Source organism: Caretta caretta, chromosome 2 (genome assembly GCF_965140235.1).
Source record: "Caretta caretta isolate rCarCar2 chromosome 2, rCarCar1.hap1, whole genome shotgun sequence".
NCBI classification, from domain to species: Eukaryota; Metazoa; Chordata; order Testudines; family Cheloniidae; genus Caretta; species Caretta caretta.
In genome coordinates, this window is record NC_134207.1 from 181372886 (window position 1) to 181507348 (window position 134463).

The 134463-nt window shown below is 41.5% G+C and overlaps 1 protein-coding gene across 1 annotated transcript; it reads left to right on the forward strand.

Moving 5' to 3' along the window:
* Positions 1-417: 417 nt before the first annotated feature.
* Positions 418-100016, forward strand: DPY19L1 (dpy-19 like C-mannosyltransferase 1). Its single transcript, XM_048839070.2, has 23 exons — positions 418-1005; positions 2024-2092; positions 9238-9262; positions 10716-10803; positions 11456-11593; positions 15957-16077; positions 17938-18031; positions 35539-35596; positions 42941-43032; positions 47342-47441; positions 51325-51402; positions 57214-57300; positions 59199-59258; positions 63700-63780; positions 68042-68143; positions 69043-69114; positions 69883-69932; positions 72818-72842; positions 74484-74603; positions 87688-87862; positions 90698-90797; positions 92719-92844; positions 97966-100016. Exons 1-23 carry the CDS (start codon positions 696-698, stop codon positions 98120-98122), a joined length of 2328 nt encoding a protein of 775 aa, XP_048695027.1. The 5' UTR covers positions 418-695; the 3' UTR covers positions 98123-100016.
* The last annotated feature ends 34447 nt before the right edge of the window (positions 100017-134463 follow it).

A 134463-nucleotide genomic window follows, 5' to 3' on the forward strand; every position in this document is an offset into this window, starting at 1 on the left:
GTTGCAATCGCTGTAACAAATGATCACGTAAACCACAGCCAGCCACGCAGCGGAGGGCCAGGGGAGCCATCTCCGTTGGCTGGGGGGCAATTGACAATTTAGCTCCGGGGAACAAAGCGAGACTGCCCGCCCCCAGGTGACATTTAAAAGCAACCTAAAGCCTAAACCGTCCCAGTTTATTGAATCACAGAAAAGGGTTTAACGAGATCCACCAAGCAAGAGGGAGCCAGGAAGAGGGGTGGGGCAGGAGGAGAGGGGCAGCCCCGAGGAGGGGCTCATGGCAGCCAGGGGACCTGGAGAAGCTTCCCAGCAGCCCGAGCGAGGCAGGAGGCTCAGGGGAGCAGAAGGGGCAAAGGCAGGAAGAGCCGCACGGGCTGTCAGGGTCAGAGCAGCGAGGGGTGGAGCGAGAGGAAGGCGGGGCAGAGCCGTTGGCCTCGAGGGCGGCGCGCGGGCGGGCCCGGCGTCCGGCCGTTGCGGTGACAGTTCCCCGCAGAACGCCCGGTGCCCGTTGCCGGGGAGGGAGCGAGACTCGGCCCCGGCGCCCCGCCTGCTCCACGTGGCCTCCGGGGCGGAGCCGGCGGCGCGGCCCGGGCCAGCGCCGGCGATTGAGATTCGGCAGGGCAGGAGCGGCGGGTGACCGCCCCGGGGCGTCGCCCGTAGCCCGCCCCGCCCCCGCTCGCGGGGACTATGCGGAGATGGTCGTGCAAACCCGAGGCAGACACAAAGAGTCGCCGCTCAAGCCGCCCGGCGCTCAGCCGCCCCCGCCCCAAGCCGCTGGGGCGCCCCAGCCCGGAGCGAGCCCTAGGAGCGGCCGCGGGCTGCAGCAAAAGCAGCCAGGCAGGCAGCTGTCCTACGGGGCCGGCGCTATGCGGAAGGGAGGAGCCGGGAGGAAAGGAGCCAAGAGCGAGCCCCAGAAGCCCAGCCGCCTCCTGGCCCAGAGGGTGAGGGCGATGCTGGGCCTGGGCCAAGAGGGGTCGCTCCGGGACTGGAGACACGGGCTCCAAGGTGAGCGGGATCGCGGGTGGGGCGGGGGGGGCTGTGCACAAAGCCGCTTCCATCTTGTGCCCCCGTTGGGAAGCGGGGTTAACGGGATTTGCTCCCCTCAGGGGGCATCAGCCTCGGGCCCCCTCTCCTAGCCACGTCTCCGTGCTCCTGTCCCCAGCACACTGGGGTGCTGCTGGGCCGCTGCTGCCACAGCCACCCTCCCCGACAGGCAGCGCAGCCCCTGGGGCAGGAGAGGCTTTAACCCCTCCCCCCCCCCACATGCCCTGCTCGGGGAGCGCTCCCCGCTGCCCAAGGGCCGCTGGCAGGGTGGAAACCAGTTTGCCTGAAAATTGTGTTTCAGGGTAACCCTCTAATTGAAAAAGTAGGGGGGAAACGTTTCTACCCCCCCCCCCCCCGTATATTTAACGGGAGTTGACAGCAGTCAGAGGTGTGTGGTCAGTTTCACTGTTCCAGCTCTAGAGTCAATTGCCCAAGGAGAAAGGACCCTGGAAGTAGTCGTGAGGAAGCAGGAGAAAAAAAACCTTATAATGTTGAAGGTTTTTATGAAAACAATACAGGACATCACACACCATTTATACAGCATCAGAAACTACATCTTTTTTAAAAAAACGTTAATTTTATTTAGCCTCATTGCTGTTGGGATAATCTACCTGGCACTTGACTGTGCCTTGATGAAGGACTGGGGGGTTGGTTGGTTCAAAAGAAAAAAAGTCAAAACTTTATGCTAGAAAGTTGTACAATTCAAATGTAAAGCTATTTTGTTAAGTATTCTCTTTTTTGTCCAAAGCGTTTTTAAGGCACTCTGTAGAAATAAAATATTTATTGTAGTCTTGATTTTTGTTTTTAAATAGGTTTAGTCACTCTGTATCCAGTTTATCTCAGCTCTTTTGAAGCTAAGTCAAGGTGGCTGTAGAATATTAATGGTGCAGCCTGAGAACAGTCTCTTTAAATGAGCTTGCTTTTCATTGTTTGAAGTTTAAAACTAAATACTGCTAAGACAGTTATTTTCTTTTTACAGTATTTATTGAAGGAAAAGGGGCCTTCATCATGAGAGCAGATAGCAAGATATGGTTCACTTTTATCCTAGGTAAGGAGACAAACATACCAGTTCTTAAGGTCTCACTGCTTTATAAAAATGTACTATATCAGAGTTTGTCTGGAATGTAATTTAGGGGGGAAACCCTCATGCTTCTTTGCATGTTAGTTATCATTCCTATTGCATTGTGTGTGTGTGTATCTCTGGTGCCTGTGCACGCACAACCACTCACTCTCACAAATAAACATCTAGGATGGGATTTGCAATAATGTTTAGTGGTAAAGAGTCCTGTGGCACCTTATAGACTAACAGATGTATTGGAGCATAAGCTTTCGTGGGTGAATACGCGCTTCGTAGGATGCCACAGGACTCTTTACCGCTTCTGCAGATCCAGACTAACACAGCTACCTCTCTGATGCTTGACAGTAATGTTTAGTGTTGACTTAAATGAGAGCACAGTTAAGCCAATAATAAAATCCTTTATGCAAGCTAAAATACAAATTAAAAAAATGTATTTGACTGATACTTGTTACTTTTTATTAGGTGTGCATATATGTATGAACATGTGCATATGTGTGTACACTTCTGATTTTTCATAATTCCCTAGAAATGCACCTGGAACTTGTAATATATTACTAATTATTCAGTCAGTTAGATCTTTTGATTCTTAACATTCAAACATTCTCTTCCCCTAACAACTTACACAAATTATTACTCTGTTAGTGTACGAGTTCAGTATGTAACTTTGGAAAAGGAGGGGGAAATAGCCCCATATTTTTCAAATTTTTTAATTTAATTTATTTATAACGCCATTGTCCCAGGACACTTGTGGGAGAAATTAATAACTGGCTGAGGTTAATGGTCTAAGATGGAAGTTTAGGGTGATCAGCTTTCTTTTAGCCAGTCATTATTTTCCAAGAAATGCCCTGGCTTGTGACCTTTATTGCTTCAATACCGTAATCTGTGGAACACTTTGTTAGTTAGCATTATTAGCTTAAGAGCATTTAAATATATGTGGATATAATATCAAACTTATTATATTTTGGGGGAGGAGAGGAAGATGATTCCTTGACATACTATGCTTATGAGACAAAAATTAAATTTATTGCCACACTACTGGAAATCATTGTAAAATACCTGTTTGCTATGTTAAATGAAAATGCTGGATCTTAAAGTTAAAGTAAAATCAACAAACATCAAATTATTTATCTGTTAAATATCTTTAATCTTATTTTAACACCAAATAACTTCAATGTATTGTAAAATTTTGGGTGATATTTACTGATATCTCCTAAACCTGGCTAGATTCTAGAAGAAATTGTATCAGAGAAATAGGAAGAAATTTGCTATTTTTATAAGTTATTACGACGTAATTGATAAGTAAATTGTCAATAAATCGTTTCATTCACCAATGACATACAGCATCCTCTTAGACTGAAACACAACTGTTGTTTAAAAGGCTAAACAACACTAAACAACCAGTTTCAGGCAGGAATCGAATACTTTGTTCAGCTGAAATTTCAGAGGGGATTTAGGTAGGCAGAATATTATTTCCAGAGCTGAAATTTGGCCGTGACGCCAGGGCTAACAAGTGAATGGGTCCAAGTATAAATGTCATACCCATTTATTCCTACAGAATATAAATCCATACTAATGTAAATATGTGAGGTTTACTTCAAAATCTGATTTAAAATGTGAACATTTGACAAAAGCTTGGTTTACAGTTTTGTTGGTTTAATTTTGTAATCTTAATCTTGAAAGGGCCAGACTTTCAAAAGTACTGAGCACTGACTGTTGGAGTGAGATTTTTCACAAGAGCTCAGCTCCTATTTAGGCACCTAAATGAAGTTGCAGGACTTCTAAAAGTGCTCAGCATCCTGCAGCTTCAATTGTCCTTTCTTTGGAAAATCTGGTCATTTCATTTAGATGCCTCACTGGGAGCTGAACTCTTGGAAAACCTCACCCAGTTGAATTTTCAATAAATCTTTATTTAGTGAGCCTAAAAAATAGTTCACCTTTATTCTTTTGTCATAATTAAGTTTCAAGACAGAATATAACAAATTACAATATGATTGCTATTCCTTCTTGAGTTCTTGAAAGCATAAGTCATTTACCAGTACATTTTGACACTTGTATGAAGAAATCTCAGCCTCTGTTCTGGAGGCAGATCTGTGCCAAATGTTGTGACTTAAGAATGGCTTCCCTTTTCAATAGTACTTCATTCCCAAATCATATTTATGCTTGGATGCTAACATGTTTATGCTTGAATGCTAGTATGCCATTCAAGTTCTGCTGCAATAGAGTCCTTTTACATAATTATTTCTAAATCTTGAAAAAATGTGTATATGTGCTTACCGTTAAGCATGGATGTTGTCCCATTAAGCAACCAAATAGTTCTGTTGAGCTCAAAGATTTAGTATGTGCATAAATCTTTGAAGAATGGAGCATTGGGTGTTTTTTTAATATTCCAAATAAGAGCATTAAAAGCACTACAACAGGAGAACATAAAAATGGCCATACTGGGTCAGACCAAAGTCCATCTAGCCCAGTATCCGGTCTTCCAACAGCGGCCCATGCCAGGTGCTTCAGAGGGGATGAACAGAACAGGTAATCATTAATGGTTTACCCCTGTCACCTATTCGCAGCTTCTGGCAAAACAGAAACTAGGGACAGCATCCCTGCCCATCCTGGCTAGTACCCACTGATGGACCTATCCCCCATGAACTTCTTTCTTTTTTTAACCCAATTATAGTTTTGGCCTTCACAACATCCTCTGGCAAAGAGTTCCACAAGTTGACTGCATTGTGTGAACAAATACTTTCTTTTGTTTGATTTAAACCTGCTGCCTATTAATTTAATTTGGTGACCCCTAGTTCTTGTGTTATGAGAAGGAATAAATAACACTTCCTTATTTACTTTCTCCACACCATTCACTATTTTATAGATCTCTATCTTATCCCCCCTTAGTCGTCTCTTTTCCAAGCTGAAAAGTCCCAGTCTTAAATCTCTTCTCATATGGAAGCTGTTCCATATCCCTAATATTTTTGTTGCCCTTTTCTTATCCCATGACAGCTTACTTTGCTTAAGAGCCTTTGATGAGGGACCTTGTCAAAGGCTTTCTGAAAATCCCCACACACTATATCCAGTGGATCACCCTTGTCCATATGCTTGTTGACCCACTCAAAGAATTCTAGTAGATTGATGGGGCACGATTTCTCTTTACAAAAACCATATTAACTCTTCACCAACAAATAGTATCAGAGCGGTAGCCGTGTTAGTCTGGATCTGTAAAAGCGGCAGAGTCCTGTGGCACCTTATAGACTAACAGACGTATTGGAGCGTAAGCTTTTGTGGGTGAATACCCACTTCGTCAAATGCAACAAATAGTGTTCATCTATGTGTCTGATAATTCTGTTCTTTACTATAGTTTCAACAAGTTTTCCTGGTATTGAAGTTAGGCTTACTGGCCTGTAATGGCAGGGATTGCCTCTAGAGCTTTTTTTAAAAAAAATTGGCATCACATTAGCTATGCTCCACTGATCTGCTACAGAAGCAGATTTAAATGATAGGTTACATACCACAATTAGTAGTTCTGAAGGAACTCAAATGTGAAATTGTAGAACTCTTAGGTGAATACCATCTGATATTGGTCACTTATTACTGTTTAATTTATCCAATTGTTCCAAAACCACCTCTAATGACACCGCAGTCTTGGACAGTTCCTCATATTTGTCACCTAAAAAGAATGGCTCAGGTTGAGGAATCTCCCTTACATCTTCAGCTGTGAAGACCAATGCAAAAAATTCCTTTAGTTTCTCCGTAATGGCTCTTCAGTGCTCCTTTAGCATCTCGATCGTCCAGTGGCCCCACTGGTTGTTTAGCAGGCTTCCTGCTTCTGATGTATTTAATTTTTTTTGCTGTTACTTTTTGAGTCTTTGGCTAACTGTTCTTCAAATTCTTTTTTCGCCTTCTTAATTATATATTTACACTTCATTTGTTAGAGTTTATGCTCCTTTCTATTTTCCTCGAGAGGATTCCACTTTTTAAAGGATGCCTTTTTGCCTCTAACTACTTCTTTTACTTCATTGTTTAGCCACAGTGACACTTTTTTTGGTCCTCATATTCTGCTTTTTAATTTGAGGTATACATTTAATTTCAACCTCTATTAGGGTGTGTAGAGAGGTTAGCCAGGGCTTATCTCTCTCCGGAGCGGCAGGGAACCCCACCGCCTCACCAAATTGAGGAATAGGTCCTGCCGGGAATTAGTCCGACTACATGAGCCTTCCTCCGTGGCCTTTGTGAAGGTGGAAATACAACAGTAAGCCCAGGCCCTGGGTCAGGGCAGGGCACTGGTGAATCAGGCGCTCAGGCAGGGCTGAGCAACAACAGTATATAAACAGTAGGCCCAGGCCCTAGGTTCCAAAGGGCCTGGGAGAAGGGGAGACTGCCACCCACAAGTTGGGTGGCTGGGGGACACAGGCCCTCCCACTCCACTGCATCCCAGCCCGGTGCCCTAGCAGCGGCAGAAGACCCGCTGGTGTGTCAGTGGGGATCCTGGCCGCAACACACTGACATGGGTTCTGGCAGTGCTGCAGCCAGACTAGGGTCGGCTGCCCCCAGGCTACTTCCAGACTCCCCCTCTTGAGGTACCTGGGTCAGGGTGAGGTCCTCAGGGGGGTCCAGCACCATGGGATCCTCGGGATAGCTGGCCAGGGGTAGACTTGGCAACTCCTCTGGGTAGCTGGCGTGGGGCAGGTTGGGCCAGTCCTTGGGCTTTCCGCAGGCCGCTGGGCTTTCCCATTTGCGAGCTAGGCTGGAGGTGTCTGGCCTCCCTGCCAGCTGCCTCCCCAGTGAGCCCTGAGGTCAGGCTTTTATCTTTCCGGGGCAACGCCTGACCCTCTGGGGTGTGGGTTCAGAGCTCCCTGGCTCCACCCACTCTGGTGTCTGGAGGGGCTTGTTTCTCTCCGGGGCGGCAGGGAACCATACCGCCTCACCACATGGTGTCTTTAAAAAGTTTCCGTGCAGCTTCCAGGGATTTCACTTTTGGCACTGTACCTTTTAATTTCTGTTGAGCTAGTTTCCTCATTTTTGTGTAGTTCTCCTTTCTGAAATTAAACGCTACCATGGTGGACTGGTGTGGTGTTTCCCCCCTCGACAGGTATGGTAAATTTTATTATGTTATGGTCACTATTACCAAGTGGTTCAGCTATATTCACCTCTTGGGTCAGATCCTGTGCTCCACTTAGGACTAAATCAAGAATTGCTTCTCATCTTGTGGGTTCCAGGACAAGCTGCTTCAAGAAGCAGTCATTTAAGGCATCAAGAAACTTGTCTCTATATCCTGCCCTGAGCCTGAGGTGACATGTACCCAGTCAATATGGGGATAGTTGAAATCTCCCATTATTGAGTTTTTTTATTTTTATAGCCTCTCCAATCTCCTTGAACTTCTCACAAGTTACACTAAGGTGACCTTTTTTATAAATATACTAAGTATATATTTCTGATGTAATTTAAAATATCCTGGGCCAGATCTGTAAATGGAAAACATTTGTGTAAATCTGGAATAATTCCACTAAAGTCAAGGAAGCTACTCAAGTTACAATGGTGTAAGAGAGCAAAATTGCTCTCACCACCTTTTGAAATGCAGATATGGAGGTAATGACTGCAAGCAAGCATGATATTATTGACATAGTTTCATCATAAACACACAATAAAGAATGGCATTTGTGAAGCTGAAAAAAAGAGCTATAAGAAATTATTGTAAAACCTAATGTGAGTGAATGTATTTTTTCTGCTGAATTAAAGAATATGCTTCTGTATGAAATATATGTAGTACCTTTGATGGAAGTGAAACACAATTTCAGTGCTTTGTTTTAATATGTAATTAATTTCAGTTTTAAAATTGAAATACTGTAAAATTGGCTTTAATGCATTGTGAAAAACAATTGCAGGATGTATGTAACTATGTGAATCTTTTCTCTTTACACTGCTCATTGTAGATGTATGTAAGGTTAAGTTAGTGGGTCTAATTATATTCAAAAACCTTTGCATTCTGCAGCGTCACGGAATCTACTCTTTGTAATAGCTTAGATTCTGAAACAAAATTTTCTTGCCATCATGGTTGAGGAGAAAACATGTTAAGGTTAACTGAATATACAATAATGCAGTGTTGTCTTACTGAGTTTGCAAACAGACTGATGTAGTAGCTTGTGGATTTTGAACTGCCCCATTCCTCTCAGCATAATTAACTCTAAAACATACTGTTGGTGATTTAAATATTAGCTGTTACATTGCTGACACACCTTATGTATAGCTTCCCTTGCAATCAAAACTTCCAGTTTTCCACTAGAATGCATGTAAACATTGTCAGTACAAAAATCTGTGACAAGCTAAAACTGTAAAATTGAATTTAATTCAAAAATAAGACCGGGACTAATAGATTACCCTTATATGTAATTTATTCCAGAAGTATTTGTAAAAATATTCTAAATTTAAGGATGGAGTGTAAATTTTATATGAGCAAACATTTAAGTTTTTATAAAAAGCTGCATGTAACGTCATTGTCAGATAAATGTTTTTTCAGCTGCATTTTGTTTTCTGGGGAAGGAATGTTTTTCTGTGACATTTATATTACAGATTTTCATAGTAATTGTAAGTAACATTTTTCTTCAACATAAAACAAGCACAATGTATATGTATTTTCCTTTAGTCATACAGACTGTTTTGCCTCTAGTTTTTGTTCAATGCAAGGTATTTTGTGACATACAAGATGCTAACGGTAGAATATATTACTTTAAAAAAAATCTGACTAGTATTGCTGTCTTAGATGTATAAAGTGTACTGTGTCAGCAAGTTAGATGTGACATTTGGCTTTTACAGCTTATTATTTTTCTTTCTTGCCTTTTGAAGTAAATGGCTTGAATTCTAATTGGTCCATTTGAATGATCCATGGTATGTATTGAAGTATTATGTATTAATACTGTCCATTTAATTCCAGATGCTTAAGTGTTGGCCAAAAAAGTTCATCTCAAAAGCAGCACAGGTTACTCCTATCCTTCCTTCTCCTAGAAGCCGAGTTGAGCACAGTGTGCAAGCCCATGATAACTGTTCTGTAATTATTTTAAAGAACATTTTTTAAGTTTAAATGTTTGATAATGAAGACACTTACCTCCTTTTTTTTTTTTTTTTTTTAACAGCTGCTTTAGCAGGAGTTTTACACTGGTAAGATTATTTTTATTGGCTTAAGGTTGATATAAGTAATTAGAAATATTACCGTTTTAAAACAACGGGAAGCATCATATATATGGATGGATGGATAGATAGATAAGCCACTGGGGTGACTAATTTATCCATTATCATCATATCTTTCAGTGAAAGTCATCATCTTTCACATAGAGTTGTTCTGTTTTTGTGATTCTGGACTTGAAAGATTTCCCCCTAAACTTTTTGCCCAAGGGCAAAGTCTACTGTCTGGGTGAAAAATACCTATATGGCTGTGACCCTCAAAGCCATGCATATTTTCACTGGTACTCCTTCCTATCCTCCAGTCAGTTATGAGGGCCCCCAAATAAATCCTTTCTGTTCCCTATTTAATTCTGCCCATTAATAAATGTACTAATTCTGTATCCCATTTTGCCTCTTGTCAGGGCTTCTCTGCTTCTTCTTGCTCTCTTGTGTGCACAGTAGGCTCTTGGCCTCCCAGTTACTACTGTTTTTCCTAAGACCTCAGCTCCAGGTCTCACTCCCCACTTTTAAAAGGAGCAATATCTGTGAAAGGATCAGTGACTGCTTTTCTACGTATCTGTGGAAAAAAATTTAGCAACTCCAGCCATTCTGCTCCCCTAGCCCTCCGTCTTCCCTCCTCCAAAAAAAACCAAAACAAAAAACAAAAAAAACCAGTCCACCAAAACCCATAACAAACCCCCCGAAACTAACAGTATCTAGTGCTGTGTTTCTTGCAACCCCCCTCCTCCTAATAAAGGGATAGAGTCACTTGGCTGTTCTGTTCCTTTCTTCTCCCCTCTCTTCCAGAGAAGGAGCCAACCCTACTCAGCATGCTTGCAGAGGCAAAATATATATTTCCTCTGGCAAGTGTTTTTTTTTTTTTCCCCTCACGATCTGTATCCTTTTTTAAGATTAAAATCACCATTTGATATCCTCATACTGGTACATAATTGTACTTTAGTAAAAAGCATTGAGCAGGGAAAACTGCCCTGGGCAAATGTAAAGTATTTCCATTTAATTGCAGCATTTGCTCCACTTTTTTAATCTTTCACTGATTTGGTAGGCATACATCAGAATTTCCTTCCCTGAAGTCAGATTTGCTCATTCTAAGAGCACTTAGCTTTCGATCCACGTGTCTCTTGCACTTTATTATAAAATATTTTTATATATGCATTTGATTTTTTAAAAAAATCCCTTTTTAATGGTATTGCAAGAGACCCTTGTAGATTCACATTCTCTTTATTTTAGTTAACTCACTTAAAATGGATAGTGTGAAGAGAGGAGACTGGAAAGTAATCATCAGTACAACAGCAGACTGAATTACAGTAGCTGCATTAGGTCTGCTGTGTTTTCTGATGTGAAAATATTTACTAAAAGTTTCCTAGTGTGTATAAATCAGTACTGGTTTCAAAACCTGAAAATTGAAACTGAATAGGTTTTGTTCATGCAGGTGTCATATTACAACTCTTTTTGAAAATGACCGTCATTTTTCTCACCTTTCAACGCTGGAAAGAGAGATGGCTTTTCGCACTGAAATGGTTAGATCTTTTTTTCTTCTAAATAATTTAAATAAAAAGCGACACTGTAGTCTTTAAAACTTGTCTGGAATAATTGATCTTATAATTTCCAAAATTCCACAGCAAGAAAAAATAACACATACAAATACTTTATAAGTAACATATATTTATATGTTAATTTTGAGGTACCAATTTCATATATAAATTGAGTTCCCTTTCAAATGGGTTTCAAATATATTTTATTTTAAACATGATATTGTGACCTAATGTACAATAAAATATGTAAAATTTTAAATACCCTATTTCATAACTTTATAAAGTTACTAATTTAATGAAGCACACATTTAAAAAGTGAACATTTACCCCCATTTACCAGTTTCTCTGTCACTTTGTTAATGAAACATATGTCCTAACTGCATGGAATATTTTTAACTACCTTTCTCTATAGTATTTCATGCTTCTTTTGAGACAAAATGGAAGTTCTCTGGGTGTTTTGCCCAACTGAGTTTCGAAATGGTACTAACATGAAGAAACTTGGAAAATTGTGTAGTTGTGCTGACTAGCTTTGTCTGAGTCTTATAATAATGAATTCCGCTTAAAAGAAGGAATCTTATGTAGGACAATACAAATGGTACTATCTGATTAATTTCTGCTAAATTATGCATCCTTTTAGGGCCTTTATTATTCCTATTTCAAGACGATTGTTGAAGCACCATCATTTTGGAATGGAATGTGGATGATTATGAATGATAAACTAACTGAATATCCTCTGGTGATTAACACGTTAAAAAGGTTCAATCTATATCCAGAGGTAAGCCATATTTTGAAAGGAGTACCTGTTTCTGTGAAAACTCTGGTTAATGTCCTAGTGATCAGCAACCTTTGGCATGCGGCCTGCCAGGGTAAGCCCCCGGCGAGCCAGGCCGGTTTGTTTACGTGCCGCGTCCGCATGTTCAGCCAATTGCGGCTCCCACTAGCCACGGTTTGCCACTCCAGGCCAATGGGGGCTGCGGGAAGCGGTGGCCAGCACATCCCTCAGCCTGCGCCACTTCCTGCAGCCCCCATTGGCCTGGCACGGCGAACCGCGGACAGTGGAAGCTGCGATCGGCTGAACCTGTAGAAACGGCAAGTAAACAAACTGGCCCAGCCTGCCAGGGGGCTTACCCTGGCGGGCCGCGTGCCAAAGGTTGCCGATCCCTGTCCTAGTGTTTTATTTAGAAAGTAAAAATTGTGCTGAAAAGAGTGATACTGCTATAGGGCAGAAAGAAATCTTCCCTGAAATATACATTTAATTATATTGTAACTGAATTTAAGTATTGTATGGTAACTTCTTCGTTTAAATTAGGTAGCTATTATATGTTTCTATGATTTGGTTTCCTCTGGGGTGTACCCCCTAACTGATTTCAAGCAGGCAGCAGTCAATCAAACTGTAGGCATTTTTCACACCTTAATTTTCCACTCTTCAGTTGCAATCTGTTTTCATTCTTCCCTTGTTTTCTTCCCTCTCCTGAAGACTGGCAGGTTGGTGATGCTGCTTAACTTCAGGGTAACCTGTTTCTTTCACATCACCAACAGTTTCTTTAAGAAACCGTTTAGGAGGCACCGTTGGTGAGCAGGTTGTGCATGTGAACAACATATCTCAAAGGACCACAGTTACTGTAGAGTAAATAACAATTCTTTATTGGCTTGATGCAGAGATCACCGAGTGAGGATTTTTGGCTGGTGGTACGCAGGAGGTTAGATTAGATTCTGACCTTGATCTATGAATCATAGTTTGACTTCTGTGTTGAGAAATAAATGCAAAACATGGATCTCTTAGGGCACACTGCCTGCTATTACTTTGTATTTACTAATATTTGAGACTATTTCATCAGCTGACTAAATCAAGTATTTTATGAATCTAGCTTATATACCGAATAGGAACCTTATTCCTCATACATTTTTTCCCCTCCTTTGGTTACAAAATATGCCAGTGTATAACATTTATACACTGTTCTGCTTGAGTGATACAAAGGTCCTTTCATTCTGAAGCAGTAGAGAATTTTGACTTCAGCTAAAGAGTGACCTAGCAAAGTTGAGCCTACCCGATCAAATGTGTATACTTAATCTGCAATTAGTGGTTAAAATGAAAGATGGCAAATAAGTATCATAAATGAGGACATCAAGACCAGGGTCAATCAGATACACAGTGGTGGCCATGCTATAAGAGCATGAATAGGCTACAGTTCAAGAAATGTAGATCCTTTTGGAATCTTGTTGGCATAACCCAGATCCCAAGCTTTCATTGACGAAGTATTTGAATGTGGTCCAGGTAGCTAAGAGGCTATAGATGTGTGATTGACACAGCAGTTTTCCTGCATCTAATTTTCCTCCATTTACATCAATCATAAGTAATGCTGCGAGTTTGTCACAGATTCCGTGACTTCCATGACTTTTGCAGCAGCCAATGCGCCTGGCTCAGGGGCAGTTCAGGCAGTACCTGCCTCAGTCACACCAGTCTTGCCCCCCTCCCCCCAGCAGCAGAGTTTGGGTGTGGGAGGGGGTTGGGGCACGGGACGGTGTGAGGTGGGCTCTGAACGGCCCCCCCAGGTAAGCGCCACCCAGAGTGCGCCTCACCCTGTCCCGTGCCCCAACCCCCTGCTCTCTTCCCACACCCAAACTCTGCTGCTGTTGGGAGGGGGGAGGCACAGAGCCAGGTACGGAGCCTGCAGGCCCCGCCAGCCCCCACCCCACTCCCAGCACCAGTTGGGGTCCCAGGCTGAGCACCACTGCGCCCCCTCTCCCTCCAGCACCAGCAAGGGTCCCAGCCATGCACCGCCTGATTTCCCCCCCCCTCCCCGCCCAGCACCTGGGCTGCCCTCCCGTGGCACCCATGGGAAGCCTCTCGCCCCCCGCCCCCCCCCCCCCCCCCAAAAAAAGCCCTAGTCAGGGGTGTATAGTGAAAGTCATGGACAGGTCATGGGCCGTGAATTTTTGTTTATTGCCCATGACCTGTCCATGAGTTTTACTAAAAATACCAGTGACTAAAATGTAGCCTTTATAATTAGCCATGCCATCTAAGGAAGCCTTTGACAAGAATATTGTTAGTGTTTAGTACCAGGTACATGAGTAGCTGTGTCTAATAATTAAAACTAGTGCAGCCCTTGAATGGACTCAAGAGTTTATTCCTGATAAAGGTCACTTACAACTTAAATAGAATTTCTTGTGAAGTATTGATGAAACAGCAGGGTCTGTCAGACAGAATTTTCAAAGGAGCCTAACTAAGATACTTACCTCACCAAGGGTGTTTGAGAATCTCCTCTGTAGTATTTATTGAGTGTGCAGTGGCACTCAGTAACATTAGCGGATGACATGCTTCATGACAAAAGTATATCAGTGGCTCTTTAAGGTCTGGTCGACCATTTAGTCCTTTGAGAGACATTAGAGTTGGTAGCTAAGGAATCTAATTCCCACAAGCCTCAGGTTTCTGCAAGGAGGGCTGAAAAAGAGAAATGTCCTTTTTAAGAATGTAAGTTGATTTGTTTCTTCTGGTGCATACAAAGGAGATACAAAAGGGGAACCTGTGCTAAAATCCTATCTCCTCTGAAGTCAGTGGCAGAACTCCTCCTGACGTCAGTGGGGCCATGATTCATCCCTGAAGTGCAACTTTCTTTCAACTACCTCTTATGTTAGGTCACAGTTCTCATTGTTTGGAACTTTAATTATGAGTGTGCCTGACATTCTTGAACTTCAGAATTTGCTTTTCCTCTAGTCAGTTTAGATGTTCTTTGTGATGGCAATTGGATAAATGATAGCCTTGTGATTAAAGGTCACTTATAATTAAAGCACAGATCTCAGTGATGAGTAGCCTAGGTTCTGTTCTCAGTTCAGCCAGACTTTCTGTCTTGCCTTGACTTTTGTGCCTTAGTATTATCCCCATTTTACAGATAGGAAATAGATTTCCTATCTCTCAGGAGTGTTGAGGCTTAATTCATTCTTGGTTGTAAAATGCATTAAGATCTTTGAATGGAAGGCAGCACTATGGAAGTGTGGTGGTATTGCAAATTCTGAGGTCCTTAGTAAGATAAATTCCAATTCACTCTATAGGAATTAGCTTGAGTAAGAAGGGAGTAAAAACTAATACAAAACTTAGGATTTGTCCATTACTGTTATTCTGGCCATGCCAAGAGGTAGCCTTATCGTGTTCTCCTTACTTAGTGATCCATAAAGAACATTATGCAGTTTTTCATGTCTGTGTGATTATTTTCCCTAAAGAGATGTCTCAGTTTCATGTTAACCATCTCTCTGTATCAGATATCTAGAGGTATCCTGGTCAGATGAATTTGATCTTGTATTAGAGGGGTGTAAATAGGGTATTTGGATACTTTGTTGTTTGACAGCTTGCTCTATGCGTGCTTTGCCAACTTTGTGGGAAAAATTTGGGACCATCTGAGAGACATCTGCTAAGCAAAGTTGGCTCATAGAGCTCCTTCCATAAAATGTTCAAATATACCAATCCCTACATGGTTCTGAATACAGTGGTTCCCAACCAGGGGTATGTAAAGATCTTCCCGGAGATATATCCACTCATCTCGATATTTGCCTAGTTTTACTACAGCTTACATAGAAAGCACTAGCGAAATCGCTATAAACTAAAATGTCATACATACAGACAATGGCTTGTTTATACTGCTCTATATGCTGTGCACTGAAATGTAAGTACAATATTTATACTCCAACTGATTTTTATAGTTACGTGGTACAAATGAGAAAGTAAGCAATTATTCAGCAATAGTGTGCTGCGACACTTGCGTATTTTTATGTCTGATTTTGTAAGCAAGTATTTTTAATTGAGGTGAAACTTTGGGGTACGCAAGACAAATCAGACTCCTGAAAGGGGTACAGTAGTCTGGAAAAGTTGAGAAGCACTGCCTTAGGTTGATGGGGTATATAGACTTCTGATGTTAAGCAGGTAAAGTGTTAAGACTAATGCTGAGCAATAGAGCTATGTTGGGTATTCAGAGTGAATCATCTCAAAAACCCTTAGTTTTGTAGAAATTAAAAATGTAGAGTCTTGGAAACACTTTCATGGCATTTTACTAGTTCCTGGCTGTTTGAAAGGTTGCCGTAGGTATTGAGATAATCTGTAAATCTAAGTTCCTACTTAGAAACTTCAAATCCTATTTTCTACACAGGTGGTCCTCGCCAGCTGGTACCGCATATACACAGGGGTAATGGATTTTATTGGTCTTCAGACCAAGACATGCTGGACTGTAAACAGAGGAGAAGGGCTTAGTCCTGTTGAAAGCTGTGAAGGCAAGTTTTTTTCCCCTAGTATATTCTTGTGGTTTTGCATGTATTTTGGTTAATGTGTGTTCATCATTGGCTCATTTTCATTTAGTTAAGCCTGTGTTTTAGCTAATTTTGCAACATAGTATATGAAATACATGGAAAAGGAGGGATTTTGTGCTGTGCCTCGTAGAGGTATAGCACAGAACTTGTAATCCAGGTGGTGAGGACTAGGGGCTTGTCTTCATTGCAGCACTAGCTTGAGCTATAACTTGAGTTTTGCCCCTAACCCAACTCTCATCCATGTGCAAAAATGTCTAGCTTGAGCGAATTGCCTGTTGAAGAGGATGAGTTGAAGCTGCAATGCTGCGGACATGGGAGTTGGTAATATAGTGGGCATGCAGCAGTTTGAATTGTAATTCCTCAGCTGCTAACCAAATTAGATTGTGTAAATGGAATGTGTCGCATTTCGGTCCATCTCACTTGAGCTAGGCTAGCTTGAGTGCGGTAAATCAAGTGTACTAACTCAAGCAACTGTTGTAGTGACAAGCCTAAATTGGTTTTAAGCCATCTTTGAGCCCTCCCAATCCTGGGTTGCTCTGAGGGCCACAGTGGCCCCTGACATAATTTAGACAAGCCTTTGGGGCTGTGTAAGTTAGGCAGCCTCCCTGGGTTGCCGTCTGAGTGACAGTGCTACTCAAATATCTGCAGTGCTGCGGCCCTGCCCTCTACATGTTCCATACACCAGAGCTTGTGAGGGAATTTCAGAAGGCAGCCTTCCATAGTGTCTTCCATAGTGATTGCACTGGGGGAATCCTCCCCTGGGGTAATCTGGATCTTTCACCCAGTTTAAATGGGCTGGGATGGATGTGAGGATCTTGTATCTGATCTTTAGTTCCCAGAGCTCAGGCATGACCAAGTGCTATTTCAGATGTGGAGGAACGTGCTTGATAATGTGTGATAAAGCTTTTTATAATACCTTAAGTATAAAAGGTGTCTTGTAAAACAACCTTTTCATTTTGTCTTTTGAAATTTAGAAATATGCTATAATTTAACTGAGCTGTATAAATCAGATTCACATTTAATTAAAAAATCTTTAAAAACTTTTATGGAACAGACTTTAAATCCAATTTTACCTTAAGAGGTGTATTCTTTGTTTTTAAAATAAATGTAAAGGTTAAAACTACTGGTAATGGAATAAAAAGTTAATGGATTAGTTTGAATTGTAAATATATATTGTGGGATTTGTGCACGTATGAACTGCTCTATATTAAGAGAAACCTAATTCACTTTTGCTGTAACTGTTTTAATGCTTCATTATTCTTAAGCTACCCCAAAAAATAAGGGCTCTGTTCAGAGTCTGCACAGTTCACTTTTTATCTAACTTAATCAAAAGCAAGATATTTTGAATTATTCTCCTAACTTCTTTAAGAGGCAGTATATTGATGCTTATCAGGGCTTCCATACATGCCAGCCAATTCATCCTCAGTTTTGAAGAAATTCCCTCCTATGTTTTCAGCATGTAGGGAATAATGTCTGCAGACCCGGGTGTCATCTTTTCCTTGCCACCCCTTATGGAATGAACATGGCTCTTTTTTAAATTGCCTTTATTGTAGGAGAAAAGAGCTCACTTTTTATTTTTGAATGCCTTGAGATTGCATCTGATTCACATGTTTTCTGGTGGTGCATTCCTCTTCCCTACTCCCTGTGTTAGCTTGGAGATATCAAAAGATAAATTATTTTTATTTTTCTCGATATACATGTAGTAAGGTTACATGCTATATAACGTGTTGTTCTGACTTTTTGTTGCTAGAATATACACACATAAAATCTGTCCTATTTTAGTATATTTTTGTCAATATCTGTATGTTAATTGCTGTTTGTTAGGATTGGGAGACCCTGCTTCCTTTTATGTTGCTGTGATCTTTCTTTTAAATGGAGTAATGATGTCATTGTTCTTCATATATGGCACATACCTCAGGTAAGACAGTTGAGCAGCAAGTAATTTCAATGGTAACAAGTTTTTCGTAAAATTATAGTGTTTGTAAACATTTTAATAACTCTTTAAAGTAAAAATGTGTTTTTTGGGATACTCAGTGAAGCAATTATTTTGGGGCATTATTTACATGTTAGTATTAAACATATACTGTTTTTGTAGAGGAGCTTGTTAATCCCTTAATTTGGATGACAACTAAGCAAATATGAGAAGATAAAAATATCAAGGAGGTAGCATTTGGAAATCAGTAAGCAGGATAGTATACATTTTTAATAATATTTGACATCATGACCTCAGTTATTAATGTAACACATTTTCTTTTAAAATGTAGTTGTTCAGTTATACCTCTAACCAAACCCAGAGTTTTAAAGTGCTTTGGCTGCAGCTATACTTTGCTCCTTTGATTTAAGCTTCTTATCTAAAAACCTTAAGACTGAGGTTTCTTTCCTTCTCAGTTGATGCAATCTTACAGAAACAAAGAGTTGCATACATTTCCTCTTGTTGTGAATTTCTGTATTTATTTACAGTATATGTACTCAATTCAGGAACCAAAATGGACTTGGTTTTGCTTCTGTTTTTTCTGTTGAAAATGATGTTCTTCCCTTTATTCTTATAAGACTGTGGTGCAAAAACAAATAATTGAGCAGGAGATGGATGAATTGGTCTCTTACTTCACAGATACCATACTTCTCTGCTCTTTGCTTCCCCCCTCCTCTCCTTCTGTACTCTTCTGAATATGGGATGGTGGTATAGAGATAATGACTTGTTACACTCTGGGCACTCCCAACTACAAGTAGCTGCAATGAAGAACAACATTGGGATAAAACCGAACATAGTAGTGAAAATGGGAAGTTGCCTAGTTCAGCTAACAAATTTCAGGAGTGATATTGTGTCTCCTCTGCTACAGTGGGTTCATCTGATTTTTGGTGTATATATTTGATATTGTAATGGATGAATGCAGCATGTTCTAAGACAACAGATAACCTTTACGTACAGGGGAGGCCTGTCAGGTTGAGGATACTGCAGGCAGTTTAAAGTGAAATCCACATTTTATGTTAATGTCACTCAAAGTTCATTATTGTCTTTTAAGTTCTCAGTATTTTGTCTCCTGAGTTGGACTGTGCTGGATGTAAATTCTCAAATTAGAGATTTAGTAGTGAAATTAAATAGTTTAATTTAAACACAAGCCACCTGCAGTTCAAGTTGTATAGACGTTTATATTTCTGAAGTGTTTTCTATTGAGACACAAGATAGGGCAGGTAATATCTTTTATTGGACCAAGTGCTGCTTTTGAGCTTCAAAAAGCTGATCCTCTGGACTTTCCATTGTCATCTGTAAAGGAAGGTGGTATATCATCAGTGTTAAAATAATGCAAGAGAGAAAATACGATGCTCCTATTTTCCCTCTCCCATAATATAAGAACAGGAGATCATCCAATGAAATAAAAAAGCAACACACTTAAAACTGGTGAAAGGATTTTTTAAAACCTTCCCCTTTCCCTAATCAACCAACCAATTGAATTCATTGCTACAAGATATAGAAGCTAATAACTTGGTAGGATTCAACATTTTTATTGAGTATGAGAGCATTCATACTCTCATATATACATTTACACATACAAATAAAAAAAATTAAAGGTAAAGATGAATAAGGAAATTAAACCCTTGTTTCAAGGCATAAGCCAACCAGTCGCTGCTAGGGATTATGAAAATAAATTCCCCATGGCAAATGATTCCATAAATGTCCATTAGGGGTTTCTTGTTTTTTTTCCCTGAACCATTTGTTGTTGCCCATTCTCAGAGACAGTATACTGGACTAGAAAAACCATTGGTAATCTAGTATGGCTATAATTTTTGACTACCTGGAGATTGAGGGGGCTTAGACATCTGCATGAGACATGAAAAAACAAAGGGAATCATGACCATTTTGAAGTGATTAGAATAGGTTGGGTGAGGTAATATCTTTTATTGGACCAGCTTCTGTTGGTGAGAGACACAAGCTTTCATGCCCCACAAAGCTCTTCTTCAGGTCTGTGTGGCATGAAAGCTTGTCTCGCTCACCAACAGAAGTTGGTTCAGTAAAAGATATTACCTCACCCACCTTGTCGTCCTAATATCCTAGGACTACGGATGGCTACAACTACACTGCATAGAATTAGCAGTTTTGGCTAATCAGTGATGGAGGAAGTGAGAGCAGAAGATCACTTAATCACCATCTTCCTCCATGCTAAGTTCTGTTCATGAAATAGTTCGCAGGAACCTTCTGGTTGTAGGATGCAAATGATTCTATTTGTAGGGTGTTCCAGAACATGAAGAACCTGGAAGAAATCTGTTGATTTTGTTCCCGCTGCCCCAGCAGTGAGGTCTTGGCTGTCTATCTTTGCCGCTCTTTCAATTGACTGAAGAGTTGCTTTAGGATAATAAAAAGTACCTACTCTAGTGCCTGTGCAGTTTGTGGGGGTTTCAGTCCGTCTACACCTCTAGCCAAAGTGGTGAAGAACAATAAATTTAGGCCTTGTGTTGTACCTCGGAGAGCTACCACTGTTTGCTCTATTCCCTCCGCTACCTCTAAACTACAGCTTATTTTTATATTCTTTATGTACCTTGAATAATTAAATATTTTTTCTTTAATTAAATGTCTCTGTACTTCAGCGTAATGTATCTAGGAAGTCAAAATAGCAGTCCCTTCATTGCTTTAGTGCTGGCTCTGCCAGCAAGTGGCCAGTTGAAACTTACCTAATTAGGTCTTCATTATTTCAGTACAGAACACTCATAAATATGACTTACTTAATTAAACTAAAATTTCTAGGTTTCAGAAGCCTGGAGTATGCAGCTTCCAGCTGAAGGGCCTATTTTTAAAAGTCAGAAAAAACTTAATTTTGTGTCTCTGCTCCTTCAACGCTAGCCAGTGTTTGGTCAAGAGATCCACAGTGTGTATAGTTCCTACCCTTTTTTATGTGCATGTGTGTGCTGTCCCCCTTCTGCAACTTGTGCGTAGTAGTATGACATCGTTATCAAACCACCAAGTTAGCAAAGTCTTTAGTATAACCTTCCTTCTCTTCCTCCAATAAACACCCCCAACGCTCTCCCCAAACAAACCCTGTAACAAAAGAGCCAACAAACTCTTTTTTCCAGGAAATGATTATGCTTGCCAGCAGTTCAATAGTATTCTGTGCTTCAGTATTCTAAACTGTCTTCTCATGTGTTAAGCTAATGATCCCTTTAGGCATATATAATGCTACAGCATGCATAATGCAATTAGGAGTTGGTACTTACACTGCAGTATTATATCATGGATTGTATACCTTCAGTATATTCCTTAAACTATATTTATCTTTACTTTGCATAGTTCTTACTTTTAATTTGTTTTTTGAAGGCAGCACAATTGTTTCTTTGTTAACCATGTGTTTTTGATCTTGAAATTTTTAGTATTAATGTAACAGACAGGTTACATCTTAGATGCAGCATTGTGTAGTTCTGTAAGAGATTTATTTTTGTGACTGTTTCAGCACCCCGTTGATTTGTTTAATCCTCCTCACAGAGTTGTACCCGGAACTCATTGACTCTGCATGACTTGTGGTTTTTGGTGGCTGCAGGATCTTTGAATATTTATCTGATTTTTTTTTTTAACCCCTAACTGCTTCTACAGAAGTTTTTTTAACTGCATTATTTTACTGATTTTTATTGTAACAGAAAATAAACTAGGATTTATCCTTTGGTCAGCATAATTAGTTTTTGTATTTTAAAAATGTATATTGCATAACTTAAGAGCTAGTTAACAATTGGACAGAAAGTATGCAAACTGAAAACACAAAGGAACATACTTTTACAGTTCTTGACCACAGTTCATGCTTTAAATGTTTAATATCCTGACCATTTTTACAATAATTTCCCAAGACATAAGTCCATGTTGTGGACCAATTTTGCAGCTTGCAAAATTTCATTTTTAAAATCCGCAATTTTTTGAGCTGTTTAAAGACACAATGATTTCAAAATAACCACTGTTTATTCTTGGGCAGGTTTTATACTCTTGTAACTTCAAAACTCCCAAACTAATATAAATAGTACTGGTTTAAAAAAACATTACTCCAGAGCTAAACCTTCCTGTCTCTCTTTTGACCCACAACACAATTATATTTCTGAATTATAACTCAGTAAACCCTATTTTTTAGCATAATGAAGACCTTATTACTGTACGGCCCCACAAGAGGGCACTGCTGTAGTACTTCCATAATTTCCGGAAAAACAGGTCGTACTATCTAGCTTCTTAACACTGTTTTTGTCCACATCAGATTATTTTTTAGTCTGTTTCAGTACTAGATTTAGTACTAAAGTTTTGGTGTAACAGTGTCCTACTTTAAAACAAATTTGTTTGGTCTGTAGGTTTGTTCAAGTGGTTTAATGTGAAGATGATTTTTGACAAAGAATACCAAGCTAACAGAGTAATCAAAAATGAGCAACGTTAGTATGGTGTTTATTTGCAACAACTTTGGTTTTTTGGGGGGGGAAATAATAGAGGGAGTATAGAGTAACAAAATTATAACATAAAAGCAACAAGTATGGGGACCATTCATGGTCCAGATGAAGGTACTGGCAACAACTCACATTGACCTCAATGAAGGAGGCCTGGGCTTCTGTCACCAAAAAGTTTGATCTAGGTATTACCACGCTACTGTAACTCACTGTTCATATTAATATAATACACTCACATATTAGTCAATTTATGAGGAAATTCAGTGATCTGTGTGAGAAATTTCTTTGTTTTTCAGCTCAACTTTGTGACACTGAAAGTATTGGTATCAGGAGTCCATTTCAACACCCAGAAGGAAGTTTCCATCTTAGTTGAAACATTGTTCATGTTTGGAGACACAATACTCCTTTCCTTTCTGACTATTCTGCATTAGCAATTTTCTTTTGAAATATTAGTGTTCTGTTGGACCCTGGCAGTTCTCTGGGATATAGCAGATAGGAGATACATTGTTCTTGGTGCATCAGTGAACTGGGTGTTGCTCTGTGAGTACAGTTTCACTTCAGTTACACGCTGCTGTTACTCCAAATAAACCACTGGATTTTATTTCAATCGAGTTACTTTGATGTAAAACTGGAGTAGTGAATCAGGCCCTTAAGTTCTTCTGTTGAACAAATGAAACTCTAGAGCCAACAAAAGTCAGTTCAGTCAGTTATAGGCCCCTTCTAAATGGATAATCACAAAATGTAACTTCCATCTTAGCCTCAAGTTTTCAAGATGCAACATCTAAGAATTCCAAATGTACGTTGTGTACAAGAAATGTAAAAACTAATTTGTCAAGACCTTAATTATAATATTGGCTATTTCTCCTTAAGAGTGAAAATTAGGTACCAGAATCCTAGATTAGGTATAAGAAATCATTGACACAAAAATGCTAATATTGAAATGTAGTTGGTTGTGTTAAACAGAGAAGTTTAATTTTTTTTATTATTGTTCCTTTTACCTCCTAGAAGGGAATGTTTGAAAATTATTTGGTGGCTTACTTTCAGATAAGTACTCAGAAAAACTGTGGCCTTTCACATTTTTTTGCTTTCCCTTTCAAATTGGTAATTCATCAGTTCAATTTAGAACACAAAACTAATATTTCAGTTTCTATCCCAGTTTTATAGGATATAAAATAAGGTATCAGATATTTATCAAAACATTTAAAAGCTGAACTTGCATACACTTATTCCCCATAGATAGTTTGTACCCTTCCCCTTAAATTTTTCTAATGTTTGCCTTGTAAGAATAGAATATTAAGCATAGGAAAGTGGTGGTGGTGGGGTGGAAAGGAAGAAGGGTTTTTTCTGTCGTATGTATGTTCTAGCAATATTCAGTTGTGGATATGACAAAATCTGAAGAGCACACACGCAGGTGTTTCATGAGAAGAAAGTGAAGGGTGAACATTTAAAATATTGTAGAAAAAGCATATTTAAGTAGCTCAAATGCCATTTTGTGTTTGGACATTTCATTACCAAATTTAAAAGAAAAATACACTTTCAGACAGCCTTTAATATTTTGGTTATAGTCTTTTTATATTTTATTAATTGATTTGTTTTCATTTACTTAAACTTCACATTATAACAGCAAGTACCCCCAGGTGGTAGGATATGTCAGACTAATGCTGATGGGATTGAAAAATTCACTCACCTATTCACAGCTGGTTAATAGAAGGCTTTTCTGAATGAAGAGGAGGATCATTGCCACCCCCTTTGCAGATTTATGTAAAGGTTTCATTAAAAATAATTTCTTTGCCTTCTGGTTGCAAAGATAACTTTGGAAATATTAACTGACTGAATATATACTTTATCATGCATCTGCAGCCTCCATACTTCTGCTACTGCTCATAGTTCTACTAAGTGAAACCTAATCAAAACCTTTTGTGCAGCGCTAGCAATGATAATCATGTCAGTTTCACTCTGCTGCTTATCCTTGGCAGAGCAATGAGGAAAGGCAGGTGCTGGAGCTGTTCTTCAGTGAGAAAGATGCAAAATGGGGATTGGAAAAGTCCTGTACAGTGATGTGGACATGCCCCTTGTAACTGCCAGGCTGCTGTGGAAGAAAGGGTAGAGTTGTAAGACAGTGCCTTGGAGAAGTTGGGAATCTCTGATGTGGAGAACAGAAATGGAGTTTATTCTCTCACTCAGAAGCAGCTGTGCTCCCCCACCATATTTGTCCTACTTACTAGGCAGAGGCTGATATCAGAGATAGACAGCATCCTCCTCCTTCCCAAGAGGTAGGGAGAAGGCGTGTGTGTGAGAGGCAGAGACTGACAGATTTACTATTTTTTTGTATGTGTATTCATAAATGTTTCTTTTGTATTTTTATATAGAGAAGCCCAACTGTCTAGAGAAGAGTGTCATGATTTCATTAACCCTCTTTCCCTGTGACAAGGTGCTCCACTCGCTACTAGGCTTGAATGCCTTTGTCCTAGCACCTCTGGGAATTAGCTCATGTGGTCGATGACCCTTCCTACAGTTTCACACTGTCACTCCATCTCTCTCTCTGGTCTGTAGCTCGTTCCTGGAACCACAGTGTCCTGTTCATGACTTGGCCCTCCTGCCAGCTCACTCAGTGTTTTTTCCCCCCTTCTTGGATATAGTCCTTCATAGTCTCTGTCACTCCAACAATGACTGAGGGAGTCTTCCAGTTCGCTGCCACACCAGTGCCACTTCCCTAGTAGAGGGTAAGGGAACCCAGGCCTGCCCTCTGCACCAGGTTACAGCCCAGGGTCCCTACAACACACAGCCAAGGTCTGCTCAGTCCCCAACCATGCTGTTTAGTCCCTGGTCTGAATCCTTACCTCCAGGCCCTCCCCACTCTTCTGGGATTACTTGCTTCTCGACACCCTCCTCCCAGGGAGCAACCATGGGCTACTTCTCTCTCTAGCCCCCAAACCTACCTCCCTTCTCCCAGGGAGTGACTGCTGACTACCTCCCTGTTGCCTCCTTCCTGCTATCAGCTTCCTGGTTTTATAGAAGCCCTGCCTATTCCCTCACAGGTGACCTTCCCCTAATTAGGGCTTTCCTCTCAACCTTCATCCTAATAGGTTAATTGGCTCATCTGGCCTCCATTAACCCCTTCAGGGTGAGTGTGGGGTGGATACCCCATCACATTCCCCAAAAACTTACACACACACACGAATGTACAATGTAGTATGTACTTAAAATATTGTATACAGGGTGTTACTTCTGTGCCCAGTATAGAGTTGTGGAAAACTTAGATTTTCCTATTTATATTAAATACATATTGGAATATGCAAAAAGAAAAGGAGTACTAGTGGCACCTTAGAGACTAACAAATGTATTTGAGCATAAGCTTTCGTGAGCTACAGCGCAGTTCATCGGATGCATTCATATTGGAATATGGTGACTTAAGTATCCTCAGATGCCACTGCTTTCTCGTTTGTCTTGTTTCCTTTAATCTTCTTTCATTATTCCTTTAACTGGTGAGAGAGAATTTAGCACTAATGAAAAGTACAGAAATGATGGTCCTGAAAACTGAATCCTCTATATAAGAGGTACAGCTAAAGCATTAACAGTACAAGATCCTTAACTGCCCTGTCAGCTTGCTTCAACTCTGATCGGGACAGATTGCCTTGTGATTGAGAGGGTTATTCTGTCTCCATGACCATTCAAACTTTAATCTTTCAGTTGAGACTAGTATCAAGGAGGTTTTTTTGTTTTTTGTTTTTTTATTGTGGTGGTATTTTCTGAAACTGATACATTTCTGTCAGAATAGGTTGTGACCACAAAATAAATTTTGTGAAGGCCAATAAACAGGTCTTGGTGAAGTGGCAACATACAGCTGATGTGTTGCAAAGTTCCTATCTCCCATTAACGTTCCTCAGAACCATGCATTGCTTCATCCCATCACTACTGACTATGCTATAAAATGTGAGTTTCTGTGCACATGGCTCAGTTACAAAATCCTAGGATTATTCTTTGCTTCAGTGCTATTGCTAGTTTTTCCTTTGTTTTAATCTTTTACTCATGCTCTATATATCACGAATGACAACACACTTTCTTTCTCATTTCTGCTTGTATACCTTGTTTCACAGAAAACCATATGGTTTAGTTAACTTTGGAAAGCCAGAATTCAGTGTTAATATCTCCTGAATTACACAATTTTTCCACAAGAAGTTTGCAAAAAAAAAACATATATTTTTTCATAGTGTTGGTAAAGTGCACATTCTAATTTCCATTTCTGATAATTTAGAAATTGTAAACATGTTACTCAGGTTCTCGTTAAAGCAGTTTTTATTATGAATGGAAAATTACTCACCATTTTCAACCAGTTAGCTAGGAAAGTGGGGCCAGATCCTTCAGCTGGTATAAATCATCATAACTCCGCTGAAGTCAATGGAGCCACACCACTTGTACCTACTCAGCTGGACACTGCTTTCAGTCATAAATCCTGATGGCAAATCTTGTTGGTTTTTCAGATGAAGTCTTTGCTTTTTAGCGTCTGACTTAAAATATTAAGCAATTGACAGGTTTTGACTATATTCTTTCTCAAAATATATCCAGATGCCTTTACAAAGACATGCTATTATTAACTGTAGCACAAATTTAGTGTGGAAGATATTAATGTAATTTATAGATATTCAGCACTGTTAATGTTGTCTTTGTGCTGACTTCTTTACCTTTTTAGTGTTTTGTTTGGATACATGTTTGTGAATGAAACTTTGAAGTCATTTAGGTCTTCTGAGCATTTATCATGTTCTATGAACTCTGAAATCTGTCTTCAAAGGAAAACTGTTTCCACTTTGCTCAGTTTAGCAGTCTCAATTTTCAGAAGGTAAGCAATGCTTTGTACCATGAATAAACCTATGAAATAATTTTCAATATAATTTCAATTGGCAGGTGTTCCAGAACCTATGACTGGTGGGTGGGCATCAAGCTAAAAATGTGGTCTTATTTTTGACAATAGCATTTGGGGTCTTATTTTTGACAGTAGCACAATAGCTCCATTTTCTCTTCTCTCTCCTCTTCAATATTTGTTTATAACAGTCCCAGAAATAATTTTGTTTAAATAAGATTTTATTTTCAATACAAGTTTAAAGCTTAATTTTTGGCAAGTAGGAGAACTTGTGCACCTACTTTGCATGTATGGTTGCAAATACAAATAGTATGTAGGTATATTTACACATGCCAATCCCTGATTTGTGGTAAATGAACATGCAAAGTAGCCACAAATATTTGTGGACCTTAGATCTCAGACTTCTGAGTTTGACATATTAGGCTAGTGTCATATCACTCTGTTATCAAAATGATGACTAACTGAAGCAGGTATAATTATTTATATTATAACTAGAAACTTTTAAAAAAATAAATACATTGTTTATTCATGCAGGCAAGACTTTTCTTATTACCTGAATTTTGACTACTGGATTGTGCAAAACAGTGCAATTTTTAAGGCATCTGCATTTCTTCAAGAGCCTCTGTGCATTACCATGTGGGATTTGGTAACCCTCCTCTGGAGCTGCTTCCAAGTGCTGTGTCTGAGTGGTTTGGAAATGTTCTCATGAAAGGATGACAGTAGCACGCTACTGTGTATGAGGAAGCACCCCCCCACCCATCTGCCTCATTTTCTTTGCTGCTGCTGTAGGATTAATCCTCCTGATCCTAGTGACCAGATCTTTAATCTTTTTTTGGAAATAATAGTTTAGTGTAGATAGTTTAGGTAGTTAACAGATAAATGTCATTCCCCTTTTCCCTTGGGAGCCTCCAGGTTCCTTTCCTGGGACTGTGCTGGTCCTTGAGCCCCATAAGGTCTTCCAGAGGGTACCTCATGCCTTCCTATTTTACTGGAATCTGACTCCGATGTCTGATACCTGTTGTACCTGCATGAATTGCAGTCTGCTGTGCCTTTATTGCCCAAACTAGAAAGCAAGGGATGAGGCTCCGGGCTCTTTTGACATCAATGGCTGTAGCCTGGGACTCTGACAGATCCATTGCTGGCAATGAGACCATTTCAGTGCTGAGATCCTCAACAATGGGACCCAAGACATACCCCCCTGCTTTGGTTTAGCACCACTTCTACCAATGGCTCCAGTCCTGAATCCCTCAGCTGTGTACAAGCTGTTGGTTTTGTGTGCCTCAGTAAATCTCCCTGAAAGAGACATGAGATTGAGCACTGGAGCAGAAACTGTTGCCACTTGAAGAAGTTGCCATCTCAGTACCAAACTAACAACAATTGACATGGCCACCCTCTGGACAGGTTGCAGGGCCCACAACTGCAGTCTGGAAGACCCATCAAAGGTTTGGCCAGGCAAGAAGAAGAGGAAACAAGGTCTTCCCAAAAAGGGACCCAAACAAAAGAGAGAACACTATCTATTCCCTCTCTACTACTGCTCAAATCCTGTGTCAATGGAATATTGACAGTTTTAAAGAATTGTTCATACTGGATATCTTTTGAGGCTTCAAGTGTTGTATTTTGTTGAACCTTCTCTTGCTACTTTAAGAACTTGCAAATAAAAAAAGGAGGGACTTAATGTAGGATGATGTTGCTGCAACCCCATAAACATTCTTCACCCATGTTTAGTAAGACTTTCGTTCTACTATATAACACACTAGTTGGGTCATTTAGTAATTTTGAATGCTAAAATGTAAAAGTATACCACTGATTTCAAGTAAGGAATGTGGATGAAGCTAAGCAGCAACAATTAAGATGTTTGTACACCAATGCAAAGAGCCTGGGTAACAAAGTGGAGGAACTAGATCTACTGTTGCAGGAAGTGAAACTAGATATTATAGGGATAACAGAAACATTGTGGAATAGTAGTCATGACTGGAGTACAGATATTGAAGGGTATATGCTGTTCAGGAAAGACAGAAATAAAGGTAAAGGTGGTAGAGTAGCATTGTATGTTAATGATGAGATAGACTGTAAAGAAAATAGAAATGATGGAATGGATAAGACAGAGTCTGTTTTGGCCAAAATCATGTTGGGGAAGAAAGCTAGTAGAGGTTCCCCTGATGTAGTGCTTGGGGTATATTAAAGATCACAAGGATCTGATTTGGTTATGGATAGAGACCTCTTTAATGTTTTTAATGAAATAAATACTACTGGGAATTGTGTGATTATGGGAGACTTTAACTTGGCAGATATAGATTGGAGGACAAATGCTAATAATAAGAGTAGGGCCCAGATTTTCCTGGATGTGATAGCTGACAGATTTCTTCACCAAACAGTTGCTGAACCAACAAGAGTTGATACCATTTTAGATTTGATATTGGTGAGTAGTGAAGACCTCCAAGAAGAACTGGTTGTAGAGGACAGCCAAAAGCAAGGAGTGTGCTAATAAAATGTGGATAACACGAAGTTGGGAGGTATTGCCAATACAGAGGAGGTCTGGATGACCTTGTAAACTGGAGTAATAGAAATAGGATGAAATTTAATAGTGCAAAGTGTAAGGTCATGAATTTAGGAACTAACAACAATAATTTTTGCTATAAGCTGGGGACGTATCAATTGGAAGTGACAGAGGAGGAGAAAGACCTGGGTGTTTTGATTGATCACAGGATGACTGAGCCATCAGTGTGATGTGGCCAAGAAAAAGGCTAATGCAGTCCTAGAATGCATCAGGCAAAGTATTTCCAGTAGAGAGAGAGAAGTGTTAGTACCATTTTATAAGGTACTGGTGAGACCACATCTGGAATAATGTGTGCAATTCTTGTCTCCTAGTTAGACATAATCTTTCTTAAACATGGAACAGGTGCAGAGAAGGGAACAGATATGATCCAAGGAAAGGAAAACCTACATTATGAGAGAAGACTCAAAGAGCTTGGTTTGTTTAGTCTAAACAAAAGAAGGCTGAGGGGAGATATGACTGCTCTCTATAAATACATCAGAGGGACAAATACCAGGGAGGAAGAGAAATTATTTAACATAAGTGCTCATGTGAACACAAGAACAAATGGATATAAACTGGCCATTGAGCAAGTGTAGGCTCGAAATTAGGTGAAGATTTCTAACCAATAGAGGAGTGAAGTTCTGAAACAGTCCTCCAAGAGGAGCAGTGGGGGCAAAAATCCTAACTTGCTTCAAGACTGACCTTGATAAGTTTATGGAGGGCATGGTCTGATGGGACTGCCTACAATGGCATGTGGCCCATCGGCGACTGCCAGTAGCAAAAATCCCCAACAGCTGGAGATGGGACACTAAATGTGGAGGGCTCTGAGTTACTACACAGAATTCTTTCCTAGGTGTCTGGCTGGTGGGTCTTGCCTACGTGCTCAGCAGTCTAACTGATCGCCATATTTGTGGTTGGGAAGGAATTTTCCCCCAGGTCAGATTGGCAGAGACCCTGGGTTTTTTGGCCTTCCACTGCAGCGTGGGACTAGGATCCCCTACGGACGAATGGCTAGGCAGCAGTTCTGCAGAAAAGGACCTAGGGGTTACAGTGGACGAGAAGCTGGACATAGTCAACAGTGTGCCCTTGTTGCCAAGAGGGCCAATGGCATTTTGGGATGTATAAGTAGGGGCATTGCCAGCAGATCAAGGGACGTGATCATTCCCCTCTATTCGACATTGGTGAGGCCTCCTCTGGAGCACTGTGTCCAGTTTTGGGCCCCACACTACAAGAAGGATGTGAAAAAATTGGAAAATGTCCAGCGGAGGGCAACAAAAATGATTAGGGGACTGGAACACATGACTTATGAGGAGAGGCTGTGGGAACTGGGATTGTTTAGTCTGTGGAAAAGAAGAATGAGGGGGTATTTGATAGCTGCTTTCAACTACCTGAAAGGGGGTTCCAAAGAGGATGGATCTAGACTGTTCTCAGTGGTAGCAGATGACAGAACAAGGAGTAATGGTCTCAAGTTGCAGTGGGGGAGGTTTAGGTTGGATATTAGGAAAAACTTTTTCACTAGGAGGGTGGTGAAACACTGGAATGGGTTACCTAGGGAGGTGGTGGAATCTCCTTCCTTAGAAGTTTTTAAGGCCAGGCTTGACAAAGCCCTGGCTGGGATGATTTAGTTGGGGATTGGTCCCGCTTTGAGCAGCAGGTTGGACTAGATGACCTCCTGAGGTCCCTTCCAACCCTGATATTCTATGGGGCGCAGGACACTTGCACGTTTAAAATAGTGTAGATGGTGAATTCTCTGTAACTTGACGTCTTTAAATCATGATTTCAGGACTTCATTAACTCAGCCAGAGGTCAGGAGTCTTTTACAGGAGTGAGTGGGTGAGGTTCTGTGCTCTGCAAAGGAGGTCAGACTAGATGATCATGATGGCCTGACTGAGCTTTTGGTACAGTAATTTCTCGCTTAACTTCGTAATTATGTTCCTGAAAAATGCTACTTAAGTGAAATGATGTTAAGCAAATCCAATTTTCCCATAAGAATTAATGTAAATGTTGGGGTTAGGTTACAGGGAATGTTTTTTCTCCAGACAAAATACTTATATATACACACACAGTATAAGTTTTAAACAATTTAATACTGTACACATCAATGGTGATTGTGAAGCTTGGCTGAGGTGGTGGAGTTAGAGGGTGGGGTATTTCCCAGGGAATGCCTTACTGCTAAATGATGAACTAGCACTGGGCTGAGCCCTCAAGAGTTAGCACATTCTTGTTAATGTAGCCTCACGCTCTACAAGGCAGCACGAATGGAGGGAGGAGACACAGCATGGCAGAGCAAGATGGAGACGCAGCCCATGTGTGTGTGTGTGAGTGAGAGAGAGACACACAGGTGTGTGTGTGAAAGAAAGAGAGAGATGCACATTGTCTCTTCAAGTTGAGACAGCAGCTGCTGCCAGAAAGTTCCCTCTGTCCTGAGCCCTGTCGAGTTTCCCCTGCCGCCCCCGCTCTGTGGAGATGGGGTATAGGAGCGGAAGGAGGGGGACACCCTGTCAATAGCACCCCTCTTACCATCCTCCTCTGCCCAGCAAGCAGGAGGCTCCTTGGAGCAGCTCCAAGGCAGAGGGCAGGAGCAGCAGACGGCAGTGGGGGATGGGACAGCTGAACTGCCAGGCAATTGATAGCCTGCTGGGTGGCTGCCACACAGGGAACTTAGGGGAGCTGATGTCCACTCTGGTTCCAAGCCCCCACCAGCTAGCTCCAACGGGCTGCTCTTTCTGCAAGCAGTGGACAAAGCACAGTGGTGGCTGCCAAACAACGTTATAAGGGAGCATTGCACAACTTTAAACGAGCATGTTCTCTAATGGATCAGCAACGTAACAACTAAACAACATTAACCGGGATGACATTAAATGAGGAGTTACCGTACATGTTTTCAGTTAGGTTTTCCTACAGTCTGTCATTGCTGAGGAAAGATGTAACTTAGCTTATAGGCTGATGGTTTTCACATGACTCCACTCCCATGGAGCTCTGTGTGTAGTATATTCCATTTTGAAAAAATGTGAAAGAATGATAGGAAGGCTGCAAAGTCAAGCACTCAAAAGTTAGAAAATATCAGTTTTCATGTAGTCAGTGCAATCTTAATTCTGCTCCTTGTTCATTATGGCAATCTAATTACATCATGAACCCCTGTCTCTTTCAAGGCACAGGATGTACTGTGCTTAGCAAAGGAGGCAGCTGTTAACGATTTATCTTTGTCCTCAACATTCAGTGTGTGGATCCCATGCCTTATTTACTTCACACCATCCAAATGCTGCAATGAATCTGACATTGATTTTTTTCATGAACTTTTCTGTGGTGCCCATTAGCGTGGCCACCTGAGTGCCTCCTACACATTAATGAATTTATCATCTTAATACCTCTGAAGTAGGGGAAGTATTATCCCTCATTTTACAAATGGGAAAATGAGACATGTCATATCCTAGCAAGTGCCACTCATGAGGGCTGTTGTGAGTAAAATCCAAGTCTCTGCTGCTCTGGATTCTTAACAGGTGTTTCAGGCTTCCCTCAGTCTCAGTAGGCTGCAGCCCTGTTTCCTCCTTTGGCTCCTCTGGCACATTTCCTGGGTACAGGCTCAGTCTGCTATGCTTTCATGGAAAGGGAGCATCTCAGCTCATCTGCCCTAGACCCCCAGGATGAATGCTGGCCCCTGAGATAACCCAGTTACTTAAACATACCCTTCTCCAAGGACTCCACCCAAAAGATGTGAAGTTTCTAGTTACATTTTAACTCTCAGGAATGTGCAGCAGTTGTGAAACAGTGAACACACACACATACACTGCACAGGGTGTAATACATTTATGCTCTTTACTTAATCATGTAAAGCACCGGAGAATACAGATCATACAAAATAATAAACATCTGAAACCACAATATTCCTCACTAGCTCTCCCTTCCTTTGTGAGCCCTTGGGGAACCATGCGGGTCCAGAAGGCAACAGGCTTTCTAGAAGGCCCCTCCACAGACTATCCATATGCAACAGCCTGCATTTCTCTTGTATACCCAGCTTGTGCAACCGTCCTCATTCCCCAGGCTTCCTCTTCCAGTCACACTCTTTGTTCCTGTGTGTGTATGTTTAAACCCTTCCTGGTCTTCTGGCCTGTTCTTCTCCTGGTAAGTTTGCACTGCTTCTCCCTTCCCCTTCCCTTCTGAGGAGTCAGCTAACATGTTTTTTCTAAGGGTGCAGCTTTCCCATTGTCCCAGGTGTTTGCACCTGAATAGGGTCATTGATAAGGCTAAGATTTAGTCATGGGTGGGTATATGTAGCAAAAGTCATGAACAGGTCACGGGCAATAAACAAAAATTCACAACCTGTGACCTGTCCATGACTTGTACTATATACCCCTGACTAAATCTTGGGTGCCCTGGAGAGGGGGCGCTGCAGGTCATCGGGGACAGGGGGCAGCCTAGGGGCACCGTGGGCGCTCAGCGGTGGCCCAGGACACTGCAGATGCTCCGGGGTAGGGGGGCGGCCTGTGCTGGGGGGTGGGAGAGGAGGGAAGGGTGGCCTGAGACTGCCCCAGTAGTGGCTAGTCAGTCACACTGGTCACTGCAGAAATCATGGAGGTCCAGGAAAGCCACAGAATCCATGACTTCTGTGAATGACTCGCAGCCTTAGTCATTGAGTCCTAAGCACTCTTCATGGAATCTGTCTTGTGTGTACCTGCTACAGGACCTGTCAGCAATGGTAGATCTACATACATATAGGACTAATAATACATCAGTTTCTTGTAATAGAACTTCACAATATCAGCCGGTTTCAGAGTAACAGCCGTGTTGGTCTGTATTCGCAAAAAGAAAAAGAGTACTTGTGGCACCTTAGAGACTAACCAATTTATTTTGAGCATAAGCTTTCATGCATTCGATGAAGTGAGCTGTAGTTCACGAAAGCTTATGCTCAAATAAATTGGTTAGTCTCTAAGGTGCCACAAGTACTCCTTTTCTTTTTACAATATCAACCAGAATTCATAAGTTGTACAGAGAGAGTCCCAATTCATCACAAGGCACAGATTCAGACCAAAATTTGCAAAAGTGTCCACCAACTTTGAGTGCCCATTTTTTGGGTGTCCAAACTCAGACACCTAGGACCTAATTTTTTTTTCCAGAGGTGCTGAGAATCTGCAGCTCCTATTGACATCAGCTGAAGTTGCAAATGCCCAGCAGTTCTGAAAAGCAGGCTCTGGCTGGATCAAGTTTTGGGCACTCAGAAAATGAGGAACACCTAATTAGTTGCTGCCTCTAAAAATGTTGGTCTAAGAGGGAAGCCTGCAGCAGAGCTAGGTAACCAGATTATTCCACTGGATATATATAAAAGGAAAATTCAGAGGAGTTCTGCAGGGAAGACATACAATACAAGGGTGCAGAAGAAGGGTGGACTGTTCTAAAACTAATATTGTTTGCCTATCTAGACTCTTAACTGGTTTACATTGTAATTCTCTCTTCTACCTCCTCCCCTCAAAATAAGTAAACAAATAAAAATGTCTGTCACAATGTCTGTTTAAAAGTGAAAGATTAAATATTCTGGGGTGTGGACAAATCTTGTGAATTTGGGTTTCAGAAGATATTACTTGAATATTATGAAATTCTGTTGTACTCACTTTTCTTTTTCTTTTCACAGTGGGAGCCGTCTAGGAGGCCTAGTTACGGTATCGTGCTACTTTTTCAATCATGGGGAGGTAGGTCTTTTAGACTTCGAAATTTTTGATTGTTTTAGACTAAATCAGGTGTGTGACTTTTCTCTTAAAAATAGAGAATGCCTGTAGTTTACATCTCAACATGTGCTTAAAGGTAAGAAAACATTATTGAAAAGAACAAAATGTAGTATTTTGAAAGTACCTCTGAATGTAAACTTTTTGTGGTATTTAAGATGCCATTATAGATAGAGCTTTTTTTCACTGAATTTCAGTTTTCATTTCCCATATACCTACGTGTGGATGAACTCTTAATAGAAATCCCCTACTTTAAACTCCTTCGTTACGAAACATCAATCTCAGTAACTAATATTGTGCACTGGTGTCATTTATCTTTCAGCTAACTATTTTTAATGAGGGAAGGTAGAACATATAAGAAATGTTGGAACCTACAAACATAAATACTATTTAGTCATTTCTTGTTTTCTTAGGTTGGCTTAGCATTCTTGGTTGGTTTTGTTCTACTAATGCCCTTAAACTGAATTTAGATGAACAGCATTCTTATTGTCTAATAATATAATCCAAGGTTTCAGGGTAGCAGCCGTGTTAGTCTGTATTCGCAAAAAGAAAAGGAGTACTTGTGGCACCTTAGAGACTAACCAATTTATTTGAGCATAAGCTTTCGTGAGCTACAGCTCACTTCATTGGATGCATAAAGTGAAAAGTACAGTGAGCAGATTTTATATATACACACAGGCCATGAAAAAATATACATTGTAAGGAGAGTGATCACTGAAGATGAGCTATTACCAATATAATCCAAGTTTATTTGAATATAATTATGAGAGCTTTCCATCAAAGTGTAGTTGGTGGTTTTTATTTGAATAATAATCTTCTGGCTTCGCTTTTCTTCCCCTTAAATATAAAAGAGATGGTATTGGAAGTGGATTGTGGAGAAATGTAGTCTGATGTATGTGTCAGGTTGAGATTTTAATTGCACAAAAATCAGGAAATTAAAAACTGATTTCCATCTCCACCCAAGAAGTAAATTGGTTACTGTATATACACTGTATATTATGCATAACTCTGTATTCAGAAGACAATACTATGTGTGAAATCCTAGCCCCAGTGAAGTCAGTGGGAAAATTCCCATTGACTTCTCAGGGGCCAGGATTTCAAACTATGTTTGCATAGTTATTGTTGCTGTAAGAATGAAAACTGTAGCTTTGAACACCATCACTGGCGCTATTAAAATGTGTCCCTAATGTTGCATTAACTTTCTTGTGCCGAACATAGTTGTTTAATGTATATTCATACGGTTGTATTATTCTATAAGGCACTTAGACCACATTTTCAAAGGTATTTAGGTGCCTAAGGATGCAGGTAGGCACCTGGTAGAATTTTCAAAAGCATGTGAGTAGGTGAGGTGCCTCACCAGCATAGGTGCTTTTGAAAATTTCACTAGGAACCTGCATCTTTAGGTACCTTAACACCTTGGAAATGTGGCTTTGACCCCTCTGGTCAGTAGACATTTCACAAATAAATGTGTTCATTCTGATGTCTAGAATATTTATTTCTCCAATTTGTAAAACTGCACCTTTCAATCTCGAGGTGCATGTACAAACCTCTAAAAATCACACTATCACTGACACAATGAGAGTGAGTTTGTTTGACTGCCACCACTGTTGCTCATCAGTATCCTTTCAGATACCTCTTCTAACAATCCCTCATAGTTTTAGAAAACACAATATATCTTTCTTAAGAAACACACAAATGGAGCAAGTTTTATATAGATTACAATATCATTTTAGTTTTTGAAAGTAGATAATGAATACTTAATAGATAATTCAGGTTCAGATAGCCACAGTTGAACTGTATTTTCTGTCAGTATACTGATGTTTAGTCTACTATAGCCTCTATCAGGCTACACATCATGTAGAAACTGTCTACGTCTATGCAGAAAAATAATGCTAAGCTTTTGAAAAAAGCTTTATTCCTTTAGAAAATAAACATGGGATTTTTTTTCCACCACTATTGTCATCTCTCTTGTGTTTTGAAAGAATAAATGATTTTAAGTGCCCTTTGGCTGTGTTTTCTGGTTTTTTACTGAGAAATGTGGTGTTCTTGGAGTGATTGCACGTATGCGTACCGCTGTAGGTGTGTGCACCCTGAGCACAGTCACCAGAGATTTTTCCCTTAGTGGTATCCATCACGGCAGCTCAAGTGTCCTCTGGTGCCGTGCGCACATAGTGCAGGTATAAAGCGGCCAGCCGATCTTACGCCCCCTCAGATCCTTCTTACTGGCCATGACAATCGCTGGGACTATTCTTGCTTCGGCAAGCTTTCTCAGTGGTCTTCCTTTTCCTATAGTTGTATATAGTTGTAAATAGTCAGTTTTTAGTCAGTTTAGTGTAGTTTGAGTATCTCATTTAGTTAGCAGAGTTTGGTCTGTTACCTGGTGCCGAGGCATGTCTGGTCGCTGGGCTTCAAGCCCTGTGCTTCCTGCAACAATGCTATATCTCCAACTGATTTGTACGCTACTTGCCTGAAGTGCTGGGGAGAGGCTCACATCAGGGACCACTGCCAGATCTGCTGGGACTTTGTCTCACACAAAGAAGGACCAGGAGGCCAGGGTGAAGTTTTTACTCATGGAGACAGTGTTGAGACCTTCCTCCAAACTGAGGAAGTCAGATTTGGCACTGAGTACCTTTTTGAACCTGTGGGGGTTTCCCCTCAATTACGGGATTGTATTCAAGATCCTGCTATTTGGTGGCCTCCGAAAGAAGAGCACTACCTCCCCATCAGGCAATACCCAATCCAGACTTGGATGCTGAACTCAGTGCTGAGTTCCACAAACTGGTTCTGCAGGACCCTCCAGTGTGGAAAGGGAGGAAGAGTGTCCTCAGCTGGTGCTGGCCACCTCCTCCTCTGTGAGGCTGTGTCAGGAGCGGGCATGTCACCTCCCCAGGATGCCTATAGGGCTCACCAAGAGGTAGTGAAGGAGTCCTCCCATAATCTGGTTGACATTTTAGTGGTGGCAGGCCCATCAGAAGTAGCCCTGCCTCTTAATGAGGCGATTTTGGACCCTGTTAAAGCCCTGTGGCAGACTCCTGCTTCCCTTCCCCCCACATTAAAAAGAGCTGAATAGAAATATTTGTGCCTGCCCATAGCTGTGAGTTCTTGTGCACTCATCTTCCCCCTCCGCACCCGGCTCCCTGGTGGTACCCGCTGCCAATGGAAGAGAAAGGCAGGGTCATCAAGGTACAACACCAAAAGCAAAGGACCCCAAGAAATTGGATTTATTTGGTAAGAAAGGTTTATTCTACTGGGGGGGTTGCAGCTCTAGGATTGCAAACCAGGAGGCCTGCTGGCCAGATATGACTTCAAGATGTGCAACACATCTTGAAGAACAGCAGGTACGGAAGGTTAGTAATTGTTTTTTGCCTGAGTTACCTTTGTGTCTTGTTGTTCAGATTGAATCTAGTTGCCATATGGCTCCATCCTGAGTTGAAACTAGTTTTGCCTTTTCCAGTTTGCTCAGCTGAGCTTGGTAAAGGTCTTTGAATATGTTCAACTACATTTAATTTCATTAGCGCTTCTTTAACTACTTGATAATGGATGTCAGATCTTATTGAAACAGTCTTGGTTTTTAAGATTAATTAACCTGAGGAGCTAAATGGCTAATACAATATCTTTCAAGTGGAAGTTCAAAAATAATTATTCTCTGAAGATACCATTTGTGCAGGATTCTCACTTGTGTGGGACAGGCACAACTTCTCAAGTTCTAAAAATGTCTGATTCCTAAGGGTAGCAGACAGGTATAAATGTGCTGCACCCCACCATGCAAGTTAACCATTGTCCTTTGACTTTTCCAATTAGTTCCTTCTACAGAGGTACACACAGAAATTTTTCACATAGTTCATAAAACCAAACCCCTTTGTGTCTGCCCCATCCAGGCCTCCCCACCACTCTTCTCCTGGCCAGCTCTCCTATGTGGGCACTCACCACATCTCCCTGTACTAGCAGATCTTGAGGCTGTCACTAGTGAGTCCTGCAGGCAGAGCAGAGGGGACACAGCCGCTGGAAGTGGGACAAGGCTAAGCAGGCCCCTGGCGGGGGAGCCCTGATGCAGGAGCCAGTCCCATGGCTGTAGTGAGGAGGAGCAGTGCTGGTTGCTCCACTGCCTACTCAGTTTTGGCCCTGAGGCCCGTCTGTCATGATAGAGGAGCCATGGGTCAAACCTCAGTGGTGCTGTGACCCCCATGCACCAGATTGCAATGCTGCTCACTCAGTATTGGTCCGATAGTCTGCCTCCCTGTCATGACAGGGGCTGCAGGGCCAAACCTGAGTGGGCATTGAGACAGCCAACACTGCTCCTTCTTGCTGCTGCAGTGGGCCTGGCTTCGGTGCCAGGGCTCCCCACTGGCACCTTGCCCAGCCGCACCTTCCAGCAGCCTGAGCCCTGGGTGCCCTGCCAATGGTATGCACCGTGTGTGACATGCATACAGCTGTGGGCATCACTGTCCTTGACCACAGATTAACACTGTTATAGCTTCAACAAAATGCTAAACTAGTCACATACGTGTGTGTGTGTGTGGTGTCTGCGTGTTATATCAAATAACTTTTGGCATAAAATAAAATATTAATATGCTGCTTTGGGCTATCTTGAAAAAGAAACATTTACCGTACAGCGATATTACATTTCAAGCATAGGAAAATGGCATAACTCATGGTAAAGTCAATATAGCAATAAGGTAAATGCTCCCTTTTTTTGGTTGCTCATCCTATGTATCACTCTTTGCTTTTACAGCTTTTTTCCTTTTTCCTTTCTATATCTTGCAGGTTAGGTACATTTTAAGTGTGGCTGTACTCTGAAAAATAACTAAAAAATGAAAGCACTTAACAGTATTTGTGCTTTTAACATAATATCTACTTACTTCACCAAAAAATAAGCATTTACATGTTTGTGCTGCAGAGCCAATACAGCTGAGCATGAGCGTGATTCAGTTCCTGCTTGCTAATTCTTAAAAGAATTGTTTACTAAGTTCCAGTTGATTACACCTGTTAAAAATCATTTGAAGACTAATGGGGTTATACAGATATTACTGAGGGTTTAATTTGAAGGTAATCTGGATGAATAGTTGTAAACTGGGGAAATAATTTGCTCTAAAGATCCTTTTTATTACTTTGGTGATACAAGAGTAAGAGAAAATCCAGGCTGACCCTGATCAGGAGTTGTTTGCATGGCTGACAGTTAAAATAAATAAAAGGGCGAGAAAAAAATAAATCTGTCAGTTGAACACATTTGATTTGGAAATTAAGGACAAACATGGAGCAGCACAGTATTGTGTTTAGTCACTATGCTGAGTGAAACTGCACTTTAAAATGTTTTTCTTTTCTTCATATCTTTTCAATAAACTGTTTCTTATTTTCTAGTTTTGCCTCCGTTTCAACAGCTTGTTCCTATCACTCCATCTGTGTGTGGTTCCTTTTTTCAGCTGATGTTTTAATATTTCATAATCATGTTCATTCCTTAAATCTGGGTTTTGTTCTCTTCCCTTGATTAAACCACTTCCTCTGTTTAAATTCTCTACCTCTCTCCTTCCTCCTTTGTACAGCATCTGTCCCTTGAACTCTGTGTCTTCCTGTCTTGCGTGTTAGCAGGGGACATCTAACAACTTAAATTTGTTCCTCCACATTCTGCCAAGTTTGAGCTGCCTTTGGGCTCGTACTCTGTTTCACTGTTTTCTCTGATATTGGGAATTGCTGCTGTGTGAGAGCACAGCATATTCAGCACTAATTGGCCTCTTAAGTATGATTGGAAAGTAATATGTCAAATTTAGGCGGGAGCTTAGGCCCTTGTTGGTTGTGATACACATACTCTTGCTGCAGATTAAATACTACCATACTCTGTGCAGTCTAATCAGTTATTAATCAAGACAGACATAGATGGGGGTAGAGAGAAAATATTGCTGATACCTAAGAATAAAAGTCCATAGAAACCCTTTGATTGCTACCAGCAGTTCCTCAGTAAAAGTCTCGGTACTAGTAAAAGTCCAGCAAAGTCATTCCCCATCCATTGCCACAGTAAATGCATACAAAGGAGAAATGTTTGTTCAAGATTACTTTTAAAAATGTTGGATGGGAAAATACATACCTGATAGGTTTAATTACCGACAGACAGCTTTCTTCTAGCTTTGCTTGTATATTTCATGTAGTTATTAAAAGGTTTTATATTTAGACACTGTATTGAATTTGTAGTACATCTTACAGCAGGTTCTTTTCAAACAAAATTTTCTCACACAGTTAAATTGCTAATGTATAGGAAGGAATGTCTTTCAAAAGTTGAAGTAACGTGAAGCCTGTTGTGTATAATTGCACAATAACATGAATTTGAAATGGAAAAATGCTGCAAAGAAATATTCAAGTTATATAAAGTTTTAGTTAACTCCTGGGTGGAATTGAATTTTGAAAACCAAGGATCTCATTTCTGCAAATCCTTGTGTAGGACTGAGCCTAAAGGCTCAATCTAGCCCATATGCGGTGGCACAGCTACATGCTTTGCTACCCCAAAAGCATTCTGGGAAGAAATTGTGGTTCAATCACAATTGGTTTGCCTTCTCATCATTTGCTCAGCGATGTGGGGGAGTAATTTACAGCAGCCATGTAACAGGTACACTTAGTTTCAGCTGCTCAATGTTACTGGCTTGTGTGTTGGTGAACAGAGCCAAGTTTCTGTACATTCCACACAGCTGTTGGGTGCACAGTCTCTGCTTTCTTCTCTCCATGCTTAAACCGCAGTGTGGGAGACCTAACAAAGGCACACAAGTGTGTTGGCTTTTCCCTCACGCTGCTCCCCTTATGTGTACTCTTATGTGTAACTGCATTAGCTAGTCACAATCTTGCTGTTTGAGTAGTCCTTATTCACATGCATAATTCATTGATTTCAGCGAAGACTGTTTTTGTAAATAAGGGATTGCAAGATAGGAGAACCTGTGCTACTTTGGCATCTTTGTTCTTGGTGGACAAAACTGCTCCCAAGCTGTCAGATTTTTGTTATTGCAAGAGTAAGATATTGTTCTTGCTTTAGTTCTCTCATGTCAAGAGGAGGAGCCAGTAGTAGTGGTTAAACCCCCCAAACCCTCGCCCCCAACCGTTAGAGACCCGAAGCTGCATCTTCACTCAAGCATGCATGCTCCTTCCTTCCATCTCTTGTGTTTTGTCTTGTGACACACTATTTTATTGACTTATGACTGAGTCTTCATCTAGTTTTTTTGTACTATTTCAGTTTCCGTAGTTGATCATTTTAAATCATAAATGCATTGCTTTGTGGGGAAAAATGAAAATGTAGCAGAACATACTATGAACTAATTTAATTCTTATTTTCAGTGCACACGTGTGATGTGGACTCCACCCCTCCGTGAAAGTTTCTCATACCCATTCCTTGTGCTTCAGATGTTGCTTTTGACCTACATTCTCAGGTACCAAGTATCAGAGGGGTAGCCGTGTTAGTCTGTATCTACAAAAACAACACGGAGTCTGGTGGCACCTTAAAGACTAACAGATTTATTTGGGCATAAGATTTTATGGGTATAAAAACCCACTTCTTCAGATGCATGGAGTGAAAATTACAGATACAGGCATAAATATATATTGGCACATGAAGAGAAGGGAAGGGAATTACCTTACAAGTGGAGAACCAATGTTGAAGGCCAATTTAGTCAGGGTGGATGTAGTCCACTCCCAATAATTGATGAGGAGGACCCCACCACACCAGCCACACCATCAGAGGCTCATTCATTTGTACATCTACTAATGTGATATATGACATTGTGTGCCAGCAATGCCCCTCTGCCGTGTACATTGGCCAGATCGGACAGTCTCTACATAAAAGGATGAATGGACACAAATCAGACATCAGGAATGGTAACATACACAAGCCAGTAGGAGGACACTTCAATCTCCCTAGACACTCAATAACAGATTTAAAAGTAGCCATACTTCAACAAAAAAAACCCCTTCAAAACCAGATTTCAAAGAGAAACTGCTGAACTACAATTCATTTGCAAACTTAACACCGTCAATTTGGGCTTGAATATGGACTGGAAATGGTTGGCTCACTATAAAAGCAATTTTCCCTCTCTTCATATTGACACCTCCTCATCAATTATTGGGAGTGGACTACATCCATCCTGACTAAGGGCTTGTCTACCTTGGCAATTTACAGCACTGAAACTTTCTCGCTGAGGGGTGTGAAAAAACACTCCCCTGAGTGCAGCAAGTTGCAGCGCTGCAAAGCGCCAATGTAGACAGTGCACAAGCGCTGGGAGCCACACCTCGCGTGTGTGTGTGTGGTTTTTTTTAGAGCGCTGGGAGAGCTCTCTCTCAGTGCTGCACTGTGACCACACAAGGCATGTTAAAGTGCTGCCAGTGTAGACTAGCCCTGCATTGGCCTTCAGCACTGGTTCTCCACTTGTAACTCCCTTCTCTTCATGTGCCAATATACATTTATGCCTGTATCTGTAATTTTCTCTCCATTCATCTGAAGAAGTGGGGTTTTTTTTTACCCACGAAAGCTTATGCCCAAATAAATCTGTTAGTCTTTAAGGTGCCACCGGACTCCTCGTTATTCTCAGGTAGCTTCCAATTTATGTGTGGTTATTAAGAGTGAAGAGTTAAAAAACAGAATCCCTGAGACCGTGCATTCATTTATAGGCTATGGTCTTGTACGTACTAGTTTTTTCCCCTCAGACATTAGCCATTATTGCTAACGCTAATGGGTCTCCACCATTGGTAGCAGAGGTGATACTACTGGTGTAGACCAGGCTCCCATGATCACAACATTTTTAACACTGGGCTAGTGGAGCTACATTGGTGTTAGCAACATTGGCAATGAAATAAACTCCTAGTTTAGACACAGCCTTACTGTACAAACAAGAAATCATATATATGATTCTTTCAGTGATTGCCCTTGTCATTCCACACTAGATGTGTGGGCACCAGTGCATCAGAGTTGGATAACTTTTTCCCATAGCAATACCCTTTGTGGGGGCTCATGAGCCCGCCGTGTGCTTTTGCTAATCACAAGAGCATAAAGGGGCCGGGGGGGGGGGGCAGAGCTGCCCTGCCCCCCCGCCTTCTCCGCCCATCATCAGTAGTCATAACAAGTCTGAATGCCTCACACTTCCCCTTTGTGCTTTAGAGACCTACATTTCAGAACAAGTGGATAAAGTGAACAAGGAATTTAAGGTTTTTATAGTGAGGGTTGTTTGCCCACTCCTCTTCGGGGTCTGTGGTGGATGAAACAGACTCAGCGACTCGTGACAGCTATCACTATGCACCCTGTTTCATGGCTGCAGGTATCGAGCATACCAGCTGAAGTCCCACACCCTCTGAAGGTTCATATTTGTTTTGGGGAAAAGCAGAGGAAGCTCTGAACACTAAAAGATTCCAGGATAACCCTGAAATCAATTGGTATTTATACCCCTGCTATAATAAAGAAGCAGTTTTGGCCTCAGGCCCAGCAGAGGTATCCATACTACCCAGTGAGACAGCCCAAAAGCTCTAGAAGGCATTCTAGGTCTCAAAAGAAGAGACCCCTGTCTTCACCTCCTTCAACTTCTGCGACATTCAGACAACTTTAAACTTCCAAGCAGTCTTTTTGATTCTTTGGTCGAGGGCAGCAAACCACTCCCAGAGATCTTCTCTCCCTTTGGCAACATGTTGTCCCACTTCCTAAATGCCTGGACCCACATTACATCAGATACCCTAAGCATGCTGGAACTGGGATATGCCCTGCAATTCATGAATATTCCTCCATTCCTCCTGCCCCCTTCCCTGACCCTTTTCACAGACCACTCTCACAAGGTTATACTAATTCACTAAAAGATGCTGACATCCGATTCCCCAGATGTACATGGGCAGTGGTTCCATTATGCAGCTCTCTAATCAAGTCCAGCAGAGTGGTTGTGACATCTATGCCCTTTAAGGCCTTCTATAGTGCTGCTCGGTCAACTGAATCAAATGCAGCCGTAAGGTTGACATACGCTACGTGCAGGGGTTTTTGAACTCATAGTGTATCTCTGACTACAAGCGGAGAGCTGGTGGCATCTAGTGTGGAACTGTTCCTCATAAAGCCTGACTGTTGGGAGCAACACAGAGCAGGGGCTCCAAACGTGCCAGCAGAACATTTGCAAACACCTTCCCTGGCCTGGACGATAAAGTGATTGGCCTATAGCTCTTGCATTCACTGCTCAGTCCTTTTTCCTTATAAAGTGAGATCACAATACTGTCCTTCCAGCTGGTTGGCAAGGTTCCAGTTCTCCACAACAGATGAAATATGGCCAGAAGATGGCTCTTCCATGAAACTTTAATTGGTGGTCCCTGTCACTCAGACAGAAATCCATGGGGGCATTTTGAAACTGACACTTTTTCATTATGAAATATTTATTTGGTGACTGAGGTAACTGAAAAATGGAGTCAGAGGACACCATGGGTCAGTACAAATTCAGGTGAGAGTATTAGAATGTTTCAACTAGATACAGTTATTGCCTCACCTGCCTCATAGCCTCATATATAGTTTTGTCCCCAATTGTCTTCTTGTGGAGGAGTGGAAACATGGCAGCCATTCGTGGGCTACAGGGCTCTGCTCTCAGGCATCACTGGCATCACAAAGGGGCATGTCTGTCAGAGAAGGAGTAGAAAACTTTCCTGCTAACTTGCAGCAGTTTGGGAAAACGGGCAACCATCCAAGAGGCTCAGAAACTTCCAAGGAAGGACATATGGGTCAATTCACACAAGCGATTATAACTATAATCCTCCTAATAGATGAAATTAAAATTTTTTGTGACATTAGACCCCAATAGAAAGTCTGGCTGCAGCTGAGTTATCTAGTTTCTTTGCTGTCTTCTAGCAGATGGAACAGTTTAGTCTGAATGAGCTGGGCATTCTTCTCTTTTTAGCATTATATCCCATGGAAACAGTTTTCTTCTTTTATGGAACTGATTGTCCTTCCTTGGAAGTTCTTGAACCTCATAGGTGGCTGCCTCCGTTTTCCCAGACTGCTACAAATTGGCAAGAAAGTTTCTACTCCTTTTCCCATAGATATGCCTTTTTGTGATGCCAGTGACCCTTGAGTACAGAACCCTATATACTCCCAAATAATTGCCATATTTTCACTCCCCCATAGGTAGGTAGACAAGTGGAGATTAAATAATTATATATGGTGAGGTCAAATTCTGAACTCTTGTCCTCAAATACCATTGATATCCCTAGTGTTTATAATACGGTACTAGAAGTATTGCACAAAATATTTGCCTGTCACTTGAGTGGTGCATCATTCTGGCTGTCATGTTGTCAATGAGACTGAGGCAGTCTGGGCATCTTTAGAGAAACCTGAAGAGTTGGAACACTTCATAAAGCCTAAAAGGAATTCTAAACGAAATACTGCAGTTTTGAGATGAATGTTGAGATGAATCATGACTTACTTAGTGGGGCCACTCAGCACATTTTTTGTTTACTTCAACTTCTACTTTTATTTCAAAAGGTGAGCTATGAAATAACGAGGGTCAGAATTAATTATTTTAATTATTCTTATATTCTATATTCTTATGGAATTAATACAAAAGTTACTTAGACTGTTTTGTTCACAGTTGTCAATTTATATTGCAAGTCCAGTTACAAAGCAATTTTTAATTTTTTGATACTATTTTCTGCTGCTCTTTTGGATGAAATGCAAAGGCCTATTATAGTTTAACTTACTGGTATCTGTTCTATTTCTTTTTTCCCAAGGACTCCGAATATTAATAGAGGAAGCTTGATTGCACTGTGTGTTTCTAATGTCTTTTTCATGCTTCCCTGGCAGTTTGCTCAGTTTGTCCTTCTGACACAAGTAAGACCATTTTTATTGAATATCAGTGTATTAAACACACCTCTGTTCCTGTACACCGGACAATAGCTTAGTGTGTATGTAGCTTCAGAATAATAAGTTCAAGCTTTATAGTGGGACACTATACACAGTATGTTTAGACAAGTGTGTAGTTCATTGCAAAATTAGATTCAGGTAGAATCTTTACCTTATTTAGATAAATTGATTGCTTTGTACAGGCAAGTGAATTCATAGGACTTCTGATGTTTTTTAGCAACCATTGTCATTCTGTAGCACAGTAACCAAAATTAGATTTTATGTTCATTCTTAATATCTGTTCTCTAAACAGAGTCCAGAATTCAGCAGCCAGACTTCTCTTGCTCTCAGGTTCATATTGCACCATCACATTCACTGCTTGTCCTAACATCTCCAAAGTTATTTCAAAATTGTCTCCTTCTTGTCCCACAATCTTAACTGTGGGGTTTTCTCTCTAAGGTGATTGAAAGTATACCAGAATGTTTGTCCTTATTAGAACATAGGTCTGCCCCTTTTAAGCCCTTCCCAGATTTCTCTGCCTCCAGAGAAATAGAAATAGTCCAAATGTAGTTTTGCAAAACCATACGTGAAAACAAATATTTTTGTGATACTAAATCAAATATTTCAGTTACAAAAATTTTGTAGGCATGGAAATTCAAGTAATTTGCCTTTTAATCCAAGAAATGCATATATTAAGAAAAAACCCTCCATCGTTAGACCCAGAAAGTGAAATTAAAATGTTTAGTTTCACTGCCCAAATTGTTTGAAGTGTAAAAAGTAAAAATAAAAATATCTGAGTACAATAACTTATTAAAATTAAAAAAATATTTTAATAAACTAAGGTGATTAATACAAATAGGGAATTATTTTAAAATGTCTTGGAACATTTTTTTATGTTTAACATATATTCCAGCATTAATTTTATATGGATAGTGTTGACTTTTGGTGTACCTACTGCTACCAGGTACAGTAACTACTGTCTGAGAGCAGCAAAGAGCTCATCTGATTTAATTGGCTTCAGAGTAGCAGCCGTGTTAGTCTGTAGTCGCAAAAAGAAAAGGAGACCTTAGAGACTAGCAAATTTAAGTACTCCTGAGGGAATTCTGTGCCAAAAAAGAAAAATTCTGTGAACTATATTTTAAAATTCTGCCAGTTTTATATGTCAATAAATAAATGTGGAGACTCCAACATGGCAGTGGGAGCACAGGCCACTGGATGCACAGAAGACGGAGATCACCCTGGAGCAGTCCCATCCTCCCCACAGGACAGGGACTCGGTGGTGAGGGTGCACCTGACCCTGACACAGCTCAAGGGCTGTCCTGCCCTTCTGTACCAGGTACTCCAGGGATGGGCGGGCAGGCAGGCTCAGCCTGCCAGGATACAAGTGTGGTGGGGCTTAGTGTGGAGGGACCCAGGTGTGGGGTGAGAGTTCTGTGTGGGTCAATCTGGGGGTGTGGATGGCTCAGTGGGGGATCTGGATGCACAGGAGTTTGTTTGTGGGGGGCTGGGGTTGGGTGCAGGGGAAATGGGACTCTGCAGGGGATCCAAGGGAAGGTGATTGGGGCTCAGCAGGGGCAGTCTGGGTGTGGCAGGATTGTGCTTGCAGGGGTGGTTTCAGTGTGGGGGGCTCAGCGAGGGGGTCTGGGTGCTGGGGGAGCGGGGCTCGTTGGGGTGGGAGTCCAGGTGTGTGGGGCTCATCAGGGTGATCCAGGTACAGGAAGGATGGGGCTCAATGGGGTGGGGGTTTGATGGGCCTGCTTAATGGGGGAGCCCCAGTGCTGCTCCTGAGGGAATACTGCATGCCGGGCTCTCCCTCTCCCCACAGGCCTCCCCCACTCCTCCATCCCCCTTTCTTCCCCACTGCCTCTTCCCACCCCCCTTCTCCCATTTTTCCTGCCCCAACCCACCTCTCTTGCCCTGCCCCACTGCGGGCACTCACCATTGTACAGAAAACAGGATGGCTTCCAGCACACAGACAGGGAGCCTGACCGGCACTATAACTCAGAAGATGGTATCCAGCTGCAGAGTCAGCTAGCTGTAGCAGAACCCTCCTTCATCCGGGCAGCTCTGTGCTCACAGAAATGGGGTGGTGGGGGCAGTGGCATGTGACCCCGCATACCCTCATGCCTTGCCTCTGAGGGGCTATGCCCCCCAAACTATGCCCAGGGGCGTCCCCACCCCGACCCCCTTGGAGATTTACCTCTCTGCCAGCTGTTCCGGGCTCTGGAAACCATGCTGACATGTGACCGCTCTTGTGGCTTCCTTTTGCCTTCCCATCATTTTCTGTGGGGAAGCAAAGAAATCTGTGGGGGGAATGAATTCTGCACCTATGCAGTGGCACAGAATTCCCCCAGGAGCATATAATGTAGTTTAAAAGAGTCTGTTAAATATATCTCTAGGCAGCACATACTCATCTTTATGCATTTGTATTAGAGAAAAATGTAAGCCCAGAAGTGCTAATTAGCACAAATTTTAAAAAAAAAGTTCTGTAATCAGGGGCTTTTAAGAATTTTTCAGTCAATAGAAGGTAGATAAGCACTTACCTCTGTTTAGGAAAAGTAAGGGCTTGGATTTCACAACACAAAGCATTGGTCATCATATCTAGCTTCCCCACTGAAAAATTACTCTTTATGTGTAGCTTCTAAGCGCAAGTGCTCTGATTACCTGATTCAAAGGGTTGCTGCAATCACTGACCTCATTCTTTAAAATAAATAAATAAATGAAAATGGGGATATGGTGAATTAATTACTAACCCATGTCAGGTTTTTTGTTTTAAGCTACCTGTGACTTTTAATGCATTCTGGACTCTTCAGATAATTGTCCCTTTTGGAAACAGAAGTCTTGCTCCCTATTTGGGTCTGCAGAAAACAAGCTGCTGCTTTAAATATCATCCTGAAGGGGTGCAGAATGAGAGGCATAGAAAAAGCACTCATCCCTTCCTAAGCATCTGATATCCTGAGCTAGGGTGCAAAACACCCATGACTCTTAAATTAAAAGCTGGGAAATGAATGAATAACTGGTTAAAAGGATAATATGGAGAAGTAATTGGCAGAATTATCCCCGAGGCTCTTCCGCACAAGTATTTGTGTCCTCAGCTCTTCTTGTATTTTTGAGGAGCAAGGATGCCCTTCTCTCTCTCCTCTCCTTGTCAACCCAAGGTGCTTGGAATACAGGACCTTCTCTTCTTCTTCTCTCCCATCTACTTTGGGCTGCTGTATTTTGAAGTAGCAGGTGTTGCTTTTGAACAAAACAGTCTGGGCAGGAGTGGATGGGTCTCATAACCACAACAAAGAAAATGAGTTGCAGGTGGCCACCAAAAGTGTAAACTACAGGAAAATGTTTATTTTAAAAATGTTTGATAACATGACCCTCATTTTTCAGAAAATCAAGGCAGAGACAACAGGGGTGCTCTCCTGCTTAAGACAGTGGACAGGAACTTTGGAGAGCTGAATTTGGTTCCTAGCATCACCATAAACTTCATGCATAACTTTGGGCAGTCACTTAATTTCTATGCCTCATTTTCCTCATCAGTAAAGTGGAGATAATATTTCCTGATTTTTACACAGTTAAGACTAATAATAATGAATGCTTTTTTATCTGAAAATGGGAGGTGCTAGCCAGGAGCAAATTATTAATACAAGTGGGGGGTCATTTAAAATTAGTAAAGCAACATTTTAAATCTTATTCTTGAAATGTTTTATATTTTGTATTCTTTGGTTGTTATACACAGCCCCACCTTCTTTCAAAATAAGCCATTGCAAAAATTCATAAGCCATTAGCCATTAAAAGGAGCTACAGATGCTGAATAATGTATTTATGCTGTATGAATGTATACTTTTCAATTAGTTTAATCTTCTCTCTTTAATTCCAGATAGCCTCGTTATTTGCTGTGTATGTTGTTGGTTACATTGACTTTCTCAAGTTACAGAAGATACTTTGTGTACATATGGTAATACTTCCTTTTAAAAAATCTAGTCAAATCAGCTAGTCAAGAGAAGTTAGTTTTAGATATTTTGATTAGTTGTGTAGTGAGTATAAAGAGTTACTGTAAGTAAGACTAAGAGTGAAGGGAAAAAAGGAATAGAACCCTGTCCATATATAGACCTTGAGATGCACAAAAATGACATTTTAAAATACACCACTGAGTGTTTTCTGCCTTTACTAATTGTGTATTGGAAAAAAAAGAAAAAATTACTGGTTTTAAAAGAATACTATCAAACTTGGTAGACCAACATTTTAATCTGTTGTAGAAGTAGATATTTTAGAGATGCCTTGCTAATAAATAAATCTTTTTATGATTTAGACAAATATGTAAATGTAAACCAAGTATTTTAATATCCTAAATCATTAACAGTGCACGGATTTGTTTTCCCTTTAATGTAAAAGCTAAGTTCACTTCTGCTACAATATCATGGCCAGTTCAAAGATGTTAATTGGAACAAGTCATGAACAGGGCCGGATTAAAGCGGGGCTTTAGGGGCTGCATCCCAGGGCCTCTGACTAAGGGGGGCTCCGCAAAAATATATCCATAGTGATATACAATTCAGTGGTCACCAGCCCGCCAATTGCGATCGTCTGGTTGATCCTGAAGCCTCTGCCAGTTGATGACGATCTCTGGGCCGCTAGAAGTCCGGTGGCACAGCAAGCTCAGGCAGGCTGCCTGCATGCCTTGGCCCCACACTGCTCTCGGAAGCAGCAAGCTGCTGGCACGTCTCTGTGGCCCCTCGTGGTGGTGGTGGGGAGGCTTTGCGCGCTGCCCCTGCCCACAGCACCGTCCCCGCAGCTCCCATTAGCGGGGATGGCACTTGCAGGTGCGTGCAGGGCATGGAGACAAGCTGTCCCCCTCCCCGCAGGGGTGCACCGCCCTGGACCCTGCATCCCCCTGAAGCTCAGGGCCCCCCAAAGCATGGAGCCTGGGGTGGTTGCCCTGGTCTGTCCTATGGACAGGACAGCTCTGCTTGGACCTGTTCTGGGCACCACCAAAAATTATACAAACCTGGCACCCATGGATATTGGTCATGCATTTACAGGTTTCTGTATTTGTGTATTTTGAGAAACATCTGCTACCACATTATTTTCTGGATTTTTCCATGGTGTTCAGGATCTTCCTGAAGATTCTAATTGCTGTAATACTCTTCATTGTCTGGGCATACCAAAAGGACAGGAGACACTTGATATGGATTTTAATCAGGCTGCAACTTTATTATATAGAGATCTGGGACTACCAGGCAGATAAAGTGTACAGTGCAGGCAAATCGATGTTTATTCAAATCATTATCTGGGGCTTTCTCCAGCCCCACTTCATTTTCCATCCAGGTCCCTCCAGCCAACCCATGGTTTGGACCTTACTATCCACCCCCCTCATAGGAGGGTTAAGGTAGCTATGAGACCGGGGAGTGGGGGTTGGCTCCCTGTTGTACCAATCATAGGAGTCCCCAAACCTCCTCCCCCATTCTGTTCCTTTACCCAGCACCTCCTTATGAGTCCTTTACCAGGCCATTTATTTGGTCACTGGATGCCTTCCCTATGGAGTACCCGCACTGGACATCCACCACACACTTACAAAATAAGTTGCGACATATAGCCTACCACCTTCTCTTATCAGAAAAGGTCATCCCTGACACCCACTCTGGGGAAGGCAAAAAAACCTCACTCGACCGAAGTCAATCTGGTGGTGCAGGAAAAATTCCTTCCCAGCCCCCCTTAAAAAGGAGTGACTAGCACAATGCCCACAGCAGGTCCTAACCCGACTTGAAATTTGCCCCCACTAGGGGAGGGAGGGTGGGTGCTGCCTTGCCTGCTGCATGGAAAAAAGGGGCTTCCCTCGCCGGAGCTTGCACCTTTATGGCCGTCAGACCTCACATTCCTGGGGGATGAGTCAGCGCCGCGAAGCTGACCACCGTTCACCTTTTGTAGCAGTCTCGGACCACCTCCACCACCCCCCCAGCCATAAAGCACAGCTGCCCTCCCTCGGCAAGCCCAGCCAACGTTTGCCCCGCTTTAAATGCGGTGCAGTCATTAAGACTTAAGAAATATCCTATTATGCATTGTTGAACAATATACTGGTTAGGAGGAGATTATTGAGAATCCAAAGATCTATAGTTCACCTACTAGAAGAAACAACTTAATATAGGCTTATGATTATCTTTCCCCCATTGGTTCTTTCTGTCCTTCTCTTGAATTCTTTTCTCTCTTCCCAGGAATTGATTCTCAATCTCCATCCTCCACTTCTCCCCATTCCAATATGTTATCGTGCCTCCCCATCTCTTCTATAGATTAAATGCTTTACTTTGTTATGCCATCCAGTGGGTTTTAATTTATTCTTACAGATTCTTCCCTTGCTGATTATGGTCTCTCACAGTGGGATCAACTGATTCTTAAGGAGTAGTCTCCTCAGGGATTTTGTCCTTTTACCTTCTAATGGATTTTGGAAGCACATCCCCGGGCTATTCAATATCAGCTTCTGAGACATTGGCTGGGCCTGTGAATCCATATGTTTTTGTAAAATCCAGAGTAATTCTTGCCAGAACAGCATAGTTGACAGCTACAACTGAATAAAAAAAAATATTGGAGAAAACTATGATATGGTTAAGTATGCCTATAACCAAAGTGCTGCATCAAATTTTTGGTTTACCAGTTTTTATGGTGTTATTTATTTGAAATGTACAGCTTTCTGTATGACAGAAATATTAAGTTGTTGTTTGAGTAGTGTCCCTCTGGGTGCTTCAGTTCAGGTGCACATGCATCCTGTGCCTTTGATCAGAGATTTTTGGTAGTGTTGCTTGTCCGGCCTGCTCATGCACCCTACACATACTCCTGCCCCATACCCAGGTTATTTAGGGCTGTGTGGGCAAACAGCCTTCAGTTCCTTCTAGTGGTGCTGGAATTAGGGGTACTGCTACACCCCCTGCTTGAAGTAGTAATAAACACCAAATACATGGTTTCCATCAGCAGCACCCCCACTATAAAAATTGTTCCAGCATGCTTGGTTCCTTCTCAGGTGCCTTTGGCCAGAATTGGAATTTAGTGTGTTCTTGTTTTCTCTTTAGAGTTATTATAGTAAGTAGTAGTTTAGTTTATAGTAGTTTAGTAGTTTATAGTTATTGGAACTGTTGTTCTCATTTTCTTTCTCCCCTCCAAAAAAATTTTTTTTTCTGGTTCTGAGGAGTCCAATATTTTTTCTTGAATATGGGATGCTGGGCTACATGGGTTTTAAAAGGTGCCTCTCCTTTTGAGGAGCCATTCCTGTCAGTGAGGATTTTTTCCCTAAATTGCTAATGAGAATTGGACTCTCAAGTCTCCAACAAAATAGTCCTAGCTTTGAAACCTTTTGCCACTGCAGGCAACATGGAGTGCAGAAAATTCTGTTCCAGAGGAGGACTCAGACATCTCCTAGAGATTGAGGATTTTCTCGTTACATAGACAAAGGGTCTTTCTCTATGGGTCTCCACCAATTCCATTGCTTTTAAAAAGAAAAGGAGTACTTGTGGCACCTTAGAGACTAACAAATTTATTTGAGCTTAAGCTTTCGTGAGCTACAGCTGGTGAAGTGAGCTGTAGCTCACGAAAGCTTATGCTCAAATAAATTTGTTAGTCTCTAAGGTGCCACAAGTACTCCTTTTCTTTTGCGAATACAAACTAGCACGGCTGCTACTCTGAAACCTGTCATTCCTTTTAAAGGTTCTCAACAAGATCAAGCACAACCAAGCCAGGGTCATTTTGATTATATCAACTTGGCCAAGACAAGTTTTGTATCCGTACCTTGTCAGACTCACCTTCTGCTCTCTGTGGCAACTCCCCATCGATTCTTGACTGTCTCAGGATGTGAGTCAAACACTTCACCCCAATCTGAACATTCTGCAACGCAAAGCATGGCTCCTCAATGGCTCTCAGGATTAGAGGCATCCTGTTCATTGGGAGTACAACATGTGCTGTTAAATAGCAGGGAGAAATCGACAAGACACACTTACTTCCAGAAATGAAGATGTCGTCATCTTTGGTGTAACCTCTGTTATTTTTCACCTGTCCAGTCATCTCTTTCCACAATCTTGGATTACCTATTGGAATTGAAAACATCAGGTCTCTGAATTCCATCAAGGTTCCCTTAGCATTAATAACAGCTTTCCACACACGTTTAGGTGGTTTCTTAATTTTCATACATCTGATCACAATGAGGTTCTTAAAGTCTTACAAACCTTTTCCTGCAGATTAGTGATCCTACTCTGCTTTGGGATTTCAACCTTGTTTTTAACCATCCCATGAAACAGCCTTTTGAACTACTAGCTACATGCTCTGTTACATTTGTCCATGAAGACAAGTCTTTTTGGTGACCTTCACTTCTGCACAAAGGGTTGGAGAGATTGGGGCTCTAATGGCAGGTCCTCCATTGACTGTGTTCTCCAAGGAAAATGTATCATTACAACCCCCTGCAAAATTTTTACTTAAGGCGGCTTCTGTTTCATATTAACCAGACTGTTCACTTTCCAGTTCTCTTTCCTAAGCTACATTAGTTTCCTGCGTAGAATATCTTCCATATGCTAGATGTTGAGAGGGCATTGGCCTTTTACTTGAACAGAACCAGAACATCCAAAAGTCCCCATGACTTTTTGTTTCTATTGAGGATAGGTCTGGGGAATACATTATCTCCCAAAGAGACTCTTTGGATGTATTATTGCATGTAATGGTTTGGTTGATGCTCAAACGCCCCTGCAAGTGACTGCATGTTCTATTTGATTGCAGTCTGTCTGTCTAGCCCTACTCAAGAATGTTCCAGTTGCTGAGAGATCTGCAAAGCTGCAACATGGAGTTCAGTGCATACTTTTTCCAGCCGTTATGCTTTGGTTCATGCTGCTAGATCAGATGCTGCAGTAGACAGTGCAGTTCTCTCTTCAGCGCTGGACTCTGTTCTAAACCTCCCGTCTCCTTGACCTAAGGAGTCACTTTGAAGTGGAGCACCCACAGGGACACAACTCAAGGAAAGAGCAGTTGCTCACTTTATGCAGAAACTGGAGTTCAAGATGTGTCCCCCTTTGGGTGCTCCACTACCTGCCCTCCTTCCCCTTTGCTTTGGAGTTCCCTATGTGGGGCTTTGCAGTAGAGAAGGAACTGAAGGTGGGTTACCTGTACGGTCCTATACAGCCTCTCTTCGAGGCATAAGCATGTTGAGTGCGCATGTGAAGGCCAAACAGGCACTGCTGCCAAAAATCTCTGATCAAAGGTACAGGGTGCATGCGCATCTGAAGTAGAGTACCGAAAGGAACACATATCACAAAGAACTCCAGTTATTGGACAAGGTGAGTAACCTCTCCTTTTTTTTCCTCCTCAAAATTTCTTTACTACTTTGTCCACGGGACTCTGAGAGTCTCTGACTATCAGCATATGTAAGTGATCTAGCAAAATAACTTGACAGAATGAATAAAACATCAGAAGAAGCTTTTAAGAAAATGAAAAAAGAATATAATAGGGGTTGAAATATATTCTGTTAAATCTTTTATTCCATGTTACTTGCATCATCATAGTAGTTCACATTTGCTACATTGCCATCATTTAAAATCTTTATTACTAACCTGTCTCAATACAGTTCTGTAAACTGGGTCTCTAGCTTAGAGAGTTGCTGCATAGTATGTAGATATTGATATATTTAAAGAAAACCATGGTATTGCTGTCAGTTATTAATTATTTTATTTATACTATATGTTGTATTTGAGAGAATTACTTGATGGTTTAGATATTCTGAGATTTTTGTATTTTCTTATTTCAGGCATCTCTTGCACTGTGTTTCGTTTTGATGTTTGGCAACTCAATGTTATTGACATCATATTATGCTGCCTCTTTAGCAGTTATCTGGGTAAGTTTTGGAAGAACTCATTTCAGATGCTTAGGAATGTACTTCTGCACTATTATCTATGGATTGGCGCATTAAATGGAGAATTGTAACTTCTCTAAATAGTTAGAAAAGATTATACTTCCATGAGATCGATAAGGTTAGTCTTGGGCAATGTTCCCTCTAATTTTTGACAGGCCGTGTGCGCAAAAAATTTCTTCTGTGCAAATTGTTGTGCTTCTGTGCAAATTTTTATGTGTGCGGTGTTTCACCGTATGTGCAGGGTTTAGGGTCTGTGTGCGCGTGCACAGCTTAGAGGAAACAGTGGTCTTGGGAGATGTTTGGGGAATGGGGAAGGGTTAATAAAGTCAGTAAAATGTTGACACATCAAAGCTTTGACACAAGAGAAACTGAACATGGACTTACGCTTTTTCATGTGTAAGGCTAGAACAATCACGTTTTACAGGGTACTAAAAGTTATTTATATGCTGGCAAATTTTGTAGAACATCTGACACACAAGGTATACGTGATTAACTGATTGGACTTTAAAGTAAAAGCTGTGGCTTTTGTTTCTCTTTGAAGCTTAAGCAGTATTAAAAAAAAAATCTTAAAATGTATACTTTTTCCAAAACTGCAAATAGTACAGAACAGTATGACCAATAACAGAAGCAACAATAATCAGAAATTGTGCGTCAATATGAAAACAGTCTTGGAAGGCCCACTCACTCAGGAACACGCTACAAGCATTATTTAAACCATTAAAGGTTTGCAAAAAGAAAAGGAGTACTTGTGGCACCTTAGAGACTAACCAATTTATTTGAGCTGTAGCTCACGAAAGCTTATGCTCAAATAAATTGGTTAGTCCAAGTACTCCTTTTCTTTTTGCGAATACAGACTAACACGGCTGTTACTCTGAAACCTGTCATTAAAGGTTTGTCATCCAGTATATTCCTCACCACTATTTTTTACAGAGAAAACTTACCTAAGCAAATCATGTACTTACTCCAGGAAGGAAGAAGACAAAATTATCAATCAAGGCTAGTAGGAGGACACTAAAGAGAGCCTATTTCCACCCCAGTCTCTCTTGATGTTCCATCCTGGAGGCATGGAGGGTAGCCCAATGTCTCAGTCTTTTTATTTTAACTTTTTGTCTCTTAGATCTTTTCTGAGAAAAAGGGATGCTGAGCCACCCCATGGCTCCTTTGTTAGCTAAAATGTCCTTAGTTACAAAAAAAACTTTGTTGTTTAATCATTTGTAATGAAATCTTGATGTCATATGGCCATTAGTCTGGTGTAGAGTAGGCTTCTTACAGCTCTTCGGTTAATGCCCCATTTCTGATTTTTATTGCTCGTAACATCCACTGACGGTAAGAGTTCTTGCTATCATAAGATGGTGAAGAGGGCATACAAGAGGAAAATTTAGAACTTAGTAACAAATTTGTAACTTAGTAACAAAATGCAGGGAAACCTAGTGATTCTGTGTTTAGTAATGTTTTTCTGTCATTCTACCTCATCTTCCCTTGGGGATTCTTCGTGTACATTTTTTTATGCTGTAATTAGTAATTATTCCTTACTTTGAAGTTTCTTTTTGCTGGTGAAAATAGGCACGCTTTCTGTGCTTGTATTGCCTTTGATGTTTTTTCAAGAAAACCTGAAACTATATAAAATAGATTCTCGCCCGGAAGAGAGAAGAGTGGTTCTAATTCAGTGTATGGAAACTGCAATAATAAGAGTATCAGTTCTTATGATATTCAGTCATGTGATCGACAGGTTACATGGGTTTGAACTATACTTTTTAAGGATGTTCATTTGGTGACATGTCAAGCTCTGTAGAAAAAAATACGTAGTTTTTTCATGCGTTACTAGAATATGATTGGAAATATCATAAAATAGGTGCATTAATTTTTAATTATTATTTTAGGGTATTCTTGAATTGAGTCCAAAATTGCTGAAAAGGAGTAGAAGAGAAGTCAGTTTATGGGTAAGGATTGATAATCCAATTGAATTTATCAGAAAAGAACTACCACTTATTGGTCAGCCAAATCAGGAAATTATCCATGTATTTCTAATGCAGTGAATATGTGAGAATTGATAGTTTGAAGTAATATTTTGAATATCCATCTCAAAGTTGACTAATATCCCACAAGGAAAACTGACACAAGAAGGAATAAAATGGATAAGTAATTTGACAAAATTGAACTAAAAGCTTTCACACTGTAAGAGTTGTTAGAAGTTAAAAATACAGGAATTTTCTAATTAGTTACAATATTTACAAAATCATAAGAATTGGACCACTTAAACTAGGTTTATCTCCAAGACAGAACTATGGAAGGAAATTGAAAAATAATCCAATATCTGATTAAAAGAGCAAATTGTATGCACTCTTACTTGAGAACTTCAGGGCAATACTGACAAAGTGATTTAGTTTGAGAAACAGATATGAACAGCAAATTTCTCCAGAGGATTGAAAGAATGATGATAGTACAAGTTGACCATCATGGAGAGAATACCAGTGGAAAAGTATGATTAAATATTGGCTCCCACCAGAGTTGCAAAACAAAATGAACACAGTAAAATTCTGGAGGGGATACCATGATAAGGGGGATCATTTCCAAATCGTAATCCTAATTTTAAAGGAAGCTAGTTAGATTAAAAAATAATGGATGCAAATTCCTTTTACTTTGAGGCTAGAAAAATGTCCCAATTTGTGGAAATTAAACAACTCTGTAATTAAACAACTCTGTTTAATTTCTTATAACTGCAGCCAATAAATGTGATGGGTTCTCCCAGGGTGCCACCTGGAACTGGGGTACCACTGAGCCCCACTGACCCACCATCTGGGTGCTCTTTACACCGTATGGCTGTGACCAGCCTACTAAACTCTCTCCCAGGCTTCAGCACACATACAGGTAGGGGCACAACCAGCTGCAGTACATACAGACTGCTGTGATCAGCTCTGCATGGGGAGGCTACAGCTTAGGAGCTACTCAAGTGCCCACCCCCCTCTGAAGTGTAAACCCAAAATTATAGCGACTTGTGCTGCACAGGGATCTGTAGAGCGTAAGCTTATGAAATTCGCCCTCTCCCTCAATGTGGAGAGGAAATATACAACAGCTTTTGCCCCAAGTTAAGACTTCCACACACTGGTTTGTGATAAAGCAAAAACAAATTTATTAACTACAAAAGATAGATTTTAAGTGATTATAAGGGATAGCAAACAGATCAAAGCAGGTTACCTTGCAAATAAACAAAAACTCAATCTAAGCTTAACATACTAAAGAGGTTGGATATGAGTAGCAAATTCTCACCCTAAATGATGTTTCCAGGAGGTTGCAGAGATTCTTAAGGGGCCAGTTGCACTTGCTTCCAGCTTAAAAATCCCAGGTGTTTCTTTTTCAGGCTAAAAATTCCTTCATCCTGGATCCAGCACTTCCCCCCAGTTCAGTCGTCGTTCCTTAGGTGTTTTCAGGAGTCATCTTTGGGCGGGGAGTCAGTGAAGAACCTCGATGATGTCACTCCCCTGCCTTAAATAGCTTTTGCATAGGGCAGGACCCCTTTGACTCCAAGCATCTTTCCCACACTAGTCAGTGGAAAAACACTGGTATTCCCAAGATGGAGTCCAGTACCAGGTGACCTGGCACATGATCCTGAAGGGTCCTAGCAGCCATGAGTCAGAGATTGTTTACAGCATCCTCAGGAGGGACTTCCTGTGGTAGATTAGCCTCTTCTAAGACCTATTGTTTTCTTCTAATGGCCCATCAACCTGAATGGGCCCTTCCCAGCCAGCTCTATGAAGAATATGGGATGCAGTGTCACAAATAGAAAAGGAGTACTTGTGGCACCTTAGAGACTAACCAATTTATTTGAGCATGAGCTTTCGTGAGCTACAGCTCACTTCATCAGATGTATACCGTGGAAACTGCAGCAGACTTTATATACACACAGAGAATGTGAAACAATACCTCCTCCCACCCCACTGTCCTGCTGGTAATAGCTTATCTAAAGTGATCAACAGGTGGGCCATTTCCAGCACAAATCCAGGTTTTCTCACCCTCCACCCCCCCACACAAATTCACTCTCCTGCTGGTGCTAGCCCATCCAAAGTGACAACTCTTTACATAATCAAGTCGGGCTATTTCCTGCATAGATCCAGGTTTTCTCACATCCCCCCCACCCCCATACACACACAAACTCACTCTCCTGCTGGTAGTAGCTCATCTAAACTGACCACTCTCCAAGTTTAAATCCAAGTTAAACCAGAACATCTGGGGGGGGGGGTAGGAAAAAACAAGAGGAAACAGGCTACCTTGCATAATGACTTAGCCACTCCCAGTCTCTATTTAAGCCTAAATTAATAGTATCCAATTTTTTTTTAAGATAGCGACCTTCATGTCTGTGATTGCGTGACCAGAGAGATTGAAGTGTTCTCCGACTGGTTTATGAATGTTATAATTCTTGACATCTGATTTGTGTCCATTTATTCTTTTACGTAGAGACTGTCCAGTTTGACCAATGTACATGGCAGAGGGGCATTGCTGGCACATGATGGCATATATCACATTGGTGGATGTGCAGGTGAAGGAGCCTCTGATAGTGTGGCTGATGTTATTAGGCCCTGTGATGGTGTCCCCTGAATAGATATGTGGGCACAATTGGCAACGGGCTTTGTTGCAAGGATAAGTTCCTGGGTTAGTGGTTCTGTTGTGTGGTATGTGGTTGTTGGTGAGTATTTGCTTCAGGTTGCGGGGCTGTCTGTAGGCAAGGACTGGCCTGTCTCCCAAGACTTGTGAGAGTGTTGGGTCATCCTTTAGGATAGGTTGTAGATCCTTAATAATGCGTTGGAGGGGTTTTAGTTGGGGGCTGAAGGTGACCGCTAGTGGCGTTCTGTTATTTTCTTTGTTAGGCCTGTCCTGTAGTAGGTAACTTCTGGGAACTCTTCTGGCTCTATCAATCTGTTTCTTTACTTCTGCAGGTGGGTATTGTAGTTGTAAGAAAGCTTGACAGAGATCTTGTAGGTGTTTGTCTCTGTCTGAGGGGTTGGAGCAAATGTGGTTGTATCGCAGAGCTTGGCTGTAGACGATGGATCGTGTGGTGTGGTCAGGGTGAAAGCTGGAGGCATGCAGGTAGGAATAGCGGTCAGTAGGTTTCCGGTATAGGGTGGTGTTTATGTGGCCATTGTTTATTAGCACTGTAGTGTCCAGGAAGTGGATCTCTTGTGTGGACTGGACCAGGCTGAGGTTGGTGGTGGGATGGAAATTGTTGAAATCATGGTGGAATTCCTCAAGGGCTTCTTTTCCATGGGTCCAGATGATGAAGATGTCATCAATATAGCGCAAGTAGAGTAGGGGCTTTAGGGGACGAGAGCTGAGGAAGCGTTGTTCTAAATCAGCCATAAAAATGTTGGCATACTGTGGGGCCATGCGGGTACCCATAGCAGTGCCGCTGATCTGAAGGTATACATTGTCCCCAAATGTGAAATAGTTATGGGTAAGGACAAAGTCACAAAGTTCAGCCACCAGGTTAGCCGTGACATTATCGGGGATAGTGTTCTTGACGGCTTGTAGTCCATCTTTGTGTGGAATGTTGGTGTAGAGGGCTTCTACATCCATAGTAGCCAGGATGGTGTTATCAGGAAGATCACCGATGGATTGAAGTTTCCTCAGGAAGTCAGTGGTGTCTCGAAGGTAGCTGGGAGTGCTGGTAGCGTAGGGCCTGAGGAGGGAGTCTACATAGCCAGACAATCCTGCTGTCAGGGTGCCAATGCCTGAGATGTCACAAATATATTTCACCCTTTTGCTTGAAAAAAGAAATACCATCTCTAGAAAGGTGATTAGCAAGAATAAAATAATTTTAAAAAATGGAAAGACATGCTACCTACATTAGATTAACTGAACTATTTCAGGAAAGGAACAAAATAGGATATATATCAATTTTTAAAATTACCATATGTATGCCTCAACTTGTAACTAGTCTGCCTCAGTTCTGCTGTTTTCCATTAGCTTGTTTTTATTCATCCTCTTTTAATACTTACACTGTTAACCATTATGTTAATTTTTTATTAAAAGGAGCTAAAAATAAGATTCTGGAAACCTCATTTCTGCTGACTGCACTCTTGCTGTGATACTGTTTCAATGCACTAGGAGAGAAGAGGGAGTCTTAACTGTAGTGCTTGGAGCAATGTGCATAAAGCAGTACTAGATCTTTCAGTTTCAATAGGAAAAGATTTAATATTACTACTGCGTTCTCTAATTATTGGAATGTACTTTGAATTACAAATCAAACACTTCTTGTGATTGTCAGTTGCTTTATTCTTGACACTTTCCTAACACACGAGAGAACTTTTTCCACTAACTGTACAACTCCAGGATGCTTTTTTTCTTCTGTTGTCCTCCTTCAGTCTGAATGTATCCTTTATTTTGTAGGCCATTGAAGGATTTGCTTGGTTATTTGGGACAGTCACCTTGAAATATTTGACTTCTCGAATATTTGGAGTAGCTGATGATGTAAGTGCTGCTTTTTTTAATGTTAGTCATTGTTAAAGGTTTTATTTTAGACAGTTATGTTGCTTCATATCTTATTTAATCCTTTAAATATTTTCTTCTTTTCTGAGAAATTAAATATTTAAACTGCACAATATTTAAGATGATCGCTAATTTATTATTCCATTTTCTTTTCTTCCTAAATGACATGGACTTAAACATTAAACCAAGCCAATAAATGAATGCTGTTACTTTTTGGTAAGCCAATGTAATGTTCCAAGAAATTGAGTTAGCATGGAAAAGTGAAATTTTGTTCAGCTCTTAGCTGACCACTATTCTTGTAGGACTATGCATTTGCTAAGTAAAACTTTGACACATGGCAAACAGCTTAGTAAAACTGTCTTCGGAGTTTTAAAAAATTTTAGAGACTTATTTTTAAAGACCTATTCATGCTTTATGGGAAACCCTGGGAAACACTGAATTTATAAATTTTACATTTAGATGACATTGTTCTGCATTACTACTTTATCATTAAGGGGTTTTGCATGAAAATAGAATCTAAACATTTACATTTTATCTATTTGGCATGTTTTGATCAGAAGCATTGAAGAAGGAAAACAGAACAATGCTGTAATAAATATTACTGTAATACAGTAAAATAATCAACAAGTAACAAATTGGCAAATGTTATCCAGAGCTAGAATAAATTGTTAACAATACAAAGAAGAGAGATGATAGTAAGATCTTCAAAAATAATGTTGAAGTTTTGGTTAAGATAATTGTTTCTATTTTGCTTTATTATCCTTTATTATATTATATATTTGGTATTGTATTGTCAAGAGATTTCTAGGATTACTTGCACAGAAGTGAGAGAGGAATTATCACTCCAGGGTTTCATGATTTCCATAGCTATCCTCCAGGCATTTGGTACAGAAGCTGATTTAAATGATAGGTTACAAACCACAGTCAATAGTTCTGCAATTTCACATTTGAGTTCCTTCAGAACTCTTGGGTGAATACCAGCTGGTCCTGGTGTTTAGTTTATCAGTTTGTTCCAAAACCTCTTCTAATGGCCCCTCAATCTGCAACAGTGCCTCAGATTTGTCACCTAAAAAGAATGGCTTGTGTTTGGGAATTTCCTTCATATCCTCAGCCATGAAGACCGATGCAAAGAATTCATTTAGTTTCTCTGCAGTGGTTTTATCGTCCTTGAGTGCTCCTTTAGCACCTCGATCATCCAGTGACCCCACGAGTTGTTTAGCAGGCTTCCTGATTCTGATGTACTCAAAAAATTTTTTGCTATTACTTTTTGAGTCTTTGGCTAACTTTTCTTCAAATTCTTTCTTGGCCTTCCTAATTATATTTTTACACTTCATTTGTCAGAGTTTATGCTCCTCTCTATTTTCCTCAGTAGGATTTAACTTCCACTTTTTACAGGATGCCTTTTTGTCTCTCACTGCTTCTTTTACTTCATTGTTTAACCACGATGGCACTTTTTTGGTTCTCTTACTGTGTTCTTTAATTTGGGGTATACATTTAAGTTGAGTCTCTATTATGTTGTCTTTAAAAAGTTTCCATGCAGCTTGCAGGGATTGCACTTTTGGCACTGCACCTTTTAATTTTTGTTGAGCTAGTTTTCTCATTTTTATGTAGTCCCCCTTTCTGAAATTAAATGCTACAGTGTTGGGCTGCTGTGGTGTTTTCCCTGCCACAAGGATGTTAAATTTAATTACATTATGGTCACTATTACCAAGCGGTCCAGCTGTATTCACCTCTTGGACCACATCCTGTGCTGCACTTAGGACTAAATCAAGAATTGCCTCTCCTCTTGTGGGTTCTAGGACTAGCTGCTCCAAGAAGCAGTCATGTAAGGTGTCAACAAGCTTTATTTCTACATCCCATCCTGAGGTGACATGTACCCAGTCAATATGGGGATAGTTGAAATCCCGCATTATTATTGAATTTTAAAATTTTTATAGCCTCTCTAATCTCCCTGAGCATTTCACAGTCACTATCAATGTCCTGGTCAGGTTGTCGGTAATATATCCCTACAGCTATATTCTTATTATTAGAGCATGGAATTACGATTCATAGAGATTCTATGGTTCAGTTTGGTTCATTTAAGATTTTTATTTCATTTGATTCTACGCTTCCTTTCATATATAGTGCCATTCCCCCACCAGCACGACCTGTTCTGTCCTTCCGATATATTTTGTACCCTGGCATTACTGTGTCCCATTGATTATCCTCATTTAATACAAGGCACTCTAGTTCACCCATCTTATCATTTAGACTTCTAGCATTTGTATATAAGCACTTTAAAAACTTGTCAATTTTTAGCTGTCTGCCATTACATGATGTAATTGAATGGGACTCTTTTCCATTTGATTGTTTCTCCTCAGATCCTACCCGTATTTTATCATCATCCATCCTCTCCTCTTTACTAGGATACAGAGAATCACCATTAATAGATCCTCCCCTAAGGAATGCCTCTGTCCAAGCCACGTGCTCCTCCGCACCTGTCGGCTTTCCCCCAGCCCTTAGTTTAAAAACTGCTCTATGACCTTTTTAATTTTAAGTGCCAGCATTTTGGTTTAGGTGGAGCCCCTCGTTCCTGTATAGGCTTCCCCTTTCCCAAAAGTTTCCCAAGTTTCTAATAAATTTAAACCCCTCCTCCCTACGCCATTGTCTCAACCACACATTGAGACCCTGCAGTTCGGCCTGTCAAACTGGCCCTGCTCATGGAACTGGAAACATTTCAGAAAATGCTACCATGGAGGTCCTGGACTTCAATCTCTTACCTAGCAACCTAAATTTGGCCTCCAGGACCTCTCTCCTATCCTTCCCTATGTCATTGGTACCTACGTGTACCATGACCACCAGCTCCTCCCTGGCACTACACATAAGTCTATCTAGATATCTTGAGCAATCTGCAACCTACGCACTAGTTGGGCAAGTCACCATGTGGTTCTCCTGGTCATCACAAACCCAGCTAACTATGTTTCTAATGATTGAATCCCCCGTAACTATTACCTGTGACTTCCTAATAACTGGAGTTCCCTCCCCCAGAGAGGTATCCTCAGTGCAAGAAGGTACCACATCATCATCTGGAAGGAGGGTCCCAACTATGGGATCATTTTCCTCTGTCATGTTGGATGTTCTCCTTCCCTGCAGCTTTCATCCTCTTCAATACACAGGGGCTGTCAGACCGGGGTTGGGACCATTCTACTGTGTCCCAGAAAGTCTCATCTATGTACCTCGGTGTCCCTTAGCTCCTCTAGTTCAGTTACTCTGGTCTCCAAAGCTCGTACATGGTCTCTGATGGCCAGGAGCTCCTTGCACCGAATGCACGCATACGCCATCTGCCCATAGGGCAGGCAATCATACATGCTGCATTGGGTGCAATAAACTGGATAGCTCCCACTCTGTTGCTGGACTTCTGCCTGCATTCTCTTTTTACTCCTGCAACTCGTTCCTTTGTTAATGTTTTGTTTTTATTAGGGGGTGTTTTTGGCTTTAAGTTTAAAGAATGTTAAGTGTCTCTCGCCCTTCCTCACACTTCCTCCTCTAAACTCCCTTGCAAAACTCCCCTGTTAGCTGCTCCTGTTCCCTAGCTCCTCTGGTTACTTAGGAGCAGGCTTTTTAAAACCTTGGTCTTCCTGAGTAGCCCTACCCTCTGGTTAAGGGTTGATAGGTGCTAAAGGGCTTAGGGATCAAAGCCTCTTTAAGAAGCTCTCAGCCTTGCCACTAGGTTCAGCAAATGGTCCCCCAAACAAACATACCATGTGGTATATTTCAGCCAAGCAACAAGCACACCACAAACACACACACTACAGATAACAAACCTACCCCAAACATCACGTAATTGTCCTTCCTTCACCTGGAGAACTCCCTTGCAAAGCTCCCCTGTTAGCCGCTGCTGTTTGCTAGCTAGATATTCCAAGATGTTCCCAAAGTTCATGGGTATTAGATGGGGACAGAAGATAGGAAGCATGCTTCCCCTAAGTATGAATATGCAAAGTTCTTGATGAACCACAGTTACTTGGTAATCAACTTTTTTCTTGTAATCTTCTGCTGTATGTATTTTGGCAAACCTAACAATTTTGTACCTGAAAATCTCATTTAATCTATCTAAATAATGACTTGGTGCATTTACGCTTGTACTATAAATAAAGGGTTTTTGTTGAACTAAATAGGAAAATGTTTAACGAAAAAATAACTTTGTTACAGCATATGAGATCAATTTCTTATTTACTGATGGTTTTTGCTTTATATTTCTTACCAGGCTCATATAAGTAACCTGCTAAAATCAAAATTTATTGGCTACAAGGATTTTGACACATTAATGTACACCTGTGCTGCAGAGTTTGACTTCATGGAAAAAGAGGTAACTTATTGAAAATTGATTTACAAAAGAGGTAACTCGTTTATATTTTACCTCAACTGTGATTGCTTCTGCCAACAAATCTGAGAGCTATTTGCTGTCATTGCAAGACTTTTGTTTCCACGTTCATGAGGAGCTGCAGGGTCCAATGAAAGTGTTTGTGTGTGTGTTTGTTTTTAAGTCCACTTAACTTCATTGTAGATTTTCGTGAGGGTAGAAATAGAAACAGTATGATTTCAGACTTGAAAGCTCTTAGATTTGGATGAGAGAGTAAGTACTGTATAAGGAGAGATTCTTTAAATTTTGTAATACTGCTTGTTTTATATAATTAGAACTACGTAACAAAAATGTTGAGGGGACGAAAAGTAGGTGAGAACCATATCTTGAGGTCCAATGTCTTGTGGTTTGTCTGTGCAGAGAATCACTTTGGCTGGATGAGTAAAAATGCTTTTAGGGCCAGTAAACTTGTCTTGGCGCAATCATAAATTATGAATGCTAAAAAATGAATTGGTGAGTGTTTGAGATGATCCACTGTTTAGTTCTAGTCTTATGACCGATAACTAAAGAAAATAAGCTGGAGATAAGATTGAAGCCTCCAGAAAGATTCTAAAGGCAATTGTAAAATGGAAAAGAACTTTATGTAATGTTAATGTCTAGCCTTACTTAAACATAGGGGGACTAATTTATAAATGCTGTATCAGTATTATGAGTATGAATTTGGTAGCTAGATAGGGCTTGATGTCTTGTATCTCCTTTCAGCTCACCTTGTTTTTGCTATATGTTGAAATTTAAATCTACCCTCAGGAAAAATATTTCAGGACTAAAGCATGATAGCTTTCAAAGTGAGACTGGTAGTAAATAAAACTAAATTTGAAGGAAATAAAAATTTCTTTGCATTTCAGACTCCAATAAGATACACAAAGACGCTACTACTTCCCATTGTTCTTGTGGTTTTTGGAGTAATCATCATGAAGGTAAGTTATTCATTTAGTGAGTTAACTATTTCCTCTTTTGGTGGTGTACTGAAGAGGGCAGTACATTCATCCAAATAAGGAAGAGCTAGGTAAATTACAGTAGAAATGATAGCCAGATTTTTTTTGGAAGAAATGGTGTACCATCTTCTGTATGATATAATCCACTGACCCAATCCTACACCACCTGAAGTGAATTCCAAAACTTCCATTTTGCCTTATAAAAATCATGCCTGTAAAAACAGCCATTTAAAAATTAATGGGTAGTTTTAAACGTTTAATATACATTTAGGACTAATTTGCTCTCCCTTATGTACCCCTTTTATTTTGGGGGCTTGTAGGACCTTTGTAGTTGCTTGGGGCCAGAGTTATTCCTAATGATCCTGTTCAACTTGAATATTTTTATTCTAAACAATTTAAAAATGAAATTTTTATTAAAAATATACTGTAGTTTTATTTTGCACGTATTCTGTACCTGATTGACAGACTATATAACTAACTGTTTTTTGTTATTGTATATTGCATTATGTGTAAAACATTGCAGTTTAATCTACTCAGGAACAGACAGGCTAGATGCAGGCTGCTTGTCTAATAAGAATTCTTTGTTGGCATGTGTATCTAAAACATATTGAATGAAAACTGCCTTTACTAATGTTTTAACCGTACCATCTCAAGCCCTCTTAATTTAATTTTAGAATTTTAAAATGTTCAGAAATGCTTTAGAATGATGCTAATTTGTCCATATTTTGTTAACTTTCATTGTGTTCACAGGCAATTAAATATACTGTGTGGGTTTTATCTCAGAAAGACCTCTGTGAAAGGTAAGTATTGCCTTTAAGATGTTAAACTTAATGATGATCTTCGAGTGGCTCTGCATATTCCCTCTTATAGGTATTGTGGTGCCTAATGGTAGAACCTTCTCCCAGTAGTGTCCACTAGTGTCCCTTCTACCTCTTCCCCCACCCCCCACATCTCTGAGGGCGAGGCCATGTAGGGATGCACAGCGCCCTCTATCACTTCAGTTCCTTCCAACCATGTGCCTGGATGAAAATGAACCTTTCCGGTCCCTTCAGATCTGGCATTTTACTCCATGTGTTTATTGTGAGTTATTTAGTGATTTGTATAGGTAAGTAGTTAATTTGTTAGTATCTTGGTTCCAGGTTATGGTGGAACTGAAGAGGATAAAGCCAAGAATGAAGAGGTGTGTTTCATGCCCTGCTGTTTTCCCAGCATCAGACATTAGGTGCCTGAAGTACCTGGGAGAGAGCCATTCTCCTTCTGGGTGTTCCATCTGCCAGACTTTTACACTCTGAGATTGCCAGGAGAGGCAGAATAGATTCCAGATGCTTCTCCGTGAGGCTAAGCCCTGTGGACCTGGACAGTGATTGGATCTAGGGTCCAAGAGGCCAGTTTCGTCTCCTGTGACTTCCATCAAAGCAGTTGAAGGGTTCCAGGAAGTCAGAACCAATATTGGGTCTGGCTTTGGTTCCCACTGCTTCATCCATCAGGCCCTCAGAACCGCCTGTGTCAGAACCAAGGATCATGCTTTCAGTTCTGGGTGTCTTGGTTCCGAAGAGGTCTACAGAAAAGATGGACACTGTTAGCAGTGCCGGATGATTTGCCTCATCATCAGATCCATCTGATTCCAACAGAGTCTCTATGGCTCCAAAATCAGTCTGTTCCGGTCTCAGCTTCAGGATCCAAAAGGATGGATTTGAGGATTGTGTCAGATTGGTCCCATTTAAGTGTTTGGGCCTGGCCTTAGTCCCAGTTCCAGGTCCATTTTCAGTTCCAAAGAATACTTTGGTGGTGGTAGCTGATGTGTATTGTACAGCAGTGGTTCTCAAAGCTGGTCAACCACTTGTTCAGGGAAAGCCCCTGGCGGGCCGGACTGGTTTGTCTACCTGCCACGTCCGCAGGTTGGGCCGATTGTGGCTCCCACTGGCCGCGGTTCGACGCTCCAGGCCAATGGTGCTGCACCCCATTTTATGGCCTTGCCTTTAGAACGTGTTCAGAAACACTGAGCGGTGCAGCGGAAGGTGGTGTTGGAGGAGATGAGAGAGCACTCTAAGGGACACTGCTTGGAGAAGGTTTTACCGCTAGCTGGCCTAATACCAGTAAGTGTGAATATGCAGAGCCATCTCAAAGAACTGTGGTTACCAGTAAGTAGCCTTCATTTTTGCTACAAAAGAAATGTTAGGATTCTTTCTTTTCATTTGAATTGATATATGTCAGATACTTTAGATCCAAAATAGCATATTGACATGTTTTTGGACAGCTGTTTGCTATTCACTAAATGGAACTGGTTTTCCCTTCACTGTATAGCATTCAAAAATATTATTTGTATTTGTGCTTATTGATAAGTTAAATTACCATAGTTTGTTTGTTTGCTGTACAATCTTAGGCTAATATTTCTACTCCTTTGCCCTTCCCTTTCTCTCCTGCAAATAGTGAATGTAAACATCATCTTCATCCTTCCTTCTGGAGTATCAGGTTCAAGTTAGAAACCCCAGGATATTTGGGTTTAATTTTAGGAAGTGCTCCTATAAAATGTTCATCGTATTTCCTAAACTGTCTTCATTTATGGTTGGACGGTTCTCCTGTGATCTGGCTCTCAGAATAAAGAATGAGCAGCATCTACAGATACAAACTTCCCCTGCTGAAGAGCTTCTTAACACAAAGTCCTTTTCTGATCGCAAAATATGAACCTTTGTTCTGTCAGCGTCTGCACTCTTAACTTTCTCTTCTGGATAGATAATAAATTTAACATGGGGTTGAGAGGATAGTCAAATCCTCATTTTTTGTTGTGTTGCTGAAACGCTTTGGAGTGCTTCTTAAAGTACTGAGTGCCTGGTGTTTCGCTCCAAAGGAGTCATTGTCTTCCTATCCAGAACCAAGATTAATAATCTGTCTATTGCTATCTGCTCTTTTCCATTAAATCCATTTTGGAACCGTATTTGATACTAATGTATGACAGTGGTGAATTGGGCAACGAGATTTTTGTCACTTCATCCTACACATTCAGCTACACTGAGAGTTTTTGTCTTTTTTCCATAGATCATTACTGGGACTTGTTTATGTTTGCTCATGTGGTCTTTATCAGATTTTTAACAAATATGAAACTCATGAGCTTTAGGATTTTTTTCTCACAAGTATCCTGCAAGAACATTAGGCATACATGCATCAGTTTATGGAAACAGATTTACAATAATTCAATAGCAAAGTTAAGGTTCTCTGGAAGTATCTTTTTTAAGGTCTCAACAAGCTTCAAATGTTGCTGTAACAATGTTTCGTTTACACGGTTTCCTCCTAAGGAGCCAGAAACCATGCATGTCATAACTAAGTAAATAGTTGACTTGTTTTAACAATACATAGTAGGACATGTTCTGTGTATTTATCTTTTGATAGGGAGTTTCTAGCTCTGTGTCCAAATAGCTAATCTGCTGTAAAGATTGTTTGTAGAAGTAATTAAAGTATTAAAGCGCATTTTCAGCATTGGAGATACGCCAAAACATAAATATGGGACAAAGATATTTATCCAACTTGTAAAGAGCTTTGAAATCTGTGGCTGAAAAGGGCTATATAAGTGATGTATATATTTATCAGATTATTTCATAAATGAAACTAGTGCACTTCTATAGGACATATTAATGATTCTGTGCTATGAACAAATAATGTATTTGTGGGGTATTTCTTTTTTATCCAGAGAGGATCATTTTAACCATGGTGAGGTAAGACTTTCATCTTTATGATTTCATGTGTGACTCCTTAATTTGAATAAGTACTGGTACATTTTTAATATAATTTAAATGAGAATTATCTTTTTATGATGTTTCTCAAAAGTTTAGGTTTTTTGGTCTATTTCCCTACTCCTTGGTTAGTGTCACCAGAATAACTTCTTTAAAATAACAAATACAAAAGATCTCCTATTTGTAATGGGGAAAAATATTATGTTTTATTTTAATGATATAAATAGAATATCCTGGATTCCAACTTCCATTTTTTTCTTGACGTATTTGAAGACTGTGTTTATAGTCTTGTTTGTAGGCTTAACTACCACACACAAATCCTATTACTTTACTTTCTGCTCTTTGTCAGTTACGCCTAATATTTTATTAATGCAAGTAATTCAGTTTTTCAGTATTTGGTTGATTTTGTTATTCTTAAGTGATGGCTTTTCTTTGAGGTTTTTTTCCATTTTAAGTTCAAAAAGTCAGCCCCACTTAATATGACATCTGTGTGATGATGGGTGGAGCCATCAAAGTTTAGGTAGACAGGCTTATATCTCATCTTGGCATTCAAATCCCTAAATTCAAATTCGTTTGTCCAGGAGGCCAATTGAAAGACTAGGTTAAAATGAGGGGTAAGATCACTAGAAATTAAGCATTCACTCAGTGCAATTTGCACTCAGGAAGCCTAGACTGAAGTGCAAAATCCTTCCATATTTACTACAGTTAGAAAACTAATTGGAATCTAGGGGCTAGCATGTAGAAAATAGCTTCCAATAAGCCTACGCCCCTTAGACAATTGCTTCCAATTTGGAGGAAGGAATCTCTTTCAATGCAAAAAAAAAAAAGGGGGGGGGGAGTGGAAGGGGGAAGCTTCCTAAAGAGCTGCCTGGCATCCAATTATTTATTTTTCCTGATTTATTTAGGGACACTGTGCTGTTTTGCTCTTTAGAAACATCTTAATTCATCCAAAAATATTTAAATGATTCAAATAGGTAGAGATATTGATTGGAGTGGCTGCATTTTTTATCACAAGTTCTCCTCAGGTAATGTGTGTCTGAGGTTACTGTGTCGAGAGATAAGAGTCTGGCACTGGTACTCTGAGTTGAACTTATTGATATTTGATTTTAAGAGTATCAGAGCACTATGTTACAAATAACTGGCCTTGTCACTAGATGCACAATTTAGTAATGGTGACAACTGTATTTGTCACATCTTTCATCTCTGGATCACTAATTATTTTAGATATGTTAATAAATAACAGTCTCTTCCAGCCTGTGAGGTAGGAGACGGCCATGCAGGGAATATTGCATCTATCATTGCCTGCCTGCCTTCCTTGTAGCTTGCCCTCCTGATTATCCAGCCATCTCTCCAGCTAGCCCTTCTGTGCTGCTTTTCCTCTTTCCTTTCTCCTTTCTACCCGCATATAAGCATACTTAAAAAAACAAAAAACCTCACAATCCTCAGGGAGGACGAGTAACAAAACCTACTTCTCCATTGCTGTTGCTTAAATTTGGAAGATTCTTTTACTTTGGCAATACATAAAAACTCTTATTTAAGTTTTGCATTTTTCAAAATGTATTAAATGAAAATGTATCAAAATGTTAGCTTATGTTTTTGTATATGTGTTTTTTTGTTTGGCAGCTGGTATACCATGCATTGCAGCTATTGGCATATACTGTACTTGGTATTTTAATTATGAGACTGAAACTGTTTCTGACACCTCACTTATGTGTTATGGCTTCCTTGATTTGTTCAAAACAGGTAAGATGTTCTTTAACGCTGCAATTCTCTCAACCCTTAATGTTACCGTAACACATTGTTCTCTGAACTGTTATCCAAAATTATATAAACTGCTCTATTGTTCATAACTGCTGAATCTTTTAACTGTAATATTTATTAGTTAAAAGGAAAACACAAGTTAATTTTAAAAAATCAGCATTCCACTTATAGTATTAAAATTAAAACAAACACTTGGAATTGTGTAACTACAGCATAAGTCTGTCTTATTGTGCCTTGTACTGAGCTTAGTTATAGGACAGCACGTGTTACATTTTGTTTTTAACTATACATTTCATTGCTAGTGCTGGTTTTGTATCACTCTAATTTTATCAAAAATTAATGTTGGTGTATAATCACATTCCATTTTTCCCTGTTAGATTCATTGTCTACATATCAATTCTCAGTGGAAGTTTAGTTTTAGATAGGCTTGAATGTTGAAAGCATATTCTTGCTTTGAAATTGAACTGGGATGCAAAACAAAGATAAGATTTTTCTAGTTTTAAATCACCTATAATGGAAAAGCAGACCAGATTTCTCCAGATGTGGAATATTTGTTGGAACTGGCTATTCATACAAGTATTCTACATTTTTCAAGGGTGATCCTCACACCCAAAATACAGATTGAGTCTTTAGAACCACAGCTAAATATCTGTTAAATGCATTCTGCCTGATTGTCATTATGTACAGTACACACAGTACTGTAGTATACAACAATATTGTTTTTAAAGGTGTGGTCTAGCAATTTCCAGTGTACACCCTGTTTTCACTTGCTTATAACTTTGCCAAATTTTAACTGTTGAGATGAAATCTTCCATGCCCGAGTGTCTGTCTCAGGCTGAGTTTTTGAAAATTTTCGACCAAAAGAGTTCAGCTGTTTACAAGAAAAAGGCTAGGGGAAAATACATTTTGCCCATGTTCAAAAATTCTGGCAAGTTGTAGCACCGCCATGCATTGAAGCAGGGTATTGAAACGTGTCCATTTTGGGGCAGAGTTTGGGGATAAGCCTTTGTATCGGGGATAAGCCTTTTGCCGTCTGTCACTGAGGGGCTGCCGCTGCACCCTATCTTCAAGCATGCACTGCCACACCCAGTCTCAGTTAAGGAGATTTATTCTTTTATAACAAAGGTTAACAAACAAACAGAAGGCAGTCTTGAGTCAATACCTGGTCCACAGACTTCAGGGCCACCCCTTCCAGGGGTCTCTGGCTCTCTAGTTCCTGGCAACTTCTCTGCCTCCTCCAGCTCCTCTTGTTGCTGCAGCTATTGGGTTGCTCCTTAGATTTTAGCAGCAAATCTCCAAAGATTTCATCTTCACTGAGCATGCTTGAGCCTCTGTCAGTTCTTTGTGCTGACCAGAGTGCACACTCCCTCCCTCACAACTCGTGTGTGTGACTGGACTGCACGTGTGCCATTTCCACAGAACAACTAGACATGCCGCAGCTCCTCAAAGCTTCTGTATGTAACAGGATTGCACATACGCCAGCCCCACAGAGTGACAGAATATATTTCAGTGCGTGGTAGCAGGGGCAAAGCCAGACTTTCCCAGTAATGGCTGCTCCCAGTGCTCTGGGCTGGGCACTGGAACTAAGAATGGAGTGTCTGTGCACCTGTCCTATCAATGACCCCCTGTGGGCACTCAGGCAGTGTGGAGAAGGAAGCTGGTCTGATTCAAATGCAGAAGGGACAAAAGCCGGACTGGGGGTGGAAAGGAATAGGAGTCTGGGACTAAGGGTGGTGGAGGAAGAGCAACTATGACTGGGGGTTGGAAGGGAGAGACTGGGACTAAACCTTTGTGTGTGTGGCGGGGGGGTAATGGGCAGAGGTGATGGATCTGAAAAAGTGTTGGGGTGGAGGGGGAGAACTGGGATTTGCTGGGTGAAGAAACTGGGACTTGGATGTGAACCCTGAGTAATGGAGACAGGGACTAGGATAGACAAAGAGAATAGGACTAGAGCAAGGAGGTGGGGTGGGAAAGGGAAAGGTTGGAGCAGATAGGGCAGGAAAAGCATCAAGCTTGAGGGAAACAGGTAGAAGAGTCTGCCCATTAAAGCGCACACACTTCCAGAGCCTGGAATGGAACCCAAGTTTCCTGAATCTCACCATTCCACTGCTGTAAGCAAATCTATGTGAAACGTACTGGCAAAGTGTGTGTCTCCTCCCGCTCTAGTGCTGGTCTACATAGTGATTAACAACCTAACTATTTTTATCAGTTCCTCTCTTAGCTTAAGGGCCAGAGGTCTGTGTAGTGGATCTACATGTTCCAACCCTGCTGATGAACCATAGAATCATAGAATATAAGGGTTGGAAGGGACCCCAGAAGGTCATCTATTCCAACCCCCTGCTCGAAGCAGGACCAATTCCCAGTTAAATCATCCCAGCCAGGGCTTTGTCAAGCCTGACCTTAAAAACCTCTAAGGAAGGAGATTCTACCACCTCCCTAGGTAACGCATTCCAGTGTTTCACCACCCTCTTAGTGAAAAAGTTTTTCCTAATATCCAATCTAAACCTCCCCCACTGGAGCTTGAGACCATTACTCCTCGTTCTGTCATCTGCTACCATTGAGAACAGTCTAGAGCCATCCTCTTTGAAACCCCCTTTCAGGTAGTTGAAAGCAGCTATCAAATCCCCCCTCATTCTTCTCTTCTGCAGGCTAAACAATCCCAGCTCCCTCAGCCTCTCCTCATAAGTCATGTGTTCCAGACCCCTAATCATTTTTGTTGCCCTTCGCTGGACTCTCTCCAATTTATCCACATCCTTCTTGTAGTGTGGGGCCCAAAACTGGACACAGTACTCCAGATGAGGCCTCACCAATGTCAAATAGAGGGGAACGATCACGTCCCTCGATCTGCTCGCTATGTCCCTACTTATACATCCCAAAATGCCATTGGCCTTCTTGGCAACAAGGGCACACTGCTGACTCATATCCAGCTTCTCGTCCACTGTCACCCCTAGGTCCTTTTCCGCAGAACTGCTGCCTAGCCATTCGGTCCCTAGTCAGTAGCTGTGCATTGGGTTCTTCCGTCCTAAGTGCAGGACCCTGCACTTATCCTTATTGAACCTCATCAGATTTCTTTTGGCCCAATCCTCCAATTTGTCTAGGTCCTTCTGTATCCTATCCCTCCCCTCCAGCGTATCTACCACTCCTCCCAGTTTAGTATCATCCGCAAATTTGCTGAGAGTGCAATCCACACCATCCTCCAGATCATTTATGAAGATATTGAACAAAACCGGCCCCAGGACCGACCCCTGGGGCACTCCACTTGATACCGGCTGCCAACTAGACATGGAGCCATTGATCACTACCCGTTGAGCCCGACAATCTAGCCAGCTTTCTACCCACCTTATAGTGCATTCTTCCAGCCCATACTTCCTTAACTTGCTGACAAGAATACTGTGGGAGACCGTGTCAAAAGCTTTGCTAAAGTCAAGAAACAATACATCCACTGCTTTCCCTTCATCCACAGAACCAGTAATCTCATCATAAAAGGCGATTAGATTAGTCAGGCATGACCTTCCCTTGGTGAATCCATGCTGGCTGTTCCTGATCACTTTCCTCTCATGCAAGTGCTTCAGGATTGATTCTTTGAGGACCTGCTCCATGATTTTTCCAGGGACTGGTTTTCCAGAACCATGTGGGTGTCAGTATGGTATCACATTTGGAATATTTTTCAGTTTGTTTTTTTTTAGGAAACCTAGGAAATTAAACAGTAAAAACTGTTAAAAGAACATAATTCAGGTTTCAAAGTCAGTCGCTCCATTAGGAAGTGCCAGTATTAAGGTTACTTATAATTTTAATTCAGCCCCATTGTGCACATGCATTATGATAGTCTTTTCTTTTTTGAGTGATTGCGCATGTCCATTCCACTTCAGGTGCGTGCGTGTCCAGTGCAGTTGTCAGAGATTTTTTCCCTCAGCAGTGCCTGTCAGGGCAGCACAGGTGGCTTCTGTTCCCTCATGCTGCTGTGCAATGGTATAAAGGGCGGCGCCATGCCCAACCCCATGAGACTTCTTACCATCTATGACGGTTGTTGGAGAGTGTGGTCTTACTATCACAAGTCTTTTCCTTGTTTTAGTAGTTTATAGTGTTAGGTAGTTATAGAATTACCTATTCTTGGGTACTGCTACCTCAGCCGGGGCATGACTCAGTCCTTAAGCCCTGCCATTCCAGTGAGTGACCCACACTCCAGTTGCCTGAAGTGTCTTGGGAAGACTTAGGTCCATGTTTTGGTGCCTACCTTGCAGGGATTTTGAGCCAAGAAGGACAGGGAGGCCAAGTTTCTGCTGATGGAGGTAGCCCTACATTCATCCTCGGAGCCGTCTCGCTCATAGTGGGTACCAAACACATCTGCATGCATCAGAAGTGCTTCTCGTCATCTTGCTAATTCTTGGGTCCATACTCCTCCAGTACTGAGAAAGAGTCACAGGAAGATGGCATCTAATATCAACAGGGCTGGTGCCAGAGTCAATGGTCTTGCCTGAGCAGATGACTGCTTTGGAGAGTGCAGTGTCTCAGCGTCTCGAGATGATGCCAAGTTTGAACATGTGGTCCTTCAATCTGAGGGTGGGATCGGAGTCTTCCTGAATAAAGATTGAACTGTATGTGAGTCACCAGAAGTGGAATGCACATGTGCAATCGCTCAAAGAAGAAACAAGTTACTAACCTGTTCCATAACTGTTGTTCTTCGAGACGTGTTGAATGTGTCCGTTCCGCCACCAGCCCTTCTGTATCGGAGTCTGACTGGTAAGGACTTGGGGAGAGTTTGGAGCAGTTCCACACTTTATACCATCACGCAGCAGCATGAGAGTAGCAGAGGGCATGTGTGCCACCCCAACAGATACCGCTGAGGGAAAAATCTCTAACAGCTGTGCACTGGGCATGCATGCACCTGAAGTGGAATGGGCATGTGCCACACATCTCAAAGAACAGTAGTTATGGAAGAGGTTAGTAAATGTTCCTTGTTATGTGACCACTTTTTGTGTTCTTTCCCTTCCTGCATTCCCTTTCCTTGTTCCTTAAACAGGATAGATCTGTTCTGGGGGTTGTGTAGAAAAGGAGGTTGTTGTCTGTAAGACCCTTGCCTTGTTTGTTGCCGAAGTTGGAAGGTGTGTAGTAAATGAGTCAAGGAAGATAAAAGATGATCTCATGATTACCAGTTTCATGGAGCCCTGGAGAATTGGCTTCTTTTCTTGCCTCTCTCACAGAGTTCCCATGTGATGCTGGGCAAGTCACATAAATCATATTTTTCACAGGTGGTCACTAATTGTGTCTTTATTTTCTGGGTGCCTGTCTTGATATCCTGGGGTCTGATTTGCTTAACTGCTGCACACTTTCAGCTGGAACTGAAGTTGGTGGGAGCTGTGATATGAACATAGAAAGTGCTATATAGTGCTAAGTACCCTGAAAAACTAGGTCCTAGTCTCAAATTGGGCACCCAAAATGAGTGCAAAGTTTTGATCTTAATCTCTCTCTGCCTCTGTTCTGCATCTGTAAAGTGCACTGGCAACATAATTTTTTTAAGTTTTTTTGTGAGTAATAGTATTTTAACAAAACTTCCATTAAGATTCTCAAAATAGACATTCTAAAGCTGTATCTTCAGGGGTCTGTAAATTAGCAAAACAAATGTCAGTGTATTGTAATTTGAAATAAAAATTGCCCTTTGAACCAGAAAAGCAATAAAATAAATATTTAGTCTTTTTTTTTCTGTCTCTTCCTACTTCTAATGTGCCCATCACTGTGATATGTCTGTGGTGGTTAAAGCATTGATTCATAGTGAATTCTGTACAAAATAGGCCTACATTCTTCTTCATTCTTCCCTTATTTTAGTTGTTGATTTCTGTTACCCAGGAGAATGCTGTTGGGCTCTTTTGCTGCTTTGTTATTGTTGGAAAGCCTGTGTAAACGGATGGATCTTTATATCTTGCTCAAATCTTGACAAGACTAGAACTCTTCCATTACAGCATAGGAAATGTGTGCCACAGTTTAGGACCTTCTGCTACGCCTTAACCCAGAGTGCAACTCAGGGGCTAGTCTGCTGTAGCCCTCTGGTCAATCATAACTACTCTGGTAAGTCATGAAGGGAGAAGTGGTCTCAGAGAGAAAAAACAGTACTTTGAAATGGATGAAGAGTTGAATGAGGAGCTATTTAGCATGCAAAGTACTGGTGATATGTAGACTCTTTAGCCTTTTTGATTTAGTAGGTGAGTTGATTTAGTAGTTGAAGTTTTCATATGATAGTTGCCCTCAGTACTAGAGCGAGAGAACTACAGTAATTCAGCCCAGGTCATTGTGGGTTACGTTACTTCACCAGAGCAAAGATCTCCTTGTCAGTTGAAATGAAAGATAGTATTTCTGATGCCATTTGACTATTCAGGAGCAATGAGTCCAGCAGGAACACCCCCACACCTTCACTTGTTTGAAACCTGGGGGGATGAGCTTAATAGTATCTTATTAATATCAACAGCTTTCGTGATTTAGTTTATGCCGGTGGTTTTCATCCAATTCCAACTTCCTTTGAACACTGAGACAGCTGGGAGCTAGCATTGTTTGCACTAGATAAGATGTGCCTGTAGAGATGTCATCAGTTTATTGATGTAGTCACTTACTGTTTCCTTCACTGGTAATAGTAAGAATGAAGCCTGCAATGCTCCACAGGTGGTGAGAACCATCAAGCAGCTGCCCATCATGACCATCTGAGATCTGTTGGAGAAGAATGAATGAAGCCAGCAATGCAACCCTATCAGCTTTTTAAGTTTTTCTTTTTCTTTTTTTAAAAATTTCATGGTTGGAGAAAAGACCAAGATTATTTATATTCATACGAGTACAAAAACATTTCTGTAGAATCATCTTCCCCCATTTTCCCAAAAACTTGAAAATGGAGACAAAATTCATGACATGATATTTTTTCATATTTTTTTAAACTCTGTAAGTGCCTAATATATTACGTTCTGCCCTTTGCTTTCCTTTTATTTTGCTCATACATTTGATAAAATTATGAACAACCTCTTAAAAAAATAGCATAAGAAAAAAGAGTTCAGATACATAAAGGAGACCAAGAGAAATTGGAGTTGGGGCTGCGGGAGGAATAGCTATTAAAGCCATGAAAATAGGGTACATATTGTTTTCTTGGAATGTAGTATTTCATTTTACACTTAAACAATATCCAGTGAGTTAGGACTTCCTTTTTCTTAAATCCACACTCTATACAAAGAGTGCTATTTTTCTTTGTCAGATTCACAGGAATAGTTGTTTGGTCTTACTGTTCCACATCTTTAAGAAATTATTAACAGATCTGTTTAAATTAGGGCTGTCAAGATATTAAAAAAATTTACCGCGATTAATCGCACGATTAAAAAAATTAATCGCATTAAACAATAATGGAATACAATTTATTTAAATATTTTTGGATGTTTTTTACCTTTTCAAATATATTGATTTCAATTACAACACAGAATACAGAGAGTATAGTGTTCACTTTATATTTATTTTTGATTACAAATATTTGCACTGTAAAAACAAAAAAATAGTATTTTTCAATTCACCTCATACAAGTACTGTAGTGCAATCTCTTTATTGTGAAAGTTGAACTTACAAATGTAGAATTATGTACAAAAAATAACTGCATTGAAAAATAAAACAATCTCTAAAATTTTAGAGCCTACAAGTCCACTCAGTCCTACTTCAGTCAATCGCTCAGACAGACAAACTTGGTTACAATTTGCAGGGGATAATGCTGCCTGCTTCTTGTTTATGATGTCACCGGAAAGTGAGAACAGGCATTTTCCTGGAACTGTTGTAGCCGGCGTAGCAAGATATTTACATGCCAGATGTGCTAAAGATTCATATGTCCTTTCATCTTCAACCACCATTCCATAGGACATGCGTCCATGCTGATGATGTGTTCTGCTCGATAAAGATCCAAAGCAGTGCGGACCAATGCATGTTAATTTTCATCAACTGAGTCAGATGCCACCAGCAGAAGGTTGATTTTCTTTTTTGGTGGTGCGGGTTCTGTAGCTTCCACATCTGAGTGTTGTTCTTTTAAGACTTCTGAAAGCATGCTCCACACCTCATCCCTCTCAGATTTTGGAAGGCACTTCTGATTCTTAAACCTTGGTTTGAGTTCTGTAGCTATTTTTAGAAATCTCAAGTTGCTATCTTCTTTGCATTTTGTCAAATCTGCTGTGAAAGTGTTCTTAACAAACATGTACTGGGTCATCATCCAAGACTGCTATAGCATGAAATATATGGCAGAATGCGGGTAAAACAGAACCAAAGACATATAGGTCTCTCCCAAGGAGTTCAGTCGCAAATTTAATGAATGTATTATTTTTTAACGAGCATAATCAGCATGGAAGCATGTCCTCTGGAATGGTGGCCAAAGCATGAAAGGACATACGAATGTTTAGCATATCTGGCATGTAATACCTGCAACGACGGCTACAGAAGTGCCATGCAAATGCCTGTTCTTACTTTCAGGTGACATTGTAAATAAGAAGCAGGCAGCAGCACCTCCTGTAAATGTAAACAAACTTGTTTGTCTTAGCGATTGGCTGAACAAGAATTAGGACTGAGTGGACTTGTAGGCTCTAAAGTTTTACATTGTTTTGTATTTGAGAGCAGTTATGTAACAAAAAAACTACATTTGACGTTGCACTTCCATGATAAAGAGATTGCACTACAGTACTTACATGAGGTGAATTGAAAAATACTGTTTCTTTTATTTATCATTTTTACAGCGCAAATATTTGTAATAAAAATAATAAAGTGAGCACTGTGCACTTTGTATTGTGTTGTAATAGAAATCAATATATTTTAAAATGTAGAAAAACATCCAAAAATATTTAATAAATTTCAATTGGTATTCTGTTTTAACAGTGCGATTAATCACGATTAATTTTTTTGAGTTAATTGCATGAGTGAACTGCGATTAACTGACAGCCCTAGTTTAAATCAGATATTCTCTTTCCTGCAGCAGTTAGCTAAATGTTTGTTCTCTGCAAATTTAATTGAACTGTAGCAAAACAGATTTTTTTTTTTAGACAAACTTGTGCATGGGTTTCAATTTTCTGTAATTTCCAATTCACTCCTAAGCCTTGCTCTCACACAGTATGCTCATGTCTGTCTTATTTAAAGTAGATGTGAACACAGCAAAGTTGAAAGCTTAGGTACTGCTGTTTGTAACTGGTAACTAATATTGCAGTGTGTTACAATTTAATTACCAAGCAAGTATTCCTGAATTTTAAACCTGGGTAAAACTTTGGTTTCATAATACTAAAAGTATGTACTCTTCAATGAACATTATCTATAAATTCAAAGTGACCTCTGTTGCATAGAATGTTTATCATCATGGGATATGAAACTTGGTAATTGAGTCTTATTTTTCAGTGCTTAACTGAAATATGTTTATATTGCTTACAGCATCCAAACTAGAAATTTGCAGAGAATTCTAAGAGTATATCATTAGGTGTAATATCTTTTAAGTTAACAAAAACACTAGATGCATAATCCTGCATATACCATATAGCTTTATGTCCTGGCCTTTCCTTTTTAAACGGTGGAAGTTGAGATTCTTAAACTAACTGTTTCGTAATGTAATATATTTTGCTTTAACTATACATTGCTCATCTGCATTATCCAGTTTTGAGCATAAGAACAATGATCCTGATCTGACCCCATCAGATTGCATATATTGCTTCTCTGATTGTTTTCTGATTGATTAATTGAATAATTTAGCTATTTGCATATTAATTTGAGGTCCAAATACTACTCTCTATAATGTTCTGGATAAGTGAGCAGTTGAAATAATCAAAATTTTATCCACTCATCAATTTAATTTGAAACCAGTGTTGCAACATGTGGGGGGAAAGCATTATGACAAACCTTCATTTTTATAGTCAGTATGCATAAAATGTTAACTTTTGCAGAGTAAGTATAAAACTTTCAATTAATTAAAAGGTCTAAAGTACCTACATATTCCATTTACTGTATTTACACATTCAGGATAGGGTACTGGGGCTTAGTACTTAAGTCTGACAGATGGAGTCTAGCTTCTTCCTAGAGCATTTTTCTCATGCATCAAGAGGAGGCTTATGATTATGATAATCTTATAAAAGATAAGACATAATCTTATAAAAGATTATGGCTGACATGCCTTACACTGACTGGAATGGCCCTAGGAGCTCTTGCATCCAGCATAGATTAGAGCAGACATGAGGTTGCCCTACCTTACACAAAGGGGATGAGAAGACCTCGCACTACCTCCAAGACCAAGGAAGTGTAAAAGTGGCTTTCAGCCTCCCCCATTGGGTTCTCAGCCAAGAATAGCTCAGGCAAACTCAAGAATCTGGCTGTATATGTATAAAAAGAACTGGACGGAATAACTGCTTTTTGGTCCGACTAGGATTAGAGGGGAGTCAGGACTAAATGATTGTCCAGCCTTGTCTAGAATAAGGTTCTGGGAGGATTTGATATCTGTGGGATGGATGTCAGGATTAAGCAATTATGAGAGTGGTAAGGGTGAAAACAGTTTACAAAGATTTAGGAACATAAGACAGAACAGCAAGCGATCTGGACCATCTAATCTAGTCCCCAAGATAAGTAGTAGGAGGGAGATTGTCAGTGAAGATAAAACCTCAAAGGTGGGTTTTTTTTTAGTGAGATAACTAATGCATGATAGTTATCTTGCTGTAAACTCCTAAGAAGAAACAAGGCAGTTGTTTTTGCTGTGAAATAGCTAGGCGAGGTCAGCACTATAACCCCATCCATGGTTGACCTCATCTAGGTTGCCTCATGGTAAAACTACAATGCCTTGTCACCACTAAGAGTTTTACAGCATGATAGCTAACACACACTAGTTATCCTTACAGTAAAAACACCTTTTTTTGTCCAAGAATACATAGCCTGAGACTGGGCATCTGTGGAATGGGATTAGTTCTGCTGCTGGTTGTTTTTCTTTCAGGGCATCACATGGATGATTATACCCTTCATTATCAAACTGAGCACAGTTTGCTCACTGCAGCATCTTGCAGCGTGGGGGACACGCTGATGATAAAGCTGACGTTGTTTGTGTGTGTTTGCTCTCTAAATTAGGAGGAATTACTCCATCCTAAGTGGAATTTTAAAAACCAGCAGAAAACGTTCTGATGGACTTGAAAATTAAGAAAATATTCCTTGCAAACATTTAAAGATTTATTTGGCAGAGCATATTTATGAATCATGTACCACATGAGAATCCTCCTAATCTAGTCACAACCTCATATAAAAGGAGATTCTTTTGTTGTATTTGGGTTCTGCATATATACAAAATACTGTTACTTTTATCAGGTTTTTATAGAACCATTATGGGAGTGTAGTTTTTCTTCACCTGAAAAGCAGCAAACTGACTAAGGAGTTTAAATGTTCTAACACGTTCTCACTTAAACTGAGATTGCAATGTAGCTGTTAGTACATCTGCCAAAGAGCTACCAACTACTAAAAACAGATCAGCAGTCAAATTAATTGGTCAGCATCATATTATATTTATATAAAATGACATTTTAATTTTTAGAGATGAGTAGGATTATAAATGTCCATAAAACGGGTTTGTGGTATTCTGGCATCTACACATCTACTTTTGTTCTCTGTTGTAAGCACTTTCCCCAAGAAAGTAACATAAGTTATGACCATCTAAATGTGGTTATAAAGTTTTTTTTTTCACCCTTCCAAATAAAAGTTTTTATTATCAAAACAATCATTGCAAGCCCATATAAGAAGCTCCTTCTGCTTCATTCATTCAGCAGACAGCAGGTTGCTCCCTTTGGGTTATATAAACTAGTGTTCTCATTAATGCCCAGATCTGTAGAGAAGCACTCAGGTGGAAAGAAGAAACAAGAAGCTTTGACTGACACTGGGGCCATGTACACTGTGTACAGTGAATGCTCCAGACTAGTGCAGCTGCTTGTGCTAGATCCTCAGCGGGGAAGGAGCTGGGCTCTTCTGGGAGAAACAGTGGAGTGTATGTTGTACCCTGTAGAACGATGGTGCTTTGGCCATGTTCCCTCTCTGCTGCCAGAGGCAGTGTATTATATAAAAAATAAAATACTGTTATGTGGCACATGTTTAATTGATACTGCTGGCTTATTGGAAGGTCTTAATTGGAAATTAAATAATTTAGCCTAACAGTGATTGGTAATTCCTGCTGCTTTAATAGTACAGTAATTACATAAATTCTGATTAATGGGAATGCATTTAGCTAGCGCCAAGTTGTTAAACAGTGTGTAACCAGGTGTAATAAGCATGAAGTGTAAACCATTGCTTTTTTAATTCAGAAGTTGCCAATAAAAATTAAGGGATATGTTTTGTGGGTACTTGGGGAGTTAGGGAAAGTGTGGCAGGGATTGGTTGTCCTTGATCAAGCAAAACAGTAGAGCAGTAAAACAGAATTCCTGTTTCCCTACACAATACTCATTTTACTGAGATGTGCACTTCAAAGTCTGCTTCAAACCATTTGCACTGTTGTTCAAACAAAGCCTATCTCTTTCAGTGTGGGAGAGGGAAAGAATAGATGTGATGTAACAGTAAATTTCTACCATTTAACTCTTTCCTTTCTGATTTGCTTCTGGGTTCTTAAAAAAAGTTGACCTTTCCTGTATCTTTTTATGAAATACATTTAAAATGATCAGAAATATACTGAACTGTTCATTTGACAAGAATATAAAATACTACATATGTGAGATTTAGATGACATTGCTGAATGAACCTTAACTGCTGCATTCCCTGACTTTATGATCACTGAAAATTTAAAGTTGCATTAATGCATATTTTCTTATTTTATAGTATAAGAAAAGTAGGAGCAGCATACTCCAGTGGAGTCAACTTAAGTGAATACTTAAGGTCTTAATCCTACTCTCACTGAAGTTAATGGCAGAATTTCCATTGACGTCAATAGGAGCAGGACTGGGCCCTAAAAGAACATCTGTGATTGATTGTAATATGTGTGACAGGTTCTACTGGAGAAATTAAAATCATAAGACATGAATATTGTATAATACTGTAGGTATTTTGGAATTAACTGGCTTTTATATTTCAGTTGTTTGGATGGCTCTTTGGCAAAATTCAGCCCAAAACATTGGTCTTTGCTATTTTAGCAATAATGGCAATAGAGGGATCAGCAAACCTTCAGAATCAGTGGAACATAATGGGAGAATTTAGCAATTTGCCACAGGAAGAACTTTTAGAATGGATAAAATCCAGTACCAGACAAGGTAAACTATTTAGTTGTGTGTGATGATGTCCTTATTTGAGCTGTAACTGAAGGAATTTTTAGCAATAATCTGTCAAAATGCAGTCAGTCAGGAGCAGTTAAACCTTATTAGATGCTGGAATTGAATCAAGATTAAGCCAATTAAAATGCTAACTGCATTTTTTCAAAATACTATTGTGCCATTACACACATGGTTTTTGACACAGATTAAATTAAACAATTTTTTTAACTAACATATTTGGAATGCTGGGATACGTTCCTTGTATTTCACTTATGTTTAAGTGAGAATCCTCTGTTCTGCAAGTGGCAGACATGTATTCCACTCAGGTGCACCAAAGCCAGAGAATTTTTCTTACAGGTAACTGTAGGTGCTGCACTTGTGTCCTCTGACCCCTTAGCTCCTCCTCAGGTTATTTAAAGGTGGTGCTACCCTGACCACCATCAGTTCCTTCTTGCCATGCATGGCTAGAGTTGGAGCAATCAGTGTGAAAGTTTACTTCAAGCTTCTTTATCTCAGTCTTTCTGGGATTTTATTGTTGATATCCAGCTCCAATCAGTCGACATCTCACTGCATGGATGCCGCCTGGTTAGATCAGAAGGAGCACTGTTCCACAGCTGTTCAACAGGTTCAACTTAGTAGTAGAAAATCCTTTACTAGGACTACATATTTGGCTAAGTGGAAATGTATTTCAACTTAGTTCTTGTCCCCAGGGAGTTCAGTTGAGGCAAGCCCGCATTCAGGACATTTTGGAGTTCCTATTACACCTTCAGTCCTGTGGTCTGTCTTATCAGTTCGTTGAGGGTCCTCTGGGCAGTAATTTCAGCATTTCATCCTCTATCCAAGGGAAATCAGTTTTTCAAATGCCATTGTAGCCAGGTTCATGAAAGGGGTCACTCGTTTCTTTCCATTGGTAAAGGAAGTGATTCCTCAATGGGACCTTAGCACTCTGTTGGCTGCCCTCATGGGTTTTCCATTTGAGCCCCAGGCAATTTGTTCTTTGTCTTTTCTACGCCAAAAGACAGTGTTTTTCTTGTGGCCGTGACTACTTCAATGAGTGACTACTTCCCAAGTGACATCCGTTGCATTTCTCAGTGATATTTTAATACTGGACATTTGCAGGGCTGTTGTTTGGTCTTCCGTACATAATTTTACAAAGCATGATGATATTCTGCAAATTTTGGGAAGGCAGTCTTGCAGTTGCTCTCAGAATAGACTGTGAGCCACATGTCCTGATAGTGCTTGTCAGTCACCTAAGTGAAATACATGTCTGCACTCACTCAAAGAAGAAAGGACAGTTATTTTAATGTGCTGTTACTGTTCCTTTTGATGTGGGTGCAGATGTGTATTCTATGACACACCCTCTGTCCCCTCTACATAGGAGTTTCAATTCTTGATGTTTGGTGTGCTGAGAGGGAGGTTGAGGCAGCACTGCCCCTAAATAACCTGGGGGGGGTCTAAGGAGCTAGAGGATGTGTGCACCGCCTCTACGGGTACTGCTAGGCAAAGTTCTCTGGCTTTGGTATACTGGGTGCATGTCTGTACCCACATCTCAAAGAACAACAGTTAGTATAAGTTAGTAACATCTTGTATGCCTTTTTTCTTGAAGACAATCACATTTTGGCTAAAACCTCAGTATAATTCTATTCAGAAGAAAAAAATTCCTAAAGGAAAGTTCATTATTTGTCTCAAAAGTTTCTCCTGAAATATGATGAACATACTTTTTGAAAATGCTTGTGTTCTTAAGTGCAACAGCATTCACGTACTTGGGTATCGTTCATGCAGTTGGAGCCATGTTTGTGGACCTTTGTACATATACAGTGCTCAGTTGACTGACGCATCATGATCTAGTGGATAAAATACTGAGCTGGGACTGAGGAGACCTTCATTTCAGTCCTAGCTCTCAGTGACGTGCTGCATGACGTTGTACAAGTCACTTGGTTCTGTTTCCCCTCTCTATTAGTTTTATAAGCTCTTCTGGACAGAGGCTGTTTTTTACTATAATTTTGTACAGAGCCTAATACTGTTGGGCTTCAAACTTGTTTGGGACCCCTAGGCACTGCTGTAGTATCACTAATAGACTTAAATGGACTCAACATAAATTGTAGGGTTCTATCCACATGGATCCATATGCAGACTTGGGCTTTGCTCTTCATTTCATCAGTAGAGCACGCCCTATTCATTCTAGGGCATGTCCCTGTTTGTTCCTCTCCTGTTGTTCAAAGGTAGACGGATAAATCAGAAAATGAGCTGCTTCTCCGTAAATAGATAGTTATAAAAGTGAAAGTATCTGCATGCACTAAGGACTTATATCACAGTCAGGTGGGAAATACTTGGGTGTACATGCATCAGAAATCAAGTAAAAATCGACACTGGCATGAATGTGTCAATATACAGATTCACGACCAAAAAGACTTAATAAAATATATTAAGTCCACAAATTTAATAGTTTAATTCCTTAAGACTGATACAGTACTCAAGACTTTCCAAAATTACCAGTGATTTTTGCATGCCTCGTTTTGGGTGCTCAACTTGAGTTGCTTTAAAAAGTCAGATTTTTTTTTTCCAGAGGGTGCTTATCATCCCAAATAAATAGTTAGTTTTGAAAATCCTTGGCCTTTGTCTTTTGAGCATCTCTTCACAGGCTATTTGAACCAAGCTTTCAGAGCAATTAAATTTAAGGATTGATTGATTTATTTATTTTTAAAGTGCAACAGATCTCTCCATCCTTACATTTATTCTGTTGTATTGTCCTGGTTTGACTATTTGAAACTGAATCTCTTCTCCCCTTTTTTTAATTATCCCTGCTTTAAATAAGTCTTTCATTATATATTACAGATGCTGTTTTTGCAGGAGCGATGCCTACAATGGCTAGTGTCAAGTTGTCTGCCCTTCGACCGATTGTAAATCATCCCCATTATGAAGATGCAGGGCTGAGGTAAATTTCAAAGTTCAGTTTTATTCCTCTAACATTAATTATTTTAGCCTTGCGATGTACAACAGGAATGATCATCATGTTGTCTAGTACAATCTTTTAAAAACCCATGAAGTTCTAGGTCATATTTTTATTTGACTAATCAACATTGTTTTAAAATAGTCATCAGCAAGTTGAAGGACAATAGTCCATTGTGGGATAGAAGTAGTAGAGACACTGTAATGGTTCAGACTTAAGGCTGGTCTATGCTAAAAAGTTAGATCGACTCAGCTGTGTCGCTCAGGAGTATGAAAAATCCACACCACTATATGGCATAATTAAACCAACCTAGTCCCCAGTGTAGACAGCTCTAGATCAACAGAAGAATTCTGCCGTTGACTGAGTTACCGCCCTTTGGGAAGGTGGATTACCTACACTAACGGGAGAAGTCCACGCATCAGCATAGGTAGTCTCTACGCTGAAGTGCTACAGTAATGCAGCTGCAGTTGTGCCACCGTAGCATTTAAAGTATAAATATAGCCTTAGTAATCAAAAATATTGTGTAATTATGAAGTCTGAAGCAACATCCTGCTACTAAATCTACCTCTTGTTGCTCTGTTTTCCCATGGCCCAGTGAACAGACAAGTTCTCAAGATTGCAGGTTTTACTTAGTTATTACTGGAAGCAAGGGTTGTGTTTTCTTGAAATATTAAATCCATATTATTTAAATGTTGATTATTAAGTTAGGAACTTCTTTTATTAAGACTGATTGAAATTCAAATTTTGCACAGACTTTTTTGATCAGTTCATTTCATATGGCATTTGACGGCTTAATTTGTTTTCCTTGCAGTTTTCGGAACCTGAACTTTTTGTGTAAATTGGCTTCTGAAATTCATTTATTTAAAAAGTTTTAACATCTTATCCACAAGTATCATTGCAACAGTCTTCAGCAACTCAAGTTTGTGGAAAGAGGGTAGGGGAAGGGGAGCACACAGATAGTGCCACAAGTTTATAGTATATTTCTAGTCACATGTAAGATCCAACAATAATCATGTTGCTCTCTGTCTCCAGACAATCCCCTTCAACTGTATTTGGTATCAGAGCCTTAATATTTTGGTTCAAGTCTGCAAAACAGCTATTTGCCTTACTTCCCCATTCCACAATCATATGAGCACTAGACTGACAGGATTTTGTAGAGAATATTCTAAATGATTCACTGCATGTCTTCAGACTTTCACCAACCTTCTCTTTTACAGGACAAATAGAATTCTATTAAGGTTATTATATGATTATGTACATTGCTTCAGTGCATTGACAGTAGATCACAATGCCAGGCTTTCCTTTTTAGTGATTCTGCTCACCCTTTCTTGTCTTTAAACTAAAATCGTGTTTTGTTCAGGCTAGTGGAAAATGGAAAGAAACAAGTTCTGTTTTTGAAGTTTCTCTCTTTACAAATCGAAGGAAGTTCACTTTCCTGGGAGGGCAAACGGGTCCACCAGGAAATTCATCTTGTTTCTCATTAAACCAGAAGAAACATAACCCACTTCAGTCAAAATCTGTGGAATGAATCTGAGTGAAGTTAGAACAAAATGTCTGGAACTGAATCATCTAAAATATAAATGTGTCTTAAAGACCAATTCAGTAGAAAGTCGTTGCTTCTCTCCCACAAGTGATACACAGTCGGTATGAAATAAGAAGCTGCAGTGTTTCCTGGTGCCATGTCTTAAATAGGAGGGCAAATAACTTAAGAAATGTTAAACCCAAGTACTCTAACATAAATATAATTTTATTACATGCTTTTCTTACAAAGCGGTCTGCCTTTTTTATACAATCCCCCTCATTATGGTATCTCAGGCTGGCTATTTTATCCATCCTAAATAATTTGGTTCTCCCCACCCTCCCATCCTATTTCCTAACAGCTTTTATGGATTTTTTATTTTCAAAGGGCCAGAACTAAAATAGTGTATTCCATGTATAGTCGAAAACCAGCAAAAGAAGTGAAAAAAGATTTGTTAAAACTAGGAGTGAATTATTACATCTTAGAAGAGTCATGGTGCATAAGAAGAACTAAGTAAGTATTAGTATTCAGCATCAATATTCTGTCCAAAGTATAGCTGAGGATATACTGGATCTTGTCTTTGGATTGTGGAGATTGATGAGAGAATTATGGTAACTGTGTCATTAGAACTTGCAGATTTATTTCACATTTAGCACAAGTTCTTAAACTGTATGAATTGAATTAATACAGACAGAGCCAGGCTCTCTATCCACACAAACAAAATTAGGATGTGTGAATAGAAAGATAGACTTTACAACCTTTACAGTCACTGAGCCTCTTTATGTCGGGGTATGTTGTTCAAATATACCCACAGGTATATGAACATTAGGTATTAGATAATTTGTGTTTGATATGCAGTTTGAATTTACATTTATCCTTAACCATAATTAAGTACCAGAAACAAATTTGGGCCCAGATCCTTCAAATACACAAGTAACTCTACACACAGTAGTTCTATTGACTTCATTCATATGTGTAAAGTTAAGCTTGTGTGTACCTTTTAGGATTATAACCTTAAACATAATTGTAGAACACAATTAAAGTTAATGCAGAGCCAGCAGATCGCTATGCTGTGAAGGCAGTTGCAGATGTGTATGTGTAAGGAGGTCCAAAGATGTTGAATTTTTTCTGCAAAATGCTAATTAGGCATGGAAATGAAATAGATGTTACAAAACCCAAACAAGACTTTTTCTGACTATACACTTTTTTCTTTGATTTTGTAATATAATTTCTTCTTTGAATGCTTGCTCATGTCTGTTCCATTCTAGGTGTGCGCACAGTTGTCGGATATTTTTGCCTTACCGGTATCCGTAGGGTCGGCTGTGGCGCTGTCTTGAGTGCCGTGCTTATGCGTCGGTATTTTAGGCACCGCCAGCCCTATACCCTCTCAGTTCCTTCTTACCACTCATGGTGGTTCGTCAGAGTGCCTTTTCCTTGCCTAGCAAGAGCTATCTGTTTCGTTTCTACTGTCTTCAAGCCTTAGGGCCTTGTAAGCAGTTTGTTTATAGTAATCAGTGTTTAAGTGGTTGTTACGTAGTGTAGTTAGAAGTTAGAGTCCCAACGGGGACTTCGCCCCAGGTGGGGCATGCCCCGGTCTCCGGATTTTATACCCTGCTCTGACTGCAACAGGCCTATGCTTGTAAGTGACCCCCCATAGCAGCTGCTTGAAGTGCTTGGGGGAATCACATGTGTCACAGCTGTAAGAATTTTCGACCCAGGACGCAGAAACAGCATGACATCAATTGGACGGCCCTCCTCATGGAGGCTGCTCTCCGCCCAGCGTCGGAGCCTTCCTGGCCAGACTCTGCCCCTAGCACTTCGGCCTTGGTGCGTAGTGCATGCCCGGCACTGGGTTCTGCCCGGCATTGCTCTCCATCACCGGTGCCCAAAAAGAAGTCCAAGAAAGACGGCTCCCCAGTACTGAGCAAGAAAGGCCATGGGGTATTGTACAAAGGACACAGTTCGGGCCACCTGCCCACACCAGAGCCACATGGATGTGCCTCCCCAATGGGGGGCCCTAGCCCCCCAAGGGATCTGCCACCAACTCCCAGGAGCGGTTGGGGACCCAGGCCTATGGCACCTTCCAAAGCTCTCCTGGCACCCAGAGAGCAGAGGCCTCTACCATGTGCATGGATGTCATGCTGTTTCTGCGTCCTGGGTCGAAAGTTCTTACAGCTGTGGCCACAGTAAGCCAGCTGTCAAGCCCCCCAGAGGGCAAGTGAGTGTTGCCAATTGCCAGAGCCAAGACAATGCGCTCTGTCTCCACGCTGCAGATCTCCAGCTTTGCAACGCAGGTGCTTTGCAGGTCGCCCTAGATCACCGGCACCATGATTGCGGTCTCTGTCCTCTCCACGCAGATCCCCTATAGGGAGGCGCCTGTCACCGTATCGCTGGCATCGTTCATCCTCTCACCGGTCATCTTCTTGGCACAGATCCCCGTCCCCTGCACCTTGGGAACAGTCTCCATCATAGTACCAGTCCCCCCATCCCCGGTCCTCATATTCAAAATGCAGGCATCGACAGCCCCACTGTGGTCACCGGAAGGGGATTCCTCTGGCACAGAGAGGGAATTCAGTCCCTCACCGAGGCATCACTGGCGTGATTGGGCACCCGAGGCTTCATCGACCTCTGCGATGCCATCTTGGCCACACAGCCAGTGGCCGGCACAGTGGCCCTACTGGAGTGCGTGGGGCATGCCTGTGATGCCAATGCCCCCTTCGCACCATTAATTGGCTGCCACCTCGGAGCAACAGCTGGCGGCACCAGGCTTGGTGCGCAAAGTGCACTCAGAGGGCAGGGGAGAGGAGCGAGTGCCCACCCCAAAACCCTCTTCCCCCATGGAGGATGATGTTCTGGAGCCTCCCTGGTGGTCCAGTCATCATCGTCATTCCCGGATGAGGTGGTGCAGGGTCTTCAAGTGCCAGGCTGCCGGACAACTTCAAAGAGCACCAGGCCCTGCTTCAATGGGTGGCCGAGAACTTGGGCCTAGAGGTAGAGGAGATGCTGAACAGGTGGACATCCTATTCAGTGTGCTCTCGGCATCTACCCTTGCCCGTGTTACATGACTAGTGCCCCATGGGGTCTTAAAAATAGCCCAGGTCCTCTGGAAAACCCTGTCATGCATCCCTCCCACCTCCAACGGGGCTGAGAAAAAGCACTTTGTGCCAGCCATGGGATTCGAGTACATGTATACCCACCTGCCTCCAGGCTCGCTGGTCGTCGCTGACCCTGGCCTCCGATGCTTCGGATCTGGGCTGGGGAGCCCACCTGGGCAAGCTCAGCATGCAAGGCCACTGGTTGCAGGATGATCTGGCCCTCCATGTAAAAGTCAGGGAGATCAGAGCGGTTCACCTGGGCTTTCAGGCTTTCTTGTCCCACCTGAAGGGCAAGGTGTTGCAGGTCCTGACTAACAATACCGCTGCAATGTATTACATCAACAGGCAGGGTGGAGCTATGTCGTTGGCCCTTTGCCAAGAAGCTCTCTGCCTTTGGGACTTGTGTGTGGCATGGCATTCATCTGGTAGCCACATATCTGCCTGGGACCAGGAACGTGTTAGCAGATCACCTCAGCAGGACCTTCTCATCTCGCCACGAGTGGTCACTCCATCTGGAGGCGATCAGTATGATCTTCTGGAAGTGGAGGACTTCCCAGGTGGACTTGTTCCCCTCCTGTCAGAACAGGAAATGCCACGTATTCTGTTCAATCCAGGGGATGGATAGGGGCTCCCTGTCAGACACCTTTCTGTTCCCATGGTGATGTATGCCTTCCTGCCAGTGCCGTTGATTCACAGAGTCCTTGTGAAGATCAAACAGGACAGGGCGAGGGTTATCCTGATAGCCTCCACATGGCCTCGATAGCACTGGTTCGGCACACTGCTGGATCTTTTGGTAGCTGCCCCGCTGCAGCTACCTCTCTGGCCGAACCTGCTATCCCAGAACCATGGCAGTCTTCTGCACCCAAACCTGGTGGTGTTGCACTTGACAGCATGGCTACTGCATGGCTGAATGCGGAAGAACGGGAATGCTTGGCCCGGCTTCAACAGGTCTTGTTGGGTAGCAGAAAACCCTCCACCACACCGACTTACCTGGCCAAGTGGAAAAGGTTCACATGCTGGGCCTCGGAATGATTTATCCAGGCCTCGCTGGATTATCTTCTGCACCTCAAGCTCCAAGGGTTGTCCCTGTCGTCGATCAGGGTCCACCTGGCCGCTATTTCAGCCTTCCACCCTCCACTCCAGGGCAGGTTGGTCTTCGCTCACAACATGATGGCCCGGTTTTTGAAAGGTCTGCAGCGTGTCTACCCTCACGTCTGGGATCCTGTTCCTCCCTGGGACTTGAATCTGGTGCTGTCGCGGCTCGTGGGGCCTCCCTTTCAGCCTCTGGCTTCCTGCTCTCCTCTTCTCTCCTGGAAGGTTTTGTTCCTGGTTGTGATAATGTCTGCCTGCAGGGTGTCTAAGATCAGGGCACTTACTTCAGAGCAACCCTATGCAGTATTCTGTAAGAATAAGGTCCAGCTGTGGCTGCACCCAGCATTCCTATCCAAGGTAGTTTCCCAATTTTATACCAGCCAGGACATATACTTACCTGTCTTCTTCCCAAAGCCTCATAAATTGGAAGAGGAATGCAGGTTGCACACCTTGGCTGTCAGGAGGGCGCTGGCCTTCTACATCGACAGGACAAAGCTGTTTCGCAGGTCAATACAGCTGTTCGTTGCGGTGGCAAAGAGGATGAAAGGTCACCCAGTGTCTGCTCAGAGGATTTCATCCCGGATCATGGCCTGTATCCGCTACTGCTGTGAGCTGGCAAAAGTGCCTCTGCCAGCAGCTGTGACGGCACACTCGACTAGAGCGCAAGTGTCATCAGCGGCTTTCTTGGCACAGGTGCCAATCCAAGAGATCTGTAGGGCCGCTCCCTGATCATCTGTCCACACGTTCACGTCTCATTGTGCACTTACCTAGCAAACTCGAGACGACGCTGGCTTTGGCAGAGCAGTGCTGCAAGACCGTGAACTCCAAGTCCACTTCCATGGATACTGCTTGTGAGTCACCTAGAATGGAATTGACATGAGCGAGCACTTGAAGAAGAGAAATGGTTACCTGCCTTTCGTAACTGTTGTTCTTCGAGATGTTGCTCAGGTCCATTCCATTATCCGCCCTCCCGCCCCTCTGTCGGAGTTGCTGACAAGAAGAAACAGAGGGCGTAGGGCCAGCGGCGCCTAATATACAGACACGTGAGCACCGCACTTGAGGGCGCCACAGCCAACCCTATGGATACCGCTAAGGGAAAAATCTCCGACCGCACATGTGAGTGCGTGCACACCCAGAATTGAATGGACATGAGCAACACATCTTGAAGAACAACAGTTACGAAAGGTAGGTAACCATTTTTTCACTAATTCTCCAATATGACCTGTATTTCCAATATAAAGACAAATGAAAAAAACCTTTAAAGAAGACCTAAGTGCTTTCCGTAATTCATCATAAAGGAGCAAGAGTTCAGAAACCCTTTTTTCCCCTTTGTAGGTCAGTCATTTTTAACCCTTAGTTTATAAAACAAACTTGCCATATGTTTCTTTCATTACATTTCCTTACTTGTCCTTCTTTATTTTTGTTTACATATTCAAATATTTTCTAGGCCCGGTTGCAGTATGCCTGAAATTTGGGATGTGGAAGAACCTGCCAATGCTGGCAAAATTCCTTTATGTAACCGTATGAGTAAGGACCCCAGGCCATATTTCAACACAGTATTCCAGAACAGTATTTACAGAGTCTTGAAGGTTACTAGGGAATAACACTTCAGTGCAAAGAACTGTCAATCTTTTTCAACTTTTTAACTGGTAACTGTATAAAAATTCTAAATCAGAAACACCTTTTATACTAAACTTAAAATTAGGAAATGTGTATTTTTAAATATTTGTTGTTTTAAAGGAATTCTGATTATAGAAGTACCTTAACCTGACAGTTTGGATTTCTATTTCAGAGTCAGTCTCTTGAGGTTTGCTATGCAAATGATTATATGTTTGCACACTCTTTAATAAATACTGCTCCAAACAAAAGTTAAGTGGCTGTAGAAAGTAACTACAGTTCTCAAAACCAATCAAATTGTTAAAAATGCTGTCAGTCTGTCTTAGCAAAGCAAGGTTATTTAAACCATTGGTGCTAGTAATTAGGAACTAATGGATGGTGCTATAGCACCTAGCAGCAGACTTCTTAAATCACCATCACCGTATAATGATCCTCCCAGTATTCCTCTTTGGATAATGTGACACTGATCACACATTTCTGAAGAAGTGTCACAATTTCTTTAGCCATATCTGTGTGAAGGATGGTTTTAAGAGAAACTGAAGAAGGGTTGCTGATAAATTTTGGATCACTTTAAAAACATGTCAGGCCTTTAAGTTTGTCTTTTAAATGGAAATAATTTTTAAACAGTCTTGAAACTGCACATTTTAGATGATGTGCACTTTGCATGTGCAGTAACTTCAGTATTAATTTTCAAAAATAATTAAACCAGTGAGAGGAATATTTGCAACTGAGCGGTAGCTTAGCCTCTGATTGCCCAAGGATTTTTAACATTCTAGTACATTCAAAACAACCAGACATGCACATGCGAAGTTTAATAAGGGAAAAAATATTTTATTCAGGCAAAATCCATCATTTATTCTTGTTGTTGTGTAGCTTTAGTAAGGTAATAGAATAAACTCTGCACTGCCAGATGTGCTAAAGCTACATCTTAACTCTGTAGGAGATGCTATTAAAGCCTGTTTAAGGATTCTGTTGTACATTGGACATCTAGCTTTATTTAACTAATGCTGGTTTTTAAAAATATCCAAATAATACTGAAAAAAACCCTTGTAACAAAATTAACCTGACCTTACTATGATTATGGTCAAAAGTTTGTTTAAATGTAATCACTAAACCAAATGTTAGATATACTTTCCTTGAATTGTCTGACCATGTAGAGTGCAATTATCCTTCCTGCTTTGAAGTTTTTTCTTATTTCTATCACCATAATGTGGCCCTGACATTGTGGATGGTACAGGACTTAATTTCACAGAGGAATTCACTTCCCAGTGTACTGGAGCAAGGATATTGTACAGACTATTAACAAACAAGATGTTATAAATTCTATATGTTACAGCCACTGGAAAACATCACAAGTAATCTAGATTTGTAACTGTTGAGACTATATAAATGTTCAGTCAGCAGCCTAATGACATGACAGTGGTCTAGGTGGCTGTACTGGATATTCAGCCCAGACTGCATCTAGTAGTAATAGATGCTGTAGGAATAAACCTCTTTTACAGTAGTAATAAAATGTTGAACATATGTGAAGACTGTGGAATAAAAGCTGATCAGTATTTTATGTATTCGATTTTTTTAAAAATTTGCTTTTTGGGAGGGTTCAGATAAAGGGTTGAAAATACATATTAACTTTTTAACTTTTACAAAAACACATTTTGGTAAAGTTTCTATAAGGAAACAATCACTAAAAAGGGCTTAAGAGAAGAGAGAATTTTTTAAAAATATGGTGATGAGTTTCAAGAAAGCAGTAAAATGGATATCTTTCTATATAAACATTGTGACTAAATAGTGTTACAGCTCAAAAAAGTACTGTATTTTTATGGGGTTTATTTCAATTGTTCACATGTACTTATATGTAGTTAAATAAAAAAATTCATGGAATGTGTTTTTGTATTTTTACTCATTATAAACATCACATTTTACAGAATTTATTATAATGATTATGTCGGGTACAGGTATGACGACTACATAGATTAATAATCTTTGCCAAATGATATGGAACAGATCAGGAGTCTCTAATGCTTTAAAAAAATTCTGTCAACCTCCATTTTCCTTTCCTTACAAATGTCACTTAGTAATGTAGGTACAAAACATAATCATGAGCCTAACCCCCAAATGTTGATTGGAGTGGAAATTCATTCCTAAATTTCAAGTTTCAATTAGTCAATTTACTGAGATTTGTTCTTAATAAAAAAAAATATTGTAAACATTAGTCTTCAAAGAGGAACCTGTAGAGTGTCAGTGACTATACCCCCAGCCATTATTTTGAGGCTGATTGAGGCACATCTCTCTTTGAAAGTGAGTAATGCATCTTGAAGGTTACGCTATCTTGTCCCCTTGACCTTTCTTGAGTGGCATAGGGATTTTCAATTTCAAAGCCAAAAACATCTTTTAATCTAATACTAACAAAATATTAGTGTAAAAGTATAATAATGGTTTTGGGGTGCAGGAGGGGATGGAGGAGGTGATTGTCAGCCCCCCAGAGAGCCTGTGCCAGTACGGACTGGGGCTCTACATCAGGACTTAGATTTTTCACCCAGGAGGAAGAGGGATTGTTCCCCTTCCTCTGCTCCCCCAAGGAAAAGTAACCTCGCTGGATGCAGTGGATGCCTTGTCCATCAGCTGTGAGAATGAGGAGGGCCTCGTGGTTACAGAATTCTGGCACAGCTCCTGAGGCTCAACAGATCATGGAGGATCAGTTTTTGTTTTCTGAGAAAACTGATGAGACATTGCGTTCTTTTAAGGACTCCCAGGCTACTTTACAATCTTTGGGGGATTACACTTGGGCCTCAGAGAGACATCATTTTGAGGGTCAGCAGCAACACCAGCAACATCACCCCCAGCAATACTTCTGTCAGCCATCCTACCTTGATAGGCAACAGAACTTCCCTAGAAAAAGGCATAGATCACAGAGATCTTCTGGTTCTAGTTTTACCCAACCAGCCCGTCTTCCTCCATCTTCAGGCAGGCATCCTATTTGACATTCATATCAAGAGCAGCTTCCCAGTTGTGAATGTTTCAATCCTGTCTCCTCAGTTCCAGGAGAGGCTGGCTCACTTCTACAGTGCTTGGGATACTATAACAATGGACAGATGTATCCTAAGCACTGTGGGATCAAGTTACGCCATACACTTTCTCTCCATCCGACGCCCTTCCACGTTGCTTTTCAAGGGCCCCTCTCACAAGTCACTGCTCCTTCACTAGGTCCAGATTCTGTGTGCTTTGGAGCTATAGAGGAGATTCCTCATCAGGGAAAGGGATTTTACTCCTAGTACTTCCTGATCCCCAAGTTTCAGGGATGGATGAGACCTATCCTCAATCTCTGCAATCTCAGAAAGTTTATCAAGTACATGAGATTCCACATGCTTACCCTGGCAACTGTTCTTCCCATATTGAATCACAGCAACTGGTTTGCTGCTCTGTCTTCACGATGCCTATCTCCACATGGCAATTTTCCTAGGTCACAGGAAGTTCCTGAGATTTTTTTTTTGTCGCTGGCCAGCACTATCAATATACTGTTGTCCCCTTTTGGCCTGTCATCAGCCCCGTGTTTCTTTTAACAAATGCATGACAGTGGTAGTACTGTGTCTCAGAAGAAGGGGAATTCATGTCTTTCTGTACCCAGACAACTGCCAACTCAGAGGCACATCCAAGGAACAACTCTTCAGTCACACTGGACTTTTTCGATTGACTGGGGCTGGTTTTGAATGGAGCAGTCAATTTTGAATCCAACTCAAAAAATCAAATTCCCTGGGGCCCTACTAGAATCTACAAATTCAAGGGCCTTTTTTCTGTTCAAGTCATTCCAAACAATTCGGCACCTTTGTCTAGACATCCTTTGACCATGTCCATCTATGCCTGAAGCTACTGAGCCATATGGCCACATGCCCTTATATGAGTCAACACACAAGATTGTATCTTTGTTCTTTTTAGTCATGATTGAAGTTGGTCTATTGCCCAAGTTACCAGTCATTGGACAGATATGTCCAAGTGCCTCCAGAAATATTGCACTTGTTAAAATGGTGGGCAGAACAAAACAACGTGTGCAAGAGTTTTCCCTTTGCCTGTTTTTCTGCTGACCAGAACAGTAGTCACCAATGCCTCCACGGTAGGTTGGGAAGCACATCTAGGGTCTGTGGTCAGAGCAGGAAGTGTCCTGTCATATCAGCATATTGGAGCTTTGGACCATTTACAATGTGTATCACGCCTTAAAGAATCAGATCAGGGAGCAACAGTTCACATACTCACTGACAGTGCCATCACAATGTAATATCAGAGGAGGAGGGAGGAACCCATTCCAAACATCATTGTCAGGAGGCAGTGGAGTTTTAGAACAAGGAAGATATGCCCACAGCGGCATATTTATTGGAATCTCAAAACCTGTTGGCCAACCAACTCTGCAGGACTTTCTCAAACAACAGCAAATGATCTTTAAAGAGCACCATAATGAGGTCCATTTTCAGGGAACGGGACATTCCATTGGTTGACTTGTTCTTAACAAAGGATAAGAAATGTCATCAGTTTTGTTCCTGAGCAAGACTCAGTTCTGGGTCCCAAACTCGATGCCTCCCATCTGAACTGGGGAGTTGACCTAATGTATGCCTTTTCCCCTTATTCCTCTCATCCCTCAGGTTACCATCAAACTCAGGTTGGACTGTGCCAACCTGATACTTATTGCACCAACCTGGCCAAGACAGTGTGGGTTCTCTGACCTTCTCAGTTTGTCTGCTTGACCTCCCAAACCTCATTCTCTCCTTTCTAATTCGCTGACTGAGCGCCACAGCAAGTTGTTCATCTGGTGTTGCACAGTCTGCCCCTCACAGCATGGATGGTACGTGGTTAGATGAGGAGGAAGGGCAATGCTCAAAGCAGTTCAGAAAACCCTGCTTAATTGTAGAAAACCATCTACTAGGTCTATTTGGCTAAGTGGAAACATTTTTCAATTTTGTCATCATTTGAAGAGTATAGGCCATGGGGGGGACAAATGTTATGAACAATTGAGGATATGGGAATAATCAAGAATCACTTCTGGGATCTATCTGGAAGGGGTATTAAACACTGAGTTGATACTCATGCTCTTCTCTAAGATCTTTGCGGATCTAGTGTAAGCAAAGAATCTAGTACTGGAGACTAGCTGGGTGAGTACTGTATTCAGTTCTGATACTTTATTAACACATAGGTAGTATGGAGAAGAGCAACAAAAATGGTTATGGGACTGGAAAGCTTGATTTAGAAGCAAAAACTAAAAGGCCTAAGTATAGCCAGCTTTAGAGATGACTAATAAGATTGCAGGGGCGGAGGAAGGTGTAAAGATAGAAATATATGAATAGTGTAAACATTAAGGAAGGATCATTATTTTTATGGTGATAATCGGAGCAATGGGATAGAATGAAATGGAAAATTATGCTACATTTATTTAAAATATCCCTACAATGAGAGCTAGTAACTGTGGAATAATCTTCCAAATAGTGGAGGATCCTTCTGCATTTCATTAAACCCAAGCCTGAATAAAGGATCAAAATGGACACTGTGTAGAGTCAAGCACAGGAGTTTATTATGCACTGCACTGGCAGAGTGTCACCTTGTTTATCAGGCTCAGAGACACTGCAGAACAATTAATTACAATAGATTATATAGGGCGCTCATTGGGCGGAGAGAAGCAACGAGGATGGGTTTTCCCCAATTCCCTGGATAGGTTCCAGCAGCAAGACAAGATAAGCACAGTAAGCCAATGGTCTAAAAGATTACATAATGTCTCTGTCCAAGGACCAAATTAACATATTGCTGACACACAGGTAATTACCCCCAAGCTATGTCTATTAAAGTATACAGGTTAAATCCTAATTTTGGGGTCCAGGGGAATGAGGTAGCTGCTCTCTCGGTTGACCAACAGGTACATTCCTAGAGATTTAAAGCAAAAAAGCAGTAATTAGTACTTAACAACAATTGTTTAGAAGTTTACCCTTGCATTTCTCTGGGCTAGGATTGGCATACATCTGTGAGGGGAGGGTGTCATAACTCATGTCAATCATATTAGGCCTCTCCCCAAACTCTGTCTGGGATCTGAGGGGTATTGTACCACTATCTCCTGCCTGCATTAGGGTGTAACCATGAGGCCTTTCTCAGTGCTTCATGTGGCTATAACTCACAATAAGGACACCCAATTACATTTGAAGTTATGCTGACTTTGCTCACTGACTTGAAACACACAAGGTTATCTGATGACCCCAGCTTTCTCTTAGCTATGTATTGTTCTTTGTCAGCTAGTCCTCATCCAGGCCTATATAAAAAGTTCTTAGCAGAAACTGTAGTTAAGATCTTACATCCACAGCAAATGGATTTGGGCCCTTCACTGAACTAAAGACTCGGAATTATATTGCAACGTACAAAGTTGCATTGGCAGAGAATGACCCTAAATGGCCAAAAGTTCTTTTTCATCTCTATTATGGCTATTTAAAAGCTTTTCTACAGTATCCTAAAACATCACAGAGGAGGTATAGATTGTACTTTGGACACCATTTTTATGTGATATGAAATATAATTCATGGGGAAGTGTGATCAGAGAACATTTTATGACTTTAGGCAATGGTGATGGGAAATGTTAGCATCTTATTGACTTAAGTTTGAATATGCAGTAACTTTTTTGTCTCCACAAAATCATGTGATGTAGGCATGAGGGACTAAATTCATGCTTTTATAATGCAGGAAGTGGTGGCGGTGTTGTGTTGGTCCTGGATATTGGAAAGACTGGGCAAGGTAGTATCTTTTATTGGACCAACTTCTGTTGGAGAGACAGACAAACTTTTGAGCTTATACAGAACTGCTCTTCTGAATAATACCCAATGGGTATTATTTGTTTGTATTACAGTAGTGCCTAGATGCCCAACCTGAGTGTACAAATACATGAGACCATCCCTACCCTGAATAGTTTACAGTGTAAACAGACCAAGGATTGGGGAGACAGAAGGACAGAGAGATTAAATAACTTGCCCATTTTATCTAACAAATCAACGGTGTGGTCAGATGTTGCTAGATGTTCGGCTATGCGTGTGTGTTCTCTATGTGTGCCGTCTCAGCTCTGCGCAGACAGCTGGTGCAGCAGACCTCGAGCGAACTGCCCAATAACCACAAGATCAGTTAAGGTACGAAAGCATCCAGCCAGGTTTATTGCCGATGAAACACAGCCCTAGCTCCCTGGATCAATGCCTGCAGTTACACTAGCATATGTATGCCCGTGACAATGGATGCAGCTCTGTCAGTGGCAGGACTTTCCACTGCTCCCTAGGCTGGCCAAAGATACTCCCTCTGAGACTCCATTTCATACATGAATGCAAACAAGTTAGGTACTGCCCCTCTGACGTAGTGAGTTGACACTCTCTGACCTAGCCAGTTACCACTCATCCCCTTGTACATCTCTATCCATCACACTGTCATTCTGACTTCATCTTTAGGATGCATCACTGTGTTCCTGTTATCTTTAGGGACTGTGTTGGTATTGAGATGTTCTGGTATCACCCTTCTGGAATGTGCCTAGCACCTCTTAGAAATGTGTTTCTGCAATATCAGCCCTGTTCTTGCAAGATTCTGAGAGCTTGTAAGCAGGCAGAGCCTGACTTCTTCTCATTTTGCTTTATATCAGCAAAGCTTCAGTATTACTTTAGTTCAGGCCTTAGGCCTCACACCAGGCCTCTGATACAAGGCCTTATGTTTCAGGCTCTTTTTCTACTATACCAGAAATAGAATCCGAACCTTCCAGTCCTAGTCTAAAACTCTACCCACTGGACTATGCTGCTGGGGAGGCCCTAAATTCTAGCCCTTCTTAAAGTTCCATAGGCTAGATCAGGTTCCTCTTATTCCCCCTGGTAAACTCAACAGGAGGAAAACTGGTTCTGTTTATGGAGTGTCCTCCAAATTCTTATGCTGGAGAGCAGGCAACTTCCATTTGTCAGAAATAAACCACTAACTTGGCCCCCTGAACCTCCCAGATTCCTCCCCTGCCCCTTTGCCCACTTGAGATCTATAGGCAATTAGGACATCTGTGCCAACTCTGAAACAACCTATAAGTCTGATCTGTTCTTCACATTATTTTTTCCTGTATTCTACGTTGATTCAGCTACACTTTGATTTATATCATGGCTATTGTGTTTGATATACTGTCTATTCATCTTATATTGTTAAAAGCCTGGCATGTTATGTTTAATAGGACACATGCTCACTGTATTTGATCATATAGAAATATACTTCATGGCTCCTTGAAAATGAAAGGCTTACACATAAGATTGGGGTTTTTTGTATGTTTTAATACCAAAATATCAGAGTTTAATTTTGTTTCTTGGTTGAAAAACTCTTGCTGATCCAGCTCTGTTTTCTCCCTGGGGGGGGGGGGGGGGAGGAGGGGGAAAGGAACATTATGTTGAGTAATTCTGAAAGAAAAAACCTTATCAAAATAATTCTCAAAATACATCTGCCACTTTCAAAGACTTCATCTTCCCCCTGAGCAAATTGGCAACTTTTTCAAAACCAGCACTTTGTGTTTTTAATTCTAGATAAGATTTAAGAAATGTGCAAAACAGACAGACCAGCTATTTGAGAGGGTTCATAATTTAGCAGTTAAGCAGCTTTGTTACCTTCTATTAAAATGTGTCTCTGCCAAGAGCTCCTCTGCTGAGTAACAAGTAGAAAAACATGCTGCAGAAATTGTGGCTGATTTTATATATGATTTAAAAAGAGAGTGGCTAAAGCCTGGAGACTGGCTAACCTGCCTCCGAGCTGTTGAAGTCAGGCCCTAGGAGCAGGTTTCTTCTAACAAAAGCTTATTGAAGTCTATAAAAAGGCTATCCTGGATTTTAATGAGTTTTGGATTAGCCCCTCTAGTGCTGCAGCTGTAGCTTTTGAGCTTGACCTCACTGACCAGCCATTGTATGGCAGTTCCCTCTCCTTTTGCTGTTAAGAGACTAGAGGTGGTTAGATTAATGGATACATTTCTGCAACTATGGAACTGTTGGTCTAAAGTTTCAGTAAAACCTTTTCCTGCAAGATAACTGAAGCAAGATTTTGTCCTTTTAAGTCTAATTTGTATGTTACTGCTCAGTTGAGGTACAAGGGAGATAAGATTGAAAAAAAATCTTAAAAATAAAAGGGGAAATCTAGCTTTTGTCATCATATACATTTTCACCGTTAAAAGTCCGCTAGACACCTATATTTCACCAGCTGAGAATGTACACAGCTGCTTGAGTTCTGATACCACCCAGTAATGCAGTGCCTAACTGATGCCCAAACCTCATCAGGATTCACAAACTAGGTGTTCCCTCACCTACCTTATCTTCAGGGCCCAGACCAATGAATGCATTCAAAACAAAACAGGTGGTAGTAGTTAATTTTCATCCTAATGCTTAGAGCACTCCCCCAAGACATGGGACACCCAGGTTTAATTCCCCATTCTGCCTGATGTGGAGAAGGGATTTGAACTTGGGGTTCTATTCTCCCAGGAGAGGTCCCTAACCACTGAGCTAGGTCTCAATCACTTCTGTTTGAAGCTGTTCCACTGTGTATAAACAAATACTCATTGGAGCAGGGGGACTAGAACCTCAGACTTCATCTGGGATGCTGTGTGCAATTCTTGTCTCCCACATTTAAGAAAAATGAATTCAAACTGGAACAGGTGCAGAGAAGGGGTACAAGGATGATCGGAGGAATGGAAAGCCTACCTTATGAGAGGAGACTCAAAGAGCTTGGCTTGTTTAGGCTAAACAAACAAAGGCTGAGGGGAGATATGATTGCTCTCCATAAATACATCAGAGGGATAAATACCAGGGAAGGAGAGGAGTTATTTAAGTTATGCACCAATGTGGACACAGCCCTCCAAGTGGGGGCAAAAAACTGAACTGGCCTCAAGACTGGGTTTGATAAGTTTATGGAGAGGATAGTATGATAAGACTGCCTGCAATCGCATGTAGCCAATCTGCGACTGCTAGTAGCAACTATCCCAATGGCTGGTGATGAGACGCTACATGGAGAGGGCTCTGAGTTACTACAGAACATTTTCTCACAGGTGTCTGGCTGGTGGGTCTTGCCCACATGCTTAGGGTCTAACTGATTGCCATATTTGGTGTCGGGAAGGAATTGTCCTATTTGTCAGATTGGCAGAGACCTTCAGGATGGGGGGTGTTTTGCTTCCTCTGCAGCATGGGGCACAGGTCACTTGCAGGTTTAAACTAAAGTAAATGATGGAATCTCTGTAACTCGAAGTCTTTAAATCATGATTTGAGGACTTCAGTAACTCGGCCAGAGGATATGGGTCTATTACAGGAGTAGGTAGGTGGTGTTTTGTGGCCTGCAATGTGCAGGTCAGATTACATGATCATTATGGTCCCTTCTGGCCTTAAAATCTGAGCCTCATCAGTGAATGCCCTAACCCCTGGGCTATACACGGTCTCTTTCTGTTGCCCAATAAATATTTTATGTGCAGTGGAATAGCTCCACCAGAAGAGATTGAGAGGGCTCTGTCCACCATAGCCCAGAGGTGGGTGGGAGGTAGGTGACTCAAGTTCAAATCCCTTCTATGTGATACGGAGATTGAGCCTGGGTCTCCCACATCCTGTGGGAGCGGTCTAGCCATTGGGCTGCAAGTTACAAGGGAGACCCCACCTCATCCATTTTTCTTGAAAAAAAAAAAAGCTGACCAACCATAGGTGCCTAGGTCTGGGAGAGGGCACACAGCTGTGAATCCTGAGTGGAGAGAGATGCCTCCTTCTAACCTAACTTCCTTTTGGGGGTTGGAGCATAGGTGGCTCCCCAGTCAGCATGCTATCTTTTGTAAAACCCATTTTTATAGGCACATGCATTGTATAGGGAGCCTGCATGCCTAACTCAGGACTGTGAATTCCCGTAGGCTGTAGGGCACCAAAAAATTAGTCCCACTTGTGTATCCCACCCTTATTGCCTATGTATGCAGTTAGACTGAGATTGTGGATTTTGGGTATTTTTCAGTGCAAACTTTGAGGATTTTGATTTTCAGAAAGTAGTGAGCACCCAAGGTGACTCAGATTGAGTACCTAACAATTGACACCTAAAATAATGAGTCATTTTTGAAAATCTTGCCCTTAGACTAGCCTTAGGATACAGTTTGGAAAATCTTGGCCTTTACTGTTAAACTCTCTCTGGAAAGATTTTGATGAGCCTCCCTTCAGATAGCCGAGATATTTAGAATATCCAGGAATAAGGTAATTCCTAAATTTCTTGGTAAATTAGTTGGCTGGCACTCATTGTTGTACACTCATCCCCATTCAATTAGAAACGCGTTATGCAGATTGTGGATGGAGGAAATATTTAATTTAGTAATTGGAAAAATTCTTACATTCCTGTGGTATTTCAAGGGCCACTCAAGCTAGTTGCAAGAAAATATTTTTGGCAGATCAAGTAGTAGCTTTAGCATTTCTGCTTCAGCATTTTTTCAGCAAAATCCAAGGCTGTACAAAGAATGCACCTTCGTTTACTATGGCCTTGCCTGCCCTCGAGACCTTAAATGCACTAACCATCGTTTGGTGACCTTGTTCCACGTCTTTTAGCTACATACACACAAATGCTTTTAGTAGGACACAAGCATCACAATCAGCATTTTGGTTAGACTTCCTTCAAGCAAGGCTAAGCACTGTATTGTGTTGCTATGACTATTTGGAAGAAGATTTCTTCACTAATTGTCAATTTAAATTCATCAAATATATTTTTGAAAGGAGAGAGAACGTGCTAAATCCGTTATCAAAGACACTTTTTTTATATCGTAATCTTTATGCTTCTCTAGTGACTTGTTCTCTTTGCTTCAGCTTCTTCTACCCCTAAAGCCTTGAAATCAGTGGGACTCCTTCCAGAATGAATGTGATGTCTGAGTAATGATGTCAGAATCTAGCCCTTAATTGATGAATTCACATAAACACAGCCCTGTGTGTTCGTATTCATAAGCTCTTGGTCACTGTTCCCTCTAAGCTGTGCACGCGCACACAGATCCTAAACCCCGTGCACACGGCGAAACACCGCACACACAAAAATTTGCACAGAAGAAATTTTTTGTGCACATGGCCCGTCAAAAATTAGAGGGAACATTGCTCTTTGTGATTTACCTGGAGAATTGGCGGTTTCCTCCATTAGGTTTGTGCTTATGTAAACTCTCAGCCTCCTTCCAAATGCCCTTTGTGGCCGCAAGGCAGCCCTGCAAATGGCCCCTTGCCTCAGTTTCCCTCTTGATTCCTCAAATAAATTCAGGAAACCCCTCAAAGTATATAAATAGCTATTTGGGAGGGGTTGCTTTGTTACCAAAAGTCTCACTACCATAAATTAGAATCCCCACCAGCACAATCCAAACAGTACATTTGTCCCAACAGTCCAACACCAAGTACAGTTCCGGCATCTCTCACCATTCCCCTCTAGCTGGAATGTTTCTCTACCCTGTTTCGTTCCCAGGTAGGGTTCTAGCTCTTGCCTGGAGAAATCAGCGGGCTCACCCCTCCATCACTCCCCAGCCCTTCTGGCCCTCCAGCTTTGGCTCTGTGATGTAGAGAGCCCTCTGCTGCTCTCAGACATCAGCCCTCTCTGGCTTGGGAAAGTTTGTAGGTGACCCCCAACTACTTTCATGCCATCACCAGCCTAACCTGGCTCCACTGCTCAATCAGGAAACTCTCACCACTCACTCCTGCAGGTGCATCCCCTCCCTGAAGTTCTCAGCCCAGATCTGCTCTTCCTCTAAGCTCTCTTTATTTTCAGGACTCCGGACCCTCTCCCTCTCACTGAGTTCTAAGCTCTCTATCTCAGGACTCTGAGCTCCCCTCTTAGGCTTCTGAACTCAGCGCACCCTCCTCATTACAACAAACATAGGCACACCTGGACTGGAACAAGAGAGCTGAGCCCAGTGACATTTAATAGGCCAGCTTAGCTATTACAGCTTGACATGAATTATTCAGAAGAAACCATTGAATGTGGAGCCTCCGACTTTTGCTGCTGTGTTCCTTGGAACTTTGGTTATGTGTAACCCTAAAAGCATCTCAATGCCAGAGGGCAAGTGGCTCCCTGGTTCTAGCAGATAGTCTCAGCTGATCTGGCCAGCTCAATGTACCCCAACTCACTGTTGTCATAATCTGTATCTAATGTGAACTGGTAACACTTTGGACTCTAATATTATTGTGTGTGTATGTACAAGTGATATGAACAATTATATATACGTGCTGGAACTATGTTCTTAAAATGTTTTTGGCAGGTAGGGCTTAGGGCCCACTTGACTGGTTCCGCCCACTTGACTGGTTCCACCCACTTGACCGTGTCTCCAATGTAAATTAAGCAAGAAGAGACAATGGCAAATAAAGCTGTCACACTTGGGGGGGCAAGGGGGTTGCGATAACCATGTACCTATTCTGATGTGGGGAGGAGACTGCAAAAATTAACATGGAATCCGCTCTCTAGTGGACACAGCAAGCTGAACCCCCAGGAGGGCTTTCTGAGTGTAGCGAGGGGGCATGGCTCCTTTGGAGACTGACAGGCAGGAGCCAGCGCCCACCCAAGGGTGGGCGGTGCCAAGACAGACATGCCCACCCTGCCAGAAACAGAGGGATGGGACAGGAAGAATAAAAGGCCAGCCCTGCAGTTCAGTTGGGCTGGAGCCGGTGAAGGAGACAGATGCCTTCCCCCTGCAGCTGGAGTCTGAAGACAACCTCTGCAGCACTGAAGACTCACCAGAGCTGCCAGCAGACCAGGATGCTGAGGAGCTGCTGGGACTGCTGCTGGCCATATACCCCGGGGAGATGGAGGACACCCATGGAGTAGAGGTACACTGGAATGGGGATGTAGGAAGTAGCCCAGGGAGACCGGACTTTAGTCCGGTTGTGTTGTTACCAGAATCCAGGTCAGTGTGTTTCGGCCGGATCCCTGCTGACCCAGTGGTGCAACCCTCTGCCACTGTCAGGGCCCTACCTGGTGGAGTAGGGTAGGCCCGGGTCCCCCCACTGCCAACCTGCCCCACCCCCTTCCTGGGGTGGCAGCCTCCCCATCTTAGGCCAAAAGGCCTGTGTTTGTCTGCCGTCTGCCAGAGACAGGATGTCAGACCATCTGTTTGGGGCTCTGCCCTGCCTAGAGGGCCAGGGCCTGAAAGACTGCTAATTCCCCAACAACCTTGCCTAGATTGGGACTTTAGAGCAAGGGGGCATGGCCTCTCATGCACTCCTAAGTCATTTTGGCATCCTTCACCTGAGGAGACAAGGCAACCCAGTGCTTTGGTCTCTGTGCTGGAGCCTGGCTAAAGACGAACAAGCCATGTTGGAAGAACAAATGTGGTGAGAGAAACTGCTGTGAATGAAAGGCTATAGTTTGTTGGTTTTAGTTTTAGAAGCGTATTTTTACTTGTTTGTAACCATTTCTGTTCCAGTGACTTTACTTGGTATCACTTGCATTTCTGGTATCACTTAAATCTCTGTTTGTTAATGAACTTAATCTTGTTTTTGTACACAACCATCTCAGTGCAGTGTTTCAAACTGAAGACTAAAATCCTCAGCCAAACTAACAGACTGGCGCTGTGCACTGACTCTTTAAAAAGCAGAGAACCCAATAAGGTTTTGTGAGTGCTACAGTGAATTGGGCTGAGCACTAAAGAGGAGACGGTTTTGGGTAGGCTCAAGACCGGAGTGGCTGTTGGTGTCACCCTGCAGAGAAACCAGGCTGATGGGAGCCAGGGTGAGGTCACCATGCTGTAAGATGGCTGTTGGTATCAAGGCTCTGAGCCAAAGCTGCACAGACGCACCCATGGTTACACAGCAGGCGAAAACACAACCCCTTACTGGTCTGGGTGAGCCCCATGGGGTCACGATGTGCCACTGAATGGATAATGGAATGTTGTGAAATGCACAGGACAGCAGTGATGGTATGTTGTGTCTGATTAACCTGGTACACTGGACAGCAGTGAAGCAATAAAATCCCCATTGAAATAAATCCTAAAGCAAATCCGAGGTCCAGTAGAACTGTTGAAATGAAACTTGGTCTTAATGAACTCAGACTGCACTTGGAACAAGATTGCCTTCCGCTGATTGTGTGTCTCGTGCCAACCACCCAAAAATAAACTATGGAAATAAGAGGCATGTGCAAAACAATCATTGCAAACTTAGAAGTAGGGTAGGATCTTGTTCTCTAATAGCATGGCCATGTCTCTTCTACAATCAGCTAATACACTTGGTTTACGTTGAGGAGCCATCTGTTGGAGCTGCGCACACTAGCTAGTATACATATACCTGGATATTCTGTCACAGATTGGTCACACTTGCTGCTCCTCTAGGTAAACTGGGCCCTTTAAAAACTATTCTCCATGCTAGACCTTGTTAATTGGAATTATTTGAAAGGGAGAACTGAAATGCACGTCAGCATCAGGACGTAGTGACTTGGGGAAAGCCTGCACTTCAACCTCCGCATCAGCGCAGCTTCAGTGCTGTAGCGCTTCAATGAAGATGCTCTAGGCTGATGGGAGAGAGGTCTGCCATCGGCGTAGTTAATCCACCTACCCGAGGGGCAGTAGCTATGTCGGTGGGAGAAGCTCTCTTGCCAACAGAGTGCTGTCTACATGGGGCATAGGTGCTGGAACTAGCTGTGTGGAGGGGGGTTTAAAGTGGTTTCCATCATATAAAGGGTTTACAGTTTGGTTCAATGGCTCACAGCACCCCCACTGTACAAATTGTTCCAGCACCCCGGACACAGGGTGGGATGGGGTGGGGTGTTAGGTTGGTATAGCTACGTCACTCAGGGGTGTGGATTTTTCACACCCCCGAACAACGTAGTTACACCTATATAGACCTGTAGTGTAGACCAGACTTTACAGAAAGGGAGGCAAGCTCTTGTGAAGGAAACAGGATTGAGTCCATCAGATAAGGCTTATCTGGATATAAACCTTGAAGGAATCACTCCAGGTCAGTAAAGTGGCCATATATTGCACATTTCTTGAGTCCCCTCAGATTGTCTGTATTAGACACCCATTATAGTAGACTGTCGTAAATGCATGGTATCTGATGATTAGAAGAGGAACATGCATACTGATTAAGACCAGTGGCTCTTGCCTTCTGTGTGTCTCTTAGACAATAAGCTCTATAGGGCAAAGTCTGTCTTTATTTTGTGCGTACAGTACACTGCTGATCATGTTGCTGATATTGAACAAATAATAAATATCAGATGTGTTTTGGGTAAGCATTATTCCAAGCCTTACACATTAGCTAGGCATGGATGTCAGAGCAGGAATGTCACCAGTGTTCTACTTCTAGAATGGGAATTCTGTTTAAATCTAGAGCTCTGAGTAAAAATCATATAGTATAGCGCAGGGTTTCTCAAACTTCATTTCATTGTGACCCCCTTCTGACAACAAAAATTACTCACGACCCCTGGGAAGGGGGACTGAAGCCTGAGCCCCGCCACTCCAGGTGTTGGGGCTGAAGCCCGACCCCCACTGCCTTGCAGGGGAGGGAGCAAAGCTTCAGCCCTGGGCAAGGAGGCTGTAATCTAAGCCCCTCCGCCCAGGGCTGAAGCAGAAGCCTGAGCCCCACCACCCAGGGCTCAATCCCTCTGGCTTCAGCTTCCACCCTGGGTGGTGGGGCTCGGACTTTGGTTTCAGCACCAGCAAGCCAGCCCTGGCGACCCCATTAAAAAGGTGTTGTGACCCACTTCGGGGTCCCGACCACAGTTTGAGAACCGCTGGTGTAGTGTAACCCACATGCTTTATACTCAGGACTTGACTTTGGCTCTCTCAGGGAGAGGGAGAAAACCAGTGGGGAGGAAACATGGATCTTAGTGGATGTTCCATGTTTCTGCACATGTGCAGAGAGCATAGAAGAGCACTGGCAACTCAGCTAGAAGAATCCAGAAACATCTAGAACAGGGTGTGACAGTTACTAGACACGCTAAGTCGCTGTTTCTGCAGCTGTGTACATTTTGCTGGCAACCCACTTGGCAGGTCATGCACTAGTCACCCTCTCGGAACTGAACCAATCAGAGCACATGGGGCAAAAGGTTACAAATTACAGGCGCTAAAGTCAGCCCTTTGGACTCAGTGGCTAATCGAGGCAGGACTAAGAGATGTGTCTGATGTCCTAATCCCTGCAGCACTTTGGATACAGGACAGTGATATTCTAGTTTTTATTTACTAGGTAAGCCCTCCATGAAGATAGTGTGTGGTCTACCAGGGTATTTGACGGACCGAGAAGGAGAGCTTGGAGGGAGCATTTGTTACCCTGGAGGTTACAGAGCCTGTGAAACTCACATTTGTTTGTCCAATAACTGCTCTAAACTGGGATTTTGTCTCTGTTAGTAAAGGTTTGTGAATTCTTGCCTATCTTAGTTGGGTTTATGGGGAGAAGATGGTGCCATATAGCATGACAGCCTTATAGAGATCCAGCAAGTGGATATTTTATGTGCTGATCCCAGAACCTGGACCACTTTGGATACAGGCTACAGACTTCTGTTTCACCAGCAGCTGAAAGGACCAGTCAGCAATTAACCCGAGGGCTGGAATGCTGCTAGCTGTGGAGATCCCCACACTGTTTGTTTGCTGACAGGGTTATGATGCATTTGAAAGGACTCAGATGCTACCATTCTTCTCCAGCACTGTAGAGTCCAGCTGACACACTACATATTAGGGTCACTTTACAAAGAGTGACAGGTTTCAGAGTGGTAACCATGCTAGTCTGTATCAGCAAAAACAACGAGGAGTCCTTGTGGCACCTTAGAGACTAAAAAAATTATTTAGGCATAAGCTTTTGTGGGCTAAAACCCACTTCATCAGATGCATGGAGTGAAAAATACAGTAAGCAGTATATCTATTACAGCACATGAAAAGATGGGAGTTGCCTTACCAAGGTGTGTGTGTGTGTGGGGGGGGGATTAGTGCTAACAAGACCAATTTGAAATACAAAAGGTGAGAAATCATCTCTGAGAGAGAGAGTCAGAAGGGAATGTGTTTTGACGCATCCGCTAATGTACAGAAAATATTACGTTGAAACCTTATACAGTAGAACTCCGTTTATCTGACCCTCCATTATTCGGCTGTCTGTATTAACCAAACAACCAGTGCGCATAGGTCCAGAAATGGGCAGTCCCTGCTGTGGCCGCTGGATGGCACTGCAGCCTCGCACTTTCCCGTTTTCCGGATTATCCAAATTTTTGATTATCCAATCTGGTCACAGTCCCAATTAGATCAGATAAATGGGGTTCTGCTGTATTTTAATGTTTGTAACAGAAGCAAAAGGGGGGGAAGTCAGTATATGGAGCCCCATGACATGTACCGTTTAATAACTTTGGTTTAAAAGTTATTCACAATATTCCAAATATTTACAATATTTTATACACTTTTACAATGTGTTGTATGCATTAAAAGTTTGTTTTACGAAGGAAGTGTGTAGTACTTTCACTTTGACATTAACATCCATTTATCGGAGATTTCCTTCAAGAGCCCCGTGTCTTAACGCTGTGTAATGCTTTTTGAAAAATCCTGAAAAGATGGAACTCTGGCCTATGATCCAGCAAAGACTTCGGCTCAGGGGCAGGAAGAATGGGAGTGTAACAGTTATACAGAACGTTGCCAGAGCAACCTGTTACAGTAGCAGGGCAATGATCCAGAGAGCGGTGAAGAGTAAACCCAACCACATGATGCACCAAACCAAGTAAGAGCGACAGGAGTGCAGTGAGGAGATATTTTGGTGATCTGATGAATGTCTCATATGCATCAGTCACAGCAGGAAGTCATTACAAAAAAAGTGGATGAGTTATGGCTTAGCTCTAAAATGGTTTCCAGCGTGAGCTATTTCTTGAGTCTTTGGGGAAGAAAATACCCTTGGAGCTGTGGATTATCAGGGAGTAAGGGGAACAGACCTCAGGGGACAGAAAAGACAAGGGCCAAGATTTTCAAAGGTGACTAATGATTTTAGCTGACCAATTCAGACTTTCAGAAAGTGCTTTGAAAACCAGGCCTCTGTAAAGGTGTCTCCAAGTTCGGTACTCAAAAATCACCACTTACTTTTGGCCAAGAGTTCCAGAACCCTGTAAAAAGAAGAAACCAGCCCCCTGCCACTGGTCCACTTCACATCAAGGTTTTACCACCTTGGTTACAGGAAATGTCTGAAGAGTTAGAGGTGGTGATGATGGTAAAGAAACATGGGAGTAAAAAAAGAAAGTGCTTGATTTAGATTTGAGTATTAAGTAAAGATCAGAAGGTAGAAAGCTGAAAGAAGCATTCAGGATATTTTTGTGTTCTGCCCATCTGTTTCAGCCTCTGAGTTGGTGGTATTTGTGACACAACACCAGCACATTCATTTTCCACTGGATACTCATCCAGCTTCCTCTTCACGTGCTGGTATTTTGCTTGATGGGGTTTGGGGATGTTGCCATGGTTTTAGATCAGCTCTAAATGGCAGACCTCTCAGGAATGATGTTATGGCATTGGCCAATCATCCATAATTCCCTCAGGCACAATTATTTGGAGATTAACATAAGATCAGATGGGGAATAGCCACTGGTGCAGAAGCAAATCTGGTTGTTGTGTTGCTGTTCCAGGTAGTTGGACAGAGGGGTTAGTACTGCCTAGGTAAACTTTGTATTAGCAGAAATCACAAACTATGTCAACTTCCCTTGTGGGCTCATTGTGTTGAAGTAGAAGATGAAATGTATGAGGGATGTGGTACTAAAGTAAGTTATGTTAGCTGTTGCTGGCTGGGCAGAGTTTTTTGTTTTATTTTACAGAAGCACTGTTGGCTTGCTTAGTCATTGCATCGGTATTGAACCAGTCTGCTATTTAAAATTTTCATAACATCCCCAAAATCCTGTTGTCCTTGCTGGGCAAACATAATCATCTCATGGCCATTGGTGCTGACACCCTCTATTTCTATATAGTTTTGGGACCATTCCACCTTTGTTGTTCCATATATTACCTGGCACAATGTTCCACTGCTTTCTTAATTATCTTATTACCGTCAGGTTGCATCTCCCAAAGCCTTTGGATTCCAGACAACTCAACCCACGGTCCAGGTGGCAGGAGTTTTAAATTCCAGCTGTACTAAACAAATAATTATGATTGAAACTATCTGCTCTGTGCACTCCTATTTACATTTCACGTTATGACAGCAGTTCTTAAACTGTGGGTTGAGACCCCAAAATGAGTGATATCCCCATTTTAATGGTGTAGCCGGGGATGGCTTAGACTTGCTGGGGCCAAAAGGGCCAAAGCCGAAGCCCGAGCCCCGCTACCTGGGGCCGAAGCTCTTGGGCTTGGTCTTTGCCCCCCCTCCCACCCCACCCAGGGTAGTGGGGCTTGGGCTTTGGCCCCTCCCCACCCAGGGCAGCAGGGCTCGGGTGGGTTCAGGCTTTGGTCCCCCATCCTGGGGTCCGGTAATAATTTTGTTTTTGTCAGCAGGGGGTTGTGGTGCAATGAAGTTTGAGAACCCGCTATGTCTACGTTCCCCTTCCTGACCCTCTCCTGGGAATTTGTGAGAAAACAAATACGAGAAAGACCCAGCTAACTTTTACCAGACGTTTCCCAGATAAAGGCAGTTTTCTCTGATGGTCTTTATGTTGAAGAGATGCAAAAAGGAGAGTGTTCATTACAGGCCCACGGCCAGCTTCAGCACTGACCTGCTTTTGCTTTGATGGTCTCAAACTGTGTGTGTATAAAAATTGGAGGTGATGGAAAAACAAAAAGGTTTAGAGTGTAGGTCATTTCAGATAACCTCCTGAGTATGGGAGACATGCACATTTCTTGAGTCCACAAGAGCAGAAAGGAAATCTCAGGAGAAAAGATCCTCTAACACATAGTCAGGCTAGAAATATTCAGAGAGCTACAGAGGCAGTCCATGCTGTCAGGAGGAGGATGTAGGCGTGAGGGACTTTACACCACTCCCTGTGTAAAGGTGGGATGAAAGGACGGATACCCATCAGCTATTTTTCTGCCCCGTTGATGATCTCTTCCAAAATATTCCCTTCTTTGTGTTGCACTTTCATGTCAGGCCAACCTTTGCTGCTGTCACCAGAATTAATTAGAGGGAGTAGAGGAGCAAAGAAGGACCATGTGAAGGTGAATAAAAAGGAAGCCAAAACCACGTCCTACCGGCTTATGTTTGTTGCAACTTAAGCTGTTAATGGATCCCTCTCCATCAATCTCCACGCCACCATTCTCTCTCCCTCTGTAGGATCAATCACAGATCTAAAAGATTAGGGGTAGCCTTAGCAGCAGATCCTTCCCAAAGTTGTTTGTCCAACTTGGAGTGAACCCTGTAAATGTAACGTCATCCCCCTATGACTCCTGATTCAGAGCTGAGAGAAAAGGGCAAGATGTAAGGAGCAACCTATAAGGAAGAGAAACACAAAGCTGAGAAGTTTATGCAGCATACAAAAATGACTGACCACATTAAGCTTCAAGTTTTTGTTATAGAGAATGTTGATGAGGAGACATCTGGTTCCCTTATGGTGCCAGGGGAAGGAAAGAGGTCTGGGGTAATGTGACGTTATTGACATAATCTGGGACCTTATAGATCATCGTTGCAACCAAGGTCCTGTAGTGGCACCAAATCTTATATAAAGGGGGTCAAATGAGGTGTGTAAGGCAAGGTTATGATTTGCTGATTATGATTATGCTGTGTATATGTGTGTATCATTTTCGTAGTTGAAGTTATGAATATTGCCTCTATACTGTCTGTAGTTCAAACTTGTGCTATGCTTCTGGGTGACACCCCAGATAAGTTAGTGTCAGCTCTGCCTAGCCTGCTTGATGGCCCATTAAGGACCATCAGCTATACAATTGACCCACTGAGAGAAGGCAGACTCGCCTTATGACTCAGCAAGGTATGCAGGGACATGCCTGTGGACAGAACTCTGAGGTTTTTCCAGGCCATGTGATGGACAGCTTGTCTTTGGAACAAAGAAAGCAGAGACCACATGGCAAGAGAATATAAAAAGCTGCTGCAGCTCCTCCATCTTATCTTCAATCCTGCTTCTTACCTCTGGAGAAACTTTGCTACACTGAAGCTTTGAATGAAGGAGTGAATGACCCATCCCAGCTGTGGATGTACTCCAGAGACTTGATTTGAACCTGCAGCTTATTCCATCATTGCTACAAGCCTGAACCAAGAACTTTGCCATTACTGTATGTAATTGATTCATTTAACCAAGTCTAGCTCTCATCTATATCGTTTTCCTTTTATGAACCAACCTTTAGATTTTAGATTCTAAAGGATTGGCAACAGCGTGATTTGTGGGTAAGATCTGATTTGTATATTGACCTGGGTCTGGGACGTGGTCCTTTGGGATCGAGAGAACCTTTTTTCTGTTACTGGGGCATTGGTTTTCATAACCATTTGTCCCCATAACGAGTGGCACTGGTGGTGGTACTGGGAAACTGGAGTGTCTAAGGGAATTGCTTGTGTGACTTGTGGTTAGCCAGCAGGGTAAAGCCAAAGTCTTCTCTGTTTGGCTGGGCTGGTTTGCCTTGGTGTGCATAGAAACCCCAGCCTTGGGCTGTAACTGCCCTGCTTTAAGCAATTTGTCCTGAATTGGCACTCTCAGTTGGGTCCTGCCAGAATCAGCATTGTTACAGGTAACAAATGCAGAGGAGGAAACAGGAGAGACAGAGAAGCATTCAGAGGTCTCATGAAGAATTGTAAAGGAAGAGGTACAATATGAAATATCTCTATTGGCCTCAACATGGGTTCATCCATCCATAACAAAATTGATTGATTTATCTTACAGCAGGGATAGCTGATTTGAAAGCAGCAGGTCAAATGCAGTCCTATGAGTAGCTTCCCTCATCTTGACAACACCAAGGCAGCTTACAGAGAGAACCAGTCAACTGGGCAATATTTGCATTCTCCTAAACTAGACCATCAGGTTTGGATGGGTTTGTTTCTAGGGGAGTATAAATTAACTCTTTCCAGATGTGTATATTCCCAGCATCCCTACAATGAAAGTTTCATCCCTAAGGATAACTGGAAACTGAGTAACTGTAGAAGCTATAGTCCTGAAACACTGATAGAAATGGGACAATTTATAAGCATATATCCTCCCGGAACAGCTGCCTTTCTTAACAGAGTAAGTGTGGAAGGTACAGCAACCAGACTAGCATATTGGGACCAAAATAGTTATGAATTGTTTTTCCTAAATGTGTTAAGTGCTAAAGGCAATTAAACAACATGAATGCAGAAAATATTTGTAAAACCCTGCTAATTAGCGAATGACTGACATGAAATGTACAAGCATTACACCATTAAATTTACTGAATTGTAAAAGACTTAAAACAGCACACTATATTTAAAGTTATAGAAAGATACAATTTTGCTAATTAGGTAGATTTTATTCCCTTGTAAATGAATACATGATTTTGCTGAAGCTATTTGTTTACTATTGTCACAGCTCAGCAGGTAGGTGAGATGCATGGTTCATATAAATTAGCAAGATTGTTGCAACATATAAATAGGATGTAAGCATATAGCAAATCTAGTGCTTCAGTGTATATAGGGCCAAATCCTCAGCTGATGTAAATCATCTCATTACAGTCAGTGGAGCTACAGTGGTTAACACAAGTTGAGGACGTGGACCATTATGTATGGCAGGTGTGCAGAGTGTGAATGTATATGTTTATCACACAATACCTACATTTAAAGAATTTAAAGTTTGCAAAGATAAGCACTGAAAAGTTAGGAAATGCCAGAATTAAGATTGCCCCTGCAAGTGGGTTTTGCAGCTATTTGCTGATGACAGAGGAATGTTATGACTCAAGAATCTTGGGTTCCATTCTGCGTTGTGGAGGGGAGTGTGTTCTAGTGGTTATTGACCAGTGGTCCTCAAGCTTTGTCACCCCGCCCACCCCATAATCTAGTCTGTCCACACACCCCCAGGAGCTGTGGTCCGGAGCCAGGGCCATGGTCGGGGGCCAGGAACTGCGACTGGGGCCATGGGCAGTAGTGAGGTCGGGAGCTGCGGCTGGGGGCTGAGGCTGTGGCTGGGAGGCCCCGACCCAAGTCCTGCTGCAACCCCTGAATGTTCCTCCACCTATGGGTCATGCCCCACAGTTTGGTGACTACTATTATAGACTTTTCTATCCTAGCTTCTCTCAGTCCCTTCTTCTTTCCCCTCCCCATCATGGTTCCTTGGCCCAGTCTCCCCCTCCCCAACTCCTTGGCCTAATCCCAGTCTCCATCACTGAGGTCCCTGCCTGAGTCTCAGACTTGTTCCCCACCAACACATCCTGTGTTTCCCTCCTCTCCTCATCTCAGTCTGCCCTCATACTCTTTGTCCCAGTCTCATCAGCACCCTAGGCTCCTCATCCAGTTTCATTTTCCCCTTGTTCCAGTCTTCTTGCCCAGCCGGTCCTAGTCCCTCCCACCAAGTCCAGCTCTTATCCCTTCTGCATTTGACTCAGACTGCTTCCTCCTCCACATGCCTGCTGTGCTCCTGCATGGGGAGCAACGAGAGCTTGGGAGCACAGGAGAGGCAGTCTGCTGGCTCTTAGTTCCTGGGCCTGGCACTTCAGCAGTTAGCAGAAGCTGGGATCAGCAACTGCAGGGGAAGTGCTACTCCGCTGCTACAGACAGTCTTCAGAAAATTTAGCTGCCAAATTCTAACAAGACCCTACTGACCATGTGTGAACTGAGCTTTTCTGGAGATGTGTAACTTACCCCAAATTGGAAAATCTTCACAAAAAGCCAAAGAGCAACAGGGCGACTTCCCTCCCTGCCCATTTTCAGGTCCCTGCTCCAAAGAATGGAGGTGCCAGAGCCTCTACAGGGAAATGGTTATAGGAATGTAACCAGGGTAAAGCAATATATTATTTCTTAATCTTGTTCTGATGAATTGCTGACCCATTTTTGCAGAAATTTCCAAAAGAAAAAAAAGTCAGCTGAGGCAGACTCATTCGCGCCCGCCCCCACCCCCCTGCCCCCCTGGAAAATTTCAGTGCCAACAGTTAAATTTGGCTGTGTTTATGTAACTGAAAAGAGGTTCTTAAAATGGGAACGGACCCGACAATCTTAACTGTAAGTGTTGCTACCTACCCTGGAGAATTAAAGCATATCCCTGCCTCTATCCACCTATGGCATGATGGTCAAGTCACTTAAACCAGACCTTTCTAATTATGTTGCTCATTTTCTGTGTGCCTAAATTGAGACACATGAGTCTCATTTCCAAAGAGCTGAGCACTCATAACTGCAATTGAAGTTCATGGGAGATGCAAGCAAACTTTAAATGTGTCACTGGTGCTGAACTGACGACTGAGCATCCCACACCTCACGCCAGAAGTCTGATTTGCAGGGAAAAGGAGAAGAAATTCCACGTTTAGGGGAAAAGAAAACATTTTTTGTGACAGGGTGATTTCTTGTTTTAAATGGCAGTTTTCTGAGGTTGTTTAGAAGTGTGGAGTGTTTGAAGTTTGGTGGTGATGGGTTAGGGGGCAGAGTGCAGGTGAGATGGTCAAAGGTGCAAGATAAATGCAGTTTATTCCATGACCAATCACCAGCAGTTGTACGGGTGGGTGTAGGTTGATGGAGGGTGTATAGTGGATCTAGATATATTTATTTTTGATAGACTGAGTATAATGTAGATGTTTTCTTTGTGTTAGGCATCCTCCCCCCACATTGTGTGACAGAGAAAATGAGTGCCTGTAAAGCACAGCTTCACACATAATGTAATCAACCTATAGAAAAAAGTCTAGGGGTGCGTGAACATGTTCCAAAAAGAATATGAATCTCTGTGAGCCTTTGTTTTAGAAGTGAGCCCAAACTGAGCCTCTCTGGTCAGATTTAGCAGACTAAAAGACTTATAGACTATCCAAACGTTTGGATATTTATTCAAAGAAAACATAACCCCTGACCCATATGTCAACTTCACTGCAATGGCAAAATAAAGCAAATTACAGTTTGATCTACTTACAGTTCAGAGCAGAAATCTAAGAGCTGAATAATAATAATAACCGCTTAATAGATAATAGCCGTTTAAATAATAACTGCTTAATAGAACTGACACCAGTTGTTCTCAGTTTAACATGAAACAGAGTTCAGTAAATACAAGAGCAAAGCTCTTGGATTTATGGAATGCACATCAGAACATACTGAAATAGGGTTGGTTTCTCAGTTATGGGTCCTCTTAATTTTTTTTCATGTGCCAACAGCAAGAATGTTTCCTATTCCAAGATGGAATAAAATATTTTTTTGGAAATCAGTGACTGACATCAAGAACCCAGAAGCCATCAGCAGACAACAAAGCAATCACATTGAATGCTTTGCCAATAGGCTACATGGCAATTGCCCTGAAAACTCAGATAGAAAAAACAAAGTAGACAAGACATCTCTAACAGTGTAAATGATCACTTCATTTTGGAAAGGTCAGCAGCCAATCAGAGACCTGAATAGATGCACAGTCAATGAAGCAGATGTTGAAAGGAGGTGGCAGATGGAAGAAATTCTTTCTTTCTCTCAGAAGAATAACAAGCTTGTCTTAAATATAATTTTAATTATTTGCAGCGTTGTTGTAGCCATGTTGGTCCCATGATATTAGAGAGACAAAAGGTGGGTGAGGTAATAGCTTTTATTGGACCAACTTCTGTTGGTGAAAGAAGTCTCTTTCCCCAACAAAAGATGGTCCAATAAAAGATATTACCTCACCCAACTTGTCTCTCTAATATTTTTAATTATTCCCATACTAGTTAAAAACTAAACTATGTAATAGATTTGTGGTACAAGGTAGGAACCACCAATGTGGCTTCACGGTAAAGTCTGCAACGAGACAACCGTTCCAGGGTTTATTTTTTATATCCTGATGACTCTGTGCAGAAAGGACCTTTTTGCCTTAAAATTTTTGGGCATAATTTCCAGCTACAGGAGAAATTTTCCCTGAGATTCCAGGAAAACAAACAAACCGTTCTGAGTTGTAGCAAAACTGCACAGAACCATGGTTTTCACTTTGGACAGTCTAGTGAGTGTACTTTATTTGTAGCTTATGCAGTCTAAAGAGCAGTTTCGAGTGTTCTGAACTACTTATAGTTAAAATATAGCATCGTATAGCCCAGACTGTGGCCCTGCAGTTTGACCTGTTTTTCATTGTCAGGGGGAAAAGGCCAGCAGGTTATTGATTCCCCAGTCATCTGAATGTTTGTAAATAAGAGGCGTCATGAATAGCAGCAAAGCAAATAACAGGTTTTGTCCATAAGAATATTCCCAAATGCTTCTTGCTATGTTCATTTAGCTCTAGCCGATACCTATGAGAACCGAAACTGGTAGGTTTTACACCAGTCTATTTAGGAGCCATACTATATAGGCCAGTGTAATGGTTATTTGAGACAAGATTTGAAGAGAGTCAGTAACTCAACTCTTACATTGGTGTAAGTCAGGACTAACTCCCCTGAAGTCAGTGGTGTGTCACAGGTATAAAGCTGGCTAATTCCATTGACTTCAGTGGAGTGACTCCTGATTTACACCACCCTGACTGATATCCGATTCAGACCCGCAGAGACTTTTCCAGATGGGTCACCTTAACCATTGTAAGCATTTTAAGTGCAAAAATCACTTTCCTGAAAGCTGGATCATAGATTGAAGGAAGCGTGGCTTTAAAGTGGTGACAGATCCTTCGTTAATGACAGAATTGTGGGTCTCAAAAACTCCACTGAAGAACAGTTTAATATCTCTTTTATCAGAAGATCTTTTGATAACCACAGAATCGGCAATCTTGATTGTTGTTGGACTTTTTAAAGGTATCCCAGATGTGAAACAATGTCCAAGTCCCCTGTAAGGTCTACGGTAAGGGTGAAGCGTTTCTGAAGGTGTTGAGGACATGGGGAAGTGGCCCAGAGAACAGAAACATAGTTTAGTTAAAGGGACACAGCAGGAGATGGCTTTCTATAGGGTCCCTGGGACTGGAGTACTGGGTGGGCCTGGGTCTGTCATCCCCTTCTTGCCTCCCATTAACCGCTGGGTATTGAATTGGGATACACACCTGGAATGGAAACTGAACTGTTTAGTGGTCTGACTGGAGAGCAGGGCCAGAAAGGGTCACGAGATTCCAGGAAGGAAGCCCTGGGGGCACAGCCCCATACCCGGTTTGAGGGACTATTTGAAAGCTAGCCCAGAAGGGGCTGCAGAACTGACTAAGGACTGAGCCCAGGGAGGACGGCAGGAAGATGCAGACCAACAGAGGAGGGGCAGTGTGTGAGGCCCCTATTGGACTATTTACCCCGGAAGGAGTTTGTGTTGCTTCACAGACTGACTGTGCGTGACTCGGCTGGAGGGCTGAGTTGCTGAAGACCCACTGCAATTAGAGAGCGAGAGTCCAGGCGCAATCACTCTGCCAGGGGGCGCTCATGAGAGGTGATTGCCACTCTGTTACAGTGCCCAACTTACGATGACTAGTTTATTCAGAGTACTTAGTGTTATATAGCACTTTCTGTGCTCAAAGCACAGCTCCACTGACTTCAGTTGCTGCTGTGAGAGTTCAGCACTTCTGCTAAATCAGACCCCAGGGTATCAACATGAGGAACGCGCCATTTATGGACACCTCAGAAAAGTTTGGTTTACGTGACTTGCCTATTGTCACGTAGTAACTGTGTCAGAGATAGGGATTGAATCCAGTTCTCCAGGGCACCATGAGACTGCCTTAAGCATGAGACTGTCCTTTCTCTTCCTGCAGTCCGCTGCCTCATTCTGAACCATTAAGGTTTAACAAAGGTACAAGCAATTGAAAACAGGATGTTATAATGGAAAATGTCAGGCAACCTTACTATTAGGCAGTGCTACCAGGCCTGCTTATAATAGTAATAATTTAGAATGATCAAGCTGTATACACCGTTAGCTTCTGTCACCATGTCAGTGTGGTTGACAGGGAATAGGAGTCTATCACTGCTACTAGCTAAAGAAATTACTCCTTTAGCTCAAATGCTAGAACTCATGTTTTTAGTGTAGAAGGGCCCAGGTCCAATCCACTTGTGATAACTCATGATTGTAGTGAGTACGTCGTGTGGCATGATCAATATTATGAGAACACTGTGCTCATGATCTGTCCTCTTCCTCTCATAATTAAAATGCATATCTGAAGAAAGAGAATATATTGGTGGTATCATGGGTGGTGGGTGAACCCCCATTCTGGGGGAGGCTAGCCTACCTGCCCCACTCCTTCCACCCGAGGCCCCATTCCCCTGCAGCCGGAGAAGCCCCAAGACAGCCCCCACCATGGCCAGAGGATCCCTGGCCTGCCTGCTCCAGCTGCACCCATCAGCCCCCGCAGTGCCGGGCTGGCCCTAGTGCACCACGAGGCTGGTTCCAGCAATGCCCTGCACTGCTGGCCACTGGGCCAGCCTGAGCACCACTCCAGGCTGCCAGTGGGTCCAAGCTCCAGGCCACCAGCTGCAGCTGAGTGAGTCCCCATCGGCTTGAGGGTAGAGGGGGAGGGAGGGCAGGGCCTCGGGGCAGAACATGTACAGGGCCATAGCCTGGGTCAGGCCATAGCCTGCACTGGCCTTTGATACTCACTGCCCACGGTTGGTATCAAATGTAGCTACTCTCGCCTGCAGTACTATACCATACCAGTTCTCAAAAAGAGGGTCATAAATTCCATCTCCCTACAATTGAGCTCCATGTTTGCGACCTCCAAGATGGATTATTGCAATGCCTGCTACTTAGGTCTGAGCACTATGGAAAGTAAAACTTAAATTAATCCAAAATACAACAGCCCTCCTCCTCTGCTACGCCAGCAGCTGAGAGCACATCAGGCAGGTATTCTGCTACCTACATTGGCTTTGCACAAACAATGGGGTGTTGGTGTTTTATCCCCAGCTGCTGAAATCAAGAGAATGATTTCGTGAGAATCTCAGCTTTTTTTTTTTTTTTTAGAAAAAGCAAATTTCCAGGCCTCAAGGATTGCAGCAAAAAGGTTGAAAACATGAAGTGAGTGCACCCTAAAGGCAGAGTGCATCCTAAACCCAGAAAGCAAATCAAAAGAACCCCAGATTTATTATTTTGAAATAATCTCATGTTTTGGGGGCCTGATTCATTTTTGAGCTCTGGGAGTTGGCAATACTGAGTACATCAGCCCTCTGGAAGCAGAAAGTATTGGAAAGCTTGTAAGAATGACCCAACAATTCAGACCCTTGTGAATACATCTATGAGATCAGGTATAAATAATCGACCACGGGGGGCTTGTAGTTAATATTATTTTAGTAGAAAACCTATTGGCATGCAAATATTTTTCACTAGACAGATGCTTGGCCCACCTGCTTTTGTGACTAAGATGAATTCTTCATAATATTTTTCCTAATTCACCAGATATTCCATGACCTAGTATTTTACAAATGGGACTAATTAGATAAAAGTTTCTTCTCCTTATGTCCCTCCACTTTTCCTGTAACATCCAGAAGTTCTCCACACGGAAACCCTCATATTCTTTTTTGGATTCTTTCCAGCAAAGTGCTGAAAAGGAAAAAAATTCCCTTAGCGGAAGCAGGACTTTCTTATGCTGAAGGACTAATTTAGCTGACTGGACGAAAACATTTCAGAGGGAAGCTTTCCTTTTAGTTCTGTAATCCAACTTGGTGCTGCATTTCTTGTACAGCCCAAACTCCCAGACCATTGTTGGGTTTTCTCAGTAAAATGCTCATACACAACAAATGAAACTGTGTTTTGTTTCCATGTGCCCAGCATGCTACATTTTTTAGGTCTCAGGAACAGTTTGAGGAACCTAGTCTCGGCACTTGCATCATATAGAGCCTGTTTGCCTACTATCAACAGTCTTGCAATGGATATGTGTAACAAACTATGGCTGCCTAGTCATATAGATACCAAGATCATCTGCAGGGATTGAACCAGGTACCTTCACAAAAATAATAAGACTCTACCACTTGAGCTACAGGAGAACTTCTTTAGCTGTGAGACAGTAGTCAGTTGTTCCGTGATTCAGACCACCCACTAGCAGAAGATATGATTATATATGCTAAGACCTTGAATTATAAAAATCGTAACATTACATGGTGTGATATCTTACCACAGAAGAGAGAATACTGTTGGTATCAGGTGTGGCTGTTTCTGAGGAAAGCAAGTATTAAGTGAGGGAAAAGACATATCACAATTATAGTGCTCCCATTCTTAGTATGAATTACGCCAATGCAACAGCTACTATATGGGTCATCATGAGGGACAGAACCTGAAACTTCCAGTGCTAAAAACTAGGCTGTCTGAACAACTGAATAATCAGTTTGGGTGCAGGGCTGGAAAATTAATTTAAAAAAAATTGTTTTGGGCACCACAAAACAAAAATGTGTTACATTTTTCAGATAAATGAACATTTTGTTTCACATGGACCAACACGTTTCCATTGATCTGAAATGAAACATTGCACTTTGATTTCCGGGGTTTTAAAATGTGATTAAATGCTTCTTAAAGAAAGCTGAGGGAAATTCCAGAACGAATCCCCTTTTAATATGAAAAGTTGAAACATTTCTGATTTTTAATTTTTTTTTATCCCAACCAAAACTATTAGCCAAAATCGACCGGCATTTGTGAATTGTTTTGGTCAACCCAAATCAGGATTTTTCAGAAAAACACAAAACAAAAAAGGTTGGACAAAAAAGCTGTGTCCAAGCTATACTAAAACCGCGAGCCACTGCCAGTTAAACTACGGTAGCAACTCCTCTAGCTGCTATCAGTCATGAACTCATGTCCTCTGTGCGCCAGCTAGTAGAGGGGGATGTGTAGCACACACTGGACAGAGAGTCAAAATAGGTTATGGCCATCTTATTCAGTAAAGAAAGATGGCAGTAAGACAGTGCAACTAATAATGTAAAATGGAGGGAGAAAATGAAAAAAATTCCCCAAATGTCTGCTATGTCTTTGTCTTTTTTGCCGTCTGGTAGCCAGTGGGAACGGGTGTGTTTTGTTTTTGTTTCCATAGCCCAAATTAAGCGATTAAGGAAGACATTCACAAACCTGTGTGTGAGAGAGATTATAAAATCAGTAAGTAGGATATGTATCATTTCCATTATAGCTCCATCCCAACAAACGACAACTCTTTCTACTGGGAAAGAGGGAGAGGGTAGGCACAATGAAATTAATGCACTAGATTTTTATCTCTGGAGACCTACACACAAATCTTAGCTCACAAGCGATAATGGATTTCATTGTCTAAACAGAATCTCTAGTGGATTATTATCTACTTTAGAAAAATCTCCACATCATCTGGCATAATTGGCAGCCTCTGTTGAGGAAAATTGCAGGGGTACTGTGGGCCAGAAATGAGGTGCATCTGTGGGAGAGCTCTGACATGCCTGCAATTAGCTGATCAGATCAACATTGATGTATCTAGATTCACTGCCACAGATACAGAATAACGGAACTAAGACAAGGCTACTAGAGCTGCCAGTTAAATTTCATTAAGACTTTTATGAGGTATGCAATAAATAGCTCTTTATTGGAGTTTATCGATACTACTCTTGTAATATTACATCACTTCCTGTTTGGGAGGCAGAGGAAGGCAAAAAAAGAGAATAGAGAAGAGTGAGATAAATAGACAATAATAAGGAGAGTGACTTTTGAATAAAGCTGACTGACACCCCTCCCCCACCAAGAAAAACTTTAAATTCCACCCCACAGTAAATTCTGACATGTTGATATTTGTTTTTGTCCTGACTTGGGATAAAAAGTGGAAATATTGAAACTTTCCGTGGAATGAAAATGTCAGAACATTTTGTTTTGATATTTTGAATTGAAATGAAATTTCTCTGCATTCTCAAATTACACTGTTTTCTTTTGGATCAACATTAATCGTTGCATCCACCTGAGCTGCTGCAGTGCCTCATGGGAATTATAGTTCCTGGTTCTTCAAGCTACCATTTAAATCCAGTATACTCTCTTGAATGATGAAGTATAATAGGAGTTCAAAACTCAGGATAAGATTGCATTTTTGTCATCAATGACACAATCAAATTAAAATTTAACCAATAGTAAATAAAAACATAAATGACTTTTTCGAAGGTCGAAGTCTTCTTTAAAATGGTATTTAGCACTTAAACTCTTAGTACTGGAAAATATTTTTTAAAGCCACTAGTTTTTCTGCATTGTTTGGTAGCAGTTTCCATCTGCAATCAAAGTAGATGGACCTGATTTTGTTGCCTTCTACCTTGTGCAGTCATTTATAGCAGCAGTGCAAAGTGAATACATAGTTGGTGTAAGTGCTACCAGACCAGAATCAGTCAATGGAACTACTCATGCATAGGTAGGCACACACTAAAGTGTCTTGCTGAGCTGAGTACTTATTTTCCAGCAGACTTCTATCCCTGTTGTAAGTGAAATTCCATCAGGTAATGGCATCTACATTCAGGTGGGTAACACTTGTTTTGCTCTGGAAAAGGATTAGATCAAGACTCACAATGTGCTTGAAGATGCATTCTCTCCTTTCCTCACATCTGGCTGCCAGGAGGAGAGTGAGTGAGAGGGGAACAAAGTGCCTAGATGTAACTTACTTCCGACTTAATAAGGAGCATGGGAGGTCTTAAACTGCCAACAGCATCCTGACCAGAAGGATGTAATCTAACAGAGCTGTTCTGTGGGTTCTTTCCGGTGAAGATATTTTTCCTTTAGGAACATGTTTTCAAAGGGTAGAGCCCTGTTGGCTTTCCAGTTTTAAGTTTTCTTTCTTTGTGTGCAAATTTCTTAGTCTTTTTATTGCAGGGTAATAGTGTGATGTGTTTTGTATTATATGTTATGGTTGGAATATACATATGTAGTTATGGCCCATTGCTTAGGGGTTTACTTTTATCTATTTTGTGACGTTTTAATAAGTACTTAGTGAGGTCTGAGTAATTTTATTAGTCCTTTAATGCCTATTACAAGGTTTTAATTACAGAGCTACCATCAGCCACTCTTTCTCTGGAGCTATTGCTCTGGCAAAGTTGTTTTAATGTATCTTGTCTTATTTTAAAGTGTGGTTCTACTCTGAAGAGAGATGCCGTTTAACAAAACAAAATAAAAGGCTCCAAATAAAATGGATCCACCTCCTTCCTTATAACCCCTATCATTGAAGCCATCTGCCCTCAGATTGATAGATCAACCTGCAATACGGGGGGATTTTTTAGATTCTTCAGTGTGATTAGCTACCCAAATAGCCATGCTGGCAAAGAACACCCACTTCTAGGGCTGGTTGGAAAAAGGCATTTTTTCCTGTGAGAAATTTTGAATAAAAATATTGGTTTTTCTATCTGGAATTTTTGAAATTAGTTGAATCAAAATGTTTGGGGGGGTTGTTTTTGTTTTGAACTGATATTTCCAAAAAAACCCACCTTCATTTAGTTTCAAAATGTTGATTTGAGACAAAATTTTGTTTTGAAATTTGCTGTGTGAAAACGTTTGTTTTGTCAGAAGTGACATTTTCCCACCAACCCCAGCTCTACCCCCTTCTATCTGTGGCTTTCTGCAGATCCTCTTGGACATGGATATGAGCACAGTGATTCATGTATTTGCAACTGTTACAATTCCTTATGCCAAAGATGGAAATTCAGTGCCCTGAGGAAGCTACAACTAGTCCAGAACACAGAAGCTCATCTGTTCATCAACCCAGTTATCAGGAGCACATAACCATAATTCACTACTCTGTACACTGACTCCTTATTCAATAAGAGTTCTGTTCAAGGTCACTGTTAAAGCCCTGCATTGTATTGGCTATTGCCACTTGAGAGAGTCCCTCTCTCTGGGCAATGATGACCTTGCGGAGTAGCTCCACTAGAGAAATGAAGTGTAAGACTTGATGCACAGGTGACAGAGCATTCACAGGAGCTGGGCCAAAACTGTGAAATTTACTGTCTTCACTGAATTTATGCTGTCTGAGAATTTGGCCTTTTACCTATGGTTCTCAGGACTCATGTGGTAGGAAGACCTAACTGGATCCTAAGAAGTTGATCAGCTAAATTGAGATGCCTTCTGTTTTAAACCATAGAACCTAATACAGAGATCTGTGCACAAAGTTTGGGTTTTGTTTTGAAAAAGAGGGGTTTCTGAACATATTTTCCTGTTGTTCTATGTGAATAAATTCTAAGTATGTTTGAGCTCTAATTTTATTTTGCAACCTCTCAACCAGGCACTTCAGCTACTGAATCTCAGTAACAACAAATCAATAGGGTCCATGTTTTCAAGTAGTACAAACCCTTTACTCTCTTTGAACGTTTTCCATCATTGAAGCTGCCTCTCATCAGCCCACTCCCATGTTTCTCTACCGGGCAACACAGCTCAGCTCAAAATGAGAATAGGGAGGGGCAGAATCAACAGAAAGTGTTAATATCAGGCACTTATCTTAAATTAAAGGGGCATAAGACATGCTGATACCAGTCCCCAACCCAGTGTCACTGAGGAACCTACTACTGAAGGGACACATCAGGCCATTTAGTAATCAAACTGAGAGCCAGACATAGCACTGAACAGCTAATAATGATGGCATCAGTAGTATACTCCACTGAATAAATGGATGAAGAACCCAATGCAACAGTTGTTCCATCTACAGTCAAGGGAAAAAACCTTGAAGAAAGAAAGAACCTGCAGCAAGTAGTAAGAGTTACCATTACTGGTTTCTAGCCTGATAATGCTGTGCTGATGATTTGCATTTCTGTATGTTTCCACAGCGGTGCGGTGATTTAATGCCCCAGATAACAATGGCACAGAGGCTAAATTGTTTGTAGGTTTGTTGCTATGACCTGGGAGAAAAGAAAATAAGACAAACTTTGGAACTCAAGCACAGATGATAGATACTGAAATACTAAATTAACCTTTAAGCTCTCTTCTGAGAAAAAGACAGAGAAGCAATGCACACTCAATATTATTAACCTTGATAATCACAGAGTACATATATTCCCTAGCACATCTCCAAGCTGCTAATACTATATTTTGTTTATATGTTGCTCATCTGTCCTACTAAATTAATAATATTATGGTCTGAACCAGGGGATTGGTAGATATATTTTGCATAAATCTGGACTCAGTAGAGCTAGAAAGCACGAGTTAGAAATTTTCAACTCGCACATTATTAAGTTCACATGCCATTTTAGAGAAATTGTAATAAGAAGGCCAATCCCATACCTGTTGAAGTTAATGGGACCTTTGCCATTGGCTTAAATAGGTGTTGGTTCAGGTGCCAAATGACCATAGGGAGTACAGAAAGAAAGAAATATTGATTTGAAAATTTAAATACAACAGATCAAATATTCAAAAGAGCCGTATCCCAGCATCTATTTAATGTGCGTGCATATGCGTGTGCACACGTGCATGCTGAGCACTAGTATTTGCATACACAGATGTGTGGGCTGCTGGTAGAATCGACC

What these genes read in the sequence shown, in the direction of transcription:
- DPY19L1 (XM_048839070.2), top strand. Translation starts at nt 696, where the DNA reads ATGGTCGTGCAAACCCGAGGCAGACACAAAGAGTCGCCGCTCAAGCCG. An exon ending in ATGGTTCACTTTTATCCTAG is followed by an intron (nt 2,093 to 9,237) that starts GTAAGGAGACAA and finishes TTTTTTTAACAG; the next exon opens with CTGCTTTAGCAGGAGTTTTA. An exon ending in TTAGCAGGAGTTTTACACTG is followed by an intron (nt 9,263 to 10,715) that starts GTAAGATTATTT and finishes TTGTTCATGCAG; the next exon opens with GTGTCATATTACAACTCTTT.